The 117,471-nt window shown below is 40.7% G+C and overlaps 9 protein-coding genes across 11 annotated transcripts; 4 read left to right on the top strand and 5 right to left on the bottom strand.

Annotated features, from left to right (window-relative positions):
- Window positions 1–4,192: 4,192 nt before the first annotated feature.
- Window positions 4,193–5,214, bottom strand: Rrp46 (exosome complex component Rrp46). The gene is made up of 5 exons (XM_066729555.1): window positions 5,059–5,214; window positions 4,873–4,986; window positions 4,677–4,798; window positions 4,459–4,602; window positions 4,193–4,394 (listed from the first exon to the last, which is right to left on the bottom strand). Exons 1-5 carry the CDS (start codon window positions 5,141–5,143, stop codon window positions 4,212–4,214), a joined length of 648 nt encoding a protein of 215 aa, XP_066585652.1. The 5' UTR covers window positions 5,144–5,214; the 3' UTR covers window positions 4,193–4,211.
- A 486-nt stretch (window positions 5,215–5,700) lies between these two features.
- On the bottom strand, window positions 5,701–8,197 carry Rsph4a (Radial spoke head protein 4a). The gene is made up of 11 exons (XM_066729548.1): window positions 8,079–8,197; window positions 7,812–8,001; window positions 7,514–7,710; window positions 7,346–7,433; window positions 7,027–7,236; window positions 6,829–6,951; window positions 6,594–6,747; window positions 6,378–6,529; window positions 6,093–6,316; window positions 5,839–6,026; window positions 5,701–5,753 (listed from the first exon to the last, which is right to left on the bottom strand). The coding sequence occupies exons 1-11, from the start codon at window positions 8,195–8,197 to the stop codon at window positions 5,701–5,703; spliced, it is 1,698 nt and encodes a 565-aa protein (XP_066585645.1).
- A 4,373-nt stretch (window positions 8,198–12,570) lies between these two features.
- Ppn (Papilin) lies at window positions 12,571–82,331 on the top strand. 3 transcript variants are annotated; one of them, XM_066729533.1, is made up of 38 exons: window positions 12,571–12,689; window positions 54,145–54,205; window positions 60,523–60,710; window positions 62,183–62,243; window positions 66,342–66,424; window positions 66,582–66,732; window positions 66,831–66,954; window positions 67,080–67,160; window positions 67,282–67,454; window positions 67,551–67,686; window positions 67,925–68,268; window positions 68,672–68,851; window positions 68,950–69,123; window positions 69,311–69,499; window positions 69,677–69,818; window positions 69,892–70,031; window positions 70,393–70,963; window positions 71,043–71,291; window positions 71,374–72,006; window positions 72,086–72,443; window positions 72,513–72,844; window positions 72,934–73,332; window positions 73,424–73,780; window positions 73,859–74,035; window positions 74,120–74,299; window positions 75,330–75,500; window positions 75,625–75,837; window positions 75,907–76,077; window positions 76,145–76,534; window positions 76,637–76,849; window positions 76,994–77,161; window positions 77,408–77,647; window positions 77,749–78,077; window positions 78,154–78,304; window positions 78,500–78,985; window positions 79,247–79,402; window positions 79,482–79,595; window positions 79,679–82,331. In XM_066729533.1, the coding sequence occupies exons 1-38, from the start codon at window positions 12,667–12,669 to the stop codon at window positions 79,876–79,878; spliced, it is 8,508 nt and encodes a 2,835-aa protein (XP_066585630.1). In that variant the 5' UTR covers window positions 12,571–12,666; the 3' UTR covers window positions 79,879–82,331. The 3 variants fall into 3 exon arrangements, with proteins under 3 accessions (XP_066585630.1, XP_066585636.1, XP_066585642.1); XM_066729539.1 differs by lacking the exon at window positions 76,994–77,161; XM_066729545.1 differs by lacking the exon at window positions 78,500–78,985.
- An 80-nt stretch (window positions 82,332–82,411) lies between these two features.
- Window positions 82,412–85,097, bottom strand: LOC136780445 (potassium/sodium hyperpolarization-activated cyclic nucleotide-gated channel 1-like). The gene is made up of 11 exons (XM_066738811.1): window positions 85,076–85,097; window positions 84,848–84,868; window positions 84,679–84,736; window positions 84,367–84,633; window positions 84,052–84,273; window positions 83,784–83,970; window positions 83,588–83,722; window positions 83,320–83,512; window positions 83,048–83,239; window positions 82,744–82,967; window positions 82,412–82,684 (listed from the first exon to the last, which is right to left on the bottom strand). Exons 1-11 carry the CDS (start codon window positions 85,095–85,097, stop codon window positions 82,421–82,423), a joined length of 1,785 nt encoding a protein of 594 aa, XP_066594908.1. The 3' UTR covers window positions 82,412–82,420.
- A 2,247-nt stretch (window positions 85,098–87,344) lies between these two features.
- On the bottom strand, window positions 87,345–89,727 carry Task7 (TWIK-related acid-sensitive K[+] channel 7). Its single transcript, XM_066732851.1, has 5 exons — window positions 89,257–89,727; window positions 89,040–89,195; window positions 88,607–88,950; window positions 88,405–88,523; window positions 87,345–88,326 (listed from the first exon to the last, which is right to left on the bottom strand). The coding sequence occupies exons 1-5, from the start codon at window positions 89,399–89,401 to the stop codon at window positions 88,059–88,061; spliced, it is 1,032 nt and encodes a 343-aa protein (XP_066588948.1). The 5' UTR covers window positions 89,402–89,727; the 3' UTR covers window positions 87,345–88,058.
- Window positions 89,728–90,341: 614 nt separating this feature from the next.
- On the top strand, window positions 90,342–91,173 carry JTBR (jumping translocation breakpoint protein JTBR). The gene is made up of 3 exons (XM_066743374.1): window positions 90,342–90,619; window positions 90,699–90,932; window positions 91,011–91,173. The coding sequence occupies exons 1-3, from the start codon at window positions 90,564–90,566 to the stop codon at window positions 91,171–91,173; spliced, it is 453 nt and encodes a 150-aa protein (XP_066599471.1). The 5' UTR covers window positions 90,342–90,563.
- A 62-nt stretch (window positions 91,174–91,235) lies between these two features.
- LOC136783292 (glutathione S-transferase C-terminal domain-containing protein homolog) lies at window positions 91,236–93,064 on the top strand. The gene has a single exon (XM_066743348.1). It carries the CDS (start codon window positions 91,236–91,238, stop codon window positions 92,925–92,927), a length of 1,692 nt encoding a protein of 563 aa, XP_066599445.1. The 3' UTR covers window positions 92,928–93,064.
- Window positions 93,065–93,172: 108 nt separating this feature from the next.
- LOC136783299 (ubiquitin-conjugating enzyme E2 R2) lies at window positions 93,173–108,831 on the bottom strand. The gene is made up of 5 exons (XM_066743361.1): window positions 108,310–108,831; window positions 103,025–103,111; window positions 96,223–96,320; window positions 95,936–96,070; window positions 93,173–95,493 (listed from the first exon to the last, which is right to left on the bottom strand). The coding sequence occupies exons 1-5, from the start codon at window positions 108,481–108,483 to the stop codon at window positions 95,271–95,273; spliced, it is 717 nt and encodes a 238-aa protein (XP_066599458.1). The 5' UTR covers window positions 108,484–108,831; the 3' UTR covers window positions 93,173–95,270.
- A 337-nt stretch (window positions 108,832–109,168) lies between these two features.
- Window positions 109,169–110,346, top strand: Mgstl (Microsomal glutathione S-transferase-like). The gene is made up of 2 exons (XM_066743388.1): window positions 109,169–109,749; window positions 109,947–110,346. The coding sequence occupies exons 1-2, from the start codon at window positions 109,636–109,638 to the stop codon at window positions 110,271–110,273; spliced, it is 441 nt and encodes a 146-aa protein (XP_066599485.1). The 5' UTR covers window positions 109,169–109,635; the 3' UTR covers window positions 110,274–110,346.
- The last annotated feature ends 7,125 nt before the right edge of the window (window positions 110,347–117,471 follow it).

Below are 117,471 nucleotides of genomic sequence, written 5' to 3'. Positions count from 1 at the left end.
TGCGGGTAAATAGGGGCTAATGAGGCTGTTTAGGTGCGTCAGGATAGGTTATATTTTTCTTTGACGCATCGGAGCCGCTTGTCCGGCCGTCCGTCCATCCATTCGTCCGGTTCCGCAGGTTCCCGAGGCATCGACGTCAGGAAGATGCCGCAGCGAGGAAGAGATTGACGTGGCACGCTGTCCCCGTTGACAAGAATGTGACAAGAACGAAACTGGACCCGATCCCTCGCTCCTTCAACCACCCCCTCTGCCTCCTTCGCGTTGATGAAAAAAATGAAGCTACAGCCTCCTACATCAATCGAGGATCTCCACTCTGCAGTGGCACGATAAGTTCCAACAAATAGCGAGAAGTCGTATTGCTGTCAGGCTCGTAGTCGGATCGACTTGTATTTTTCGACGATTTTGTCTCGGTGATTTTTTAGTGCAGCCTGATTTACCGGTACGACGAGTATAGGATCAGGAAGAGTGGAATAGTGATTAGTCATGTTGGTAGGAAAAAGCATGTCGCCCAGGTGTAATGCGAGTCTGAGGCCACCCGTCGCGTTGTGGAGAGCCGATCGTTTTGCCGGTTTTTCTCGGTTATTAAGAAACCATCAATCTTCCAGCAGATCCGATCGAGCACGGCGCCGCGGGGTTCTGCTCGGGAAGTCGTTCCTTCGTTTCCACACCGTTTCCAGCCCGCGCTTTCGCAAAGAACAAGCATTCTGTTGGAGTCTTGGATGTAGCGCGCGCGCGCGCGTCCTCTTTACGTCATCCGAGTACCGAACAACCGCAAAATTAACTGCCGTTTCTATCACACAAAATTTTCACCATCTCTCCTTACCTCCAAGTCGATGCTCGATAGGATCAACGCTCCCCGGTGTTAATCATCGTTCGAGGAGGCGTTAGGGATCCCGAGCCGGAGACTGACAGACCAACAACGGAACTGTAACGTCATCATTTTACCAGCCACCTCGTTCGCTTTTTGTCTCCTCTGTAAACACTGCTCGCTCTTTCGACTCGGCGATCCGTGAGACAGCAGTTTAGGATGAAAATCGAGTTATCGTCAGGCCCAACTTTTTTACCTAGCCTGACGACAAGTTCCCGGCGAGGGGATGTACGAATACCGGTGGTATTTTGATCGTAAGAGAAAATCGAGTCAATTCGAGTTCAGACGATCGGTAGATATTAATTTCAATTGGATAATTGCTCGTTTGAGTTTTATACTGGACTGACCAGTTCGAGAAAGCACACATACACAGAGACACCAGGCAGTGTAGGATGGTGGGGGACGCGCGATGGGAATCCATCATCCGAAAGGGGTCCGTTTCGAAAATGCTGACCGTCCTCGTGTCGGGCCCGCGACGTAGGATTCCTGTCGTACACAAGGCAGCTGTCACTTGGAGTCATGTCAAACGTCAGACGACTCTCCGAGTCGAAACTCGTTCTCCGCGACGAATATCGCTGAGAAAAAGGATCGGAGAGGAAGAGACGGTGAGACTCGAGCGTCGCGCGGGGCCAAGTCGAATCGGGGGCGGAGGAGGAGGGACGGCTTAATCCGTGCCAAAGTGATACGCGCGACTGTTATATATACATATATATATATATATATATATATAGGTATAAGTGATTGAAAAAAATCGGGAGAGCTTGAAGGAGGAAAATGGGAAAGATTATATTATTTACATTCAGCGAGGCTCGCATGTATAGAGAACTGTGGTTTTACGATGGTTCGTTTGTAGGGAATTTCCAAGGACGCCTAATCAACGGACGCTTCGCGGTGCTGGCATTGAGACATCGCGATTGTTAATTGCAAGGCTGGCTGGTTGTTGGTCCAACGGTGAGAGACGAAGCTATCCATGTGCCCGATCATAAATCGTGATGGGCCAATGGGACTCCGGAGGTAGCTTCGAAGCGAAGCAGCAGGATTGGCGGTATCCTCACAAAGCGGTTGGCTCAGGCCGGCCATCCAATCCCGATGCCCTCCAAGCGATTACCTTCGGCTCGTCCGATCACTCATGCTAATTTCATAACAACTGCCCTCGCACCAATGGGCGAACGCCCGGCCAGAACGATAAACGCACTCCCGAGGAAGAACTGCCAAAACGTCGAAAAAGAATCAGCCGAACCTATATGGGAGGAGGAGTCCGGTTATAAACGCTTGTCGAGCACACCTCGAAGCATGCAGAGATTCAATCCGGAGAGAAGTGAGTATGCCGCGCACCTACGAGACGCTTTCCGCGATTAGTCCAAACTTTACTCTGGACACTCGCTAATTTTCCAATCGAACCTTAATTCCCCGAGCGATAATGTCGATACTCACCAGCAGGCTCTTATCCGTTGGCCAATAAAATAGGATATTAAGGGTTTGCGCGGACCGAGAGCCAGGATAATTGGATTGGAAATAACTTCGGAGTTGGATAATCCGTGCATCTCGTATTTCTGGGATTATATTTTTCGCGATAGAGCGGGGGGTAATAAATTTCCTCCGCATCTTTTTGGTTCTTCTCGATGCTAATTTCGGCTATTGGCGCGAGGGAGATGATAGAAGGTCGAGGATGAAGACGGTGCACGACTTGATTCCATTGGAAGCGAGGCAGCAGTGGCACCTATTCCTCGACGCGCGTTTCTCTTCGTAAAATGGAGTGCTCGTCCGATCCGTTATCCCCTCTCGCGGCTCGCGTTGTCATCGCGGCTGGAAGTCGTGACCGTTTAAAATTAACTCGCGTCTCGAGGATTTATCGCCGGCAACCAACGGCAGCCCGGCGTCACGCGAGCTTATATCAGCCGGAACGTATAGTTACCTCACGCGTGTTAAACTTAACGAATATCCAAACGAGCGAATTAGCTCTCGTAGAGTGGCGTAGAATTTTTAGACGGAGACTCTTTTTTGGAAACTTTCCAGAAATCGTGAAAAAAGTTTCAGGGGTCTTTGCTGAAAGGTGATGGCGATGAGTGCAAAAGAGCAGCCTCTACCGTTGGACAACTTGGCGTAGAGTGGTAAGGATTTGCGTTTGGAAACTTTTTGCAGAGTTGCAAGTTTTCATCCGGAGCTCATCGGAGAGCCGCGGTGGCTCTCTCATTCCATTGTGGGGTACTAATTCCAAGATGGACCGAGGGAATGGACGAGGAAGGAGGGAGAGGAAGAGACATCTTAGAAAGGAGGAAGAGGGACGGGGGAACAAAAAGATGCGAAAGACCATCTATGAGATGAGAAAATAATAATAAAGTGGGAATGAGCGAGCCGGTCCATAAATTGCTCCGCTCCTTGTTAATGGTCTGGGGGCCCCGGGCGACCTCAACTAAACGTGGCCCGGTCTGACCCGGCTCTTCTCTTCGTTTCTTCCTCCCATTGCCACGCTGTTTCCTCTCTCTCTCTCTCCCTCCTTCCCTTTCTCTTCTTATTCTTTCTCTTTTACTGCAATTTCATCTTTCTCCTCCTCATCGTCTTCTTCTTCCTCTTCTTTTCAACTCTAAATCCGGAGGATCTGGTCCGACCCGTTCAAGATGCACTTGGAAGCCTCATTTCTGTACTTAATGGACGTCCAAGGATGGCCACCGAGTCTCTGGCTCCCGAGCTCGGAACTAAAAGGAGCCAACGAGGACACAAAGGATACGCGCGAAGCTACTCCTGTGATTGGTGATCGGGCGTGGCTCTCCCGACAGATCCGCTTCTCTTTAAACGTGCGAAGGCAAATATATTCTAAATATCTTCCACGCCTCGCCTCCGAAACCTTGCCACTCAAGGTTAAACGTGCTTATTCTTGTCTTAGCCGGCTGAATCACGTCAATTTGTGCAATAAAAATGCGGAAAATGTCAGTGAAGAGAATCATTTGAAATATTTAGGCTGCTCTACTTTCATTTTAATCAAATCTGAATGATGGAAGTAAGATAGTAATTTCCTGAAACCTAAATGTGACTTAAATAATTTTATATTATAATTGAAAAGAAAAAAAATAATGTGTGTAAGGAAAATTCTTAATTACGATAAAACAATTTCGATACCTTTCTTTTGCTGCTATTGATGGCAGCACCAAACAGGCAGAAGCCAGTGCCCTCTAGAGTTATAAGCTTGAACACATTCGCCACTTTTAGCTCGCTCTTCCGTTTATATCCACCCGACTGTCGGTCACAACGCTTACTCTGTAGAACTTCAATTACTATGTGAAAATATTATTTAACTCCACAGCTATTTATTAAAAAAGAGCAATTTATTAAAATATGAGAATAATTATAAAGTTGTTGCATATTGGTGAACAATTTTTCTATAAAAATCAAAAATAAATTGACTCGCTTGTTTACACCTGTCCACTGTTTCCAACAACTCTTCATCTTTAAAACTACCTGATGTGTGTATACAAACTATATCTTTTTTAATGCTATCAAAGGCATAGGTGAATTCAGCTTTAGCATTCTAAAATAAAATAATAATTATTTTAAGAGTGATCAAACAGGAAACACAATGTATGTTTGTATACCTTTAGCTGTGTTGAGTCAGGATCAATTATAATTTCATTTGTACTATCTTCGATCATACAGTTTACAGCAGCAATTGTATGTTTCATAGATAATCCAGAATTGATTAGAGCTAAACAAGTTGCATTAATCATAGTTGCCAGAATCTATAAATATTAAGAATTATTAGAGAGAAAAAAGAGTACTCATATAGTCAACTAGTTTCATTTGACAAACCTACCCCACCTGAATCTTCCAGCTCTTGTATATTAATATTTATAGCTGTACTTGGGTAGAGAGTTGAAAGAATCATACTCTCGCATGACTCTTGTATAAATAATTCTTTTAGTCTGTCATCAATCTCTTAAAAATTCATAGAACTTTTTCAGTATACAAAATTTCTTTACAAGAATGAATAAAATGTTCAACACACTTACTATTTGGTCCTTTAACTGGTCTATAAGCAACATCAACAATTGCTTTTGTGTACATCATTGCATGCTGCTTTCCTTCAACAGGTCCATATATCCCAACCACAACACCTGTATCACCTAAAAACATTAGACATTATTGTAATAAGTATTTATAAAAAGTAGTGCTTAAAATAAATAAGACATATATACCTTGCATTAACATTACCGATCCATCAGGATTAGGTAAATGATTCAGTTCACAATGTATTTGACGCAGAGAAGTTTCGTCCATCATATTTATAGGTTAGGCACACGTGAGAGAATAGCGTCGTAGCGGTCGTAGCACTCGTAGCGTGTAAGCGTGCTTGTATCATGTAAGTAAGGCAATGTAAGCATCGTGGTTGGGCACAGGTTGGACTTGGTGGCATATACAGATACTAATCATCATACTGTCACTGCATACTACTCTTACCAGCAGAAGGTAACACAGTTTCAGAGATAGAAGGAAATCTTTATAACTGATCCATGATAAGTTATAACTTATACATTTTGATAACAAATTAATTTGCTTAAACTCGCAATATAAAGTAGAGTTATCATTAAAAATATTCTACTATTTAAATCTGAATTGTAAGGCCAAATCCTAACAAAACTCCATCAATTTAATTGTAATTAAGTAATAAGATACCAAACACAAGAAAATACATTACATTATATAACAGGCGATCTATTAATTGTTATCCTTATTTAATTTCCATGAACAAAGTATTAACCGTACTTGATAGGACTTGGCCTAAACAAAAGAACCAATAAAATCATGCAACAAATGATGAAATTATTAATGACAGATCTTTAATCATCCTCGTCATCGTCATCATCATCTTCTTCGTCCTCTTCTTCATCTTCTATAAATATAAGAAAGGATATTACTGCATGAAGGTCACTCCCTATCAGTCGATAACAAAGGTTTCCTAAGTAATCGATCCTTACCTGACTCAGTTTTGGCAGGAGGTAAATTAGCTGCTCTCCAGTTTTCCTCGTCTTGCACTGTAGGATCCTGCATTTCCAAGATCTCAGGACCAATCTTATATTGTTCCTCAATAGGATGCATAGGTGGAGGACTGTAATTAAATGTTATACTCTTCTTCCCCCAACCTATGTATACATTTGCACATTTTCTGGAAAGGACATCATTAAATCGCTGCACCAATGAAAAATAAAATAATTGAAAAAAGCAATTATACCTATTTGTCGTAAAAGCGAATGCTCCTGGCCAGATATTCGATCTGATAAAAGCAATGGCTGTATCGAGCTGAAAATTCGAAGAGAGCCTAGTAGTCCAAGGGACCAATGTGGAATCTTGAACAGAATCCTCGGACAATGGGCTCAACAACGAGGGTCCAGTTTCTTTTATCTTCTCACCAGCCCCTTCTTCTTCCTCTTCCTCCTCTTCCTCGCTCAATTCCTCCTATAAATCGTGTATTTTAGACAAATCTATTTTCAACTGTTCGGCAAAGTCTCTTAATCACATCAATTTCTGCATCTTCGTCCAAATGTGGATCCCACCAAATAACGCGACCTTGTTTCAACAAATACGGAGCATGATGACACCAATTTGAAAAATCCAGTAATTCACGAACTGGTAAAGGATCGTAATTGGCATTTTCCGTCAACTCGTCGGCTGTAAAAAATAACAATTATTTCATTTCTGTATTTCGTTGCACAAACAAAATTTAACATTATACTTTGTGGAAAATCTTCAGCGATTTCTTCTTCCTCGTCTAAACCACCGAACGTGTAAAAACCAATTGGCGATACTTGCGTTGCCGCACTGATTCGCGCTATTTGAGCACGTAGATAATTTCTTTCCGTTCCCGGAAAAAGAGGATACGAATGAATCTGTTATGAATGATTTCTGTTTGTCGTAAATGCGATTTCCGGGAGAAAGATTTAATGGAGGATAATCGTGTTATTACACACTTTAGAATCTAGGTTACCAGTGAAGGAGCGGATGATTTGTCGAGCAACAATTATTTGCTGCGGGATAACCTGTGGAAGTTCGATCCATTCGTCTATCCCTGGCATATTGCACACGTAATAGACCTAAAGCGTTCAGCATTTCTCGTAGATGTCGTCCTTAATGGCTTAATTAAATTTATTTACGGTGTTTTTTCAAACTTTTTTATTTGCACCAGTGCCAATCGATTCCGGAGGTATTTCTGGCGGAGGTCTCCATGTATTGACAGGGAACGGTGGAAATTTCAGCTCCAAAGCTTTTTTAGTCTCTTCAGCATCCATTTCTGTTATCTCCACTACCCTCTCCTCAGTTACCTTAGCTTCTTTTATCACTTCCTCACTTTTTTCCTTATCCTCTTCACCTGCAACCTCCTCCACCTCGTACGTTCTCAGTCTATCAGCTTCCAACTGCTGCGTACAGAAGATTTCAGTTTTACACGATAGATTTAGACTTTTGAAATTCAATCTGCGTAAGATTTACTTCGATTCGTCTTTCAAGCTCATCTGGCGTCAGTTCGGCTTCTATTACATAGTAGCTTTTCGGATTGCCAAAAATTTTCCCCCAGAATCTGTCGAACGTTGGGAAAAAATTTTACCCCGAGAAAGAAAAAAGTAATCTCTACCACATGGAAGCGGGAAGCAGCAGTACCTTACGTTTTCTACCGGAAATGAAGTCATAAACTTCCGAATAGATAAGTTCAGTAGTACCATTTCCGACCGTGGTAAACCTATGTCGGTTTGCTCCAAATAATATAACAGGTCCATCATGTTGGGCTTACTTTTTTTTACGTCTTCTTCCTCTCTTTCCACATTTTCTTTAACATCTTCCTCGACTTTGTTAGCGCTCTATTATGTAGTAAGAAAAGGTCATCGATAGGGGTGAATTATTCAGTCAAAGTATTCGCGAGAATCATTATTGTTTCTAGGTGAAAGTTAGATGCGAATACCTGAAAGAGTTTAATAATTTTTGTCGCATGCTCGTACTGCACATGAGGAACGTAAACTTCTCTGATATAAGTTGGCTCGGACTTGTATCGTTCTGCTTTTAATTTCTTACTGTACTCTTCGAAAATATCAATGGCGTTGCTTGGACGTTCGGATAGAATTTTACTCAATAACTCTGCCAAATGGTCGTACCTGACGAGCAAATCTCGTAATTAGCGCCAAATCTATTGATGATATCAGAAATAATAGAAAAAATATGACGAGCTTACAGGTTATCTCCGGATTCGGAACTATGTTTTTGCAGAAACAATTTCGCACGAAGAACATCGTGATCGACGGTCGGAGCATCCGCAGTTGGAATCTCATCGATATCATATGAATACGCCATTTGAACAATATTAGCACGAGCCGCAATTAAAAGTTGAAACGCATCACATCCAAATATAGACTAGTAACAATTATGTCAAGAAATTCCGCAATCCGCCTTCCGCCAACATCCTGGCTGGCAGACAACTTCACAGATATAATATTTTATCGTCGTTTCTATTTTAACGTTCCGCTCCACGCTTTTAGACACGCGCAATTGTCCCAAAAATCCTTTCATTAATATCCGCTTAGCAATGCAGAATTTTATATCAGCACTCGACCCAATTAATTTAACAAGCAAAAGGCAAACACTTTAATTAGCAGTGCTGAAAAATTAAGTCGGTCAGTCAGTGAGATACGCCTCTAGCATATCTCCCAATTGTGCCGAAAGTAATGTCCGATGGCATGAATCAACGTTATACGTACAACTAACAGGTTAGAAAACTGTTCGAATTCCGCCGATTGTATTATGAATGGAAATAGCAAAAAACAAATTATTCATCATTTTTTTATTTCGCAAAATTCCAATAAAAGAAAATAGCTGACTAACCCCGCAGCGCTGCTCTTTTTGCTCACGAGACTGCGTTTCCAGCAGTCTGCAATGGACGTAAAACAGCAAGCTGCATTTGTCCTGGATTATTCCATCTGGATATCCTGAGGAAGTGGCGAGGAAGAAGAAGAGGAAGAAGGCGTTTGTGTCAATGGAATAGAAAAATTCCATTGGACGTAAAAAGTCATTGGAGATCGGACAGTGAATATGAATGGACGTATTACATCTAAATGAAGCTGAATCGCACGCGTCAGCTCCTATCAGCTCGCATCCTGGAACGTCGTTATCTTCTATCGGGTGTTCTAAATACGAGCGGTGGCGTTACACGAGGTCACTCGCCGTTTCCTTTAACGCCCACTCTCCCGTATTAGCACAGGACACGTGTCCTGTCTCTAAAAAATTACGCTTAACGCTCGTTTTCCACCTTGTTGTAAAAACCCTATATATATAGTATAGAAACGACCAATCAATGAATTATATCGAAAATTAAGTACTGAAACAGCGCAGTAATTAACAAATCATTGTTTACAGTATCGTACAAAGCGGAAGTAATGGACGTTTTATTGTCAGGCAAATCGATTGCTAACAATCGTTATACAATATATATATATACATATATATATACGTATATAGAGTAGATATATACACTTGTTTTATCTTTGACACTATTTTCACCGAAATTCACCGGTTTTATCAATCCTCTCTTCCACAAAATTTTGTTTCCCTTTGCTCGTCATCCCGATCAAGTCAATAATTCTCAGAATAGCTTTTAAGCCGAACAAGATTACGCTATTTCTGGAATTTTTTAATATATCTCCCGATGGCATTATGCAGGATCGAGAGCGTGAAAATGATAAATAATTATGCAAGCGGAATTATAAAACGCTGTAGGCGAATCTAGGCTTAAGCTGAGACCACACCAGCACGTCGATTATCGAACAGGTAGAGTAAGTGGCTGGTTGTGCGAGGGTGATTAACAAATTGGTATACGAGGATTAATAAGAGGCTCGACTGTGGTCGTATATCAAATGGCGTGTCCAGCAAATTAGCCGATTGGCCGAAATTCAATGGCGGTGGTTTGTACGTTTGACACGCATTGTTCCCACATTGGCTGACTAGATTAATTAATAAACGCTAATCAACGGCTTTGCGTATGCTCCAATCATACGTGTTAAATATAGTTTTCGGAAACGAGCTCGCGTTCACCTTCGCAAGCTGTCCTAGGACTGTGGCCAGCTCGCGATTAAGCTCGTTAAATTAACCATTAGCTTTCCTACGCGACCGGATCTGCTAAATGATTTCCACCAGAATCGATCACTTCATTTACCCTTAATTCCAAACTTCTCTCCATCGACTCATCTCTTCTTCGTACAGATATATCTATATATAAAAAATGATAAAAAAACTGCGTTGGCTAAAATTCGCTAGAATATTTGAACGTTTCGCGAATCGCTTGTGTAATTATTAAACATAATTAACGGTTGGAGATTGTCAGTGCATCAGTGTATAGAGGCATCTGAGAGCGGAGGTGGATTTGCGAGGGCGTTCGACTATGAATGAGTAAGAAATCCCTACCAGTTCCTCCAGCGGCTTTTGTCTCTCTTTTTCTTGGAGCAAAGCTGTCCTCACCCCGCGTGCCAGTCCCTCTCCACGTTTTCTCTTCCTCCTCCTGCTCCTCCCCCACTTCCGCCTCCCAAATCGTTCGCTATCGTTCTCTCTTTCCATCCAGTCCGGATCCTCTCCTCCTGTTAGCGTTCGCCGGGGGTCGCTTCTCTCATGGTCTTCAGTCTCTCGGTCAGTTCCTCTCGTGAGTTGCCGCAGCAAGTGTTTCGTTTTGCCCGTGCGCTTCCAGGATTCAACAAGAGCCTCGCCGATCTTTCTCACCCCGACCAGCAGGGATAACGCTGAACTCTACCGGATAATCACGCCGGACCCGGCGCAATTTCTCAACATGCACCAACGATTTCTCCGGTCAGTCAACTCGTCCTCTATATATTTACATCTTTAGCTATACAAATTATTTTATTATTATTAATCTACTATGTATCATGCGTATGTTATTAAAATCCATCCTTGACCACCCCCTAGTTGGCAATCTTTCCAACTGATTCAATTATGTTCGTACATCTAAAAGTTGACATAGCTTTTTCTACGAGGTGTTTCAAAAGACTAAACTTTCGATCGACAGTCTTGGAATTTTACAGGGTGTAAGGGAGTTTCAGCCTTAGCACTCGTTAGGGAAGAAACGATGGTAGTTTGACAGTTTCGAACAAGCATCGTCGACCTTGATAATAGCGAATCACAGACTCCCACATTGAACTACAATTTGATTTTCCCCTCCGGAGAGTCTCGCTGGTAAAATTTCAGGGAGCACTTATTGGGCATAATTAAAGCAGCACGCTGAAAGTCGCGAACAATCGCGGATAAATTCAATGCAAAACGTCGTCTCGACGTGGCTGCAGGAGTTGCATCCTTTGGCCTTTGAGTTTAATTACCCCTCTGCACTGGCCATTCTGGCGGTGAGCCGATTTTCTCGACGAACTGCCATTACTGGGGCATCTCGCGAACTTTTACATTATTCATCGGCCACACCACGCGTTGATCGCTCGTAAATCCCGTCCTCGACCCCTGCCTCATTAACACACAGTCCATCCTTTTCGCTAAAAGGAGACTCGCGCGAATGAATGAATTTTCGAACGCCGAACCGCATTGCTTGCGCTGCTTTTTGCCGCAAGACACTTGAGCAAACAGGAAATAAAACATGAGGCCACCCGACTCAGCCCAGTCTCCAGTTACACACCAACGTCGAACAGCTTGTCCAAGCTGGAATTTTGGACAATCGCGCATTTTTCAACCTGATTGACAGCCCGCGTAACTCGCCAGTTCTTCAGGGCATTCGGAACACTCTGCGGGACTAATATAATCGAATAATCGTCAGTTTTATTCGCACGACGACATCGTTTAACGCTGTCAACCTGATCGCTAAACTTGTGCACCTTGTGAGTTTTATAATATCGTATATGATGCAACAAAATTGTGTGTATAGCAATTGCAGCGTTAATTCTTCGCGTGTTTTTGTACTTTCGATTCTATATGCATAAAACAGCCTACCGATTTTTCATATTTCCACCACGTTTCTAAAATATATTTTCAGATTGCAAATGAACGTTGCGCGTAAATTCGTTTACTCCTGTTGTTGTTGTTGGGTCCTCGGAATATTTAACAAGCAAAACTTGCACGCGTTGTAGGATGCATGCGATCGCTCGTAAATCGTTTCAGTGTTTGCCCGCCCTTCCATTTATCACTTATAATAAAAGCTCGAGCGCCATCGCACATCCATGAATGAATTTGTCCGAGCCAGCCAATTTTGCGGCCGATACGCAAACATCGAAGAAGAAATTCGTACGTGATAACCATTACCCTGTTAATTAATTCCAACCTACCAAAATTATCCCCCTCCGAGTAATAAACAATTAAAAGTTGCCAATATCTTTCGGGAAGAAAAAAACCCACTGGTGCACGTGCGTGTGTGTGTATATGTGTATGTGTGCGTGATTGGTAAATTTGTTTGATCGTTTTTAAATGAACGGTAGGAGGTAGTTATTATTGAAAAAGACTAATTTACTGGGTAATGAAACGCGATCGCATTGGTCTAGCGGTTTGTAGAGCTGTGCGTGAGGGCGGTGGGGGTTGGGGAAAGCAGGGGGAGGAGAGGGAGAGAGGGAAATTAGTGAGTCGTGTGTCAGAAGGCCGCAGGCTCGTGGTCCCTGACCGGTCGACGCAGCCTCCTCCTGGTTCCAGAGAATCAGAGTCAGGTTCAGTCAGTGGCCGACTCCCGTCTGTGGAGGTGGTGCGCGTTTAGTTTCTCAAGTACTCACGTTTCCTCAGTGTTGATAAGATCGTCGGCTTTTTACGTCATCCGGGAATCATCGCCCTCCGGAATGACAGCCACAACGAACACGTGGTCAGTTTCTTATTTCTTTACATAATAATTTTTATCTCGCTCCTTCTCTTTAAAGCTCAATATTTCTACGTGTTTCGTATTATAATGCAAAATATTACCTAATTTTGTGTTATCGATATTACAATATTACCATAGAAAAATCTTCCTTTTTATTTTTGATTTCTTAATATTTTACCTCTATGCGTTTTTATGTGTATGTAAATGTACAGTGCACGTAAAGTTTTTTCAAAGCTTTCGTCTATCGGGACAACAGGTAGCATGTTTTTCTTTTGGTTTTGTTCTCGTTTTTTCTTTTACAAGAAGCATGACCGAAGGATCTTGGCGTGTTATTTATATTCACCGGTCAGAAAATCCATCCTACGCGAAAATCTTCTCACGAGGATCACGTTTGATCGTGCATCGGTGGAAGGAAAGGAGGGCCATGGGAATTCCCGATCGATTTCTTAAATTATGCGGCGTTGGATATTAACCGTCACTTTCTTCGAAAGACTCGTGGATCGTTTGATGTATTATATTCTGTGCTACTGCTTCATCAACCCTTGAACCCTTCAATCACCTCATCGACGATTACCTCTACGACGACTCAGCTTATCAACATCCTTTATGCACTACTTTTTCGTACCACAATTGACTAAAGACTTTTAAGTTAGACCCGAGGATTTAATGAAATTAAGTTTAATTTTTAGTACTTATATACATGTGAAGAGGGGGGGGGGATGCGTTAAAAGTTCTATTGTTCGGTTAATGCGTTGGGCAATGGTAAAAGGGGAAAGAGTAATGATGACCAGTAGGACCTTTGTCGGTGTTCGTGTGAAAATTTAAACCGCATCTCTCGGTACATTAGCAGAGGTACAGTAGTTTTCTGACATACAATTCGCACATGCTGTAAAATGAGCCGTCCACCTAAGGTTTCCTCAAGACGCGAGAGGTTGCTTGGCCAACACGTGTTCCTGTCCTACTGTCATTTATCAAAACACCCCGAACAGTCCCTCAGCAATTCCTTCACACAAATCCTTACCCACGCTCTCCGTCTCACGCACACACACACACACACACACACACACACACAATTTTCCATTTTCCAACGCTCTTGCGTTTACAAATTACTCAGCAATCTTAAAAATTCCTCCTGCACCCTTGCAATCCATTCAAACATTTTTCACCCTCTCTATTAAACTATATAGTATATAAAGTATGTGTGCGTATAATTTATTTACACGTACACGGCTCATTAAGTTTGTTGACGCTTCGCAAATTGCACAAGATTTCAAGTAGTTTCGCGGTTTTGTTAATAAAACTTATTAAAAGAAAGTAATTGCTTAATTAAGATTCCAACAGGACCGCGTAAGCCTCGTTAATGACGGAGGACACGTTTTTCATCAATTTAAGGTTATATAACGTAATTCCACCTGCGGTTTATAAAGGGTTATTGTAGTGTGTTTTTCTGGTAGCTCCTCGCCCTTACCGCCAACCTGGCAGGACAATAGCTTATGCTAATTTCTGTTGCTTCTATGTAGATGTCCCCTTTTCGACTGCATACACGCTTTACGCGTGTAACGCGTCAAGCTTAAAATTCACTTTAAATCGTGCCTGTATTTTCAACGATACACCACTAGCTCGCCGTACACACATTTTCGTATAATGATGCATAATTTTTTACAGACGGAAGAAAAATAATATTATCGCCAAGCCGTCGTGCTTTTACCGAGCAACCACGATTAGAGAGAGGGAGAGGGGGGGGGCGGCACTTTTTTCGGAACCCATTTTAATCAAGAGAGAAAATTAAATCCCAAGAATAACACTTTCTTTCGGCGACAACAAATCGATTATTCTAATTTTCATATTGAATTGGAGAGCTCGAAGAAATTGTTGAATTCAATTGTTTAATATTTGCATGCATTTGCATTAATTCGATTTGAAAATCCACTCGGACTTAACTCGGGAATAAATTATTTCTGCGATTTATTTATGACGAGGACGAATATAATGCTTCATTCTTGAATATTTTAAAGATCCGTAGGCGTGCATCATTGTGCGATAATAAATTGGATTACGGTGCATCATCATTTTCGCGAACCTCTCTGGACGTGAGATAGTTTTATCCGGTTTTGAGAGCCCTTTTTTATGGCGCGAACGTATTTCAGGCAAGACCTGGGCACAACTTTGTTCCGCGATATTACTTTTTGCACGAGTAAGGCGTTTTCGTCGCAAAGAGAGAATGGAACTTTTCTTTGAAATTCACCCGCGCGTTGCTCGGATTCGAAATACAGCCGTGTATTCATAATGTAAGCCGCCAGGCTCCGTTTCACTGTTAAGAGGGAAACTCCATTTTTACATATTGTTGAAATATTAAAAAAAAAAAAAAAAAAAAAAGGAAAAACATTATTGTCAATTTCTCGTAATAGTTGCTCCTATATGTTTTCATTTCTACTTCTCCACATGACTTTCAAAGCTATATTTTTTTATCGATATCGATTTCCAAAACGAATCGCTGCTTGATTTGTTCCGAAGCACCTCGATATTTGCTGTGCAACCAATAATGTATCAAAAAACACGAGGGCGTAAAACTTGAAACCATCGACGTAGCGAAGAAGAAAGGATTCGTTATCTACCGAATAAACGATTCCTCGATTAGGTATAAATAGAAAGGGCACAGCTACAAATTTTCGCCAAGAGAATTCCCAAAACGCGAAGACACACTTTTCTCTCTCCCTCAGGTGCCCATAACACGTACTACATACGTTGTAGACAATTCAGTATTTCGTTGGTTATTTCGCCTCCTGGGAAGGAGCAGCTGTTATTTCTGCTCCATAACTTAATACTCCAGGGTGTTTCTCTTCCTCACTTATGCACGCGCCCTATCAACCAGACCGTTTCAAATGTTTCCCGATTGTTTACACAAACCTGAATACTTCTCTCCGATTTTAGACCGTACAGCTCGTTTCATAAATATTCATCAATATATTTTTAACATTTTCCACGTAAAGCATGAATGAAAATCCCTAATAACTCGTAACATTGTTTTGTAGAAAAATTTTGTATACTATTATAACTGATCGTAAGTTAATTTAAAGAGTTTCTGGTTTCAAAATTAAATTATTCAAGTTTATCAGATCAGTTCCCGGCTTAGGTATCAAAGCTCAGTGAAGGTCCGGTATGAGTCAACGTATCGAGCTCCTTATCAAATTTCCTTTGATCACAGATTATATTGCAAATTATCAAATCACGTGACTCTCGATACAATTTTTTATTCACACGCAGCAGTCGATAGTGCGAATCTCTAGAACGCTTTGCGAATCACTATATTTTCCTGCTTTCTTATCTCTATCAGGATATCATTGTCAAATCGTCAGTTACACTCTCTTTCTCCAACCATCCATGTTTTTTCATTCATGCTCTAAAAATATTTGGAGAGCGATAATTTTTTTTCTTTCTTCGGCAAGCGGATAAAAAAAAAGTTGCTCAACTGCAATGACCGGCGGGAGATGTTTTTTGATAGCCACCAGAGGCTCGAAAATATTTTCCTTGCGGAGAACGACGGAAGGTTGAATTTTTCGCAATTCTGTCAAGTACGCGCAGCGTGTCACGTCAGTTTTAGCTTTCGAGAATGGAATAGTAGTTCGGTGCGGAGCGAAAAATACGATGGGCTGGAATAGGGCGTTTTTCTTGGATCGCTTAGTCGATACATGGAGAGGCTAGGTCGTAAGATACTCGCGTGAATAATTCGAAAGGTTAGGTCTAAGCATCCACCCGCACATATGTGAAATCGGCTTTTCCTTGAAAGGTCAAACCGAAAAGGACACGCGTCCGTATCCTGCTCGACCTTTTCGACGCGTTAACGAAAACCAATTGTACAAGTTTTGCTCGAGGCTCCCGTAATGACTTGGGTAAATTTTCAAGAATTGGTTCATGAGTATCGCGTGACACTAGTGATTTGTTGTAATATTATAATTGTGACATAAACGCTCAATCTCCTTCGAGGGGTATTAGATATAGATACACTCTCTTGAACTAACTAATAAACAGCAGATCACATAAAAGAGGGCGCTACTAAATATTATTAATACGTACACACGATAAAAGATTAACAGAGGATTGTTCGTTCTTCTCGCGGTAGTTGAACTGATATTTTTAAACATGAGCTCCAATTATGTTTGGACGTTATTCTTTGTATGTGTGTGAACTTATAAACTACACTCCAAAAATAATCGACAATCCATTACTATATTCTTAGCACTTTACTACTCAACATGCCACTATGGTTTGACATTCCTCGTGTATTCACGATCCGGTAGAAATTGGATCTATCCATTCTCAATTAGAATTAAATTAGATAAATTAGAATTATCTAACTTTGTTGGAATCAAGGTGACATAGCTGACAGGAAATTCCTGACCAAAAGTTCAAACGATAGATAGGATAACCAGTGTAGATTTCCCTACTATATCATATTACGATAAATTCACAGATTACAAATGATAATTTCCTTCTTAGAATTGAATGAAAGTCAGCAACATCTTTACTAATCTTCTAATCAATTACAGCCGAACTGGCAGATGCTGTAATTCATAGCATCGACTGGAGATTCGGTTTGATAAATATTTGGACGGTTAGCATTATAAATTCAACGCTGGATTCGTTTTCCATAAATAATTACATATATATAAATCGAAGCTAAATATTTGTCGTAGTTCTAGAATTTACAAATATTAGCTACCGTATCGATACAACTAATCGATATATATATATAAAGTTTTATTGCTCCAAATGTCCTTGAACACTATCGTGCTATCTGATTCTTTTAGTAGTCCAAGCCGAGCGTCACGTATAGGAAATAAACTAGAGGAAAGTTTGAGCCCTCGGATGGAAAAGCAATAAAGCACGAATGTTTATCAGAGGCACAGCGATCGGAAGGATCATCGTGGGAGGTCTAAATTCATATTGAGAAATTTTAGGTGAAATACTTGCAAGAATCTGGGCCCATTAACAATTAGTTCCGTGTGAAACTAAACATGTTGCGGTGAAATCGTTGAACTTGGGCCACCCCTGTGATTTGACCGGTGGGCAGGGCTAATTTTTTCTCAGAACTTTAGACCGGATGTTAGCCCAGTATAATTGCTCGTCTCCAGCGCGTAACGACTTTAATGCAGCCCGGGGATATAATGTCATTCGCGAGACGTTTAACCTTCTGCACTTTTTTTTCCTCTCCAATGTCCCTCGCTCGCCGATGATGAGGAACTCTTGAAGCGTGCAGCGTCACGCTGTACGCTACGCGGACAATGGATAAATACACACAATGCACTTGGGCACTACCAGTAACAAAAGAGCACGCGAACGATGCTTTTCGTAAATTTACTTCAACCCCGTTCCATCCTCTACTCGAGCTTTAAACGTTAACGCCCTGTTAAAGACTAGATTAATGCCAAACGAGCCAACAATTTAGCCAAAACAGCTTTTTACCCATAGTACACACTATTATCACCGTCAACGATCGATGCCACTATATATATAAACAAAAATTCTAACGAGACAAAAAAATGTATATTACTCTTTACACTAACAATTTCGTGTAATTCTATTGAATAATTTCTTGAAAATTGAGGAAAAAAGAGTGGAAAATATTTTTCGCTATCGAAGTGGATAAGATTTACGCGAGAGCTGCGGGGCGAAGGCTATTACCTTTTCCCAAAAAAGAGTGAGGCAGTCGTGGCTGTTCCGGTGGTCGAAGGAGAGTCATAAAAGTGGTCGGCCGGTCGCCCACTCGTAGCTTCTCTGCTTCCTTTTCGTTGCTGAATTATAATGCGACGTTGAAAGTGCAGTAGGCAATCATGATCAATCTGCGGGACCTACGAGCCATGGCCAATTATCGATCGTCTCGCATTTGCACCATTCATTGTTCGATATGAAGATGGTAATCACATTCTCAACGAGATTCACGAACCGAATGACCTTCGGTGAGAGCAGGACCAACCACGCCCTCTTCGATCTGCACCTTTCGCGAACGTGCCAAAACTCTCTCTCTCTCTCTCTCTCTCTCTCTCTCTCTCTGTCGAAAGGAAAAGGGATCGATTTCGAGCGAGTCTTCTTGGCGATTGGTGCACGCGAAAAAAGGCGGAACGTGCATTGAGAATCGTTGAGAATCCCTTGGCAAAAAAAAAGAAAACAACAAAAATCATCGCGTCCCCTTGAAGAGGCCACCGAGCTCGCAGCTTTTACGACGCCTCTTATGATCCTCGCCGACGAGATGCGTTCGTGATTCATAACGCTGAAGAGTCAAATCGTAAATTGGTCTCGAGGGCAGCAACACTGCAACGATATCCAGATATATATCTCTATCCGCAAATTATCAGTTTGGAGTAACGTATATCGATTACTATATCGAGTGGAATTTAATGGAATATTAAACGAATTGTTACGATGAGTTTATAGCTATATATATATATATATATCGATTAAATTCGAAAACGTTGAAGAAGGAGGTTTTTGCGGTATCGGTAATCCCTGGTCGACGTTTCGTTAACTATAAGCCACCGCGAGGGCGCTTATCGCGTAAGCGGAATTTCTCGGGGTTGCATCCCCTCGCGCGCGTAAGGGAGAGCGAGAGGGAGGGGATGCAACCTGTTGAACTTCTCGCCTTCTTCGTCGCTCTTTAAATCGAGCGTCGTTCGTTCTTTGTATCCCCCCACTCCCTCGCACCCTCTATCCCTCTCTTTCAACCAGGGTAAACTCCTACGAGCGAGGATTGGTTTTCCTCGTTTATCCCGCACGAAATTTCTCTCTCTCTCTCGTTCGTATACTCTTTGCTCCGTCTTCGCGTCGTCTTTTTCTCTCCCGGCCACCCAGATAGATCGCCCTTCGTCTACGAACCGTCTGCCGAGCATGTTCTCCTGGTGGCGCGAAGGCCTCAAACGTTGCACTCTGTTGCTCCGCTCGCTCGTGCCTTCCTCATCGCACGCGTTTCCATCCAATACAGCTTTCTCGCAACCTCCATCTGTTTCCCGTCCATCCTCCAAACTCTCCCTCTCTCTATCGCGCTCCTATACCCGTACCCTCCCTCTTCGCTCTCGTCTCGTCTCGTCTCGTCTCGTCGCTCGCCTCTCCCATCTTTCTCGCGATGCTCACGATCCATCCTTGTCTCTTCTAATAAATACTTTGTTGTTTATGAAAAAAAAAAATTATGTTTATCTTTCTCTACCAACTAATCCCCCCCCCCCTCTCTTCGATTTTATCGTTTCATCCATATATATATATATATATAAATGACAGCAAGGAACATATCGTTTTCCTCTTCCACGAGATTGGTACAGCTACACGATCCTCTCTCTCTTTCTCTGCTTTATTGATATAGTCGCAAATTTTTACCTTGTCCCTGTCTTCTTTTCGCTTTCGCTCGCACTCGTTGCTATCGATCGTACCTCGCTTCTTTCCAGCTCGTACGTTCGCGCGCGGCCCTCTCCGTCATTTCCCTTTCTTCTTCGTTCCTACATTCTTTCTCTCTGCCTGCCACTGACTCTAGCTCGTCTCTGTCTCTTCCAGTGTTTGTATTTCGTCCTCTTTCACTCTTTTCTCCATCGCGGTTCCTCTCGAAGCGACGAGAAACTGAGAAACGTCGCCAGGTTGCCGCCTCTACCGTCTACTGATCCCTTGATCCCAGCTTTTCTACTCTAGAAGAGCGCAGTCATGCTATTCTCGCGTGCTCGGGAAAAATCCCAGTTGACTGTTGAAAAGGAAAGTTTCTCCTTCGTGAAATAATATTGTTTTATAAGCCATCTTTTTTTATCACAATTTTCTGTCCCTGTCGATTAGAAGTTTGTTTATTCGGCTTGACGAGAAAAATAGTACGAGCAAAAAGCGGTTGTCCGGTTGGATTGTAACTGGCTCTGTCAGTTTTCATTGTCGCACTTTTGCACAAGTCTTCTCATACGTCACGACTGTCAACGGGACATAATTAACGTCGTCGTGAACGATTCTAACGCCTGATAAAATTTCGAGCAGAGTGGATCGTGCTCAGGCCGTATTTCAAACAGTTTTATTCTTTTGCACGTGTGCAAAAAGAGCACGGACTATCTAAACCGAGAACTCTGCAAATCATTTTCCATGATTTTGCGCTTCGCGAGACCGCGGCTCCGACGATAAAAAGAATCAAGGACGATATTGGCCATTTGCAGAAAAATATTATTATTACGAATCGATGTGATATGAAACAGCGAAGGACATTTGTAAAATTTGCAACGAAGGTTAATATAGGTATTTTGCAGTAAAGATATAGGATCGGAATTAATATACCGCCATGTAGCCAATTCCATTATGGAGCGAGCTTAAAATAATTATCTCATTAGGCGACTCAAGGTCTCGTCGACTCATACAAAATCATCTTATCAATAGTGTACACATTATACTTCGTCATTATTCTGATTCACGCTCAAAGATTTTTTCTGTACAAAACCGGAGCAGCTTTGAACGAGTCGACGAGTCGGAACTTTTGAAATAAAAAATCATCTCGAATTTATCGCATCCCTGCGATCAATCGTTCACGAGAGATGATAAACGAGTTAGTATATCTATACGAAACTGAGAAACGTGTTGGTTCTAAAGAAAAAAAAAATATTTCCCTGGTACTCTATACATTTTCAAGGGTTCACGAACGACTATCCTTCGTTCAATGGCACTACATGACTATCAAGTAGCATGCACAGTGGTTCTCCAGCAGAAAAGAGCTCCCCCTAGGCATCAGTGTCAGTCGTCGACCTTCCCAAATCTTTAGAAATATGACGAACCTGTAGAGCCTCTCTCTGAATAAGAGTCTTCCAAGACTCTTGATGGTCGCATGGTTCAATCTCGTAAGTAAATTCGCAGAAACAGAACATATAATCCACTCACGGCCGGTATTAATTGAATGACGCCCTAGAGATTCAGATTAGACACTCTCGAATGCCAGTCTTGATTGCATCCAAACATCCCGAGGCATCAGGATGCTCCAGTCGAATATACAGCGTCCAACTGGCAATTCAGAACCATCTAGTCAGCTCATCCAGCTCTCGATCCAATTTCAAGGAAAATTGTAAAGTCACGATTGAGTCGAGGAATTCAACAGTTTCTTTTTATCGCTGGAACTGTAAAAATTATCATGAAAGGATTCGATTGGTGCGATGACGATACGTGATTCTATCTGATTTGTGTTGGCCAATGAGAATTCTGTAAGGGCACAGCACTGCAGGTTGGGATGTAGGACAGTAGGACCTGTGAAGAAATTCAACATGCCCTCGCGTGTCAAGAGTCCAGTTCTTTCATTCGAACGACCTTCGCTGTAAACCCTATAGTAAAGCTTATACCGGGTGGTTTCCTAGATACCGATACTGGACCAACGACTTTTTCCCCTATTCTCCCCCGGCAGCCAAGCGCACACACACCCGTTTCTTTCTCTCCGTTCTTTTTATCATTCCATCCTGACATCTCTCTTCTTCGCGTGGCGAGCATGGCGGACAAAGCCGGAGGGGATTTCAACATTCTCCGAATATCTCGAGAACGTCCCTAGCCTCTTCGAATCTCTCTCAGACACCCGATATATGTCCAACGTTCAGTCCTCCATTGTATACGATCTCGCATTATGTATTAAACGCCTGCAATGCACACTCATGTTAATCAGCCGGTGATTCTTCCTACGACGATTCCTACGGATCCTCAAAAAACCTCTTGACCCCTTCTATCTATAATACCAAACGTCTTCCTCTATATCAGCACCAATAGACAAAACCACTTATCCACGCAAGCGTATAAAAAGCCCCACAATCAATACCAACTGTTTACACTTTGCAGTAAGTAAATAATGTTCCCAAATATACTTGTACAGTAGAATTAACATAATGCATTAGTGACTGCTACCATACACGCCACAGTACATTGTTTATAGTAGTAAGAGTGGTTTTCTCCATTAAAAGGAGAAACTCTTTCACAAAGAGCTAGAGTTATACACTCGAGTCGTTTTCTTGGCCAGAAGGGGATGAGGCTTAATATCGCTAGGCTCCTTTCTCTCTCAGCGGCACGGATAAGCTGGATAAACTTTGAACCGGACGATTTAGTGATTCGGAAGGAATAGTGTTCTTACGACACGACTAATTTTCCTGCTGCATCAAAACGCATCTCATCAGTATATATATATATATCCTTCCGACTGCTCCGTCAGAGCGATTATAACCGAATTTTAAGGATCGAGATCCGTACAGTTAGGCAGCTTCGCGCAAGGCCATTATCTTTGATGGACCAGTTTAACGCGCCGACTTATTTTACGAGAATTTAAATTCTATTTTATACGCTCCCCCATATCGAGAGCTCACGTTCATTCAGCTCTCGTGTGCCGCTCACTTTCCTCCTCGTCGACGCTGCTCAATTTAATTACCTCGTTAAACATGATAAGGTCAATACTGCAAATCCTAAGTACGTACAGCATATATATATATATATATATATATATATATTTCCCTTAACGAACCCGTCGTTAATTGGAAGCTCCCCCATGGTAATAGAATTTCTTCGGGATGCCCCGAAGCAGAATCCCTGTAAAAGTTGAGAACCTTATCTGGCACGCAGCATGACTGGCTGCTGTACACAGGATCACTCTCTAGGTCTTGATGGGAGGATTCGTATGGTGCGTGCGAGAGATCGGCTAGAGGATTACGGCACCTCACGTAACGTTTATTCCAAGGATAGAAAGCGAGCAACAAAAGGTGCGTGGGTGCTCGGATCAAGTTTGTTTCCTGCGGCGTCGAGAAAAATCCCACTAACGAGCTTCCCCGAGGATCTACGTCTTATACACGCTACACCCCATAACTTGCACTTTCTTCAAATTTATTGCTCACTCTCCTAGAACGCTTGGAAAAAAAAACGGAGATAAAGAAACCGTGATAAAGCATCGGTGCTTACCAACAAAAACATTGTGGCTTTTATGAAGTTTCATCGAGATGGTTTATTCTCGCCAGCGTTTCATTGAGCGAGGAATTTTCTATTATCGCTGCAGGTGTAAACAAAGTGACGAGGCTTGAACGAATCGTAACTTGAAATGGTAAAGCTTTACGGGCCGTACGTTTGGTTCGATTTTACCATGTCCGTGGAATTCCACTGATTGGAAGAGATTCCCTGTTTGATTGCGCTATAATCTGTAATAGAATCAGCCCGGCTCGTTCGCGGATGAGATAACGCCGTGGGAGCTTGGGATGTTGCACGGTAGTTCGTCATTGATGGAACATCCCGCGTTTCATTCATCGACGCTTCTGATATTCAGATTTTCTGCTGGCAGAAAAATAATAACCGTCCAATATATATATATATATATATATATATATGTATATACGCTTGACGAGAAATATAATGTATAGAATCGACAGCTGCACGAATCAACTTTTCCCTCCTCCCCCCTCCCTGCACTATTCTATCTCATCTGGATAATCATTTTAAAGCTTGTATACCGAAGTATAATTTCATGGAGGTGCGGTAATTAACAAGAGAGCGGGACACAAATAAATGATTGGAGTCTCGAGTGATGCGAGAATCGATTTGCGGCTAAAGCGTCGGCTCCTTCCTCGACTTAATCAGCCCGTCATTAATCATACTTTCAAGTGCGACGTCTGGAAAAGTCGGAAGATAATATTTGAAGAGAGAAAGCGAGTCTTTAGGATCACAGTGAATACCATTTGGAAAAAACCTGTAGCTTTTCGCCCCTGCGGGTCCCGATATCCCATCAAGCTCGCGATGCGTGATTGAATTCCATCGAAAATATCTTGTTATCTGATTGAAATCATAATTGTAGAAAATAATGACAGATGTTAGGCGAACAGAGAGGGTCCATTAAAAATGGTTAAAATGCTTCGTTAAGAGTCAAGGTTTGTTTATTAAGAGATATATCTTGGAAGAGCGAATAAGAGGCCTTTATTTTCGAGTGAATGCATGCCAGAGGATTTTGCAGTTACTAGGTCCTGTGTGCGGTGTGCATTAGCGTCGACAAGGCAAGGCGCTTCCGGCAAGAACCCTCTAACGTACAGAGAGTCCACTGTGCGAGGCGCAGTACTAGAACGTGCGTGCTGGGCTACCTCCTCCACCTGCGCCACGAAATTCCTCTGACCCTCCATTCTCATCCAGCTTTCACGGAATCGCGCAGTTACGACGCTTCGTATCCTGCCTCACTTGCATTTTCTATACTACTAAGACTAATGCTCGCACCATGAATCCCGCAAAACCATTTCGCTGAGCGCGCTTTTCAACGAGTTTCCCCTTTAGAAATTTCGCGCCACCGGAACTTCTCACTGTGGCGACGAGTTATCCAAATTCGCAAATGGCCATTTATGTTGCGAAATTATTTCGCAATTCCCTCTACACGTAACTTTTGACATCGCGTGCGCCAATTGGTGGAAATAAGTTCCGAGGAAGGAAATCGGTGAACAGATGGTCCGGTAGTGTTGGATGGTCCACAGGGGTGAGGGTAGCACGAGCCAAAGATTGACTTGACAGGCCACTGCACTCTTTGGAGATTCGCTCCTCACCGCCACCTGCTGCATTCACCGGCCCACTCACCAAATTTTCCCTCGCGTGCCTCGATTCTTCGCTTTGCCCTCTCTTTCGAGGAAAAGTATACGGGAAAAAGGGAAATTTCTGTGATTTACTTGCTTTTTTATTACCAATAAGTTTGTGCTGGTTATATATAAGTATAAGGGTCGAGAGGATATAAAACGAATCGTTTATCAAGCGACAAGGATTACAAGGATATAGACAGGTGGTATTGCGGTGGTGAAAGGATCACCCCGGAGGCTGAAGGATCGTCGAGGACAGCCGTCAGAACGGCTTGGAAAGGCTAGAGCCATGAATGGGCCAATTCGTCAGGAGACCGACGGCTTTATTGGTTTTCCAACGGCGTAAAACGCATCGAGTTTTCGACCAATATTTGAATGAAGCTTTATTTACTCTCGCTTCTGCCGCTGGACGGTTCTTCTCCCTGACAAAGCACCGTATAACGCTCCCTTCCGCAATACCTACTACACCCTTCCACCTTTTTCCAAACCTCGCACTCTATACCAGCAGGTTCGACAAATTGCACGCAGTTCCAGAAAATTTCACGCCAGATCTGGGTCAGACCTTTCACCAAAGTACAAAATAAAAGCTATATCCCTGTACACTGCACAGCGTAAAACGCTTGGTAATTTAGGAACAAAGGGAGAGAAATTGAGAGGAATCGATTGGAAAAATTAAAAGTGAAATAGATCGTGGAGAAACTCACCGTGTTTTCAACGTACAAAGGATTTTTCAAAACACACGTACACACACGATTTTCTCTGTGGTTGACAATGAGATTATTTAGACCGTTCCAGCTTTTCCCAATTATATTGTCATTTTATCCCTGACATTATCGGTTATCTTTTTTTACCACGCCCCATTATGTTCTCAATCCACTCAGGTAAAGAACCTTTCCATCCACACCGTTTTGCCCACAAATTAGTTCGTCAGGTGTACCTTAACTCAACAAATCCCAGCATAGATCGGAATACCGATAAGTGCATAGAAACTCAAAAACATTATTTCTCTATTTGCCATCTGCCAGTTTTTATCTGTATTTCTCAGCTCACAATTAGCACCGTTTACTAACCAATCATCGCAGATATTTGTAGTTTCCTCACAAATTTTCTCCACTTTTCACTCTGTATAATCAATACTATATAATTGTACTATGATAATCTCATTGACTTTACACAGCAAATCTTAAAGCTTTAATTTAACGTAAATAAGTGTGTAAACTTGTAGATACTCTGTATATACACATTAAAATGTTTTTTTCCTCTATCAATTGCGTAATTCAAATACATATATATATATATATATCTCTCTCCAAAATTTTTATTATAATACAACAGATATTGCATCCAGTTAGACGAATAAAATTCTCCAACACAATAACGTGTTATAATTAAACAAATTTATAATTTAAAGCAACATATGTCATAATCTCTACAAAGTGACTACATGTATTCGTGTTAAAATAAAACTTTTGGTTTTGAAGTGGAAATTGTTACAACCAGCGTTACAGTTATAAAAATGCTGAAGAGACCAGTGTTCAATAATATAACTCTTTCATTCATTGACAAAGATATATAGTTACAAGGTCGTTAATAATGTTTTCGGTCGTAGTACGCGAAGACTAAAAATAGACACGAGTGTCGCATAGCAACCAATATCGCATTTACACCGCTCCTGTCACCCGATGGCTATTTGCAACTGTGAAAAAAAAATACTATGGCCAACGAGTAAAGTGCAAACGAATCTTTAAACATTCACTATTGATTTAAAAGCAGCGCGTGTATATAGCATTTAGTATTTCGCAGATCTCGTCACTCGGTAGCTAGCAATTAAGATACGAATAATGACGAAATGTCATGCTTTGATTCAAAGCGGCGGATACAAAGTCAACTTAATTACAATGATCAATCGAGCCATTCATTTGTCGCATAAACCTAAATCACGGTTATCTCTGAGTATAAAAATTTGTTTAAATTCGGTGCTGTACTAAAATCGTGCTTTCTAGCCAGCGACCAATCTGGGCTAACTAAGCAAAATATATAGCGTTAGCTCGTCAAGCGGCCGAGTCGTTCAACGAGCCTTTGTTTAGCAAGGCATAAAGTGACTGAATGTTTGAAGAAGGCAAAACGCTCATCACGCGTGATTAATTAACGCACTTGGTGCGCCTCTCGCATTTGCTAAAATAGTTGGGAAATTGCAATACCTCTGGTAATTAATCTAATTGATGTGACCTCTCGTGTCCCACGCGACCGGATCCCGCGCACGCAGGTGCATCGGACATCTCCACCTGATTTCATGGATCGCCCTAAGTCCGTCTTCATTAATAATAGCTTCGTAGTTTCCTATATCCGCCAATAAATTTATCTCTAACTTTAATCTATACTGAGAAAAATTGATCAGTCAATGAACAATTTTTCGTTATAACAGTGAACAAAATTCATTATTATAACAAATAGCTATACATTCGTCGTACCAACGAATTTTGTTCACTGTTATAACGAAAAATTGTTCATTGACTGATACATTTTTCTCCATGTACCAATTTGTCTTTATAAATTACTTCGTAACCTTCAATCGCGATATTATCGAGCGTATATTCGCGATCGGTTATAATGGCAACGAAACTAATTAGGATTTTCTATTATGTAAATCGAGTGTACCGCAAGCATCAATTGGTCCTGAAAAAGTCTTTAAGCGTCTGCAGCTGCTGTGCAAAATCGTGACGTAACGCGCGCGAATGTGGTTAGGGAAAGAGTTGATTATAGTCAACCGTGACAAATGTCATTCGTGTCGAGACATTTCGGTGATCCTTCTTTCAGCCGAATAAAGAATCGTGAATGGAACTTTTGAACAGCTTCGTGGAAGCGAGTCTTCCGTATGAATATAAAACAAATCAAACCATTGCTCCGAACTTTGTGCTTGAATAAAAATTAGCCGAGTAAACTAATATTAATTTCCATCAGCCCTGAGCTATTATTCATGCACGCGTATTCCTGTTTGCGCGCCAATTAACCAAGATTGATGTCCACCAGCGTGTATTTCAGCTTGATAAGACAATAGTGCTGACAGCTAATGCATCCCTCGTGATTATAATCATGGATGGACCAAAAATGTCGAGTCTCTAAATCAGTTTTGATATTTCATACAAGTTTAAAAATCATTTTTCTGAGAAATCACTCACTGACAATGATTTTTGCGATTAACCTTCTAAGGTCCTGGAAGAAACCCTCTCAATGCATTTCCTCGTTGCAATATTATCCATCTAGACACGTGGCATAGAACGCGATTGTTCCGATGTGCTGCATTCTCCTCGCATTTATCAGTTGGCATTCAAGAAAGGTGACGCACGAAATGCTTTTGTGACATTTCGAATGTCATCCGAAATAATAGACGACTAGCCAAATGACAAATACCAAGGGGGTATATAGAGTAATCTGATTACGTCGTAGTTCGCACAGCTTAATATCTTTCCTTCGAGAGGATCGACCATTTTATTCTATTATACATATATATATATATGTGTGTGTGTGTGTGTGTGTATATAGGCTTACAGTGACGAGCGTCGATTTGAACCTGAGGACTAGGTGCAATTGTCCAAGAATATAAAGCCTCCAGTGGAACGATAATTGCGATAAATCTCCAAGCTTACTCGGCGTTTGTAACTTATGGCTCGGCGAAATGGCGAGCGTCGATGATTTCGCACCGATGCTATCGCGATGATGCTTAACTTTAATAACAAGTCGGCAGTCTGGACGCGGTTAAATGCTCGTGGGTATATTATGCCGTCGAAAAAGTGGGCGGGCCATTACGAAAATCTTGAAAATTAGGGAGCATGTAATTTTGACCTGCCCTGGGCACGATCGTCAGGAAGGAACTCTTCAGCTTCGTGGCCCCATCCCCTTCCCCTACTTCTTCTCTTCACGCGAGTCTGTTGAGCAGCAGTGATGCAAACTCGTGCAGGGTACGTATTTGGAATCCCCACCAACGACTACCATACACTCATGAAGATAGGCACTGGTGGTCGATATATATACATAGTTGGGGGAGGAAATACCCACGAACTTGCTTTATTGCATTACGTATATATATATATATATATATATAGAACACGTCGAATTGCATTTCTTCCGAAACACCGGTCTATGAAAAATTATACAACTGTCCAACGTTGTTAAAGCCTTGAATGAATTTTCCAATAATAATTTCAGGCAACATTTGTCCTGTATTTTTTCCCGTCGCAAGCTATAATTCCTTACATGGAAAGGATATATGTACAGAATGTTTTTAAACATTTGTACGAGTTCCGTTTATTTTTTTCGCTACACAGGAATAAATTCCGGTAGGGAAAAGTTTGCAGCGCGACATATCCGTTGGGTGGACCATAAAGGAAACTTAATCCTATTTTGATTTCAAGTCTGGCTTTGTAGCTACCGGCGAGGCTTCGCTGTACGGGGAAAAAGGTTTCCTCGCTCTTTTCGCAGGCAGATTGAACTTAGTTCTCACCGTCCATTACTGGGATCGCGCGTGAGTAGCCGGACTGGAAACTCTTTTGTAAGTTTCATCGCGTATAGTTAAATTTACCTACGCTCACTTATGTCCGAGGGACGCGCGAGTCATAAAACAAACACGAGCGAAACGCTTGTAAAGCGTAGCAAAGAAGAAAACTTCTCGTATTTCCACAATGTATATCTTTTCAAATAAATGTTGAATTCTTCGTGAAAGGACAGAAGGATGGGAAAAAGTAGAGCAAGAAGAAGAAATTTATAGCGTTAAATTGAAGTCTCATTTATCTTCCTCGTTCGTATTGGAAATCTCGCGTCACCCGGTACACCGGTATTATAAGATTCAACTTCAAACCGAGCACTCGAGGCCGTACTAATGAAATCGCAAATACTCTTAAGGTAAGACGAAGCGCTTCTAGTGCTCACCGGGGAAAATAAGATTAAGAGTGTTCCATTCTGAACGAGAGACTACGCGATTCTTTTGGATCTCATGGAAGTTGAATGAGTCGGTAACTAAAAAAGAGAGACAGGCTATATATCGATCTGTATGTAGATATATATTTATTTGCGGTAATAAAGAGACCGGCAGAGTTTATATATCGCGAAATAGTTGGATGGTAAGTGCGAATTGCCATTGATCGTTATGGTTCGCCAAAGTCTCGCGCAACCTTATATCTTGAAGCCGGTGCTGCTCCTGACGGTCCTTGTTCGTTGAACGTCGGAACCATTCGTCTCTGACCCGAGCAGAAGAACCACATCCGGAAGTACAAAACCGAAACTGGTTCCTGGCAAACGAATCGCTCAATGGCCATTCGGCTATCGGATCTTCAAACTTTTACTATTCCTTTCCTAGAAGAGCCACGAAACTATTTACTGATTAAATTCCAAAAGCCTAGACCACGAATATATATATATATATATATAGCCTAGAAATAGGAGCACCATGGTTTTCTAAACACGACTCTTTCACCGCTAAAATTAATCTCTGGTTGAACATTCATCGAACGATACATTTCTAAACTAGAGTGGCTTATTTTCGAGACTAGTTTAAATATTTGGAAGTTCTTCAGCGCGCACCTAGGAGCTCTCGGTGAGATAAGACACGTTGCTGCATTGAAGCCGCCGGAATTTCATAGAAAGGACCACTACTGCAGGAGCCTCTCGATTATTTACCGACGTGATGCTTAGCGCGGAACGCGTGCCTCTGACGGGTCACCGATAATAATCGATCTGGAAAAATTCACAGTGCAACGATCGTCACGTTCCTTGAAAAGGAGTGCACACGTATCTTCCACATTTTTTCGAATAATGTACCAGTCGATACCGTACGTAGTGTGCCATTTAGCATAAATTCACCCTTAATCCTCGCCAAAGATTGTTTCATTCTTCCTCAAAGCACTGAAAGAGCTTCCGCACTCGAACAGAACTTTCAACCGTTGAATTTATTACGAAACTCATCGTTCTTATTATTCCTGTCGCTCTTGCTGCTGTCCAAGTCGATAAGATAAAACCAGCGTAGCCAGCCACGATTTTAATACTCAATTGCTCTTGATACACGCTCTTCGTTATCGCTCTAGCAACACCCTTTGGCCCCTGATACCTTTAAATAGGTCACCATTCAGCCTCTCATACAAAGTCTTTCACTTCTTTGGTATACTGTGTATACATATACACCGATCAAGTATTTTCACCCTTAAATCTCTATTTTTTCCTTGGCCTTTAAATCTTATACTTATAAAGCAACCCCTATTCCTCTTCTGCAATGATTATTTTAGTATATTTTTCTCATTCAACCGAAAGAATTTCCGAAGCATTGCAATCTTTCAAACCAATAACCAGCGTGTATTTTATTATCGAGCCACACGTGGAATAATTGTAAAATAATTTAAGAACTCGTGACAATATTTTCACGAAAATCAGAGAAAATTTAATTTTCCACTACCTTTTATGGACTATTATTATATCTTTATGTTGCAAAGGTTTACAGCCAATTGCATTTGTAATATTAAATGTCACTTAACGCCAGTGGAATTCTGTTCCGACGTTCATTTATACGCTTTTGCATAAGCTCGTAGCAAGATTCTGTAGCGAGCGGAGAGCAATTATAGGATCCATTAAGAGCCGCGAAACACGCGCAATAACGCGTCAGGGGCGAGTACGCATAGGCATTTCCGTTGTGCGTGTATCCATGAGAAATAATATATATATATATATATATATATATTGCGAATGGCTTTTTAACGTTATCAGCTTTTCGTAATTGGCCATGAAGCTATTATTTTTAGCATGGCACCGTTCAATCCGACGATAAACGTCACTCTCGCGACGATTCTTCCCTCTGGTAAGAATAATGATCCATGCGTTTATACAAATATATATACTTTCTTCAACCATCATGCATCTTTATTTATTTATAAACGCAATACTCTCGCGTTAATGCGAAATACACGGGCGATCGTAAAACCGGAAGCTTCGAGTGTGACGCGTCAGCTGGTGAAAACGCGAACAATAATCCGCGCGAAAGATTTAATCATCCGCGGATGGCGGGCGTGTCGCAAGCACGTTGATTAAAATATAAATCCTGCCAAGAGTAGCGGTTATGATTAAAGCTCGCTAACTCTGCGTAACGATCGCAGATTTCATTTCGTCTCTCTTAATATTATACATAATCGAGCTTAACGCGTTCAATTAGGCGATTCCTCTTCTCAATGCGAAACGCGCGGCCTCTTAAAATCTATTCCTAGGAATCTTTTAACGTTACATTTTTCCAGCCTCCGATATGTACATGCGAATCGTACGCATTTGACTTTCCGAGTTTATATCGCGAGAAACGCGAGAAGTCTCGATTCATATAAGTATTCGTATCGTGCGACAAATTGATTTGCCAGTTGGCCGAAAATACAGCTGGAAATAGTTTTGACTGTCGTGCACAGGCAGAGAATTCGCTCGCTTTATTAGCGGAGCTAATCTGATTGCGCTCGATCTAAACAGACCCGACTACACGAAACTCCGAACACAACGTGGACTAGAAATTACCAGATTACGAACTTTGGTCAAGAAATCAAATTTTGCACGAACAATCGCTTTGATGCTTCCTGGATGAAGCCAATCGTATTAAGCTTATGCACAATAATATACGAAGCAATAAGCAATGATTTGATATAAATGACACACGCGAGTTATGTGGAATGTTTTTCGAAGAAATTGAGGTGGCAAATGGGTTAAATCGATGATAAAGCGATGGACAGTGAGGTAAAAATTGCGCGGGAAGTTGAAAACTTTGCTGAGCAGGGCAGAGCACTATCGTTAAAGCTGCAGCAGCGGGGATCACAATGGATATAGGTTGAAGTGGTGTAAAATGATCTTGTGTGTGTGTGTGTGTGTGTGTGTGTATACGCGAGGGTTGGTAGTGTTTTTCAGGCAAGTGTGGGTGTACGTGTTCCTGGCAGTAAGTAAGGAGAGGGATGTAAGTGAGAGGAGTAGCAAATGGGTAGGGGGTTGAAATGGAAGTGCTACCGTGTTGGTAGGAGTTCACTGCTCCTATAAACACCTCAGTGCACATAATCGTGCCCGCTGCACCCCCGATTCACCCTCTACACCCCCGCGTAGATCACCAGACTTCCCCGGCACACTCACTTAACGCGCGCACACAGCCGGAAATTTTCTTACGTATCATCCGGGACGAAATACGCTATCCCCTATCTTCGTTAAATAAATACACGGCTATTTGATCAGCCCCGCTGAATTTCCGCGAACGAGAAACCGTCGCGAGATCTTCCTAGGTTGGCAAGGAGAGCTAAATAAACCGTGGGTGAAATCTATTTACGCCTTGTCATCGAACATTATGCTCCCAGCTCGATCGCTGCTGCGCTGAGATAAGAAATTTTCTAATAACGAGCTTTCCTCTCGCGCGATTGTAAAATAAAGCAATATATATATATACAGATACTTTAGCAACATGATTGATAAGTATCGATTTGAGAAGCTCGTTGTTTTTTCAACACAAGCCTTATAGGATAGAGAATATATAGAGATGACATTGTGATCCGTGGGATTGGAGGATAATCCACGAGTAAGGATGGCTGTTTTGCGTGCTAAGTGCATTGCAGGCTGGGGTTGATCATGCGCGCGCGCACACACGCACATGCATATACGTGCTCGCGCGAGAGGATTCGCGTGTTTGTAAAGAGGCTCGAGCGTGTAAAGCCGAATGAGTCATCCGCGGCGTCTAGAAGGCAGCGATGCAGTGAACGGATAAGCTCTCCCCCCCCCCCCTTTCTTACTCTCTCTCGCACACACATACACATACATTGTTGCAACAAGTGCATCTCGGCGCCGCCTTGCAGTCTCGCTCGTGCAGACAGCGCGGCGCTGCCATTCCTCATCGGCTGGATCACTCTTACGTAACGGGGAATTAAGTCGGTTCAGCGCAGCTGTCTCGGAGCATCCACTCGAACCTCTACGTTGCAAAAACACCATCGCAACGGATACCATAAAACCCAAAACATCCACTCGCGCCAACCGTTTTCGAGGCGATCCTAATTGCGCAAGAGTTTATTGTTAATTCATCTGTTATATTTATGTAAGACGAGATTAATGAGCGGAATATCGAATGACAGTTGCAGAAGGAGATCGTAAAACGTAATAGGAATTCAGGCTTCCGAGTGGGATGATCCGAGTGCAACGGGCGTTGATCGGTCCTCTCGAACGTATAGTAATAGTCCCTATGGTGTTTCTCGGATGCCCGAAGGAAGAGAGTCTCTCCAGTGAACGCGCGATAGTAAAAACTCGCCACGCAACGGCCTACAGGGAAATCATTTTTATCGACAGTTGCATCATTTATGTCGATCCGACTCGGCTCCGGTTACGACATCTCGCGATAGCTCCATTTTTCTCTCCCAACGTGCTAAATTTTACTGGCGAAAAACGTATTTAAAAGACTGCAAAAAATTTCTATAGATCGTGACGCGAGGAAACGATCGGAGACATATTCTCTTAAAAAAAGCTGCCGGCAGGATTTTCGGGAGAAGGATTTTTTTGTAAAACTGCTGAACGAGGAAAAAGTAGGGTGGGATTTTTGGTAGAAACTTTATTCTGATTCCGGGAAATCTCTGCTTTCTAGCTCATATATACACTACACATATAAGTGTTTCAGTTGTACTTTTAGAGGTACTCGGTCGTTTACACCAGAAGCGCTGATCGTGTGACTTTATCCTTGCAATTTACACCAGCCTAGGTTATTTTACTCTGTTCTTGGCCCAGCAGCTTCGCGAGACCACTTTCAACTCCTAAAAGCTTGCTCTCTAAGCGGGAAAATCGCGAGAGCCTGCTCTATACCACCGTCTTATTAATTTATTTTATGACTGAGACTGAAACTCGACTCGATCGGCATCCACGAAAACGCGCTCCCATTTAATCAAATTCGTAACGATGAACGAAGATCAAGCTTGAAGTTAATATCTTGATATTGACCGTTATCTACTCTTTTTTACGACACAAAAACTGAGCCGTCCGGCTAGGAAGCGCTTTATCAAAATAATATCCTCTTGTTCGAGCTGGTTCGTAGAGCGAATTGTTCCAAGAATGCAAATTAATCAGGGAGAACTGCTTAATCACGTTCTCCCAGACTACAAGCTCCTCTCTATGTATACAGTCGTTCCTCTTCATACAGTATATATATCTCATTTTGGTTCTTCCAGTCGCCAATTATTCACGGATCTCCGATACTTCTTCTGGCAAAGCGATTAATATCTTCTTGCTTCCCTTACGTAAAACAATTTGGGTCAATCGGAAAATAATCCTTAGCCGCGTAGACCTAACTGACGTCTCTCTTTATCCAAGGCACAACGAGTAGCTTTCTTATATATAAATATTAATTTTTTCATCATTTAAATTAAAAAGAAGATTCTAGTCGTTTATAATGAGAGCGAGAAGCTTCCAGGCCCCGATTGGTCTCATTTGGAACAAAAGCTTCGGGATTCTTTCACGTCCCGAGTTAACAGGGGAAGAATGTCTTATTTCTAAATTACGGTACGGAGGAGCTTCCGGTAGCTACGCCTTTCGATTCTTGGATCTACATTGTGCATTTGCGGCATCCCTCATTTATCGCGCGGCCCTTGAAAAACGGGCCTTTTCACTGGCGACAAAGGCAAGCCAGAATATTCCTCGAACCGTCTAGCGTTGGCAATCAACGACACAGCCTCAATTAAAATGCGCTTATACTAATGGACATTTCTTTTCTCTGTTTCAGGTAAGTGCAATGACTCTTGTGGACCATTTTCACTTTTTGGAAGATACGTACACAAATCAAGATAAGTTGTAGTCAATTTAATGTGCAAATATTAAAATTTGCTAGATTTTAAAAATGTTTTTTTTTTATGATAGTCTTCAATGGAGATTGAATAGATAATTTGTGTGTTTGTAAGTATAATGGGAATCGACTCTTTGAATCGCAGGTACATATAAATTTCGAAGGGAAGAGTTTTATATCGATTCGGGTGACTCGCTTTCTTCGTTAATGTGGGCATGAAAGAAAATCGCTGGCGTTCCCGCAGTTTCATCGTGGTCGCAATCGTAAAGTCTACGAGTTTTCAAAGCCTTTCATCTCTTTCGCTGGCGCACACCACTGCACTCTCTCCTTCCTTTTTACCTGTACTTGTCATCCCACAAGTTTCTCTGATCGTCGATGACTTCTCTGCTCTTACTAATTAGTAACCATTATATCGATACCAGCAACGCAATTAATTACTCCCACACGATCCAGGTGCTTCCTCATAATCGCGATATCTTTTCAACAACATCAGTCACTCCAGTATACTATTCATCATCAATTCACGATATCAGTTTTATAATACTTCGTACTGGTTATTAATCGAAAAATATTCAATTGTTGGGGAAGCTAGTGATTAGTTGTAACAAGGGTGAATTGTAATATACGCTCATTGCACAATGTCTTTTGAAATATTTGATGAAAGTTTACATCGAAGACTTCTAATATTGCTAGTTCTATTACGTAAACACAATCTTTACCTAATCGAAATGGAAAAATAAGAAATGCAGTAACATTCTTCGTTTTCGCCATTAAATGGAAAAAAATATATTTTATGCTAAGGTCGGTAAAGATTTTAAATGATTTGCTTGAGCATATATTATATGAACGAATAATTGAGCTTACAGAAAAATTAGCTATTACCATGAAATTATAAATCAATATAATTTATGCACATTTTTCTGAAAATAATTACAACTTCCTCCAATCTCCCATATTTAATAATTAATCTTCGTTTAAAAAGTTTGCAATCTCATTCGATTCCTCATATATCACATAAATTAAAAACAAATAAGTTCTCGGTGTACTTTCTCGTTGGTTATTCTTAACATACTTTGCTAGAGAGAGAGACGGAGACTGTTGCAGTTTTGGCTGGAAAAGTGGAGGGCCTCTCGTGATTCTGCATGGCGTAACGTGGCTGCAGTCGATCGTTACGACCGAGGCTATAAAAATGCATGTATATAGATATACTATACGTTGAAGCACAAATAGGAAGGCCCGCGACTTTTATACGAAGCTGTGCCAGCCTACAGATCGAATTCAAGGCGAATGCAACGTAACGATGCAATATTCAGCAGTAGGAGCGTTATTTTTTCTTGCTTGATTTTTCTCTCTTGGACGGTCCTCGACTCATCTCTCTTTTTTTCGTTATTTTAAACCTTCCCTCTATTCCTCCCAGCCTCCATTTCTTCTTCTCTTCCACTAACTTTTTTTTTACCACCTTTCTTTTCCTCTCTCCCGCTGGGACCCTTTCACTCTCGCTTCACTCTTCCTCCCTTCAAACCTCGCGAACTCTCTGTATCTTTTCCTTCCACAAATCCACAATACCACCCCCTGTCCTCTTCGTAACGTTCAATATCTTCTATCTTCTTACGCTCCACAAAAGCTTCACTGCATTTTCCATTTCACATTTCCCTATACCTGCTTAAAAGAATCCTGACCAACTGCCCCTTTTTCCTCACATATTTTACGTGGGGAAGCTAAACATAAAAATTGTCGTTCCTTTGATCTGAATCATCACTTCTTATCCGACTATTTTCCAAAGAGAGACTGATTTTTTTATCGTAGACTGATGGAAATATCGATATTCTTGTTTTCTTTTGCCTTGCAAAGATTTCGTGCCTTTCCTGCAAAGTTGTTGAATAAAAAGAGTTTCCTGCCATTCCTCGAGCTCTTTTCTTCACCCTCTCGCTTACCATTTTCTTCTACCTCCTGCAAATAACCAGAACTCGCCGCAAACCCTCCCTTGCCTATTCCTTCCTCGGTCTCTATGCTGGCACACTTGCCTTATCCACGTAGATTTTGCACCTCGAGCTTCGTTGCTTCGACGAAACAGGATCGTATCGATGTTGCGTATACACAATAACACACCTGCAAACGCGATACTGCGAATCCTGTCAACCCTGTGGATATCCTGTAAGATCCCCAACACGACACGTTGCATTAATACCGTAATAACGCCTGGGATTGTCCATAAATTTCAGCATCGTTTCCTAAATCCACTCGCTGGATTAACGCTCACCGGGCTTTCGCTTAATTACTAAAAAAAAGCCATCTGACATTAACAACCTATTCCAAATTTTCACTCTCTATTATAAATAATTCTTTTTAATCTCACGTGTTAGCTCTTATGAAATATAAAATTTTTTAGTTTAAACCTGTTTTTTCTATTTTTAATATTCTATCCACCCACTATATTTTATCTATAATTTGGATTTTAAAGCGGTGAGCATTGAAATATTTAAAAGCATTTTGCGCACTGAATGATTGATACCAGCTTTGGCTTTTAGCGATTCCTCTAAAAGCGGATCCCACGTAAATCAATGGGAATCGGAGTAGTTCACTTCGAGACTGCATTATAACCAAATATGCTCGACGTTATTAGCATAAACCATGCGGTATGGAATGGTACTTATAAAAGCCGATTTATAGCATACGTCAACGACCGACATATTAATTAAATACACGTAAACGTATGTCTTGTGCTCCTTCGACTAACGTGTCCATCGGTGGCGATCGAGCCGATCCACTGCCTTGCAGCATAAATCGGCCTCGTAAGACTGATTAATCGTCGATAAAAGCGATACACAATTTTATGGTGGAACAATTTTAATCGCTGCCTAATAAATCAATTATTATCTATGAAAAAAAGCGAAAGTTGCACGAGTTCAGCGATCGCTCATTCTGGTTTAATCTGGAGTAGTTGGTGAGTTCGGTGGCTTGGAGAGTTTTCGTGTGCGCAGGAAAAGGAAAAATAAGGAGGAAAGAATGAGAAATAGTAAGAGGATGAGAGACCCAGTTGGAAACAATCCGGCTAATTTCCCGGGTCTTTATAATCGGCCTAAGATCAAGAGAAAAGAGGCTATCCACAAGAGCAGAGATTATCTTTGGACCACTCAACGCTCCACGACTCTCCCTTCTTCATCGCTCCCTCTGTACCTTCTGATTCTCTCGTCCTACCCTCTCCCCCTCCCCCTCCCCCTTTATCCATAAAACGACCTGTCGCCAGACCAAAACGTCTCGTCGTAAATTACGACGTCAACGCAATCCTCGATTTATGCCCTTTGAAATGGCCTCGCGTAAACACAATTAACGCGTACCTGACCGACTCGGCACACGTTGCCTTTCATAAAATTAAATTAAAATTAATTAAGCGATGGCTTTGTTTTACGACTTGACTCTAAGCTCGCCATTACCGCAGTCACCTCTATTAGGGCGATCATTGTTCGTCAAACAATCGATAAAATCAAGCAGAGAAAACCCCAGGGATTTTTGAGTTATTTAAAATAATGAACTGATTGTTTCTATGATATGAATATAGCTGAAGAATATTAAATTGACGTTCCTTCATATAAAACCAGTCATTATAATGAATACATTATTAATTCAGAATTTTTTCTATATATTTTCCTCATGTATGTGTATGGCTGAGAGAAGTCAATGTACATCACATGGAGATTCTTTTCAAACTCTTCGTCGGCAGGAGTTTTTAGGTAGCATACGATAAATTTTTCTCTAGTCAGATTATCCTGTTATTGGGATGTTTTTTTCTCGACTACCCCTGCTATTTTCTATCCTATTTTGTGTCTAAAGAAACAGAACACGTTCTATTATAATCTCATATATATATATTTCAAGGATAATTCTGATCTCCTATATATGCCACTAGACTCTCCATCCACGAACCGAGTAAAAGCTTTCTTTCGTCAAAGTCTTATTTATATTTTCCGAAAATTGTTCCTTTTTCTTACTCAGCCTATTGTCGAGACAACAATGTGGGCCGCGCAACACACAGAATACCTATCGCATTTGCATTTTGTACACCAATGCGCAAATAACAATTGCCGTTTCGCCAAGAGTCCGATTTACCGATTTGCACCACATTAGCTTCAATTGCACTTGATTCTCTACGCGATAATTCGACGACCGTGGTCAAGAGCGATCTTTAATTGAATTTCCGCCGCAGTGGTATAACCGTGGCTTTGACCATCCGCTACAATTGTAATGGGAGAACAAGTAAACTAATCGCATCCGTTTTCTCCATTCTTTTACTGTCGTTATTCAAATTTTTATTAACTTCAAAACCGACATGACTCATCTCTTGAAAAAAAAGAAACTGTTCTACGCGGCACTGCGATAAATCAGATTTTAACCGTGGAAGAGAAACAAGCCTTGCATAAGGAATCCTGGTGAATCGTGTTGACGTATGCTAATGGTCGAACGTCTAATTTCTCATGCAGAGTAGTTTTTTCATTAAGCTTTTTCCATTTCCTTCCTCGTCCATAAGAGGATACCCTCAAGGAACATCCGTTGAAAGTCCTTGCTGGAAGGATTCTCAAGAATCTTTATCACACAAAGAGAAGGTCAGCATAGCACGATCTCATCGGTACAGGGAGGTCCCCACCCTTCTATTTACTCCACGCTACGGAGGATCGCGTCGTTAAATCGCCAACATCATTCAAGGTCCGGTATATAGTTTTCTCGGTCCACTCCTTATCTCGGTAGGTAAACCTTGCTTTCCTCCCTCAACCTACTCTTTCACCTGCCACTGAACCATAAATCCAGGTTTGCCTCAAAGATCATAAACGCCGCCCAATTATTATTTATCGGTACCAAATTTATGGCTAAAATATATCGAGGGAATCCGACGATAGAATGAAAGATCCGAATTGGTAAAGAGGAACGAGACTTTATATTGCACAGAAACCAAGCGTACTATATAGCAGCGCAATATTATTCCAATAGTCGTCACTGTGGAGATATTTGCGGGACCGGCGCCGATCAACACTCGGGACCAGCTTCACCGGCTCGTGTGGTGCAAGAAATCCCAAGACACGCCGGACGAAAACACAGACAAATATTTACTAGACACGCCAGGGGCGCGGAAATACATGGCCAGGCTAGCCGACATATGTAAACTCTCATGCGGAGTGAAAGATAACCCAACGAACGAGAGCACTCGACCAGACCCCGGGAAAATGCTGGCCGTTCTAGCTAGGTTAGAGTAAGACAAAAATGACACACGTGCATCCCTATATATCGCTCGATGAAAACCTATAGAGATACCAATAAGTGGCTTCATTTTCAAATATCCACAATTTTTCTTTAAATAATCGCGCGTGAAAATAATAAATGGAAAGTATCTTTATAAGTTTTATACAAGGCTTGAAAGAGGGAGGATTCTTCGCGATAGTTTTATAAAGTTTTTATCGACTGATCGTGCAAATGGGAGGAGGATATTTTCGAATCTATCGTTTGAATTTGTTAGAGCGTGAGTGCTTCGAGTGTAGAATACACATTTGTCCCTATTACAGTTATGGCTCGAAGGATCTCTGTGCTCTTTGGAGTGGCGGTCTTAAAGCACACTTTACATGCACTCACGTAGTATATATATGTAGTAATCTTAACTGAGATCCCTACAAGCGATGCTCGCCTGTAGGATCCCTCAAGCCCACTTTTGCAGTCTCAACGTCGAGCGTCGCAGCTTTTAGGAAAATAGCAGATCCTTCGACCCTTGTCCTTCGCGTTTCAACCCACCAAATAGATATCTCTCCCTCCCCAATACGCCTCTGGCAATGGTAATCACCCATTTTTATCCTTTCCGATAACGTTCCTCAACAATGATCCAACCTTTCATCGTTTTAAGCGCGGCTGAATACACACACACGGTATGGAAAATTTAAGAGAATACGTAGAGTGTAAAAATTAATTTCTCTCTGTGGAGAAACTAACTTTCTTATACGCCTAATCGTTCCGAAGAAAATGGAGCCGTCTCGCGGCTAGGTGTGAACTTGACAATCGTACGTGTGAAATTTATGACCACCTATAAAGTGTTCAAATGGCCAACAAGATACATGCCAATTCGCGATGTGTGCGGCGAAACAGGACTTTTCGACCTTGAAAGGACACGGTCGAGAGAGCTAGAAAGCTTTTACGTAAAACTAATCATTATTACGCGCTTCTCTCGTAACCTTTTAACTTAAACGCCATTTCCCGAAGGACTTGGCGGAGATTAATAGAATTAGCGGAATAAAAGCGAGAAACGTGAACATCCTGGCAAGTTCCGAGGGGATAGGACTTTCTCGCCTTGTTCCTTAGCGAGAAAAGTGTCCTAGCCTTAGTTAACTTTCTCGAGAGTTGAAAGAACAAAGCTTTCTTTTTCTATAAACTTGTAGTCTTCCTTTTAGGTTCATCCCCCCGAGGTGTAACGCGATTCGGTCAACTTTTATCCCTGCCCGTTAGTAAAAATACGAATCGGACAAAAATAGCGTTGTTAAAAGCCGGATGCGCCTTTGGGCCAATGCCGAAACGTTTCGGTAATCAAATTTACCATTTCCCGTCACGGGCCGCTTTGATAATATCGTTACCAGTGTGAAGTAACAGTCAACTTGTAAACAGTATCCTGTGACGTAACTGGTTATATCGACGATGAGATTTAAGTCAACCAGTATTTTTCTTATTTCGTACGAGAAACAAAGTACTAAATTTTAGATTTATATTTTCAATTATTTAGAATTTATCATATCAATTGGAGGAGTATTTATTTTTGTGTAGAGGGTCGATCGTGTGGATTGAAAAGAAGAAATTCAAGTAGCCGAAGTAGAAAAGAATGAAGCATCTTTCGATCGTTGAAATCTCTACGAAAGGGTCAAAATTCAGTGTTGTTAGAGGCACGCTATCCGAAGCGCCAGTCATATTATTGCTGTAGACCAGTATAGACATCGCAGTTTGCTTATCGGTTGCTCTAAAATTACCAGCCTTATATAGACACGGGAAACCGGAAGCGTCACTAGTTCCCTCTATGATTGCTATCTTTGTCGTTCATTTATCATTACGAACAATGTTTTTCCTAATTAAAATATATTACGAAGGAAAATCACTCCTATGAAACAAATTAATCGATTTCAATGTTTGATTCAAATTTCATAAACACTAAATCACTGAAGGAGAGAGAAAATATTATCTTTTCTCTGGAAAAATATATTTCACGCGAAGCATCAATATATTTTGAAAAAATCTGGAGGTGTATTCTTAGCTTCTTTGTATATATTATAGAAAAGCTGAAGGCATCTGGTGTAGGATTTCTAACACATTATCATTAACGATTCCTCGTGTTGTAAGTGTACAATATTGCTTGCATCAGCAATTAATTCAATTCCATCTGCAAGCTAAAACTCCTACGACTCTACGATTTATGCTCGATTATTTGGTAGACTGTACCAAACTGATCTCTTGTTTCAGAAGGAGGAAAGTAGATTTCGCGTAGCCCCGGGCGAAATTCTCTCTTTGCGAAAGATTGTTTGCCTTAGCTGGTGCTAATTTTCGCGCAACGGTCGCTTAATGCAAGCTGTAAACACGTTTAGTTTCTCGCAGAAGCGTTAGAGATTCGAGTCTCGAGATCAAATAAAAATCACTCGTTATACGGAAGGTAAATCCCATCAAGATCAATAAACGCGAAACGGAGTAAAATGAATTATCCTGTGATGAAGAAAAATGATAATGGCAATATAGGAGCGATAATATGTAAATAGAGTTGTTAATTGTTAGGAGGATTACGATGAGAGTGGAATAAAGCGTGAGCGAATGTTATTAGATTAGGAGTAATTGAAGCGAATGAATGCAATTGTTGATCGCTTTTGTTGTAATTTATATGAGACTTGGTAACATAAAATGCAATAATTCTACCGGTTCACACGATTTAGCGGAGCGTTGACATGGACTGAAATGGACAAAATTTAAGCGCATTAATGCGACCGAGGATGACATCAGTTAAGTCATCTGCATACATCTAAAGGCGTGACGCAACGTGTTCCTCGTGTGCAACGTAGCAATCACACTCGGTCTAGCAGCCGTAATCAATAATTCATTCATCCAGCGCCAGCCGTATTCATCCATCACTTGTACATAAATATTATAATAAAGATAGACGTTAAATCAGTTTAATCGAACCAATGGAAGATTCGTAAACCGGACAGTTTAATTAAATATCTGTCAAGACTAATTAGAAAAATATTCCAAATTACGTTCCTCTTCCCCTCAGACGGTATTAAAAAAAATATAAGCTTCGGCAAATCTCGTTGGACGCTCAAATGCTTTTAGCAAAATCCTCCAACTTGCTGCTTCTGGCTTAGAAAATCTTTTCAGCTGTCCGGCATGAGAGTTAGGGGAACCGGGGGATATCCGAGGGTGTCCGGTACAAGACTAATCGAGCATTCTCAGTCTCTGGAGAACTGTCCATTCCAGCTTGGAACTCGAATTACGTTATTCGCGCCACGTGCTACTGACTGCGGAATAAAAATAGCAAAAACTAACACGATTACGTCATTCACTCTTTGCCAATACCACCATCGCGAAGGATGCCTCGTACAGCGAAGGAGAATGATTTTCGACAAGTTGAGAAATATCTATAATTGAATATAATTAAGAGTAATGGAATGGGCGACAATTTTATTTTTATTCAAATAATATTTTTAATAGAAGGCCTGTCAAAATTCATAGCGTTCCCTCGTTGAACGTGACTTTGGGAGCAAAAAGTGACTGAAAAGATAATAAGTAGCGCGGGTGGTCTAGGGCGACCCTGAAAAACCTTTACGCCGTCTTCGAAATCATAAAAGCTGACTCGGACCAGTTCTCAATCTCACCAGCTCGCTACCCCACAATTTTCTAGCGATTAGTATCATTACTCGCTGCCTGTATCCTTAATATATATATATATATAACAACACACGAATCCCGCCTTGTGTACTACTTCAATACCATTCCCCAACCAGTGGCTCCAATTTTGTCCTCCCACTCTTAATCATTTCCCAGTTCGAAAATTCACCAGATGGGTTGAAAAAACTCAAGGCTCGCTATTTATACGACGAATAAATCGCTTTGTCAAATCCGACGGAGAATGCCACGAATAAATACTTGTATTTTTTTTTAAACTAATATATTATCTTATTCGAGCGATTAAAATTATCATTTGCCTCGGTACAGTAACGAGCAAAACTTGTATCGTGACTTTGATTCATGAATCGTTTATATTGTTTAATTAAGGATATGAGAGCACTGTGTTGGTTTTAGGATGAATATAATCACGTTGCATGAAATACTCACTGCAGTTGCTCGGGGGATAAGGATCCCTGGGAGGAGGATGAGTAGGAGGGGGGGGGGGGGGTGATCCTTCCTGGAAGAAGAGCAGCAGGTTTTGGTCTGAATAATTAATTACGCAATTCCCAATCGAGACGCGCCAATTTGGCGAGGGCGGCTCCCTCTGGTCCCCAAAAGTAATCCCGATAATTTGATCGAGCATCGTCCTTACTCACCTTAAACCAAAATTCTTTCATCATATTGCGACATCGATCGATCCAATTGGACGAATGAAATGGCGCTTTAAGTATACTCCGATTGGATCGCAACTTTTCGCTCGGTGGAATCGCCGCGCGGATCTCAAGGCGGTAAAAGCACGCCGCGATTCATTGAGCAGCGATTCGAGCCACGTGGGCGTAGATACCACTTTGTGTCCGTTTGATAGGAACGATCGACATCCCGGATGTTAAGCTGCGATAACGCGACGCTTCCCCCGCACTTCCTCTCTCCGTGAAAACCACGGAATCTTCTACGTCTTCCAACGCTCGAAACAATCCCTCATCAATGAAAACAGAAGCTGGGAGATAGTCAGCAACAATAAGGAATTCTCAATTACAGTTGGAGGACGTTGGGAATTTGACATTTTTCCTTAATTTACAGACATAATGTGCAGGTGTACAAGGATAGTTAACGTGGCTCGTAAAACGACGAGGTATATACCTATTAAGCTAATGGGCAAAAGCGCATATCCTACGGATTTCATACTTGCTTTACGAGCTTATCCTCAAAGTGCATCTCTCTTCGTTTAACGTCGAGTTTTTTCTCTCCTCGTCGAGAAACGGCTTCAAATGATCCTTTAACGCTGCTACGTGAGAACTATGGATATTTCAGGATTGAAACGCACCAAGTTGGTTTACGGGCGGAGCGAATCGAACGTAACCACATTCGACGGTATATATATACTGCTTCGTAACGAACGAAGGTGCGGATCAGTCGACGAGACGTATCGTAAAGTGAAATTAGTATATGAAAGATCCTCTCGCAGAGTTAATAATGTTACACCTAATTCGCTTGTTCCCTCTATACTTTTACAACACTCGTCACCTTGAGAGTGCTCTCGCAGGACCGTTCCAGAAATGTTATAGATATATGACTGGAAATTCAATGTAGAATTTTTTATCGCAGAATTTTGATACGGTACCTTAAGAGGATTGGATGATTTTAAGAGTGGCTGTTCTAGCGAATATTCTGGTTTGGCTGACGAGGAGAATCGGCAATCTCGATAGGAGGCTGGAAGAAATCGCAGGGTCCTTTGGAGAGCGGAGGAATTCCAAAAGGGCGAGTGAAAAAACAGCAGACTCTGACCGAGTATAGGGCTCGTTCGGCTAGCGAACTTGGAAGTCAGGCGATCCAACTGGAACCACGTATATCGTATATACCATGTTATATGTATATATATATACAGCTAACCCGGGTCCCGGTCAATTAGCCCGTACCAGAGACAAAGAGGCAGCCGACGTTTTTTACCCATCGCGATTAGATTTCTCTTCTGCAACTACAGAATGATTTAACCAATTTTTCCATTTATTCCGATTGAAACTGATAGCAAAATTTCAAATCGCGAGCATTTAAATTTATGGTGGTCGATGGTAACAAAGTGAGAATACATAATGTAGAAATGACGAGGTAGGCTTCGTTTGGTCGTTGCTTCGGCGTCGATTAAGGAAGCTGACGGTATTCGCAGTGTAGTGGTGCAAGATTCGAGTGTATCCCTCGGGACTGCCGCAATCCCGTAGCTTCCCGGAGGGCTGAGAAAAGGCGTGACTCAAGCTCCAGTAATGAATTGCCAGCGAGATGATAGAAGGCACGAAGTAGGAGACTCGCCAGACGAAAGCGAAAAAAGAGTGACGGAGGCTCGTTTGTGCGACTCGTATCTATGTTCAGCAGTGTCTGTTGATTTTCTTGCACCAGTGCGAATGTGTGTATCGAAGACTCTCTACCATAACATGTTTGCTCGCGTACAGGCACGTCACTTGGCGAACACCCGCGCTTGCAAACCGTCTGCGCACAACATGCATCCTATACTCCTCTACCTAGCTCCCTATGGATGCCTATAGGATCAACGAACTTTCTATTACGGGACACAGAATCAGGATTTTCCGCATAGTTCGCAAACCAATTAGCACGATCCATTAACATCTTCTTCTAAATCCCTCGTATAACTCCTCAAGCGTGATGCAAAGCACCTTTTTTCACCACAAACGTCTCCCATGCATATACACGCTTCGCTATATGTGATAAGGTACACGATAATAGAGATAAAATTTGAGGGGAAAAAGTGGAAATTTTGGAGAAAATGTGGAAACGGTTCGTGACTTTGGAGCGTTGACGGTTTGTCTACGCGAAAGGGAGTCACTTTACTTAAGTGAAACCGGGTATAAACCTATCGCTATAATATAAAACTGGCCTTGGAGCGTTTGGGATTCGAGCTATTCGGAAGTTTTCCCAGCGGCGTTTGCCACGGCGACGACTACGACGACGACGACGACGACGACGACGACGGCAACGACGACGACGATGAGGACGACGACACGAGAGAAGAGGGAAAAACGTGGCGTGGGCTCAAAGAGGCAAAGAGGCAAAGAGGAATAAGGATGGATGAAAATGGAAGGTTTTATCAGGCGGAGTAGGATTGGATGGGACCAGCCGCGGTGAGAGAAATGCTGAAGAGTGAAGCACCGAAGTGTAGGGGCTGCTTCGTGAAGGGTTGGGGGCGAAGGGAACGATGAAAGAGTCGCGTACTCCGAGGCTTTCGCGAATCCCGCAATCGACTTTTTTTACCTCGCGCATGGATGAGGACCATCCCCATCGTGGCGCCCCAGCATTTTTCATTCCTCTACACCGAACGTGACGACCCATGCACGCATCGACACTGATAACGCTTCCTTCGACACCTTCCCCTAAACAATGCACGTCGCAAAATAATATATTTCCCAGAATATTCCATTTTCCCAATGTCAATCCTACCTTCCATCACGTTTTAACTGCAATAGTCAGCCGATAATTGGACGATCGATCGTTTCTTCTATTCCCAAATCGTATGCATCAGTGTTTGCGGTCGTTGTGCTTTATTTTGCTGGAACAATCGCGCGATCTGTTTAAGAATTTCGATGAAAAGGGGACAAGCGTATTTGCAAAGACACTTGTCAGTGTGGATTCCGGAATATCGGAGGAGAGGCTGATTGAACCGCAAACCAATCGATTGGCAGGGTCAGAGGGACGCGATAACAGTCTAATTTTGGGCAACAATGAGGTTACGGTATACACGCACCGATAGCTGTGGTACAGATGCACCCGACACCTATCCAAAACCGCGAATGATCCGGTAATTTTCTTGTCGATCCTGTCGTCCAAACATCTCCACGAATTAACGTTCAATTTCAATTCGTACAATTTGTCCTGCAGCTCCTTCCGGCCATTATCTCAAAGTTCCAAAGAATCATTAGCTCGGCGGTTTGAAAATTTGTTTTGGGAGTAGCCGCAAGAGCATGTTAGTCATTATGAGTGTGATAATAATCGGGGAATTAAATGGATGTTCCTTATAGGTATATACTATAAGGATGATTAATTGCCGTTAAACTTGCTGTCCGTTCCCAAGTCACATCTCTTCCCCACCTACTAGATGAACTTCGGGTTCACCTAACTTTCCTTCACTTCCATTCCACGGTGGGGCGAAGGGATTAACGCTCAGCGTCTCAGGTTTGATTTAATAAGTTTGCTAGTGTTTGTCAAAACTTTCCCAGATACGTGCGAGCCCTTTGAGGCTTAACCTTAATGCTTTTTCACACGTTTCAATACAATATCTCCCGGCTAGCCAGAGCGATCCGAAAATCACGAGATATTAAAAATTTTCCAATCAGGCGCTACAGACGTAGTTTATTATTAATTCTAACAACACGGTGGAACGTCAAATTTCTCAAAATTGTGTGAAGCATTGCACGATTAATGCTGGTTAATTCGAAAATCGATTGGAGCGCGAACATCGTTTTGTGGGTATAGCACAGTTTCGACGTCGATCCTGATCGAACCAAACGATCTTGGTCAAATCCTAATGCCGAAACGCCTAAAGATTAAATTGTGGTAAATCTGTATAAGCACATAATACACCCGCACTTTGATCAATCCTGCCCCTTTCGTCAATATTGAAACAGAAGTGGCCTAATTGCTATCCCTAATAATCAATGATTCCCTCTCCAACCATTGCAAACAAAATAGTTCGGTAATCCGCTTGATCTACAATTCCAGCAAACTTACTGAAAATAAAAAAGGAATAAGACAAAAGCTCTAAAACTAACAAGAAATTTCCATAAATTATATAAGAGAAATTAATCGACTTCTAGAAATTGGTTTAGTTTTAAGGCCATGTGCAATCTTGGGTATCTTTGCGGAAAGATCGACTCGCTGCAAGTTTTAATTTAATAAAGTTGATAATTAATTGGTAAGTCTCTCTTCCTCCCTTACACTCCCTTTCACTCTCGAGCTGGATGTGGTGAAAAATCTGGAGAATTTCAAACCAGTGTTTTACGATGCATTATAAGTCTCGCCATCGGCATTGGCACGTTCCCAGGAACTGGTTAGGTTAGATACCAGCTTTGGATAGCCGACTAATGCCGTGGTTTACACTCTTTTCTCGCTCGATGAATAGCTCAGCAATCTTCTTACCGGACCCTTCGATTCGGGAAATTGGATACCCAACTGGAAGTATAGGCATAATGAAGATATTATTTTCACGTTCTTGAAAAAAATTGGACCTTTCCGATGGTTTCGCGTAAAGTCACGAATATACCAATACTGTGATATGCCCCCTATACGTATATATATATATATATAGCCCTTGTATACTATAAACGCGGAGACATTATTTTCTCGTTACTAGTCGAGAAGAATAAAAAGATGGTCGCGCCGAGGAACAAATAGCATTGCAATATATAATATATCTACGTTTATTTTAAAAAGTCCCAGTTTTGTGTCGTTAAGAATTTAATATCTTACAGAAGTTCCTCCATGAAATTTTCAAACAACGATTAATGAGTTTTCTTAAAGTTCGCGCAAAGTACATCTTGACCCATTTTTGTCAAGCATTCGTGTTCACTTATATTTCCGGCAGGGCCTAATGACTCATGAAAGAAATTTACGTCAAAATCACTAAAGGTTTCGTACTGTAATGCAGTTAATATTCTATAGCTGGCCAGACGATGTCTTTTGAAAAAGATCGCGATGAAAAAGAGGAATGCATATAAAAAATTGGAGCTTGATTCGAGCAATTATCTCGATTTGATAGTTCCTTCAATAAATGTTTTTCCCGGGGCAAGATTCTGGCTGTTATTACATCTTGTTCACGCTCCTTTTACAATGTCCTGCACACCAAACGAGAAGCGATCCGTCGTGAGAGGAGATCGATTTCGCAGCTGTGCATTTACGAAAATTGCACGGCTTATCAAAAGCAGCCGCGCTGCATTATTATCTCGTTACTGGACGAGTACAAAGACAAGCAGAGGCACAAGAAGGATCAAGCAATTTTTATCCTCCGAGAGAGGAATTCACGAAAATTACGAGATTTATCGTATTTCTCATCCTAATCCAATTATAAAGGCCTTCCCAAATTCGTTTATTTCCATAAAATAAGATAATCTCGAAACATTCCTAAAGATTCTACTCTTCGTAATACACATGTGCGCAAGCTTGGAATAAATTGATTGCAGTATGGATAATTGAAAAGTTTCGTTAAAAGCGCGATAGAAACAGGATTATAGCGTGACGTTGTGGGAAGGATGGTTATCTAGTTGGTTTCTCGTATACTTGCAACATTTAAGGGGAGGGAATGAGCGTACCAGAGCGCGCAGGTGCAAATGGTAGTACTTAAACGAGGAGTTAAAATTGAAAATGAGGATGGCGCGAATACAGCACTGGAAATAATTCAGACGTTATTTATTTTTCAATAAATCGTAATTGAGCAGAATTCCCAGATCTATTGAACCCTAAACGAGGGTAACATCGGAAAGGAGGCGCGCAGTCTTCGTATATATATATATATATATATATAAACGATGAGTACTTGCTTCGTATATGTATACATATATAGATAGTTCCATATACCACACTGCATCGTCGATAATGTAACCCACGTATATTATTTCCCTCTGGCAAAGCATTAATTAACTAACGACCGAGCAAAAAATATTAATAGCAATGAATAGCAGCGATCGACGACTAACTATATTGGCAAACCAAGAATAATCCTTTCCGATCTTCAGCAATGATTTATCGATCCCGTAGATCGATCCAGGAATCGAGTGTCCTATACTATAATTAATAAACCTTATTTAAAGGACGCACCGTCTAATCTCCACAGTAAAATCAACCCTGCAGGATTATACAGAGAGAGTGTCCTTGATAGGTCATTACACAGGCGTAATGGAAATCGATAATTAATTGATCCGAAGAAGAGCACGGCTCTTGCAAGGGATGCTAATTGGCTCTTGAATATTTATGAATAACGAATTAGCTGCGTGGTGATTAGTCCAGTTCTCCGGTTACTTACCAGAAAAAACACCTTCTCTTCGACTGTTTTCAAAGTCAGTAGATTCAATATTTTTTCACCACCTCCCTTCTTCGGCGAATTATTGGTTCAAGAAACTCCGCGAAAGGATGAAACGATCAGAGGAATAAGATAGAGAGGGACCAAACAGTTTTGTCTACGTCTCTTTTATCGCGAGGACACGAATTGTAAATTAATCTGACGAGATATCTTTGCACGGGATAAGGCGAATTGCTTATACATGTAGGAGCGAAGGAGATGCTGTTGGAAGACGATCAGGACCTGCGCGAGAAGCAGGACTTTTATCAGGAATGCGGTCAGAGTTGTGGAATTTGAATGTAAGGTGGATTCTCCTATCTGGAGGGCATGGGACTCATTAGTGACGTGTGTGCCATGTGCATAGAGTACGGAAAGTACTAAAAACGTATTGGCACGTGCATGCAAAAGTGCCTGGAGCATTCTCGTATCTGATTATGGCCTGGGCTGCCCGGCCTTTATGCGCCACTCTGCAGATAACGACCATCCGATAACATTGTAATTGGTTTATCGATTATTAATAATAGTACAACGATCGGGACCTATCAGCCCCACGCATTGTGTTATCCTCATCTAAACTCGAGTACTGCTATGTTTCTTCCAGCGTTCGAGCGAGACTCCTTCGTCTTGTGCTACTTTAAATTTGTAATTGTTCTCCCGACCATTCGAACGAATCACGAGGATTCCATTAGGGGTAGCATCTGGTGAAATCGAAATTGGTAGCAAATTTTAATTTTGCAAGATTTTCCAGAACTCGTTTCTGTCACATTGTGCTGTAATGGATTAAATAAATTAAAGATTCTGCGTGATTGATATAATTTTTTTATTATAGTAGCAGTCTCTTAAGATTTTTCTCACCGGTGAAAGGTCTGTCGGAGCCTGCACGAACGTCAGATGAATATAAAAAATTCCACTTGGATTATTCTGAGATTAAGTGATAATTTAACGTCATTTTCAAGCATTTTAGTTGACTAAAATTGGTTCGGTAATTGCAGCATAGGCTCTTCTCATTATATCATTTGTAATGGATGGGCTCCTCGCCTTTCCAGCAGTCCTCCCTCCGTCCCATCAATTTACAACAATTCGTGCAATTCTCCCTGATGTATTTTCCTCGCCTAATGCTCTCACTTGCTCAGGTATTTCATCCTTATTGATTTCCGTTTTAGATTGAACCACCTTGCTTGTTCCCTGTCTTAAAATATATGTTCGAATTCCTTTTTGCCATAAACATTCCGTTCCTTCGACACAAGTGCTCTATATTTTTCGTGAAATATTAAATCGTTCTATCAGTACAAATAAAATCCCCATTCGTCCATTGAAAAAAATTGAATAAGTATAGAAATCTAAAAAGTTGCTGGATCCGACTGAGAGTTTAAAGAACCCCTGCACATTAGAGAATAAGATTTCGAGCAGCTCTCGTTAAAACTGGCTCGCATACAGGTTTTTCACGACCGAAGAATACGAACTACGAATATATTTACATAATTGTATAGCCCCTCCAGCTGTTGTCTTCAGCTCGAAAATTTTCAAGGAACTCGATGTTTCAATTGCACGAAAGAAATGGATTTTCTCATATGCTATAGTTCATAGAATGGGTTTAACGAAATGACTCGGAATCAATTGAGATTAATTAATGTTCATTGCGCCGTGGTTAAATGATTAGCGACGTTTAATTGGTTAGGCAGACGCGAAGAGACATGTGTGGTAGAGTTAACTATATATATTGAGTATAGTGACTGTAGGATGGGAACACTCGGTATCTTCCAAGACCGCGAGCGTACGATATTGGATATGCACTTTCGTCAGGTACAAATAACGAGCCTTCCTACCCTACAGCTACGCCTAATGCATAACTGTCCATCCATGCTGATGCAACGAGCCGGACAACCACTTTGCGCTGAAACTCGTTTCGTTCGTAACAATCATCGACGCCAATGTGTGGGTCAACGTTTCCCTCGCTAAACTTTCACACCCACTAATTGCGTTACCACACTCTCGGGTTCTACAACGACCTCCCAAACAATTACCAAACAAAAAACAAAAAATTCCCCATTTCATTTTAAAGAATATTTTTCGGCACTGTTTTTTCAGTACAAGTGACAGATACCTGTAATAATTCGAATTTCGTTCTTTTTCCAGGTCGTTGGGGCTGCTCATCTTAATTTTAGCTACTTGTATACCAGACACGCTTGCCAGATATGTGAGTATGAATTGATTTAAGAAATTAATAAAAGTCCTGAAAAAAGGCGCAAAGAGATTTTTTACTGGTAATTTATCGCGGTTAACGAATTTAATATTCGATCAGGAATTTACGTTTGTTTAGGAAAGTTTTGATAATACGAGTCGTACTATATGTATATTACATTGGCAATTAATCATCTTGGACAGAAGTGTTAGTATATATTTGTGAAATCGAGTCAAAAGCAACGTGGATTCGTAAATATATATATATATATATATATATATATGCGTGCTTGCTCAACAAGACATATATGAAGATTATCTGTGAGAAAAAAGGACGCTCGTGAAGAAAATTTATTAATGAGGTAAGAAAGATGGGGAGATGCGATGGGAGGAGAAAAATGGATAAAGAGCTGGGAAGCTGATGGAGATAAGAGAATTCGCGATAATCTCGTTTGCCAAAACAATTTTGCACGTGCACGTGTGCTCGTGAGCTGCACGCTTACCCCCTACACCAATATATGGAACACCTTACAAGGGATCGCATTACTCAGTTCCTCACAGTGTTAACCGCCACGTCCTTGGACCTTGAACTTTCCCTTTCCATTCTCCCCACAGCCTCCGCCGCGCTGGATTATACATTTTTACAATCGTTTATTGCACCCATATATTCCAAGAAATTTATCGCTTTCCTTTAACGACTGAGAAATCGTAAAATTTCAACAAGAGTTATCCAAAATTAACATGGAATATTTGTCTCGAGTAATTTACTTTATTTCTTAAGGAGATTTCTCAGCATTATTATTCAAAGCATTGGATTAGACGTGAGAAAGGCGAATTTTTTCATGGCTCAGCCGCAGGCGAGCTAATTATGACCATAAACGAGGCACGATGGGCTTATTACCAGCGAAATTGCAAACCGTTTCCCCCGTTACTCGGAAAACCGATGTTATTAACCATTAATCTTGTGGACAGATTCGATCTGTGTTCCATTCAATTACGAGAATCAAGCCTTTTATCCGACGAATCAATTTATTCGTTTAATTCACACGAGCCTCCCCCTTGGATGCATAATTGTATATTAATTTCCGCGCACTAAATTATTAACTGCGCTGTTGGTCAAACTGCGAGAAGCAAATATAATCCCTACTTTAATCCAGCGAAATATTATTTCCAGCCAGAAATCGCATTTAAATCGTTTTCGAATCGGTTTAAAAGTCAAAGCTCTCTTTTGCCTTTATATATCGTAAATTATCTCGCATAATCAGGAATCGTATAGTGCGAATAATTCGATAGTTATAATTTACGCTATAATTATATACTACGGAAAAATGAGTTTTCCATTATAAAATTCATAAAGAATTCGTTATTTTCGAATATACGCATATACATATATATATATATATATGTAAAAAGAAAAAACGCGATGCATGAGAATTATTTCAGGGAAAGCGAGGCCTGGCGGGTGTTGATGGTTCATCCGACCTCCGCGGGGTTCTCTGAACCATTTGATTAACGGTTCACCACGCAATTTCACGGAGCATTCTGCGACCGTCAAATTGCATCGTCATCTCCGGCTCGCGCGACTTAGCAAATTCAAGCAAATACCCCTCGGGCAATCAGAAGGACTATTATAAAATAATTTCGTTAGCACCTACAAAGTTTCACAATAATAATACAGTCGGACCACACGTTGCAGCAGCCATATATCTAGTTACTCCCAAACATTTTCTAATACGATGCATCGTCGCACGTTAACATCTCGCAAGCTCCGGCCCAACTGATCCGCGCATTTTCCACGACCATATCTGGAATTGGAATCTTTAGCGGGCTTCCAGATCCGAAGCTTATCTAAATGAAATTTTTCAAATATGCTCAAACGGTGATAAATGCCCACGGACAATCGATTTTAATAAGCCCGAGCCATTATTCCTCTATATGAAATCACACAAAATCCTTAACTTAAGCCGATACAGTATTGAATTTTGCTGAAGCAGTTTTTAGCCATTTTACTGATAAAAAGTTGTGGCTTATCGGAGATTTTTAATTGAAAAATTTTCAAGTAATTATTGAAATAGTTTTAAACCTAGAGGTATGAATGTTTTTAAAAGTTTTTCATTGCCATGAAGCTAGCTGTCTGTAAAAGTAGCTTACAATTAAATGTAGATTTATGATTGTTTCAATTAGTATAGTCTCAACACTTGTCGGCTTACTAAAGGGTCATTGGATCGGCCAGAGAAAGCCGCTGTACGGATGACTGACCCGTAGTATCGGATTACGTTTCACTGTTAACAGGTTACGTTTCATATCTCACTGCGACAGTCGCGTAACTGGAGCCAATACCACGGTTAATCGCCAGAAGGATCGATGCGCTCGGTACGAGGCGCATCTTTCACTTTTTCATTAAATTTTCAAATGCTAATAAATCATATCAGATCTCCTCTCGAGTTGTCAAGCTCCTCCTAAAGATTTTTCAAGTTTCGACCAAGGTCACTGCACTTCCTCGTCACGCGACTGCCAGGAATTAGCATAAATGAATCGTTTCGTTGTATCTATGTGTGTACACGCTAAATAGCCTTGTGAATCTTCGAATTGCGAAAAGGTCCAGCGATGACGATGCAAGGATACGTAATAATAAAGAAGCGAGATGCAACGATCAGACCGCTAAACGACCGACGTCAATTTCTTCATGGCACGCGATTCCCTCGACGATAGTGGAAAAAAAAGTTAAACGCGTGAGGACACGGTGTGGTCCTATAGTCGTACCGCGGAATTATATCGTTAACTTCAATGATTCAGACTGCTTTGTGTCTCAAGTCTCGCGCTGCTCAAAGATTTGCGGAATTGCACTGTTAACGAAGGGTCATCGCGCACACTGCTCAATCTTTATCCGGGAAATCTAGAATTAAAAGCGTTCTCGTGCTTGCCAAGAATAGCTCTCTAATTTGCCTGGATCAACTCTCGTACTCTGTAATAATATTTAACTGGAAAGTAATAATCCTGAATTATTTTTTAAATTACACGATATAATAATGATCAGAAGACTCCGTATTAGTTTTCTCGGTACAATTCCATTTTGTATAATTCGTAGTTGAAAACTAGGCGGTAGCCGAGAACTCGATCCTCTCCCAAACCGTAAGAATATTCGATGTTGCAGCTGCTTGAAGTGGCTCGGTTAGTCACCGCTTAAAGACGCTGTTTAATTCTATGATTTATGGCGATAACTCTCCCTCTCTCTCTCTCTCTCTCTCTCTCTCTCTCTCTCGAGAGAGAGAGAGAGAGAGAGAGAGAGAGGGGAAGAGACATTGCAGATCACTGTGGGAATTAGGCTGGGGTTTTTTCAGCGAATTTCAGTGACGAACGCTGGATAATAAGAGTCAATCGTTCGAATGGAGAAGAGAAATTATTTATATAATTGTACCTCCACGAGGAGGGAAGATTTTCGAATGTTCGATGTAAAGAAGATCCAGATCGAAGTTGAGATCAGGGTCAAAGATGGATAGTGTCAGGGTGAATTCGTGGAAAATAAAGGGGCTCGGATGAAATTTGGTAATTAACCAGGAAAAGTTGAAATGTTCGGTGTGGAAAGTGAGGAATTAATTGGATTCGCGTTCCTTAATTAGACGGTTAAGCAGGTCGCTGGGTGCTAGAAGATTGGGGATGAGGAAAAGTGGTTGAAAGCTGCAGCGTGGAGGGGGGTGGTCTTTAATCGACGGGCGTCATTAAGCCGCCCCCCGTCATTAAAGTCGACGATGTCACGCGGAACAAATGCGATTTACGTTAGACGAGTGCGCGGCAGATGTAATTAGAGAAACAGCTACGGACTCTATCGAGCTTCAAAGCTTTTTCACTGTTTTTTGCCGTCTGGTCTCCCGCAAGGGGAGCCATAACGCGAGCGTCATGTAAACCAAGCATTAAATCCATCAACCCCTAAACGAATGACCCCAGCGAGAATATAAGAATAGCGTGTAACATTTTGCGATCCATCGATGAATATATCGTTCGTTAAAAATCCGGGCAGTAGAGGAATGTTTAGGAGCGGTAGAAAAAAGCGCCGGTGGGTGTGTGTGTGTGTGTTAATTTTCCTGGATGCTCGAGCGTCCATCCCTCATCAGTTTTTGTCAAAGCCGGGGCCGGAGGGATTTTGGAGTTGACGGGGGTGGAAAAAGGGGAGCGAAGAAGTTGTTTTATCGACCTTTAATGAGCTATAAAGCTTGGATGGAATCCAGAGAGTGGATGTGCTTCTACTTTGGCTCTCGCCAGCAGCTGCGTTGATTTTTAATGAAGCGTGGGAGACACCAACTGGTCTAGCCTGCACATGGACTCATATGTGCATTTCCGTGTGATAAAAAAACTGAACACGACGGTTTTCTAGATTTTTTCGCGACACATCTGCGCCAATAATATCGCGCCTAAGCAATATGGCAGAGCTATAAAACAGCCTGCACAGGGGCAAGAAATCTCGCGAAACTTTCGCCGCGTGCCAGAGCACTGGCAGTGCGCGCACCGTGCTACCCGAGTTGGCGAGTTTTGCCTCCCTGCCCTCTATCTATAGCTGTGGTCTAAGCTGCTGACTGGAGGATAGTTTATGGTCCTTTCGTGAGAAAGAGTTTAATTCACGAATGCACCGGCCTCATTTGACTAACGACCGTCATTATTTCTCTACCTCGTTCCAACTATCCTATGCATATATATATATATATATATATGTACACGCATATATCTTTAATTATGAGACTTTTGTTACTGGTCGCAACAAGCGAGGAACGAGAAATTTCATAAATTTGGCTTTTGTTGAATGCGTTACAATTAAAATAGACACGTGGAGCCAGCTTTTTCCTTGTTAATTATTTAGGTACAAAGTAGCTGCTGCTATTCGTGGGCGAAATGTATAAACTGGTTTTCATCCCCCGTAATGTTACGTAATTCTATAGTCACCGCCATTAATCACTGCGCGCTATATTCGCAATTCCATAAAGCAACAGGTCTACGGAAAAGGGAAACGAAACTTGGCTGGACTTGACTGGCTGCTCTTGAATGCTACGCGGGGGTGTTTGGAAAACGAATGTCCGAATTACGCAAGAGACAATATAATTGCGATTGTATTCCGCCAGGCAATAAACTTCTCTCAGAGACGATCATTTAAAATACACCCGTGAATAAACCGTGGAATATTGTATAACCAACGGCGAACGATTGTTACAATTAAGCCAAGTCGCAGTTACGAATAATTCCATCGAGCCATTAGAGCCTAAAAGCATCAGCATCGGTTTCCCTGTAAGCGTTGAATAAATATAGCAACGCTTTTTTGACAAACATCGATAATTGAACTTTAACGCTGGAAACGAGCACGAGTTTCGTTTTCCACCTTTAAAGTACCAAGCAATTGCCGATAACTGAGCGAACAAACGAACCACCAGCGAACCCTTTGACACGATTGGTCTGTTCAAAAGTTACATATACATTCACATGACCCAATTAATTGGACAAAATCATCCTTCCTCCAGAAATATATTATTGATGTTTATCTGATTCACAAACACAGAGTTTTGTCTACAAATTTTCTTGCTATAAATACAACAGTAATTTTTAAGATGCTATTATATTAAAATGCTTTTTCTTATAAAGTCGAATGCTGTATAAGTGAAAACGGTCTAGAAAATGTTCGTAGCACATACTAATGGCAGGTGTCCAGAGTCGTTTGCATTTGCTACTTGTAAAGTGCATGCGTGGCTTTCAGTAAAATAATCGTCCACCCTATCTCCTACCAGCAGACACATATATGTATATGTACATACAGGTCCTTGTGTTAACGGTGCCATGTTCCAGCATCCTTGCAACGCGTGTTACTAACGGGCCATCTCGTAATCGTGTCCGAAAACCTTAACCCCTTCGTCAACTCGTGGCAAATTCTCTGCTCGATATTCAACAATTTATTGTTCTCGCAAAATTTAACAGACTCGGTTGTAAAATTTCAATAAAGTAACAATATGCAATAACGGTATTAATAATTTATTTCTCTCACGCATCCTGAGTTTCTCACGAACAATTTTACAAATCCACGTGAGTTATCTATCACGATGTTTTTAAGGCTATGATACATACCCTTCTTATCGGCTGGGCTTTACTATCCATTCACACGTAAGACGACGCAATAAAAAAAAGAGGATATTTGAAAGAAGAATGTTGTCCGCAAAACGTTCTTTTTGCACCTATATTCGCTCTCGCGTATATACTATAAGGTTTTCACGAGGATCAGAGTAGAGAGTGATAAGGGCGAGGAAAGGGGAGGGCGAGCTGTTGGATAATAAATTTACCAAGCTATTTCTGTTTCAGCATCATATAAGACTAAGGCATGGAAGGCATCGTCGACAACACGGCGAGAGTTATATACCAGGGAGCTTCGTCCTGGACAAGGACGAAACCGAGAGGGGGAGCTGGGGACCATGGTCCACTCCCAGCTCCTGTTCGCGGTCCTGCGGTGGTGGAGTCGCCCATCAGACTCGACAGTGTCTCGACATAGAGTGAGTATCAATCTTTTTTTACCAAGCCACACTCTTGTAATTTCAAACCCCTCCATTTCCCAACCCTTGGCAACCCTTGTAGACCGAAGCATCCTTCAACATCCTTTTCTTCTTTATCGCCCTGCAGAATAATTTCTACAATATCTCGAGACAGCTTATTACACATAGACAATTTTTGAAACTGCTCCAAGATCAAATTTGAAGACGTTGCTGATAATTACAGGATACTTGTTAAAGTTTGATTGTTCGATTGGCAAGGTTCGCACAAAGGGAAATGATAAGAAAGGATATTGGACCTGGTCGGAGGATTATTCGAGCATCCTCGAGCAAGCACGACTTAATCAAAACTATCGAAGCTACTTCCACGTTCAATAAAGTGGAACGTGTCCATCGTGATTGGATAAAGCTTATCCTCCGCTGATTAGTATCTCAATTGTACCTACTTCGTAGCTCCTTCGGGTAGTTTCGTCTCGTGTCGCTGAGAAACGTCGTCCTTATATCTAATCGGCCTTTACACCCCGTTAAATTTAAATCGCCCTTCTAGCGAGTCTGCTCATCCTTCCCTCCCCCCCCCCCCCCCCCCTCTTCGTACTCACCCAAAGAAATCTGGGCTGAAGAATTTTTTGTCCATCCTGCGAGGCCTCGAAAAACTTCCGGCAAACGCGAATCACTTATCTCTCTGTACCATATAATTCATAAGTTTCTTCCTAAATCTCTGTGATTACAGAAATTTCCTGAAACTGATATGTTTTAATTTTTTAAACATCTATTAATTTTGCTTTAATCTTGCACCATGTCATTCGTTTTAATCAATCAAATATTGATGTTTTACGAAAGGTTTATAGATTTATTGCTTCAAAGGGCAAATTTATTTAGTCGATGATTCGATTAAATTAATCGATAATATTTAACATAATTATTCTCTTATGATACAATAATAAAGATTATTAAAATTTTTAATTTTAATTTCACTACGACTCACAATGATTTATGAATAATTCACGGTAGTGGAGTCACGTGCTTCTGAATCCTTACGAATCGTATTTTACGTGCCTAAACTCGCTTAGCCAAATGCTTGACGGACCCTTCAAGTTTTTCCTCTTCGATTATTTTATTTTCCAAGTCAAAAGAGTATAATTATAGCATCGAAGAGATTCTCTCATTTGCGAGCTAGCAGTAGATTATTTTTCAGAATAGTAATTTTTTAGGATTTTGGACAATCCACCAAGCAAAGTCGACTTAATTAAAAACCGTGTTTCTGCTGTGACGAGAAACAGCAGAAAAACACGGTTCTAAGAAAATTTTTTTAATCCTCGCCAAGGTTCCCTCAATTTCTTGCATAGTAAATTTTTTAATTCCAAAAATTGTACACTTGCCAACTCCAATAATTAACAATTTCACAGCATTTTCATTTATAATTTCGAGTTGGTACATAGTTCTCTTATAACATTTGCTACTTTTATTTGTTACAGCGAAAGTGGCTTTGACAGGTGTACCGGAGCATCCAGAAGGTTTTTTTCCTGCAACATCCAGGTCGGTATCTCTGTGCATAAAGAAGAATTTGTAAGGATATTAAAAAGCGTGAGGTGATTTTAATGCATTTGCAAGTAAGAGAGGGTACGCATCGTTTGTTGAATTGATGGATGTAGGTGGTACATACACGTACTATATATCTCAGCTGGCATAATTGAAATTGTTTATCTGTTCTGTGGCTCGCGCGTTCTCGTATACCGGTATGAGTTTGCTATGAACTTACCTCAGAAAACCGTGCGTTAAGCCAATCCCAGTGACCTCGTAAAGTCGCTTCCTACTTATAGTTCCACGTCCATCCATGGCTTACCCAGGAATCCTGCAGAAATACACCAGTAGAAATGCGTTACGACTATACGCAAAAAACATTCATAAGATAGATAGAAGCCCGTCTCACACGAGTATACACATTGTTTTATTACAAATAAAAGTCCGGAGTATAAATGAAATATATCCTACCTATCTTTTACGATTCTTTTACAGTATTAATATAAACATTTGTTATTATTTATAGCGGAGCAAAATATAACCATTCCCATAAACCAGACGACACTACACTAAACATCCACATCGATCCATAGGAATAGCTTCAATTTTATATTGATACGGTTCAGCAGCATTTTATTATCCGCATCATATTGTTCTGCAAATCTTTCGCAAAACAATAAAGTTTCAGTTTGTCTCGATGCATTCAGGCCGATGCAATTATCACCAAATAAGTGTGTAACGCATAGACGGTTTATTACTAATGATGAAACGGAGGGGGATATATATATATATATATACTACAGAGTATATCCATCATTTACGATCCATTAGCCATCGCGGTATTTTTAATCGAAGTCGTAGCATCAATTTTTACTGGCGGCTAAGTCACGCTTGACCTTTGACCCATCGGCTTTAATTTAATTTTCTCCAGTCACGAAGAGATCCGACCTAACCCGCCGGAGTCCTTCTGGAACACCTTCGCTAATAGAACCCCCATCTTTCCAGCTACTATTTGTTGAGTCCGCGCACAAAAGTACGTCGACACGAGAATATACTCCCGAAGATCACGCGCGACCAATGAAGACGATCCCTCCCTTTAAGCAACTTCCACTCACCTTAACCACTTTACCCATTATCGCTTGCCAGTGGACATTCTCCAATCCTAAAACTTTCCTTACTCATGCAACGTATAGAAACTTTTTTCTGCCACAGAGACAAATTGCGAGTTGTCACCACGCGTTGCCTGGATTATCGTCAATTCGAACGATTTTATGGAAGACAATTAAAGTTCCCGGAAGATCGTCGAAAATCTTGAATGAACAATGAGCGAAATTTGGCGGGGTAGTAAAGTGCGTAAAGGCTTTGGTCAAAATGACTCCTAATGGACTGGGGCAAGGGTAGGGACACATGGTGGCAGTGGTTCTCCACTTGGTTTACGAGTAGCCGGTGGATATTACGCAACTTAAACGTATTAACTTGGTTAAGCGACGTGCCAAATAAAACGTACCTCCGAATCACCGAGTTGACTGCCTGTGAATAAACCTCGGCTATTTCGGGTAACTCCAGATATGGTCTGGCTCAAATTAAAAGCAGTATTAAATTGAGCAATTTATTTTCGTTGAAAAGAAATATTCAAAAATTCATCTAATTATTCAGGCTTTATAGAGGTAAAGCGATTAAAATTTAAATAGATTTGTTCAGGGGGTTGCAAATAAAATCATTTTAGGGGATAAATATTGGAAATCGTGAAAGGCATAGTTGAGTGCAACTGTGTTTATCAGATTTATTTGTAGGGTGACGCGATAATCGAATAAACTAAATGCAATGGTGCTTTTTGGTAGTCGAAAAGGAAACACGGCTAATCCGGCTGGCTGCTGAAAAACCTATTCGAGCTTTCCGAGCGAGCGCATCGTGAAAAAGTCTGGGGCTCGTCAAACGATTGGCTACGATCGAATCGCTGCAAACCTTTCACCAGCAAAGCCCGAAACTTTTCCCGCAAGCTCATGGTGCTAAGTGTTATTGAACTTTAGCGGATTTTCACGCAAATTTCTGGCCATCATTTCCTCAGCCACTGAGGAAAACCTAGGCTTGTACTTTCTTCCAACCTTGCGTATATCTTGTGAGAAAAATTTCCCTTAATTTAACAAACCACGAGCAGACAGTCAATCGCAGTGCTCCCGTAATTTGTTCGGGTTAAATTTCTCACAAAAAATCGATTGTAAAGTACATGGTCTCTCTATAAAATTCAGCAGAGAGCTACACAGCAATGGGACGAGTGAGATAATAAAAAAGAGATAAAAAAGTATTGGCAAAGCCTTTAATTAAAGGTAACGCTAATTACGAGGGGCTTAGTAGATTTTGATAAAATGTTAAATTTAATTCGGACAGCTTTATTCTTTGGCAAAGAATGCACGTTTACTCCCATTACAGATGCAGGCCATTGGAAGAAAAACGAAAATCGATCGTATCTCTCTGGGTGGGTGGGCCAGACTTGAATTGAAATAGACTTCCTTTGTACCTAATTCAATGCAAATGTGCCGGACCACAGACTTTTCTGACTCGAGTCAAGAAGCATCTATAAACTCCCTTATTTCGTTGATAATAATAAACTATTATATATATATGTATATAAGAATGTAACTACTATTTCTGTATGTAAAAAATGATAATAATAGTCTCGTAATTAAAAGAAGAGAACCAGTTGCAAAAATAGGTGAAAATTTCGCGCAGTGGATAAATACTGCTTTAATTAAAAATTGGAGGGTGAAAATATATGTTTTTTTTTTTTCATTCACTTATGCCCATTGCGAATATTGTAACAGAGCTCGAGGGTAAATTACATCTTCCTGTAGGAGAAACGAATGGCTCTTCCAGGCTATGGTCCAAGCCGGTTATCAAGGAAGCATGAAGCATAATCTATTGGCCCCAGGACACCTCCCGTAGGACGCGATAGATTTAAATAAACGTCCGTAAAGACGACGTAGCATTCGAGACGGCACCCTGCCCACGTGCGCAGTTATAGGCCCGCTGTGCATTTTTATTCTCATCCAGGGATCTATCGGTCGGTAGTTCCCAATGAAAATATTACCCGAATCCCCATCCATTTGTTTTCTCCATCCAATAAAATATATATAGGTACCTTGAATCCGCGTTAAATCTTATTTCCCTTGGTGGACAATCAAAACTCTTGCAATCCTTTAACAAAAGCTATATATTCCATGCACAGGATCATTATCTCTCTTATTCGAACAATCGTGTCTCGTTTGAAATGGACATTACGAGGGGACACTGCAACCTAGATGTATGTATGTCTGTCTGCGGACACGTAACGTGTTTAGAGTAAACTGAGAAGCGGATGAATATTTCATAATATAGAAGTGAAATGTTGGAGTAGAGGGGGCTTTATATTAATAAATCGTGGAGCAAATGGTCGCGAGTGACATATTGGGGGATTTATAGTGAGCTGCGGAAATGACGATGGAAGGGAAGGATGTATTGCATATCTCAAGGCTCGGTACTTGGTTGGATCGTGGCATTCGTCATGGCTGTTGCTTTTCGAGTTGCGATTCCGCTGACCCATTCTCCCGGCCTTCCGTTCCACACGTAAGAAATCTCCCATCATAAATCCAACGAGATCTTCGTGCGTGGTACCGGTCCCGCGGGACTCGCCCCTTGTTCTCTTTTTTCGCGACCACTGCCACTTTTCATCGACTGACTCATCCCGAACTATCCTGAAAAATTCGATAAAAATCCTCGAACCATGCCATATATACCTGCAAGGTCTTTGCAAAAAACAGATATTCGGAAAGCTTCATTTTTAGGAAGTACAGAAGAATCACGAGTGAATTTACGAGAGATCCGTTCAACTCGGTTACAAAGTATAGTGTACTTCAGAACGAAAAATAGGAGAAGTGCACAATTGAATTTTCGACGTGGAGCCCAGTGCAGTCCCACGGCCCCACTTGTACCAGCTTGTATCGAGCTTTCGCTTCCGGGTCTTTAAGGATTTATAATTCGCGAGCTCTTTCGCGATGAAGCAACGAATATTAAGCTTGCCCTTTGGAAATGACAATTCTTAAAATTTATATATGCTCTGTATTTTTACATTTTTAGGAATGTCCTGGCGACGCGAAGGATTTCAGGGCCGAGCAATGCGCCGAGTTCAACCGTGTGCCGTTCGAAGGGATTTACTACGAGTGAGTCGAAGAACAATAAGTATACATTTAGAATAATATTTTTGAATAAAGTATTTAATGATTTCATCGAGGTGTCATGCAGCTATAATAAATGGTGGAAGATAAGTTTCTCCTTTTGCACGGTTTTCCATTGAATAGTTCGATTGGATTGTTGCAGTTGGATTCCATACACGGGAGGACCGAATAAGTGTGAGTTGAATTGCATGCCCCGCGGGGAGAGATTTTTCTACAGGCACAAAACGAGCGTTGTCGACGGGACCCTGTGCGACCTAGAGAAAAACGACGTGTGCGTCGAGGGCAGATGCAGGGTGAGGAGTGAGCACTGGATAGATTTTCCAATGTAGTTGTAATCGCTGTTTGGATTGTTCTCCATCGATTAATAATGCCACGCGCGCTATGTTTGCAGCACGTTGGATGTGACATGATGCTGGGCAGTGATGCCAGAGAAGACGCTTGCAGGGAATGTGGTGGTGACGGCTCCGACTGCAACACTGTCAAAGGACTGTTCGACACGGACGACTTGCAAGCTGGTACGTTTCCCTCCCTTCCAAATCTCTCTCTCTCTCTCTCTCTCTCTCTCTCTCTCTCTCTCTCTCCACCCTTAATCTCGCGCAAAAAACTCATTTTCCTCCATCATTTCCACGAACGATTTCAGGCTACATCGACGCTTTGCTGATACCCGAGGGCGCTACGAACATCGTCGTCAAGGAAATCCAACCGTCGAACAATTATCTGGGTCAGTAGAATATTAATGTAAAAAATAAGGGGATAAAAATAGCGTAACAGGTTTGAAAGTTTCGAGCCGACTAACGTTCGGTGAGTGAGAAAAGTTTTGAATCGTTCCCTCGTTTCCTTAGCTGTACGAAACACATCGGGCCACTATTATCTCAACGGGAACTGGAGGATAGACTTTCCGCGAAGTTTGCGATTCGCCGGGACGATATTCCACTATTCCAGGGACCCACAAGGATTCTCCGCCCCAGACACTATAACAGCTCTAGGACCGACGAACCAGCCAATTTACATTGTGGTATGAAATTTTACGTTTACGAATTATCGATCCCGTCCGGGTGCAGCTTAAACTTATTTTCCACTCAACGCGGAAAACCGTCGTTTCTCGTTAAAGCTGCTGTACCAGGACCATAACGTCGGAGTGCATTACGAATACAGCATACCAAAGAGGTTCTCCCAGCAACACGATCCGGATAGTTACACCTGGGTAACCGACGAGTTCTCCGGCTGCAGTGCGACCTGCGGAGGAGGTACTGTGAATAATACAGCTCACCAGTGCTACACATTCCTATATATATATATATATATATATATATATACCGTCTCACAGAAACATACATTTCGAAAGCTGTGCATCAATTATTACAGCCTGGGCTAAAGATCGATTTTCTCTAAAATTATTGCCCATCTCTCTCTATATCTCTCTCTATATATATATATACGGAAGTATACTATAAGGAACGATTGATCAACTATCTGATATTGTAGGTTATCAATCTCGTCGAGTGGCTTGCGTACGAAGACGAGACAGCACCCCCGTAGATGAGAGCCTCTGCGACCCGCAATTGGAGCCAGCCGATACACAAATTTGCAGCAGTGAGCCGTGTCCACCTGAGTGGGTTGAGGGTGAGTGGGGTCCTTGCAGCAAACAATGCGGCGAGGGAGGCGAACAGACAAGACAGATCAAATGCGAGCAGATCGTCTCAGGGGGAATCCCAACAGTAGTCGATGATTCTCAGTGTCTCGAGAAGCTAGGACCGAAAGGATCAGACACTCAGCCTTGCAACAAGGACCTCGACTGTCCCCAGTGGCACACTGGACCATGGAAACCAGTAGGTTCCCTACTATATAGATCCATGGAAAACAATATTGATCCTTAAAATAGAAATTTTATCATGTTTCTTTGCCGCTCGTGAAAGGACAAACGTTTCTCAAAAATATATTATACAGGGTTCTGCACTTAAACGGCCCAGAGCAAAGATACCGGCCAAAGGATGTTTATGTCTAACAAACTATATATAAGTGTGCAGTTAAACCTTTGCAAAGGACCTTTTGAAAACTTCTTACCATTTTATTCATTAAGATTTTATGTAAAATTATTAACTGTTTGCTAGTTACTAGAGTAAATAAGTATACAATTTTTCTTAAAGAAACGCTTTGTTGCGTTTCAAATGATAGAATCTATATGTATAATGGTAAACATACACGAATATTTATTGTAAATTTGTTCACCAGTGCGATCATCTGTGTGGAGAAGGGAAGCAAACGAGGAAAGTAACGTGTTACATCAAGAAAGAAGGAAAAATCGAGGTCCTGGATGACTCAGCTTGCCCAGAGAAAATTCCAGAGCGAGAAAAGCCCTGCGAGCTGAGACCCTGCGAGGGTGTCGACTGGGTCACGTCTGAATGGAGTGGTGTAAGTTGATTTTAGCGAGAAATGTGACACGTGCACTTTCGCCAACCCGTTAAAACATTTTTATTACATTTCTCTCCTCCTATTTTTCTTGTATGCAGTGTGACAACAAGTGCGGCCTTACGCAAGAGACCAGAACTGCCCAGTGCACCACGCAGGATGGCACTGCGTATCCCGAGGACAAATGCGACCCTGACAAGAAACCGGAACTAACCAGAGAATGCGAAACTGCCCAAAGTTGCGAGTTCCAATGGTTCGCCTCACAATGGAGCAATGTAAATAAATTGAAATTCAGCCCGTAGATCCGCAAAATTATACGAACAGATCAAACTTGGTAGTCGTAATGGAATTTTGCTAATTATTCCCTTCCTGATAAAGCGTAGACCGAGTTTGCATCGTTCGGAATTAAACAAATGTAAAATTTTTCAATGCACAAAATGTTACGAGGATGATTATTTTCAGTGTTCGGCATCATGCGGTATTGGTATTAAGACTCGAAAGGTATTCTGTGCCACGTACACTGACGACGAGAGCTTGAAGAAGGTACTGGACGAGAACTGCGATCCTGAGGAGAAGTATACGGATACCAAGAATTGCACAGCCCCGGTAGCAGAATGCAAGGGCGAATGGTTCGCTGGGCCATGGAGCCAGGTGAGTTTTAAATCACGTCAAGCCGAGAATCAATTAAAACGTTCAAGGAATTTCTTTGAAATCCGCCATTGTGAGTCCCTTGCCATATTTGGCCCCTTCGATCGAATCCCCGGGACTCCCAAAGTTATCATATGTGCATGCGAAATTTCGGGGTCTAATTAATTATTCCTCGTTCAGTGTTCGAAGCCATGTGGCGGTGGAGATATGAGCCGCAAGGTTATTTGCCTGAAGGACAATGTGACTGTGGCAGCGAGCAACTGTGACGTCAACACGATCATGTTTTCCGGGGAAAGTTGCAACGAGCACTCGTGTGGCGCAGGTAAATTGAAAGCTCGAACTTAATTGGTTGGAGCACGGCTTGTGATTAACTTTATGCAAATTTGTCTCGCTAGACGAGGTAACGCCGGTAGAACCGGAGAAAGTCACAATGATCACGGATGAACCAGAAGTTAAAGAGGAGGATGAGGAGGAATGCGAGGAATGGGAGGACGATGGAGACTTTGTTACGGTCATCTCAAGCCTAGGAACAGGGGTGAGAAAATTTTGTTATTCTTCGGCTAATCGAGCTTCATATTTAAGTTTCTCCACCATTGTTTCACACCAGTCCCATTCGAAACTTCATCCATCAATTCCTTCCCCGATCTTCCGCTGCTCGAACCTCTCCTGCCCCTCTATATCGCTTCACAAATTTGCAACAACATTGCTTAGTTAGAAATAGTTTAAATCCGATTATTTTCATCTCCGAAGTCTCTTGTTAACTTAGCTCGTCTCTAAAGTTTGCTTTTGTGTAATTCATGAATGAAGAGCGAATGAGAAAATTAGTGTTTGTAATTCGTGGCGCTTGATTCCTAATGTTCAGCAAATTTTACATATTTTCATTGTATTTCCTCTAGGATGGTGAGTCTAAGGAGACTGGCTTGACCGAGGCATCTCCTCTCAGCACGCCATTCGTATCTGACGGAACTGGAATAACCGGAAGTAGCATGGATGATATGATGTTCAGCGACTCGACGTACTCTAGAGGGGACATTTCCTTATCGACGGAATTGGGTAGTGGCGAGGGTAGTGGGGACCATGAATTTTCCATCTTCAGCACGTTCACGGATTCCCCGCTCTCATCCGAGTCCGGCGGATCCACCATTGAAGGTAGTGGAACGTCACCGGAAGAGGAGACTGGATCTACCGTTTCCGGTGAAACTGAAATTACTGGGTCGGGAGCGAGCGAGGCCACAGATTCGTCCGATGTTACTGAATCTGGAGAAACTGCAGGATCTACAGCAGGCACCACCGTAGAATCCACTGAAGAATCCACGGAAGGATTCACTGGTGGATCTACGGAAGAATCCACTGGAGGATCCACTGAAGGATCTACAGAAGATTCCACTGGAGGATCCACTGATGGATCTACAGAAGGCTCCACTGAAGGATCCACGGAAGCCTCTACAGACGGATCTACCATATCAGGTGTGTACTTTAATGCACGAATATTATTTAGATCTGATATAAAATTATATATTTAATCTACGATTTTGATGTTATTTAGGATCGGACACTACATTATCATCTGCTTCGAGTATTACGGAATCAACTTCGGAATCCAGTACTCAGTCTAGCGAAACTTCTTCGTCGACAGACTCAACTGGCACAGACAACACGGAAAGTACCGAAAGCACTGAAAGCCCTGAAACGACTGAAACACAAACCACAGACTCCACTCCATCCACGGACAGTACTGTTACGGAAAGTACATATTCTACAAATACGGATGGAAGCTCTGAAACAACATTGACTGGTAAATTTGTATTAGAATTTTCTAGGTTATAATTTGAATAATAAGTAAAAGAACCTAGTGATTAGTCAGTTTTTATTTTTAGCCGATTATTCAACGACAACAGAATTTTCAAGCACGGCCCTCAGCTCCGAAGCTACAGGTACGTTTATTGATGTTGCTGGAGAATTTGAAGAACCCGACGAGACAACAATTTCAGGAAGCACGGAAGGAAGCACAGAGAGTTCAACGATTTCTGGATCAACCGATGTTTCGGCAACTGAAGGAACAACTGTGTCCGGGGAAACTACCGAAAGTGGAATAACTGAATCTGGCGCTACAACTGAATCTGGTGTTACAACCGAATCCGGCGCAACAACCGAATCTGGCGCTACAACTGAATCTGGCGCAACAACCGAATCCGGCGCTACAACCGAATCTGGCGCTACAACTGAATCTGGCGCTACAACCGAATCGGGCGAAACAACTGAATCTGGCGCTACAACGGAATCCGGTGAAACAACTGAATCTGGTGCAACAACTGTATCTGGTATTTCTGAATTAGAGTCTGAGGAAACCAGTGAATCAACGTCTACGGTTTCTGGTGAAACAACTGAATCTGGAATGACCACAATGTCTGGTGAAATGACTGAATCAGGCATGACTACGGAATCAGGAATGACTACAGAATCAGGTACCACGATGTCAGGTGAAACCGATCTCAGCGGCAAAACACGTAGTAAGTATTGATCTGCCATTTAATTATTATTAATGCCTGAATTTTTTAATGAAACTATAAAATGTGTTTTGTCCTATAGTAATGGATTACTGGACTAGGATTAGTTCTACAGAAAATATTTCAAAGGATCGTAAGCATAGAAAGTGCAAAGTTCCTAAGAAGAAGCCAACCTGCAAAACAACAGAGTACGGATGCTGTTATGATGGAATTACACCAGCGGAAGGTCCATTTGGCAAAGGTTGTCCAACACCCCATACCTGTAACGAAACAAAATATGGCTGTTGTCCCGATCAAGTGTCTCCAGCAACTGGACCCAAAAACGAAGGTTGTCCAGACTCTCACTGCGAAGAAACACTCTTTGGATGTTGTCAAGATGGAACCACAGCTGCGGAAGGAAATGATTTCGAGGGTTGCAAGAAACCTTGTAACGAAACAGAGTTAGTTGACTTAAAAATAAATCATTCTGCACGAAAAGTTTTGATTTACAAATAAATCGGTTTTCTCAGATTCGGCTGCTGTCCAGACAAGGAAACACCAGCTGTCGGCAAAAACAATTTGGGATGTTGCAATGTCACTAAACATGGTTGTTGCCCAGATAATATTAAGCAAGCTTCTGGTCCCAATGGTCAAGGATGCGAAGAGGAAGTGACAACGGTTAGCGGAGAAACTGATGTGACCACCATGATCGGGGAAGGAGATTGTGCTAATTCCACCTTTGGCTGTTGCCCCGATGGTGTAAAAACAGCTACTGGAACCAATTTCGAAGGATGTGGAGTCATTGATACGAAAAATTGCACTGCTTCCTATTTCGGTTGTTGTCCAGATAATAGTACAGCAGGTGTGTGCTGATACATTCCTATCAGAAGTAAAAAATGTAAAATATATAGATACAACGATACTTAAATATTTCTTTCACTTGTATTTTAGCACTTGGACCAGATGAGTTTGGTTGCCCAACGCAGTGCGACAATTCCACTTATGGTTGCTGCGATGACAATACCACCTCAGCCCATGGACCCAATAAAGAAGGCTGTTGCTTGTCTATGCCTTACGGTTGTTGCCCGGATAACATTTTACCAGCTCGTGGTCCGGACTTGTATGGTTGCGGATGTGAATACTCGAGATTTGGTTGCTGCCCAGACAACAAAACCGCCGCTCGTGGTCAAAACAACGAGGGTTGTGGATGCAATTACACTCCTCATGGTTGCTGCCCGAACCGGTTCACCCCGGCTACCGGCCCGAACTACGAAGGATGCCCATGTTATACCTATCAGTTTGGCTGCTGTCCTGATGGAATCAATGCTGCCAAAGGGCCCCATGGACAAGGTAAACCTCAATACAGATCCATTTTTTATCCTCTCTCAACAATCAATGATACAAAATTCCATAGATACAATGCAATTATTAATATTGGCAGGTTGTGGATGCGATAACACCGAATTCAAGTGTTGTTCCGACGAAAGAACTCCAGCTAAAGGACCTAACTTTGCCGGATGCACTTGCGACGCTTCGAAATACGGTTGTTGTCCTGATGGAGTTGAGGAAGCTCAAGGAGAGAACTTCGAAGGATGCCTCACTGTTCCCACACCTCCTGGTGCATCCTGCGCTCTCGAAAGGGACAGGGGATCCTGTCGCGATTTTACGGTTAAATGGTTCTTCGATACGAAATACGGTGGTTGCTCTCGTTTTTGGTACGGCGGTTGCGAAGGTAACGATAATAGATTCAAAACTCAAGAAGAGTGTAAGGAAGTCTGCGTTTCTCCGAAAGGAAAAGGTATATAAAGCCATACTTACATGACTGTAATTTCCAAAACGACCATTTTCTCTACTTACATTAAATTTTTCATCACAGATGCCTGTTTCTTACCGAAGAGCGCTGGTCCATGTGGAGGTCGCAACCCCACCTGGTACTACGATGCTGAAAGGAAACAGTGTGGACAATTCATCTATGGTGGTTGCCTTGGAAACGCGAATAATTTCAAAACCAGAGAGGACTGCGAAGAACTCTGTGTTGTACCTGACGACATTGGTACATAATTGGCAAATACTTTCAACTAAATAATATTTTGATCTTAATTATATAAAAAGATAAACATTTATCTCGTATCGTTAGATCCTTGCGAACTTCCCAAGGAACAAGGTCCCTGTCAAGGTAACTTCACGAGATGGTACTTCAATAAGGAAGCACAAACTTGCGAAAGATTCAAATATGGTGGATGCAAAGCAAACACCAATAACTTCCCCACTGAAGTTGCCTGTCATCAACAATGCTTGCAGCCTGGACGTAGCCGAGGTACGTAAAATCGCACGTTCGTTCACTGATTTAGCACGCTCTGTGCCTGATTTCACATTTTGTTTTATCACGAATGCTAAAATTCACTCACAAATCAAAACAGGAGCAGATCTACGTACACTACACATTACACTATATACATCTATACTAACGACGGATATAACATATCTACAATTAAATATCAGGGGAACACTAATAGGTTTAATTCTATATATATATAAAGAAATGATAACCCAGGTTTTGATTAATTAATTAATCTCGCAAGGAGATGTTAGCACTAATGAGTGTTTTAGATTGAAATAATTAATTGGGGAAAAACTAACGAAAAGTAATTGAAGAAAAAATAAAAAAAAAACCTATTTTTTGGGGGCTTATATAGGAGGGAAATGGTAGGATAGTTTGTTATAACAGGTGAATTTTGCAGTAGTCCTGCAGGATGAGTGCGCACTGGAGAAAGATCCGGGGCCCTGTCCAGGCTCGTTGTTGCGTTGGCATTATGACGCGAAGCATCAGATTTGTAGGCAATTTGTTTACGGCGGTTGTAAAGGCAACGGCAATAAATTTCGAACCCGCGCTGCATGCCAGCAGCGCTGCGCTCCCCGAGGTATTACAGAGAAATCCAAGAAGTCAATGTCACTGCTTGGCCATTGCAACTTCGCTGATTAATATGACGGGTGATGGCTATTCGCCTTTTACGATTCTTCCCTTTTGGTGTCGGTTCGTTTCACTCCCTTCCCATATTTCTACTCCACCCAATCCCTTTCTCTCAGCCTATATACCTTCTCAAAAAATCGCTACGATCCAGTGGAGAATTCAGCCGCCTCTCACATACGCACACTCGAGAAAAACTTGTCAATTAGCACCGCTTTTTCTGTAAACACCAACAAGTATTGGAAACACAGAGCAATTCTTTTATTTTACAAAATTTATGGTTTTGAGACGGTTAGTTTCAGGGGATTGCTGGGTAGTTTAAATTCTTCTTTAATTGGTGAATGCTTTAACATTGCATGATAATTAATGGAATTAACAGATTCTTGCTCACTGCCACGAGCTGAAGGTAACTGCACGGAAAAGCATCCTAAGTGGTACTTTGATCAGTCGGAGAATCGCTGCATGCCATTCTACTACACTGGCTGTGGGGGTAATAAAAATAACTATCGATCTAGAGACGCATGTGAATCTGATTGTCCGCCCAAGATTGGTAAGCCATAAAAAAAATTTACATGAAATTTCATAAAGCATAAAATCATGGAGAAGAATGTATCATTTCTAAAATAAGGAAATTCAAAATAGAGAGATAAAATTTCTAAAATTGCAAACTTTAGAACAAGACATCTGTCTTCTGCCTGCACTTCTGGGTGAATGTTACAACTATACCAAACGCTGGTATTACGACTCTTACGAGCAGCGATGCAGACAATTTTACTGGGGTGGATGTGGTGGGAACGAGAACAATTTCGGAACGGAAGAGGAGTGTGCTGGAAGATGCGAGAGAGTGGCCGCTACTCCACCGTCGACTCAAATCGAGTTCAAAACAGGTACAAACATTTTTCAATTGATCGAAAAGTCTTCCAGAAACTAGCACTGAAAATCGATACATCGTATAGAACACTGCTTCCTACCGGACGAGCACGGACCCTGCTCGGAGAATCAAGTGAAATGGTTCTACGACAGCAGAGAGGGAATTTGCAAGCAATTCTTCTATGGTGGCTGCCAGAGCAACGGGAATAACTTCAATTCCCGCGAGGAATGCGAATATCGTTGTGGAGAAGTTCAAGGTTGGTAGATGCGAAACTCATAACTCTCGATAAAAATATTACTATAATAATCATTATTTTTGCACAGATGCTTGCACCTTGCCAAAAGTGGTTGGTCCATGCAGCGGCTTCGTTCGACAGTATTACTATGAGAGAAGAACTGGAACTTGCGAGGAGTTTGAATACAGCGGTTGTCAAGGTAACAAGAACCGCTTCCTGGACAGAGATTCCTGCGAGAGGAAATGTAGAAGACAAGCACCGGAACGATCAACGACGCCTGCGGAAATCATCCCTAGCAGTCCAATCTGTGCTGCTCCGGCTGAGCCTGGTCCCTGTAATGGAGAGGTCACAGCTTACTATTTTGATGCTCATTCACGAAAATGTCAAGCATTCATCTACGGAGGTTGCGAAGGAAATGCCAACAGATTCCAAACTGAAGAACAGTGCGAGAGGCTCTGCGGTAACTTCCGAGGTCAAGGTATAGCAAAGATTCTTACGAGTGTAACAAAATAAAGAATAATAAATTCTAATTTTCGAATTCCGTCAGTCGACTAATTCAACATTTTTTCAATATTATCAGACATGTGCCACTTGCCAGTGGACAGTGGTCCGTGCAGAACTTCGATCCCGAAGGTTTACTACGACTACAACAGCCGAACATGTCGTGAATTCACCTACGGGGGCTGCGAAGGTAACGCCAATCGGTTCAGCACCATCCCTGAGTGCGAATCCGTTTGCGTTCATCACGAAGAGCCTGCACCAGCTGGAAACGATACTGCACTCTCACATTTAGGTACCTTAACCGACTATTCAATCAATTTATTCTAATCGTTTAGTAATCTAGCATCTTGCAAAATGAACTTTTATAAGCATTAGAAAGCCGAATTATTTATGGTTGAAGGTAGGGATGATTAACAAATTTGTGCATGTAATTTAGAAATCTGTAAAGAGCCAGTTGACAGTGGATCTTGCACGTCTGGTAGTTACAAGAGATTCCACTTTGACGAGGAATATCAAACCTGCCGGGCCTTCATTTACACCGGTTGCGGAGGCAATCGTAACCGATTTAAAACATTTGAGTCCTGCATTAACACTTGCCTCAGGAGTAAGTCAGGATTTAGAAATAGAACCACTAACTCCTGCAATAGACTATCTTTTATTCTCTCTTCTATTCTTTCAGCTTAATAATATTGTAAATAGCAGATTTTCCTCTTGACCATGTCTCGTCCTTTACAGGTGCAAAAACGTCCTTGTGATATTGTCAAATTTTGATCGCTTCTTTTATTATTTTTATATATTTAGATTAAGAAAGATGTCGCTGGTGATTTTAATGGGTTGATTCACGTTGCAGCGAACAACGAGATCGAAGTGGACGATAAACACTCGAAGGATCCATGTGCTGAGGCACGCGAAGAGTGCAACGTTATCCGTTGTCCTTATGGAAAAGAAGCTTACGTAGATTCACAGGACTGCGAGCGTTGCAGGTGCGTCGATCCTTGCAGGCAAATCTCCTGCGAAGATGGTACTAGATGCTCGGTTACTTTGGTCGGTACCAAGGATGGTCCGGAATACCGTGGTGTCTGCAGATCACGTAAGTTTCAATTTAAAAATTATCAGAGTAGAATTGAAGCTATCTTAGGTAATTGAGAATATTCAAAACTAATCGAGTATGATTGATAAATGATTTTCTAGAAACGAAAGCAGGAAGGTGTCCAAACGTATCGAACAGTACTAGGTGCGAACAGGAATGCTCGTCTGATGCTGACTGCAATGGCGACAGGAAGTGTTGCAACAATGGTTGTGGAACTTCCTGTTTGGCACCAGCGTCAGACGTCCAAAGCACACACCCTACCCCTCATTATCCACCTGTGACACCTCCCACATATGGCGCTGAACCAGCGACGATCCAACCACCGGAAGAGCCCCACGTGAATGCCGAGGAAGGAGGTATAGCCGAGATGAAATGTGTAGCTGTAGGACATCCCAGGCCGATCATCACTTGGAGGAAAGACACGACGCTGGTTAATATTCTATTTTAAAGCATCCCTCATAATTATTATATCACTTTTAATTTAACAAAACTTTGAAATCGATCAGATCAATCCGGCCGAAACACGTCGTCGAATCCTGCCGGATGGCACTTTGCAAGTGATCAATCTGTACAGTTACGACAGAGGTGTTTATATTTGTACAGCTGACAATGGACAAGGACCACCGGTCAGAATAGAATATTATCTGGAAGTTACAGGTAAATTTTTTGAGAACTCCAACCGCAAACACCATACGAACTGTGATTGGCACTGTTCACTAATAATTATTAATAGTTTCTGTGATTTTACTGGGATTTCGATTAAAGGGATGATTAGAATTTTTATAGGAGAATAACAAGTTGTCGTGTTTCTGGTATTTCTTCTTTCTAAAAACGCATGCTTGCACCTTATAGAGCCGCACGACCGTTCGGCTGGAATCGTGGGAGAACCAGATGCTTGCGTGACTGTTACGATGAATTCGCCAAGTGTTCTGCATTGTTACGCAATGGGTTGGCCTAGGCCTACCGTAACTTGGTGGCGTGGAGACCGCATGCTACCATTGACGTCTGAAAACTACGAGCAGGATACCGATTCTACCCTCACAATAACCTCGGTTTCCTTGACTAACCTGGGTGTTTACACTTGTCAAGCCTACAATGGAATCGGTCGTCCTGCTTCCTGGTCCATAACTGTTCAAGCTTTTGGTCCCGTTCATAACGTCAAACCCGAGCAACAGGAATATACCAAATACCTAGTTACTCCACCGAGTGCACCAAGCACCGAAAAGCCTCGTTATCCTTACCGACCAACCAGGGTCTCCTACGTTCCTAGTGTGATACCTCTTTCAACCCCCAGACCCACAACCGCAAGCCCGAGTACAAATGGTACTAGATTCCGAGGTGAGACTCTCACCCTCCTAATCCAATTTAATATTAATGCTTCTTTTAATTTTTGTTTCTTTTTTTGCTTGTCTTGCACGCGTAGCACCTTCTGCACTTGCACCAATCTCAATCAACTAAACATCTCACCCATTGCGCAAATATATTAATTCTTTTATATTTTAGCACAATTTTTTAAACCAGCAAATAAACTATTGCTTTATTCGTGTGTATATTCTTTAATTTAGAGACTCTGCCTGATTGTATTTTTATTTTAAATAGTTCCGGTGACAGTGAACGTATCGGTGATACAGAACCAGTTCCCCGAGGGTGGCGATGTAAGCATCACCTGCCAAGTTGATGGATATCCAATTCCTCGAGTGCTTTGGTACAAAGATGACCAGTTAATAGCCACAAATAATAGAGTAAAGATATCTGGTAAGTGGCCAATATCGTCATCAATAATGTTCTCTATTGTCGAGGAATCTCTCACTAACCGTAATCATATTTCTAACAGAAGCCAATAGACTCCTCATTGATGACGCGAACAAAGAGGACTCCGGTAGATACAAATGCGAAGCTGCCAATGACTACTATACAGCTTCCGATAGCGTTGACATTCGTGTCGATGGTGAGTCGATAATTACTATATATTTAAAAAAATTATTGAATAATGTGGAAGAGAGTAACATTTTATTAATTTTCCCATCGCAGGAATTTTCATCCATCCAAACTGCGTGGACAACGACTTCTTCGCCAAGTGCGAGTTAATCGTAATGGCCAAATATTGTCAGCACAAATACTACGCGAAATTCTGCTGTCGATCCTGCACGAAAGCTGGCCAACTTTCATCCAGAATAGAATATTCGGATGACGCGAGGAGTAGAAGATCCGTTTTAGAAACGCTGATCTAAGAGGCCAATGACAACTCGACTTTTCGGCGTACTCCGGCTTAAAGCAGATAACACCCAGTTTTTATTCCCAGTATAGAGAGAGATAGAGCACTCTGCGAGTTTGAAGAAAACGGAACGCCGAAATATCGACGTCTCACTTAACACTGCCAAAGCCTTAGAACGTCTATACATAGATTTAATATATTAAGTACCAACGGAATAAAAAATAAGGTCCCGGACAACTGCCTGACTGTTGAAAGTGCATCGCGACCCATACTGCAGTTTCGTATGCTTATCTTTGCCAGCTTATCCATGTATATACGATCTGACGCTGAATCCTAGTCCGACGGAGCCATATTGATTAAACGACTCGTCTTTCACGAAACGACCGATCGAAGTGTCTCCCTGACCAGAAAGATTTTAATCCCAAGAATCCCTTATTCCCGATCCCCGAAATATCCAAAACCTCAGGCTTGCTATTTTTACCCAGTTTCATCTACTTTTGATAACTTGAGCGAAAAATAGCGAACGGATCAAATCATTCCTTAGACATTCTTGTACGAGAGACTAATAAAACATCCTAGCCTCTCGAACCTCAAAAGAAGCAGACTTTGATATAACGATCGATATGTGTACCAGACATCCGTATAGAAAACTGATAGCTTTCGTTACAAATGAAATTTCGACCAAAAACTCATCCCAACCAAAAGCATTTTAGACTTCGAGCTCAGGGCGGACTTGAAAACCGATAAACAACATAGTGTGGTTATCTCTTTTTTTTCACGCATCACTGTGAATCAAATGAGTTGATCAGTTGAAATGGATGGAGCAGGAATAGTGAGATAGAGCAAAAATAGTGTTTTTTTCCTCATTTAATTCACGGTGCTACGCGATTAAAGTAAAACTGTACCTACCTACGTTAAGCGTATATCCACGTTATGTTGTATAATATAAATAGTTTATTACGCAGTACACCATTATACTTTATACATGTATATTGTTATTACTTATTTCTAACGAATAACTCGAATATTGCCATAGTGTGGTTAATTATTAAGTTCTTCGTGTATGTATGTGCGAAGGTGAGGTGCTTTACGAGGGTGCAAATAGGATATCCGAAGGGACAAAGCTGGCGATTAAATTTGGGCTTTTGCACCTTTTCGAACACCGTGCATGTACAGTTTTCTTATACTACCGAGTTTTGCGTTTTAGTCCTCTAAAGTTAAACATGTGGATTAGACACTATAAATACGAAACTTTTGTATTTCTTCCTCGAGCAATTTAATTCTTTTCTTGGGAGAGAATTGTGATTGATGTACCGAAAGAATCTATAAAAAGCGTATACACGTTTAGACGTAATTCTGTACTTTATCAACTTAGTCACAGCAAAAACAGTGCCTTATTAGATTTCCTGTGAGGGGACTGCAAGATGAGTGTTGAATATCAATTAGAACGCTAATGATTGTTAAGTAGCTCAGAGGATTTTTAATTCAATGCGTGAGATTAATAATTAGAAGAGAAGAAAAAGTGGTGACATTTATAATAGAACACTCCCACGTAGTGCGCATTGTGTCAAAAACGTTCTTGAAACTTTGTAAAATGTTAAATCGAGACCGGGAATGTTTTAGCAACGTTTCTGAGACTGTACGGACTATGCAGACTCTTATCCTGCACTCTTCTATATTTGACCAATAGCGATATGAAAATTTTAGCAACCATCGTGTAAAGTAGTTACGCAATTCTATAATAGTAAATGTATAATATAGGAAAAATCAGAATTTCCATTCATATATTAATCGTAGGTTCGAGATATTATTGTGCTATAAAGAGATTTAAGGATCATCGAGGAGTTTAAATATATACGATACGCTATGACATGAATTTTCAGGGTATCCTGTTTCCCATTTTTATTATTTATAATACAATTTTTAGAGATGCACTTTCATTACTAGCGTCAGTTTTTAACGTAGTATGTATATAATTTTATTGCTCCTTCTTCTATTCTATTTTCTTTTTTCAACAATAAAAATGCTTACTAATATTTACCAATAATTCGGTCCGTAATATCGATCGAACTTCATCTTTACTATCCCTGAGAAAAATCTTCGAACATATCAATTAAACAAAATGAGAAACAAGATTAACATAAGCTAAGCTATCGTAATTTTAAAATTGATATGAAGTTTCGAAATAATCGGGCCGCTGCGAACGTCTTTATTGATCAAATCCATTTAAGAAAAAGAATATCGAAAGTAAATAAATATGACTACCCATATCTTCGACGTATTATAGTCATACGTATAACTCGTTCCAGTGTTAACTTTAGCGAGTGTACTTGTAGACATATAAGTATCTTAGATAGAGAATTATATATAACTATGAAATAAATTTAGATTTAAATAAATGCCACTATACAAATATTGTATGGACAATAATAATATTTAAGATTTCAAAAATATATAATTAAATAAGTACTATTGCTATTATTGTACAAGGGGGAGAAAATCATTATTGATAAACAAAAGTAACCCATCAATATCTTTATTATTACAACTGGAATGGCTCAGGGTGGGGGATAGTTGGGATTTAACATCACCCTGTTTTTCTGTTCTTCCTCGACCAGAATAGTTCTCTGTATTCGATCGGTTGCTGTCTTTTCGATTTGAGAAAATAATTCTGAATTGACAGCAATACACTTGCGAAAATCTTTTCGATCCAGGCGATAAACTTCGCAAACCTCAATGGCAATTATGCTGGCCACTCTTCGTTGATCTGGTACTAAAAGAGCTACTTCGCCAAAATGAGAACCGTCATCCAAATGACAAATCTGAAAGAATATTTTTTATCTCAAGTAATACAGACACGAGAAAATGATTTAATACTAACCTCCTTCCCCGTTGGTGTTAATACCGAAACAGTTCCAGTAGCTAAAAAAAACATGCAATCCCCTTGACTGCCAGATTTGATTATGTAATCATTCGGCAGATATATTTCGAACTTCAAATGCATTATGATAGCTTGTAATCTGTCGTTTGGTAAATCTTTGAACAACGGGACATTTATTATTAATCTTCGGCAGGACTCGTAAGCAACTGCTTGACGAAGAGTTCCTGGCACAAAATAGAGAATCGTTAAAGATTTGTCACTTAACATTTTAATTATTAATAAAAATGTATCGAAGCATAAGTACTCGAAAGGTTTGATAGAATCACTTTTTCCCTAAAATAACTATTCTTAAAACGACAATTGTAATACATTAATAATCGTCTTTTCATATGCGGTGGTAATTGCTTTTGCACTGTAAATGCTGCCAACTGATCAACTATTTCATGAAACTTTGACTCCGAAGCTTTACTGCCTGCCTTTATTTGTAGGAACATTACTGAAAGACAACCAATGGTTATAATTGTTAATATATAATAAATATCACTGATGTGAAATCATTGATGATTTTTAACCAACTTATTATATACGTTTCCACTATTATGCCCAGTATCATAAGTGCAGTATTAATAGTAAGGTGAACATTTGTTTTTGGAATGATTATGCCATAGCCACTCGTAAAAATATTTTCCAAAACTATAAAGAAAGCATATTGAAACAACAACAATAACTCTGCATCTTCTATCGCTCGTATCCAACAATCGTCGCATTCCTAAATGAACCAAATTATTCTTATCCCTTGTATATAATAATAGACCCTTTTTTTGCTAATAATCAAATCGGTTACCTTCATTGATATGTTGTTAATGTGTAGCATGAGAATGGGTATCAATACACAGATACAGGTAAACCAAAATAACATTGAAATTGTGAATAACAAAGTAAGATATGAATCGTAGTAAAAGTTGTCTATTTTAAAGTACTGAAATATTAACGTTCGATTTAGAAATACTAATTAATATTTGTTTGCGAGACGGTCTTACATTGAATATTTGATAGGACTTGGAAATCATCGTAGGATATCGAAGCAATTTTAACATTGGCAGCAAATTGCAAAATACCATAAAAAGGCTCATGCCTTGTCCCGGTAACTTACGCCATGGCAATGTTATGTGATCATATGGCAACGACGAAAGAATGTCTATTATTAAATAATTTTTAGCGTATGCACTAAAAACAATAGCCAGAAAAATATTATTAATAAGATCAAGAAAAATAATGTAGTTTCACTTGAATAAGTGTAATTTTTACATGATAGTTTTCCTCGGATCCAAATAAACGCTCTTAGTTTTCACATCGTAATAGCCAGTTATAAAATTAAGAAATATACTTATCCAGGATATCGCATAAATTGATAAATTCAACTTGTCCATTCCGATAAACTTAAAATTCATCACCACAAAAGAAATCATAAAGGGTATTGTAACAAGCGCAACAAAGTATAATATTGCCTCTATACTATCGCAAACAAATCTAGAGAAAATAATTAAGTGCGTTCAAATTATTTTTACGCAAGTAACATTAGGAGGTTAATTCTATTCTAACTGAGAAGAGAAGGAAACTTACCGGAAATAACTGAATGGATGAATGACCCACCAATACTCGGAATTAAGATGTCTTTCCTTTTCATTCTCCACTGCTGCAATACTATCTAAATATTTGTAACAACCAGGTACGCGTTCACTGATCTTACACCAGTTACTCCATAGATCTTTAAATCGACCTCTAACTATTTTCGGTTTAAGCGGGAGCCGACAAACATGATTCGACATTCTACTGGAAATGGTAAATGATTCTGCCAGAAGGGGTAAATTGATACCATTCTTACCGATTCTTTTGAATGTTAGCCATTTTTTATTCGTATTTGCTTCAGTTTACGTTCGGGGTAACGCTATTTTGCACTGTATAGCGTACAGCTGTTCAAGATTGAAGTTAGCTGTTTATGTAACGTTGATGAATAATACGTACTGTATTGCTGTGACGTTAGCATCGATAGCGTTCATTTCGGACTATCGCGCTATTTCGATTTAAACGAATGAAATTTTACCTGCTCGCTTCAATATAGCCACTATGAAATATAAAAATCACGTCACAATTATTCAATTACCTCCGCATAAAATTATAATAAAGCTTTGTTTATGTGTGAGAGAAAGAGAGAGAGAGAGAGAGAAACAATAGTAAAAACTTAATCGACAGTTTCTCTTGCTTAAAAATCTTAGTAAATATCGAGAAATACGGTTAGCGTATCGACGGTAAGTGTGTACATACCGCCAACCAACTTTTTCAGATTTTGCCATTATTCTTTATCTATCTTAAAATATTTTATCAATATGACCGTTTAAATTTTGAAAAACGTGAGAATTTCTGTATTATTTTTTGATCGGCTGTAATTCTAGTTTGAAAAATGCAGTTTGTTTTGTTTTGATATTTAGAAACGCGCGTGCGGTATATAAATATTTACCTTAAAGTCCACAAGGCCAAATAGAAAAATTCAATATAGCTTACCCAATATGGCGACGATTTTGTAAGAAAATAGTCATTTTTCTATTTGTCCTACCGGACTGAAGCAAATATTTCTATGCCGTAAGTTTCTAAATTTTAGTACAAAACAAAACACAATTTTCAAATTAAAATTATAGCTGATTGAAAGATAATATGGAAATTTTCACGTTTTTTAAAATTTAAACGGCCATATTAATAAAATATATTAAGATAGGTAAACAATAATGACAGATCCTGAAAAAGCACACGCAAAAACTGTAAGAACATATGCGACAAAAAGATCCGTCTCATATATTTACCAGTATTGCAAAATGAATATAAAATTTGTGTCGTTTAGAACCGAAAAGGATTAATATGATATAGTTTATGTAGGTTCAAATAAAATCAAAGAGACTTACAGGATGTGATAGTCCTTAAGAGTTTTGTTTTGACCGTTGCAAGCACTGCAGGACACGAGAAAAACACAACATACGTGTATACCACTGTAAAAATTCACTAATATTTTAATAATTACACGAATTCTTACGAAGATAAAAACTTTTATTCTCACCACACACTCCATTTCGCGATATTATATTGATTTATAAATGATTATTTAACTATTAACTAAGAAAATGGCGAATACACGCGACACACGCGCTGCGCACTGACGACTTTTACGATTTTTTCATTTATTACACTGTTATATGGGAGATTTTTCAATCACTAATGGAGAAAAATGCGAATTGCGGCGAAATTATTCGGAAAAAGCAACAAAAGTGCACTCGTGCGCGAAAAAAGCGAAAAATCCGGCCGCTTTTCACTAGCGGGAATTAAATTCGAAAAACTGTCGCAACATAAGATTCGAAAATAAAAATAAATATGGCGGAGGAACATCGGGAGGGGAAAGAAAGAACGTGCTTGGGCAAATGCAAAAACGGAACTCTTTTAACTCCACTTCATACTTCACGTTGATATTCTATTGAATTTTGTCAGACATAAAATTTTTTAACTACACTTTACACATTGCACTGCAGTATGATGTAAAAATCTTGGAGAATCGAACGCTTTCGGTATCACTTGACACTTTACTTGGACATTTTATCGTGTTTTGAGCGATTTTCTTAATTAAAACTGAAGAAAAATGCGAATTGCGGCTAAATAATGGAGGAGAAGCGAGGAGATCGCGCGCCAGTGCGATCTCCTCGCTTCTCCTCCATTATTTAGCCGCAATTCGCACTTTTCTCCATTAATAATTGAAAAATCTCTTAAAACCGACAAAAAACAAGCTTCCCCTGTAAAAAGAGGCGGTGAATACATAAATCGTCTAGCATATAAATAATATGATAAAATGAAATATTCCAATTAAAAGAATTGGTGAAATTCTTATGTTAGGCATGGAAGTATATATTTTTACTGTGGCAAAAGTTAATATTTCGAAAAAAAAGTTATTTGCCGGGCAGAAATAATTTAACAGATTGTCTGATAAAAGGATTAATATACAGTGAAGCTGCTTTAGTAAAACAAAATCACCAAGCATTCAACAGCAAACAATTTTCCCTGACTAAGATGTAAATTTATTTAAACCATTTCAAGGATAGATAAAAGAATAATAGTCTTTCTAATTTTTGTTAATTTGAGTATGAATATTTGTTAAGCAATGGACTTTCGAATGTCAACCGCACGGTTTACTCCTCATTCGGTATCTATCGGCTCTGACAGAATTGTAATATTTGTAATAGAATTCGTAAATCGATGAGAATGGCTCATATGGACGAGGATGGAGGACTCTGTGTATATACGTGTTAAAATACTTGAGGAAGCATGACATACTGGAGAGCCTGACTATACCCACGAATTCACGTCATTGTTGGCAGCAATGATGTCTGCTGAAGGTGTTGGTAGTCACTGCACACACAGATATGTTGATTCGCTGTAGTGTGAGTACTCAGCTTTGGCATTTTCAAGCATTGAAATATTTATCCAGACATCTGATTCGTCCTATTTCCTCGAGGTATCACTTGAAGAGACGATGAGAATAAAGATATTAACAAATTTCAAAGTTCTGTAATATTTCGTATATTTATTTTAAAAATTTGGTCTCTTAAAATATTATCGTGTTCGTTATCTTAATGGTGTAAGACACGCATATTTCTATTTATATATGTAAAATGATGTTAAAACACCGATCATATCGGCATATTTCTCGCTTCGATAATAAACTGATAATTATTCAATGTACACAATAATATTGGATTGACATTGTCGCACCTTTGTCCAAGAGTTTCCGTCTGGCGAATAAAAGAGGATCGCAGACAAACATTTTAAAATTACAATTCACCTTTGGTGTACGTATTTTTGGCACATGATAGTACCCCACTAGGAATCATGGAAGTTTCTTTAAAAAACAGTTGGATCCCAGGCGTATCAATTGGAACACACAGTTACCTATTCCTTTTATCGAAACTTTAAATGGAAGATAAATGGAATTCCTAGCAGAAATCTACCTACGGGGAAGACAGTTTGAAATAGACTCGAATCCTAAAAATATTAACATTGGAAGATTGTTTTATAATCGAGAGAGATATTAAACGTCTAAGATAATTTTTAAAAGATTTTACTAGGAAGAGATTGAAATCGTTTGTAGATGACTTATATAATAGCAGTATCGTGTTTCAGTTGAGGGTAGCCAGTCGTTTTACACACCGATATCAAGTATGATTAAGCTACCATTTGACAGTGGAGGATGTAAATTGCGACGAGACGAAATTCCTTCATCAAACCGACGCCCGTTTCATTCTGTAAGTACTGGAAATCGTGGGACGTCTGTATCCCTGATATTCCGAGGAATTCAGTAGGTCCGTCGTGGGTGGACCTAGACAGGTACAGGAACACACACTCACGCAATCGTCAGTCTCGTATAGAACTGGATCGTGGCCAGCTAACAATCTCCCATTAACAGCTACGACTTCACCGTCCAACGTTAAAACGTGATGAGACGCTGATTGCAATTCGCTGTCGTCCCTTCGCGAATCTGCCGTATTCCTAGAATCGTAAAGAAAAATCGTTAATCGGCATTCGTGCAACTCTCGAAACTGTAATAGAACTTTGATAAACGCTCACATGGTCATGAATCGAAGTACCAATAAATTGATGCTAGCAGCAACCACTGCTAGGCCAAAAAGGATGAAAACCAAGCTCAGGGCAACGTATCCAGGTTTATTGGAGAGTGCTTGATCGTTCTGTAAAGTATGGGCTAGGATTACTGCGACTGTCTAATTGGTCAATTGTAGGGTATAGCAAAAATAGAATTTCTTCGGCTTACCTGTAGCGCAACGTAATCTCCAAATCCGATAGTTGTCAGTGTTACAAAACAATAATAAAAACTGTCAAAGTAGCTCCAACCCTCGTAACGTGAAAAAACTGCAGCACCAGTCGTTATGATAATGGTTGATAGCATCCCAGTGGCTAACATAAGGTTCATCTCGGTAGCTTCGGTTTTTTGGCATCTCATGTAGGTCTTAGCCCGTCTAATAATGACCGATGCGAATTTATTTAAACGTTCACCGATACTTTGGAACATCACGAGGCCAAGTGGTATTCCTACCATCGCATAAGCCATGCAAAATGCTTTACCTCCCACTGTCACTGGCGTAGAATGTCCATAACCTGAAAGAAAAGAGTTTATAAATTTCTGTGTCATCAGAGTGAGAAGAGTCTAGCACGAGCATTAAAAAAGAAGAAATTAAGAATTTTACCTATCATAGCCAGTACCACGGTGGCAAAATAAAAAGCACCGGCAAATTTCCATTGGGGTCCAGCCTTGTGTGGCTTATTCTCGATTATCACAATTTCTACCATCCGGTAATCCTCCGGTGTTATGTTGTACTTCCTCATCATGTTCCGTTTCACCTCTAAATTTGTTCAACGATAAACAATTTTTAATCACAGACTTAGACAACGAGTTTTACTCACCCGATAGAAATTCGAAGCGCTTTTTCTCCGTTTCCGATTCCAGAGCGTCAAAGACCGCAGCTCCGACCAAGAGATAAGTGAACGTGCATACTACCAGCGACAGGGTCCTTACATTTTGCCTCTTCATCTTTCCCGTTTTAGACATTCAAAACTACCCCTTGTCCCGCCACCAGTTATCATCCCGTCGATCGAAGCGTACGGATCAAATGTGTCATTATCGTAGGAAAAATATTCTCTTCCAGAACTTCATTGGATATGTTTGCTCTCGGCAGGACATTAAATTCAGGATTGCCTCGTGCTTGACGCGAACTTGTCAAGTGGATACCGCAAAACACCGGTAAATATTATTAGTGAAGCATGCTTGTAAAAAGAATCACCTTTTAATCACTGGAAGAAATATTACTGACAAAGTTTGGCAACACATTCGCACAATAACGTGCGTTTATATCTGGCAAGGGCCGCAATGCGTTCCTACGCAGGAGGAACAGATGTAGTATTGATCAGACGCGCATGGGGATAAACTCCATGGCAACGCGCGATCCTAGTAATTTCTCTGGAGATACTTGAGAGACTAGCGGTAAGGACTTGCGCCGAGATAACATCAGATTTCCGAGATGATCAATAAATAGATCAGACGCAGGTGAAATAATCTTTGTATCCCTCCAATTTTTCCATTAAGGACAATTTAATAAAATGCGATAGAATTTTAGTAATCGTGCATTGAATGCGCAATCTTCCATTCTTTCGCATCATCCCCTCCCCCTCCGTGATGCTGTTTCTGTTGGGGATGAAAACTGCATATTCTTTCACCTGCCAATTTCATCTTACAATTTCTCCGTTACTACTGCAATGTAATATATATAATTGGTGGAGATCAAAATACGAAAGTGAAAAAACGCGATAAACTTATTTTATTGAGTAATTGTTATTTATTTTTTGGAGGAAAGAGAAAAATATTTACGCTACAGCATCCTAGGGCTGTAAGAAGTTACAAGGGGTTAGAGAGGAATCTAACTTATCCATGTGATGTGTTAATAGCTCAATTCTACACAAGATGGAGCAGTTTCATCTCTGAAGTCTGAACTGAGAGATTAGAAAATCTAATTAATCTGTTTTTATTTGCTCTTGCTTTTATACAGTACAAATTACATGAAAAAAAAAAGAACATTGTGTTGTATTTACCTTAATGTTCCTAGCGCTGTTAGTTAATATAATGTATAAGTATTAGTTATAAACTTACAATATTGCATCACACATGGACAACATAACCTAATCCAAAAAGTAAATTTCAATGAAGAAGATTCGAAATGATTGAATCCTGTACTAAAAAGCGAATGTTATTAGGTATTACATTATTAGGAGGGTTAGTAAAGAATTATTCTCTTTAAGATTGTTTACATAAATTACTTTTGTGGTTTAATAATCTAAACATAATCTTCTAGGTTAACCATTCTAGTGTTAATCGTTGAAAGTCACTGGGCAGATACTCCAAATAAATTATATTTAGATAATTTTGAAAACAATAAAACATGTGCTTCGGGGGAAGAGTATGAAATTGTTTCAGAATGTCATCCTTGTTCTGCATTTGAGATAGCTAGTAAAAGTATCGATATATGTGCTCATGCCAGGTATAAAGAGATAGTGAGGTGCAAAAGTGGTGAAACATTAACAAGAGGGTAGGCTCAAAAAAATTTTAAATTGTTTCTTTCCATTTTTATTATAGACTTATTTCTACAACCTTTGAAACCTTTCAGCTGTGACAAAGTAGCGTGGCTAGAGGAAAAAACTTTTTGGAAATTTGAGAGTTTTATGTTAGCTATTGGAATTATATCCTGCATAAGCGTCTATTGGAGAGAAAATATTCTAAGACAAAGAGTTATAAGAAAAGTGGCTAGACAGCTTAGGTCAACTGTATAGTATTAAATTTGTAAAAATTTGTATTTTTAGCTTATTACTGTTAATTAGCAACTAATTGAAAAATGGATATAATATATTTAGAAATATATTCCTTAAATGATTTATGCTTTGCTCCAATCGAGACAATAGTTACTCTTTTCGTTATAAAATATTGCGATTCTAAGATAGATATCAAATTGGTAAAAGGCAAAGAAGAATCTAATGAACAAGCATATACAATAGATTTATCTAGTTTTTCGTATAAGCTCATAGATAAAGAGGATATTCTGGACCATGCCAATACATGTAAATTACCAAATATCACAGTGAGTAAAACCAACTGTATAGCTGGCCTTTGTGCAATTTTAAGACAAATCATAAAAGGTACTTTGGCTGATCACCCAAACCACCACTCACGTAATTTACTAGGTTTTAAAGAATCCTGCTTGATTGCTTGTTCAGAAGCGAGTGTGTGGACTAAATTTTGCGAGGTTGATATAATTTCTACTTTAAAATATTTTAAGAAAGACGAGAAGAGTAATGGCGAATTGCCGCCTAATATTGCGAGATTTGAATGTCACATGTCACAACCCGTGAGATTACATAACATCTATAAATACACAACATCTAAGAAATTCTCTGGTAGCTTTATAATGACTGATGATGGCAGCAATACAATAGAGCACGTGTATGCTGAAGGACCAACGATCACATTGGCGGATTTAATTATTTTTGTATGCTTGCATAATCTATTAAACATGATAACGATTGAAAATATGGACGATTTGATTCCTCTCACTAATAGATGGTACACGAGAATGATAAATAGTCCTATTATTCAAGACTGTTTATCTATATTGCCAGAAGAAACCGAGTGTCCGGGTCCCTCCAGATTTATCCTGCCACTTGTCGAGCAGCAAAGTTTATACAAAAGTGATACAAAACGATATAAGCCAAAAAACCGCATTTACACAAGACAAGAAGATGTAGAACGCTCATTAAACTTAGCAAAGAAGCTGGAAATCGAATCAAGTTCATACGAATTTCCGTTTGGAGTGGAAATTGATTTCAATTGGTCTAACATTCCGTTTGATGCAACGCCAACCGGTGGGTCATTACCGCTAGAACGTTTGAAGAGAAAACACGAGCAGTTGGAAAACATGTGTAGACCTGTGATTAAGCTGGCGAAACCAGGGGATGTCATCGTGGATTTTTGTTCCGGTGTAGGACATCTTGGTATACTAATTGCGTATCTTTTACCAGAATGTAATGTTATCTTGCTAGAAAACAAAGAAGAGTCCCTCAGTCGGGCCAAGAAGCGGGTGAAGAACTTGAACTTGACCAACGTGAAGTTCTGCCAATGCAACTTGGATTACTTCAAGGGAAAGTTTCAAATAGGCACATCTTTGCACGCTTGTGGGGTGGCTACCGATCTAGTAATTCGCCAGTGTATTGAAAATAATGCTGTTTTCGTTAGTAGTCCGTGCTGCTATGGATCAGTTCAGGATGTTTATCATTTGACATATCCTAGAAGCGAAATTTTCCGAATGAACATGAGCAGCAGGGACTACATGATTCTAAGTCACGCTGCCGACCAAACTCATGATACGCAGAATGCTAAGACCGAGCAGGGCTATTTGTGCATGACCATTATTGACACTGATCGGAAGTGGCACGCTGAGAAGTTCAATTATACAGTTTATCTTGGAAATTTCATACCGCCCTCGTGCACTCCTAAAAATCATATTTTAATTGGAATCCCTAATAGAGACTAAAACGAATTATTTATAGTTTTTTTACTTTCATATGAATGATCCGCGTGAATAAGAAACATCAAATGTAACAACAATGTACGTTATTTTTAATAAATTTTTATGTTGAGATGAAACTGAAAATAAAATTGGGAAAAATACTTACTTTTTGTTTATATTCTTTTTGTCTAATGACTTAATTTAGCAAAAAACAATATTTCATTCATGAGAATTTGAAGTTGAAAGAAAAAGTTTAATATATTCAAGCTACGAATATCCGTTTTATTTGATTATTTTCTAAACTGCCGTACGATGAATTCTGGATGATAATGATGAAGCAATGAGACAAGTTCGTATTAGTTTTACGAGCTTAATTGTTTTATACTTCACAAGTGTCATACTATTAGCCACAATATACATGTAAAAATGAACTACACATAATATGATAAATTAATATTCAAGTACAATTAACGATGTTGATAATTAATTATCAGAAAAATATGATATTCTTTAATCTACCCGAGAAGATTCACCACTGCTAATTGTACTTGCAAATATTTTTTGGACATGTGTATGCAGTTACAAAAAGGAGTGAGTGCTTATGACAATCTTAAAATAATAATGAAACGTAATATTACAGTTCTAATTTTATTATTATTAAATGTACGAAGAGACTTTTATTTGTATGTACAAAAAAAAGAAGAAAAAATTATTCAGTTACAAATCATTAGTGTTATGCCAGTGCCTTATGCCGTATATAGTTTTCTTTATCATTAAGTAGCTAGGGAAAACAAAAAAAAATGGATTTATAATATATCGGGAGGAAAACTGGGGAATATTTAGTTTACTATACTACTTTAAGCATTCAGTATAATGTCAGACAATGGTGAAATTTAAATATCCTCTCGCCTTTATTATTCCGCATAACATGTTCAATACTTAATTTTGGTCGTTCGATAAAACGTCTAATGGAAAATAAAAAAAGTACCATTTACACTTTAATGTTTTTCGATTGTGTTTCGTTATATATTTACATTTTCAGTCATACGAGCACAGATACAATGCCACAATGTATATTATTAGATGTACCGTATTCCTTTCACTAAAGCAGCAGACTTGCGTTGTTTTAAAACTTAGATTCGCTCTTTATCATCGTGAAAGGTTTATGTATCATGCATTGATTGAGATCTTCGCAGTCGCTTAATCAAAGCGGCTTGGTGGATGTGGCAAAATGCACGTAGATGGAAACTCAACACACATCGGTACTTTAACTAATCGATTTTATTTGTTAATAATTGAAAATATAGCAGCGAACGTAATTACTATAATAAAACGAATTTACTATATTTATGAAACACGAGGAATGAGCCATGGAAAACCTGTTGCAGAAATTGTACAAAATTTTCCATCTCAATTATTGGATGTTGCAACTCTATACGAAGAAATGAATAAAGAACGATGAGCGCAGTCGGGATTAGTAGCAATCTAAAGAAAACTACAACGAAATAAAAGCTTTTCTTTATTCAACAGATCTTTCTTGGCAACCTGCCTCGTTTCACATCTCTGTATCAAGTTTTTAAAACTTTTGCCAGCGTAGCATAGATAATCACACGAAACAGAGAAACATTTTTATCTCACGTAAAATTTATAATAGATTTTCGATTTGGAATCAATTGATGTGCCTGCCAGACTTGCTGTTACACCACGTCTCTCCCTCTCTCTCTCTCTCTCTCTCTCATCCCATACTCTGTCTATTCTGTCTTGAAGGATCGACGACATTTGCTGATAGGACCAGATTTAATCATCGGACAACCACGATATTTAAGGTAAATCAATTGATCCTCTTTCGCTCTATTTAAGAGATTGACGTGTTAGCCATAATACAACAAGCACAGTGCTCCTATCAAAGTATTTACGATCATACCGAATATTTCTTAAGTTAAGGAGCTTTTAAACACGGTTTTCTCGACGATTCGGCACATCCCGCAAAGTGTCACTAGTCGAACCAATCTTTTCAGCCTATTTGATGTTGCCATTCTAAATAAGCCAATAGTAAAACATTAAACCAATAAATAAAACTGAAACTCCAAACAAACAAGTCTGGACGTCACAATTTTTCAGCATTGGCTCTAGCTTGATTTTTAGCGATGGTAATTGACAATTTGACGAGCGATCCTCTGGTTGTTATTCCGTTACATTGGCAAATTTCAATAGAACAGAGTCCGTAAATGAAGCTAAAAAAACGTAAGTTTTTCTATCTGGAAACGTAGCACGTTTGGAGAGAGCGTCCGGTTTAGAAGCTCATTAATTTATTAATCTATACAGAACTGATAGTAATTAGATAGCTTTTCGCGCTTAAGAAATGGATCACGACTCTCCGTTTCCGCTGTCGTCACCATCTTCGTATTCGCTGGCGCTCAGTTGTTCATCCTCGTCGTCCTCCAATTCGTATTCATCATCGTAGAAGTCTGTCATGTCCAATTGCTGTTCGGCGGGCCTCGCACGGGTTTTTATGCAGTAGTCCTCGAGTGTGACTGGTACCACAATCCCTTCCTTCTCCGCTTCAATTTTGGCAGCTTGAGCTTGTTTTCTGTTCGATACAAACCATATAAAAATCATTTAATCCACATACCTATACACAGCATTCAAAATCAAATTAATTCCAGAAAAATGATTTGGAAAGATTTTGAGATTAGAATGGTTTGTAAGATGAACCGCTTACAAATTAAAATGTGGAAAGAAGAGATATCGAAAAATAAATTTTCTGCACACGACGAAAATAATTGTACGAGAGGATGACGTTAATGTAATAAGTATATGCTACAGATTTATTCAAATTTAAAAGACTTTTTAAATTTTATGGTCTATCTAAGGAGATTTTACAAAGTCAATCTTCCTATTTTTTTCTTTATAACATATGGTAATATCGTAGTGAATAGAACTCAGTTTTTCTACGAACGACGATCAATCGATTAAATTAGGGAGATGAGAATATCGAGTGTTGGATGTGTTTTTTCGAGGAAACCACTTACCTTATAATATTTTCATATTCTTTGTCTCTACCCTTGGAGTCACGCCAGCGTCTGTACATCACGGATGCATCGACGTTTGCAGGACTGTATGTGTTGGGTTCGTTTAATAGCGAAATCACTGACAGGAGGATCGTCCTACAAGCCACATGGGATCAGAATTGGTTTATCAATCGTTGGTAAGCGATAATCAAATAGGCGACGCAGTGCAATCAACCACTGACTAATTATTACCCAGAGGATTTAATATTCCACCACTACTATCCTTCATGGTTTCTACCAATGCTTACCTGACATTTTGTGTTGGATTCCACCTCTCACATGGTAGCTCACCGCTCTGCGGATCGTCCACTGGTGGATGTAGAATCGATATACAAAGATCCCCGTTCTACAAACAAACAAAAGAAATCAATGAAACAATTTATAAAACTCTCTAACGTATTGAACTGCTTATTTGATAATTAAGCCTTGGTGGGATAATTGGAGAAGAGTGAAAAAGAGAGTGGGGGAGAGGCATGTAGAAATGTACGGTAGGAGAGGATGCAAGGAATCCTTATAAAGCGTCCCTGAGACACGAAGGCCTTAACACAGGGGGAAAACGAGCATCGTTCCCGAAGGACAGAATCTTGAAAAAAATCCCAACAACCTTTTCGGGTTTCTCGATGTCTCCTACCATATTCGGAACTGGTAGAAAGAGTGCATGGCGTCATTTTTACTCTCGCAGAGATTTTTCCTTCGCGTTGGTTATACAGTGGGTCTATGAGAAGGATAGAAAAGGTTCTGCGGGGGCAAAGAAGGTTCGCCCCCCACTATAGCGAGTGCGGAGCTCGCAAGTAGGACAAGGTGGCACCTCGACTCTCTGTTCACCAGCTCTATTCTCATAATAAGCAGCAGCAGCAGCAGCGAGGAGTCCGACTCCTCGAGTAAACTCTCTCACTTGACACGGTCACTTCAACAATTGTTCGCTGAAGCGCTTAGCGAAACGCTCCTCACCTGCGCTCTTTCCAACCTCAAGAGGGCTTACGCGGGCACTCGCGCCATCTTTTACCTTTCCAAGTGACATTTCAGTGAATTCGAATCATTCGACAATTCCACGAAAGATGTCTGTGTCCCTTTCTTGAAGAAAAAAATATCTCCAGCTCTCTGACCCTTGAAAAATCATTTTCTCAGCAATATCCTTCCAACAGCTCTGAACTTGCGATAAATTTCTGTCGGAATAGATTCTTCGGTTGGCTGGTGTCGTAATTCAAAAATAGACGAGTACGTGGAGGTAGAAAGAAGTGGTCTGAAAGAAAACAAATTTCGGCAAGTATGGCGCGGAGAGCGTCGTAAACTCAAAAATAGTTTTTCGGGATGTCCGTTAAATGTCGAAGAGCGACTTTGTTTCGTTTATGAACGACGCAACACGCATTTAGCGATTCGGGCTTCTTTTCCAGCTTATCAGCATTTTCTCCGCTATTTTTGCATGTCCGGCGTTGCTCACGGTTGGTCGAGCCTCCAATTCCGCCGCAGGGTACAAAGGCTTACAAAGATACCGTTCAACTTTCTTGCTGGAAATTTGTCTTCGGTAACGCTACGAGTAAAACGAGACCACGGCGTTGCGACATCGATGATTCTACGAATAAAGAATGACGAAAGTTCGAGACGTTACAAATGTCGATTTTCAGCAGCAAATTTTTTCGCGTCTGCGTTGAAACAGCGTAGTCCAAGAGGAAGCAATTTAACAAAGAACGTATAGCCACTAACAAAGAAACGTAGGAAGGTAATGAAAAATATTATGCGTGTTGTGCAAAGTTGCAAGAAAGAACATCCAATGTTCGGGTGGGTTCGGGCCATTATCAGAGTCTCCGTGAGTCAGAAATGTTTTCGAGAGAGCAGTGGAGTAATAATTGCAAGTATCTCGGGGATATTGCACAATGTTCGACCACGATATGCATCGGAGATGCTAAATAAATAAATATCAGAACGACTTTAGCATGCTGCGCCACAGAGTTTTGCGCAATCACGCGGATAACGAGGCGCGCGAATAGTCTCTATAAATTCTCCAGAAAGATTATTCGAGTTCTCCGAGAAAAACATAAGCCATGGTGTAGTTGCGCGTCCATTTAAAAATCTACTTGTACGCCTTGCGCGAAACTCGATGACGGTGAAGCACAAATCACAATTTTATCAAACTCCAGAAGCTCTTCTCGTAGCCACTAATACCACTCCAAAGAGCACTCTTATATACGCATGCGAAATAAAAGAAAAAATTGTCGATTAACGAGTTCTCCAAGCTATGAAACTAGTAGTAAAGAATGAGTAAAAGCATTCGGCCGGAGTACTGTAATTACCGAGTTGTTTCATTCCAGAATTTCGGGTGGAAAAGAGTACCGGTGTTTCTATATACATGCATGGACCACTGAAATTAATTCACGCTTCGCAGACTTGGAAGGATCGATTGGTCCAGGATAGCGAAGTGGGTCGAGGGTTTTTACGCGGTGCAGACTGACCGTAACGAATCAAGATGGACCAGTTTGTTGGATAAAGTGATGTTTTTTCACGTTGATACTATGGTCAAGTGTTTTGGAGAAAAAAGAGTTCGCTTAGCTGTAGAGTTCCTGTAGCATTTGTCGACAAAGGGTTGCCATGCCGCAGTGGCATCCTTGCATTTGGCCCTGAGCCAAGAGCTTCTCCGATTTTCCGCGTGACGCGTTTCGCGAAAACTCCTACCTTGCCAACTTATTCGAATAAGCAACATCGCCAGACACCGATTGGTTCGTCCATTGGCATTACGCGTCCTTCCACTATTGGTGCGATTGGCGCGATTCGCGAATAACGGCAGATCGAGAGAAAATACGATCGAGATAAAAGAAGAGAAACTAAACGCAATTAACCAGTCACGAAATGGAAAATACATGACTGCAGTAGAGTTTCGAAGAGCCATGGACAGCGATGAAAGGAACAATGGATTCGTTGAAAATGATTGATGCAAAGGTACCTCAACGGGAAGTCCTAATTGATTCAGCGGACTAAATATATATTCTCTGATTCTTTATGCAGCTATGAAATAGGACCTGGTGTGCTTGGATTTCCGGTTGAATTTGGCGACGCGAGCAACGAGCCGAGATGTACGAGCTTCCATCTAAAATGCTTTCTGTTCTCGAGAGAGCTGGCGGATCCTGTTCCAATAATGGAGAGTCAGAAGTCTCGAGCGTGACCTTAGCCGAGAGCGTTTTCACCTTACGAGCTCCACTGCTCACCGTGCGCAAAATACACAGACCGCTCGCAACTCCCAAAACTCGAAAAGTGCAAAGAAACGCAATGCGCGCACAAACCACTCGATTTTCCTCCAACATTAATTATCCGATTAAAAAACAAGCTCACCACAACGTCCACGCCATAATCCGTTGAGCTTCTGCACAAAAAATAAACTCCAGGAATTGGATGAAATAGCACGGACCGCAGCACGATTAAAGGAATAGGACAAAAGAAAGAGCGAGACTGCGTTTACCGTTGAACCCTGGCATAAACAGATACAAGCTTAGGAAGAGCGTGCATGACTGAAATTTCAAGTAGCGAGAAACGAGTATACAAAAGCGCCAACACATTGCTTCCCATTTCGCGTTGGATCTTCGTGTCTGCGAGTACGTACGTACTCGCAAAACACGGGCTTGCGTTTGCGATGGACTGGTGTTGGTGCGAACATTGATAAGTCTGTGCGTCACCAACACCGTCCATCAATGATATAGCGTTGCATTGCATCGTCTCTCTGGTGTGGGGAGGGGGGGGGAGGGTGCGTATTTACGCGTGGATAATTAAATGTGTAGACTGGGTGTATGAAGGGATTTGTGGGTGAGCATCCGCGTTGGTGGTGTATATGCGCGCGTGTGTAGCACGCTTGGAAGGATCCTGTGGCGTCGACCTCTCTATACGAGGGCAGGGAGGCTCCAGCGTCGTAATAACGAATCCACTCGACGAACATGGAGCCCTGAAGCATATATATATATATATATATATACACATATACATTTGTTAATCAAACACACGCCAGAAATACTTCTTCAATTACTCAATAATACAATCGCTCAAAACATTCCCTCCCTTCTTTCGAATGCGGTGCACAAAGTTCCACCAAAATGGCTTGTATTTTACGCTTTTGCCTTTTATACGCTTCAATGAGCGAGCAGGAGATTTATATGTTTGAAATGTTACATAAACTGTAGTACTTACCTAGGAGAGTCGCTCGACTGAGCTTTAACTGAGATTTTCGGTAAAAGGAAAACACCTATTGTATCGAAACGCAATGTTATTGTCAAAACAAAGAACTCGGTGATTACAGTTTGAGATAATCGTGTAAAATGATCGCGGTACGAGTTATCGCGCGGCTGCTATCGATCTCATCCAACCACAGACGTTTATCTGGAGAAACAAGCGGTTTCTCTGATTTCGTTAAGAGCTGCTTTGAATGTGGGATATTCGCGGGAAACGTAATTTGTAGAATGATTGGAGATTTGTACGTGAAATGGAGGACATTCTCTCGAAATAGCGGATGATGTTTGGAAGTTAGTAGGAGAAGGGGGGGGGTGGGGGAGGGAGGGAAGGTCCCCCCCCGCAGAGCCGGAACCGTCGCAAGCATGCAAGTCACGTGTCGCAGCTACTTCGGACAAAGAATCTTCGTGGAAAAACATTTCGTCGTCGTCTTCGTCAGCGAGCACTGGATGCGGCCAACCGGACACGTAAGATTAAGGCTGCTCCAAGCCAGCCAAGGATCCCATTCGCTATTGTCCCTACAAATTGCCAAGCACTCTCTCCACCTCGGACAAAAACATTTTCATCAGCTATAATTAAATCATTCTCAATATCATTTCCGTCCCTCCCCCGCAATCTAGAACCTACCAGCCAAACATGATTTCCTGGCACGGAGAACAAACTTCACTGGACCGTGAATCTCTTCTAATTTCAATAATTGACATTTTCATTTCAATGCGATACAGACTTAATAACTTAAGATGGAAATCGATAGAGTGTAATTTCAATGGAATTGAATGGATTTCTGTTTATTTTTTCTTGTTTTTCTTTTTAGTAGACTGGCGCATGAGAAATCTTGAGAATAGCGAATCATTGACGCTTACGCTCTTACGTATACATTAGCACGCGCTATTATTACGCGGGCAACGCGTCAGCCCTTCGTGCGATATTCACAGTCGAGTCGTGGAAATAGACTAACGCGTTTCCACGTGAAACAAGTACTACTAGGTTCCACGAGGTTTAACAAGCGAGGAAAACGCGTTCGGAAGGTCAACAGAGGTTACCGTCCTTATTTCGTAGATCTAGAAATCCTCGCTGAAAGACCAAACGATTAGAACGAGCGACTCGCTAATCGTCCCTGCATTATGTTATCCGGATTTCCTGTCGACTTTGCTTGAACCCCGATTGACCCACGACTTACTTATCGATCTCTCAACAACGAGCACCGCTGGAGAACCACTTTGATCCATGCTGTTTAAGCTCCCTGGAAAATCTCGGGAAACTCGTTCTTGCCACTATCCCTCTTCTTCTTCTTCTGTTTCCTATATAATTAAACTGTGAATTTTCTAGAAGCAAAGCGCCAAAGAAATACACGTGGCAGTATCAATTGATTTTCCAGTTCCACGGAGGCGTGAATTGGTTAAATGAGATTCTCGGTTAAGCGGATTTCCATGGATCGAGTGAGTCATCGTTGTTTGGGGATGACTGGACTGAGTGGAGAGCGACGGAGCGTTGTCTTGGATGCTCGCAAATGGCAATAGAGCGTGTACTGCGATTGTTAGAAATTGAAACGGCTATCATCGGCGTGCTCTGATTTCGAGCAGAGCCGCTGAAAATCTTTCGTAATCGCACAGAGTTAGCGTCGAGGGGTTACGTGATATACTCCGCGCGGTGATATATACCTGGCTCTTGGCAAACTTTCTCTCGCTTCGCGCGAAAAAGAAGTCCGTATATCTCGCTTGTCGAAAAACTCGCTCGCCAATTTAGTCCAATCAGCGAAATGCGAAACTTGAAAATTGACTGGCGTACGTACCGCACGAATAATTAAATGATTCAAACGAAAAGGCAAGATTTTCGTAATGCGTTTGCGTCGATATAAAAATAGCGAGGAGTGTGAAATAAATTTCAATGGAACGAATTGTTTTATGGGGAGGGAGGGGGGATTGAGAAAGAGTTGCGAAAGAGGAAAAGTATTGTGCCATGGGCGATCACACACACACAGGTAGATGTTGCTCTCAGCGTGTGTGCATTTGCATGTGTCTGTGTGTGTGTGCGCGCGCGTGCGTGTGCAAGAGGAAAGGGAATAAATTGGAGTTATTCCCGTTAGGCATAGAGGCCGATCTGCTGCTTGGTCCGCTGTTGATCCCGTGGCGGTACTCTATAGCAAGCATCAAGTGGACACCAGTGTCCAACGAGCTTTCGACGGTCATTGGCATTGCTGGCCTCTGGAAGGATCGAGCGAGAAACGAATAAGAGATGCAACCGGAGGTCAATAAGCCCCGGACAGGTAACGTCCTCCGCGAAACAAGATTTATGACGACCCTGAAGAGAGCCGCCTCCTCCTTCTCCTTCCAAAAGGAAATAACGCTACACAGACTCGCCTCGCTCGCTTATTTTCTCCCGCTAAAAATTAACTATTCAAAATTGCCAGTAAAAAATACGAGGCGTACCCGCCAATCGTTGTAATGGCGAATAATTGTAAAAATGAGCGTTTTTGCTCTCTAGCAATTTTCAAGGAAATCCTCCTCTCGCACGGCGAGACACTAAAACTGTCCGAGGACTCGTATATTTATATTTTTCTTCTTCTCTCCGCTCTGGCGGATTTCCATTGTTTGGAAGGCAGCAAAGGCAGACTGGGCCCGTCATACATTTTGCAAGTGCTGAAAGTGACGATGTAAAAGCTCGATGGTTGTAAAAGGCATGGCCGTGCGCGCGGCCTCCGTGAAAGACAAAGAGAGTCACGGTATGAGGAGGGGCGGGAGGGTTTGGAGAGTCGGAGGGGAGGCTCAACGGGGGACAGCAAAAGGGATGGATGAAACGGGGAACATGCGGCTGATCGATAATTCCTCTATTCTCACTCACCTCGTATACATTTGGGTGCCAAACTTTCGTCTTGAAGCGAATACTTGGCGGGCTATACGGATAATCCGATGGGAACTTCATATGTGCCTGGAACAATCATTAAACTACGGTTAATTACAGTTTAGGACTCTATCCACTCGATGATGTAGCAACAAGCTACAAAATTACCCTTCAACATCGTATGTACTATCATGCCGATGAAGGGTAGATGCTGCTCTGACGTAAAATACGAATAACAAATAATTCAGAGGCAGCAAGGTGAATAAACAAAAAATGTCAGGAAATCTTTATCTTCTCTCTCTCTCTCTCTCTCTCTATATATATATATATATATATATATATACAGTCTCAGTCTATATCGATACAAATAATATTCCAAAAAGCTAATATTGATTTTCCTTTATTTCGATTGGCAATAACCGGTAGAATAATAACCCGAATCTCCCCTCGACTTTTCGCCAGTAAACATAAATACGAAGCTTTTGGTATTTCCAGAAGATCAATTCTTCATGTTCTTTAGCAAAGTCCTCGACATTATTACTATTTTAAGAGTAAAGTGTAACAAGTCGGATCAATGTGCATTCGAGTGTCATATATAGTTATTCCAGAAAATAAACTATAACATTAAAGAGTTAATAAGTCGAAGTATATATGTTTACGCGAAAGATAGAGTTCGGCATAGAATAATGGAAGGTCAGTCTGGAGAAGGAAAATGCCTGTAAAAAGGTTGTTACAACAATAAACTAGAAGCAATAGCAAGAGCACTGGCCAATTTGCCAGGCGACCAGGCGAAATAGATGGGAAACCACATCGATTTAAATTAATATCGATTATACTATTTCAAATGGAGATTTTCCAATGGAATTGTGGTTATTCGCGGTATAGACTGAAAGCTCGAGCAACGGCAACGGGGACGCTATATTGATCGCGAGCTGGTCATGGCCCAAATATCCACCTCGTCCTCCGGGATACGCCATCCTAGAATTAACCTACTTTCCCCTAGCCAGCCATCCACAGAAATTCTAGTAAACGCACTTTTCTTTGCCAAACTCGCAATCAATTTACTCTCTTAATTAATCGATTAATTAATAGCACCTCTTTGGAGCTAAAATCAACATTGGTTTCCCCCCTTTATCGCACTCGCACATGTATACACGAGATATTACGAGGCGAGACTGAAAAACTCTCCGCACTCGGAACATCTTAATCACTGGCGCTTCCGGTCCCATTCTCGCGCCCGTAAGAACGCCGCGAAGCTATCGAAATTTACGGTCGATAGCGCGAAAACAGCTATTAACCTATCTCAACTACTTAATCGCAGACACACACAACAGCTCTCACGCTTTCAGTGAAAATTACGGCCTTTTATCAGTTCATAGCGAAATTCCACGGACTATCGGAATGGGAATTAAGCAACGTCCGTGCATGTGTACCCCCACGAACGTAATTGCATAAATATTTAAAATTTCGTTCGTTTCGTACCATAGGTGGAAACGGAAAGGAAAATTGACAAAGGCAGCGACAGGCTGCGTGTTGCTGCTTTTCCAATATGATAAGACGAGTCATAATCGATCGTCCTTATCAGCCAGCAATCTCGCCGCCGCTCGCATGGCATTGCTGAGGAAATGTCTTTGGAGAATTGTCAATAAAGCTTATCGTTCACTTTTTTCTCTTCCACACTTATATTCAGCAAAGCAATAATTCGAGATGCTATCGGTAGAATCGTACAGCGTTTCTATACGATCCTGCAAATAATTTGGAATTTCTTGAGAAGAAAATGATAGCATTGTTGCGCTAAACAAACGAGAAAAGAGCTGAGTTTTTCAGAAGCTATAAATCAGCCAGCGAGAGATTATTTGTTCGTTGTCGAGTTTAAGTGGATTATTTCCAAGTAAGCGAGCGACGCGAGGACGAGTTTTTGAGGCTTTTCTCGCGTGATCTCAAGGGTACTAGGTAATTGATCCGTCTTCAAAACAAATACAGTTGGTCGATAAGCGGCTAGCCGATAAAATTATACCGTCTTATCGAGGCAACGCTCTGGCGGGTAAACCGCGAAAATGCTTTGTTTTCTGCGTGACTTTAGCCATAGCGCACTATCGGTAGGAAACGTCGTTCGAGACAAATATGGATATGAAGTGGGCGATACTTCAATAATGCAGCGAGCTCGACACGTGACGTGTAAACGTTATCGACTCTGGAAAGCAACAAACCAAACGCGACATTTTGTACGATTAAACGAAAGGAGCCAAAGATTCCAACTTTCAATTGGACAAGGAGAGAGCAGCAACAGTGGCGCCACCGCCAGTAAAATCTGCAGTAAAATGGAAAACGAAATACACAATTGGAGGATTCTTGCTGATAGACCGGTATAACTAATTATGTCTTATTATTAACGAGAGTAGACACGCCGCTCGCCTCCGTCCCGACTTATTTTTAGAATTGGCAAGCCAAACCGAATAAATTCACGTTTTACAATAACCCATGTCCCGGACGCAGCGGCGATCACAACATTAGATTTCCATGAACCTAACCTAATCGGGCGTTTCACTACGAGTCGAGACAAGGATGCCATTTGCCGTTTGCACGCGACCAATGAGAGTCTCGAAAGTCTACAGTGACGAAAAAACTTTTACCCGTTGGAAGATAGTATATACGCAAGTATATACACGAGAGTGTTGCGCATCGGTCATCATTGCGGTACCCAAATGCTTTCATTTTCCGCTCGAAGAAGAGGAGGTTGGTTCTGATCTCTCTCTCTCTCTCTCTCTCCTGCAAAATGCTTTCATTTCTCTTGTACTTCGTAAGACTTCCGTTTCGACATGGCGCGCTGAGTGACCTACAAATTTTAGCGACCCAGTTTTGCCAATAGATGGCAGATGCCATGGTCAAACCACCCAATACCAGCGAGAGAACGCGACGACAGGGAGCCTGCAATACTGTAGGTAATAACAACCTAACTCTCGAGACGCGCGTTCCATCTGGAGTGACCTAAATCTTCCGTCTGCTTGGAAGGAAAACTCTTTTCTGAAAATATCTAAGAGAGCAGACTCGAAAGCCCCGTCGAATCCTCCAATTTAAAGCTACAAATCTATTACTCTTCTTGCTTTCTTTATCCGATGGAAATCCATTCTCGTGTCGATCGCATATAATTGGCGGAGGGCTGGGATTTTATTCGGTTTCATCGTGCACGGTAAAAGGAATAAAATAGCGTGCGGAAAAAGTATCCTTGAGAAGTACGTCACGTGCCACGACTGCCATGTCGGACTGGCAAACGTTAAAGGGTCAGATTCGATCGTTTCTTGGGCATCCTCGCATTTTTATGGACGTTTCAAGGATACTCGTGGCGCGAGTATCGGCCAGGATTATTGATTCATCTCGCGAGCGTAAAATTTTCGATAAAACACATCGAAGCCATGGGGAAATAGGTAAGTAGACTGATAAAAATATACGAAGGAGAGAGAGAAGCGGGGATCGCCTGAAAGAACGATAAACACTTTAAAGCGCGCTAAGGCGACGATAAAAACGTCAAATGGAATTGGTTTCTAGCGCGGTACATCAATATCCTCGATTGATTCTTATAGGTTTACCAACAAACACACAAAACTGTAAAAGGACGCGTCATGAGAGATTCGAAGAATACTACACTCAAAATCTCTCATAGGAATTGCACCGAGAGAATATTCCCTCCGTCGATTGATTTAATACCCGCCACGATGATAACTGGACAATTTTCAGTGGTAACGCTGGAGGAGGAGGGACTCTCATGCTAATTGCACGAAGAAAGCTGCTACAAACAGATCTACGTGTAGCATCGACTCGCCGAGATGGATTTCCCTTGGACCGGTTGAAAATGGTGGCTAGCGTAAAATGAAAGTCAATATTTCGGCATTATATATATATATACTAATAATAATAATACAAGACTAGATTAGCTCATTCTATTAATTGTCTCGATCTATTTTTACGCGTGGTTTTTTGGTGGTCAGAGGACTTTTGCTCCGTAGGCGATGCTTTGGTAATAAAGAAGAATAAACAACGTTATTCAGGCCTGAAAGATGCATCCAATTCACAAAACATTGGGTGAAAGTTAGCGTCGCTGGAGATGCTCGCTAGAAATAGATTTGACACCGCTTTCGATGTTGCTCTATATAACTGCTCAAGTATAGTTTCTGCTCCCGTGTGAAACAGCGCGCGCGAGCCCCATATTACAAGTCCCACGCTTGTTGTTCGTTCGATTCGCGTTGTCTGGATGTGTGTTCTCTCTCTCTCTGCAGGGGGGTAATGAGTACTTTGTTGTGCGTCCCTTACAGCGTTTTTAATGCGACGCGTGTGCGCTCATCATAGAGGAGACACGATACACGATTTCCAATCTAGCATTGCGTGTCTCGCTAGTTACACTAGTTACGTTGTGGGAAGATCTCTGCATAGACCACGTTACGTAGACAGGCGCTCGTTCATTCTCTGGCTCGCTCGCTCGCTCGCAGCGAAGTGGAGAGTGGTTTAGAAAGCGGTCGAAGCGTGAAAAAGAAGTCTACAGTGGCGGGGGGCTTGATGACGAAAAACTTAATTTTCCATTTTCTGCGCAACGCCCGTGTGCTCGTGGGACAACATTCGCCCCTGATAAAAAGATCAGGCGAATCGATTCAATTATTCAAATGTAGCCGAGAAATCAGATTAAACCTCGGCTAGTTGTCGGTCAAGGAGAAACATCGACGTTCGCTACTACTCAATATTTCATTTCTGAGAAAGATCACTCTTCGGATAAAACCTCACCAAATCTTCTTTAAACTCTGCACTAATGTATATAGATATCTCTAAGACTCTTTTGTCCTTGGTGTTTATCGGACGGATGAAGCTAGATATCGAATGATAAAAGATTCTTTAATCTCTCTAACCAAGCTCAAAATAAACCCCGGTATGCATAGAGGTGAGACTAATGGACGCTTCGTATACCAGTGAAGAATTCGCATAATTATAGATAGCGAGTGATAAAAATACGCAAGATTTCAGAAACAAGCTTCTCCAATAATATCGATTTTTCTAAGCTTGGTTATTTTTTGGATGCATCGTTTCGATACTGCAACACACCGTGCCAGATACTTTAATGAGATTTCTGTTTTCAAAGAGAAAAAACTATTATATTTTTCAATCATAAACAAAAGACGAGAACATAACCAATAATAGATACATCATTTCGAATGATTCCTAGTTAGGCAAATGGTAGATGCGCGTTGGTGCTCGCGTGGCTATTTAATAAATGGTTTAAAAATAAACAAGTTAAATACCTTGAAATAACCTCCTTGGTACAAAGTGTCTGGAGGTCCAAAAATTGCTACTTCCCATTCGAACATGTTATCCTCATTGACAAGTTTTACACGGAAGCCCTCGACTGGTTCTTCTTGAAGGCTTTTATATTCCAGGGCAAGGGCCCTTAGCGCGCTACTCGTTGGTTGTGCCATATTTTACCTCTGGAATCACAATTGTAGTCTGTTCCAGAAAGGAGAATGGCTCAAAGTTGCCAAGTGGTCGCACAGAACACCACGGTAGGACAGACGCCTTTGTGAACACTAGCTTCGCTTCTAATTTCCGAGGATTTTCCGATGAATTTCAGGCCTAAGCTATGTTTCTTCTCGATTCTCGTAGCCTTCTCACTCGCGTTAATGCGTTTTCCGCGCCAAGAGGACGCTTTTTCACACCAAATAAACAAAGGAATCTGATCAGACTCACGAACTGCGAAGTGCCCCTGTAGTCAACAATACACCATTCCTGCGATACACCACAACTCGCCTCTCTCGACTCTAACAAAACAGCTGACGTACTTTCTGCGTCAGCGTTGCCTCTTGCGCTTGCGCACTTCTCTACTGCGGTCACTCAGTTTGTTCGGAAATCAGTTGCTCTTGTTTTTTGTCCAGAAAACTTACTATATGCTTTTTGCTCCAAACAATCTAGTAACTTTCCGTTAACATTAGTTTCAGTGTGCAATATGAACATTTATCGTCAAATAAGAAATTTTATTCAAATATCCATACAAATCAAATACTCGGTTAAAACAATTATAGCTTTAATTACGAGTCACGAAGGAGCGTACAATAATTTGATTCACTTTTCAAATATTCTAGAAAATCTAGAAGATGGAGATTGTACATTTTCTTTTAGCGCTAACCGAACCTACCAACAGAAGACAACCATCACAGCCGTGTAAAACTGGACCACTATTATTGGTTAAGAGAATGTAATTAAAATAAAATGCGTATCACCATTGGTCAAACGCAATATTGCACAATATTCCAAATATCTTAATGTTTTCGGTTTTTAAATCATCTCATCTATTAAATTTGCCAATTCATCATGATAAAACAGGTTTTTTCTGCTCATCTCATTAAATACGTGCACAACCTTGAATGTATTAGTTAAATATGGATAAGTTATATAAAAGCAGAGAGCAAATATACACAGAATACACTTTATCTTAATTCGCAACACACATCAACCCAATCAAATCCTCTCTTCCTGCGCTTCCTAGTCTACGTCGTATCTTCCCTTTTCCAAACCGTTTTAAAGTTGTAATTTACTTGAGAAATATACATCTTGTATAATTAAATCATCATAAAATGGTCCAAATAGAACCAGAACTTTTGAAGTTGTTTGGATTCTGGAGCAGTGTTTTAGTAATTAAATTGTTGCTAATGCCGATTTTGACTGCCCAGCAAAGAATGAAAAAGAAGGTATACATTGAACTGTAACTATAATTTAAAAACTTAAGTGAATTCATTGAATCTAATTACTCTCTACTGTAAAAATTTATTATTTTAGTTTCAAATATTTGGTTGAGCCACTAGTAAAATTTGCATTATGTTAATTAACTGTACTGTAAGTTTAAGATCTTTAGCAAATTTGTTAAGTTTTTCCATCCATGTTTTAGGTCTTTGCTAATCCAGAAGATGTGGCTTTTACTGGCAAGAAAGCCAAACTGATTTATGATGATCCAGATGTAGAACGTGTACGCAGAGCTCATTTGAATGATCTGGAAAATATTCTGCCATGGTTCATAATTACAAGCATCTGGATAACAACTTCCCCATCGCTGTACGTGGCTGGATTGTTGATCCCTATCTTTGTGATTGCTAGAATCGTTCATACATTCTCTTATGCCATCCTAGCACAGCAGCCTACAAGAGCTATCGCTTACTTCGTTGCTCTCGTACCTATACTTTATGAAACAGTTGCATCACTTATATATTATATGTAATTTTTTTATGCACTAAAGCCAAATCATTACTATTTTTGGAAGTCTACTTTATAATAAATTATTATTAAAATAACAGGCTGTAGTTAATTATATTTTTAATATAATAACTTTGCAAACCTTACAATTCATCAGTGTAGTCAGACTTTATAAGTTCTTCCGTAAGCTGATATAATTTTATTCAATATTATATTTGGATGAAAAGCTTGTTGTATTTAAATTACATTTTGAGTTAAAGATGAGAAATCAGTTTGATGGGTAAATTTGATTAAGAATTTGTTTATAAGATGACTTTGGAGTTCACAGTTTACTTTACCGAGATACTAGTAGGTATGGTATGAGTGAGTGGAGACTAGAGAGAGAATACTGAAGAGTGGAGATTGTGGAGAGGAGAGGAGAGGAGAGAGGAGTCAGTCTTTCTGTAGACTGTTGTAGGTAGAGTGAAATAAGTTTACCGCGCAAGCGCTCTAACTGTTAGTCGCAGTTGTTATAGTAACGCAACTTTGACGCCGACAGGCGCGGGAACGTCAGACGTCGCGATGCCTTTGTGACGTGCAAACCGCCGTCGCTGGAACGGCGAATTGCCGTTGCCGACGTGCAACTTTTCGCAGTGTTAATTTTCAATTTTATCCGAATCGTTTTATTCCCGCAATACCCTCCCTGACCCTTAAAATCGTTACTAATCCTCAAAATTCAACACTCATTTTTCAACTTTTCTTCTCCACTGCAGTACAAATCACCAACGCTTCGATCGAAGAATAAGCTTTTCTCGTACTTAACTCGCGCGACCTTATTTTTCAAATGTCAAGACTTAAATTTTTCAATGCTAGGCGCGAGATCGTATAAAATCTTGATTACGAGAAACACGGGGTTCTTCTACTCGTAAGTTTCCTTCTTGAGAGATTCGTCGTTCACAAAGGTAAGCAAATATTTATTTTACTTTAATATTTTGACTTTTATTTACTTATAATTTTCGCACCTTTTTTAGCACTTGAAATTGACTTTCATTGCCGTATCTTTCGAAGAAGAAGAGTGAGAAAGAAACCGAGATTGATTTTATCACGCTCGACGAGTTTTTGATACACATGTGAATTGTTTTTTAGCATAATTTGCATAAAGAGGAAGGAAGGACGAACAGCTGAGAATAGAGCTTTATTTTTGCGCACTTAAGTGTAGAATTGAATAATAAGATTGTAAGAAATAATATAATTTTCTTTTGTTCTTTTATTTGTCTATTATTTATTTTGCGTTATGCGAGTTGGAAGCGCATTTGCCTTCAGACTGTTTTACATACTGATAGAATCAAGTCGTTGATCGCTCGTCTCTGGGAGAACGTGATATCTAGGGGGGAAAATTCTTTTTCTCTTGGTTACGCATGAAAGCCAGTGGAACAGTAATTCCTCACGTGCAGGGAGCTCGTTCGGGCAAAAAGTAAGTTTGTGGAAAGTTCTAAGCTCCTTTTCCCAACATCCACAAAAACTACGATCAAAAGCTTCATTGTCCTATCAACGGCGCTCGGCTTACAATACTAATTATCGTCATTAGCAGCAACGACTTGCTATTTTCTATGGACTTTGTTAAACGCTGAAAAAGAATTTAAAAACCGATAAGTATATTTCGGTCGTTATAAAGCAGTATATAATTATAATTAATAGAGAGCCACGAAAGTTTGACCAAAACAAAAAAGACTGTAACATTATTGAAGCAACCATGTATTTTATTTTTGCTTGCTCCGAAACTCGTATATAGGTATATATATATATATATATATAAAGAAACGTATATAGGGTTGTGGTTTTGCTTTATCGAAGCTGAAGTGAATTTATAAATAATGGAAACACGGCTTTGCAATGGCGTATTCTTGCAAATCGATTTCCCTCGACGCTTAGAGCCGCATTCCGGAAGCACGCAGATCACGATGCGCCTTGTTCTCCTTTAGAACAAAGTTCGTGTTAATTCTTGCGTCGTTCCATCGATATATATTCTCTCTCTCTCTCTCTCTCTCTCTCTCTCTCTCTCTCTCTCTCTCTCTCTCTCTCTCTCTCTCTCTCTCTCTCTCTCTCTCTCTATCTCTATCTCTATCTCTCTCTTGGCTAACAAGCTCCGAGCTTCTGCATGGATAATTCCCGTGCCAATAAGGTGCACGAATTCCTTTCTTTTTAATTACACGGCAAATGCCATTAACGAAGCGCTAAATAAATAATGTCCTTCCTCGTGCAGCAATTCACTGCAAGCTGCGTCAATCGTGCCTCGAAATGAGGTCGAACGCGAACCTTTTCACGATTTTGCAAATATTTGGCAATGCCCGATATTGGAAGGCTGGACACGTAAGGTTTTCTCGAAAGTCTCAAAGATTAATATCGGAAAGAGACGAGGCTCTGCATTATTTAAAACTTGATTAAATGAAGAAGAAAATTAGTCTACTGTTCTGACCGATAATCTATAATTGATACATCGCGAGAGAGAAAATAAAATTCTTCCTGATTTGTATAATATATACTATTGTGGAAGGAGGAATTTTTCTTTTTAACGATAATCATGTCAGTGTTGAGCCAATCTCATTTTCCATTAGAGGAGAATCCCCCGTTTGTCCCGTATAGGCCGTCATCGCTTCTATTCCATTCATATTCAGATTAATGTACGAAGACAGTAATCACGTTTACGTTGATCGCCGTTAGCAGATCGAAATTGTCAAATGGCTTCTCTTGCAATGGATACCATCGGCCAGCTATGGGACCAAGCCAATCAATATCGCATGTTTATTAATCAACGCTTTGCGGCCTAATCATTTCAGGTAATACACCATTATACACACTAATCCCCTAATGGTCGTAAAATATAGAAGCAATTTATCCCATGCACATTTAAAACTTTGCACTTTCAACAATTTACATGTAATTACACAGAAAAAATGTATTTCGTGCAAAAATAAGCTTCGTGAAACACTCCCCCAACGCGTATGTCACCTACATTCGCAATTCTGGAATCTGAGGTCTCTTCAGCGTCGATCGACGCATCAGATTATACCGAAGCATTCGGTCCTCTGGGAATACAATTGCTACCTGATTCGCGAAGAGCCCTCTCGACCATTGAATATTTAAGATACGGGAACCATAGCAGTGCTAAGAGCTTCAATTAAGCTAATTAAAGTTCCGAAACATACATAGGAGAACTTTCGATGAATATTTCAAACGCACTGGATTTAATTGAATTGGTGCGAGCGAATCGATGAGCACGTAGAAGCGCCGAGGCGACGAGATTAATTAACATGAGTTTTGTGGATTATTTGAATTTACCGTCACGTTCGTGCTCGGCCATGTTTCTTTGGTACGTGGTGGTGGTACCTACGTGCGAGTAAAGCGAAATCTCAAGGAAGGAGGGAGGAGGGCCTTATTGGTTCGTGGCTAGCAACATTTATCGAGAAATTCAGGAGGATGCCCACGGGAGAAACCGGGGGAAAGCAATGCTGTGCAGGCTTGCACCGAACAGTCCGTGACATCACAGGCTGCAAATGCATTCGAAAGCATCATTGAACCAGTACCACACGCTTCTTTGCCGGACCACTTATGGCTGATTCCACTGCACAAGCCCAGTTCTCCTGGTTCCCCATACTCTACGCTATATACCCTTGGCAACAAACGTTTTACAAATATGATCATTGTTAAAATGGCTACTCTGAGAAAATCACAAGGTACTTTTAATTACAGAGTTTCTCTTGCACCGAGCAAAGTATGTTGTACAAGGAAAATTTACCAAATATAATATCATTGATAAAATTCGATTCGGTCGATTCTATTATATATGTTCAATTAACATGGGCCTGTAGCGCTTTGTTATTTCGCTCTGGAGGCAGGAAATATTTTTATGAGGAAATGGCGGAAAAATGCATTGTGATTGCTACTGGTGCATATACATAAACAACTACATATGGCTTTGCGTCTGGTGACTTGATATATAGCACCGATATAACTCGAGCTATTGGTCGGTGGCCATGCGTAGCCGTTCGTTTCGCTTTATGCAATGCCGAAGGGACCAAGTTCAAAGCAGCCATAACAAGAATAAATACAGTTGTGTCCATTCAAATTTCAAACACAGATTCTCCCTCGATCGCTACTATGAAACGTTGTATATATATATATATATATATATATATATATATATAACTTCTCTCTGTTTTTATTAGAAAAATAATACTATTCGAGAAAACGAATGAATTTACGTATAATTGAAGTGGAAAAGTACAGTTTGTAAATTGGTGAACTCTTTTCATAAAGGGTGAGCTTATATATAATGAAGCGAGAGGTGCAGAATTTTTCAGGGTCCCCATTGGTGTACATTGGCCGTATCAGGAGTTAGCCCGACTATATATATATAGTATATAGGGAGGTGTAGGAGGCTGGAGCGCGTCGCATCGTTCCGTCTGAGGAGAGCAATTATAAAAGTTTTCCTTTTAACGTTAATTAATAAGAGAGCGCCACTTGGTTATGGCGCGTTCCATTAGGAGCGCGAGTACCTTCCAAGTTTGCCAAGCTTTCGATTGGTCATCGGCAACGAGGGGCAAAGCTGATTTACCAGGCAGGAGTAAGTCGCTTTTTCCTCACATACGCTTAACCCTCTTTCCCATAACGATCCTGGTCATGCAGAGCGTGCAGTGACGAATTTGCGATTCGAGCCACGTCACGTTGCGAAAGCTGACATCTTGGGTGTCGCTGATTAAGGCACTCCGGTTACGACGGTTAACTGGAATACCTCGGGAGTGCCCCTTTATCCGGATAAAAAATGCATCTGGGCCACTCTCGGTAGGAATCTCACTGGAAAACTCTCGCTTCCTTGGGAGTCTATGCATATTCAAGCTTCTCCATTAAGGCTATGACAGATCGCTTTACCACGATACCAAGATTCCCTCTGTTCTCTTACCAAATCTTACTACGATTTTCTACATTGGAATTCGCATTCATGCAAATTTATATTCCTTATCCCAAACGACCTTCCACTAAACTTTTCCATACTCGACTTTAAACATCCATTATTAATTCCTTCCAAAAGACAGCTGCGTTCTTGCTCAAGCCAATCCCAATTAAGATGTCTTTCCTTCGAGTTTATATATATAATACACTGCAGTACAATTATTCTATTTCTTCCATAAACAATTTATTCGCGAAGTTTGCCAATTTTTTATTTATCACTTGGAAATTTAATACGTTAATGTAATCACGTGAAAATTTGATTATTTGCCATTTTCGTATTTCCGCGGTGTATGCGATTACGCAATTTGAGAGTTTAGTCAGAGCCGGAGTTTAAAAATCATTTTGACAATTTAACGATGACTCGCGTATAGCCACAAATTCGAAGATTTGCATACAATGCGAGTGCATTGTGGAACCGGTGCAGCCACAGAACGTTTTCGACCATGTCCCTGGATAAATGCGAAATTAATCATACTGAAATACTCCTTTTAGCACACGTGTTCAATGTTTTTGGTCGATACAGCGTGCTATCTATGGTAAAAAGAATACGTGTTTCTTCCACGTGACTCATTTCGTACGAAAACGCGGAGGTGTGGATTTTTTCTTAGAAACGTTATTACAAGCCTAATAAAAACTTGAAATATACGTATTTGACGATTTTACTTTCGATACATCTAAATATACATATATATGTACAAGGCAAATATGATATTGTATTATTTTTACTTGTTCGCGTCACTCGAAAGAAAAATTACTGACTATATTTGGACAGCGCGGAATTAGGAGAAGCAAAAGAAATTGAAGGATAATAAATATAGGTATGTAGATTTATAGCGGATAATTTTTATATGAGCCAAATATGATATTGCACCGAATCTGCAGTTTCTGATGAATGTGTCAATGGAAAGAAAACTTGGCATCCTGCAACGCCCACTTTTATGTAGGAGCTTTGAGACACGACGAAAAGGAAAAGGAAGAGAAAGAAGAAGAAGAAGAATATAGGAGAGTTTTAAAAGAATGAAGAAAAAAGAGTTAGAGAGTATCGACGATGCCGGATTGGTTCGCGTTTGGATGACGCAGCGGGTTGATTCTGGTTCGCCCACAGATTTCGTCGCATTCGCCAAATACGGAGTAACCGAGTCCTGGGACTTGCCCGGTGTCTACCCACGTCCCAAACTGATCACGCTTTTTACGGATAATACCTGTTAGCAGGCGTGGTACTTTCGCTCCTTAACCGATTCCAATCCATCCAGATAAATCTACCAGATGAATCTTTCAAACCTGATTCACCCAATACAGACAATACCATCATTGGTTATTCAATATATATACACGACACAGACTAAATAACAATTTTTCAATAATTTATCAAACTAATTGCGAAAATGTCTATTGATCTGGTTAAGAAATTAGCGGAAAGATTATCAGCGAGACCCGTAAGGATTTTCATTGATGCGATCGATAGAGTCTAATATGTGAAAAGTATATGAATGATATCTATCGGTGGGCGAATCTCGTATATATTTAAAGGCCGTCCAGCGTGTGAATGGCGGGTAGGAAACCAGAAAGGCGTTGAGTAATTAACGTCAGCTAGGCAGAGCACGAGGCAGTGACGTTTCGCACGAAAGGAAACTACGTCACGAGTGGCCATAAGATTAACCGGATGCCTCAGTCGTGTCGGTCAGTAAATTGAGTAGCAATGGCGGGATATCTACTCCGCTCCCACGCGCCAATTTGCACGGCGAGCTAAATATGTTAATGCTGCTTGGTTGGATCAAACGAGTAAATAACTACTCGAAGGCCATTCGCTAGGAAACAATTATTGTGTAAGCGTACACGGAAAGAAATTTCGTATCGTGGAGTCTCAATACTTTTGCGAATCAGAAAGCTCCTATGCAATACTTATAAATTTATCGCTTTTTTAAGTTTGAGCCGTGCAAAAAATTGTACTACTCGAACTCGTATAATTTCAAGCTTTCTGAGATTCAAAAATGAATATTTCCAACCCCAAACATGCAATACCAGACTCAAAGAGTTTCGGCATCTCCATGGTTCAAAAAATATGCACGCGGCGATACAACTTTGAGAGCGTTTCATTCCCATCGATTGTATCCAATGGAGCAGGGTTGGGAGAGAAGGACGGTTCGCGCGCACTCCGCATACACGTGTTGTATATATATATATCACTACAGTGAGCTGATGGCGAGCTGATGCGGTGTGCCTATATATATATA

The sequence above is a fragment of the Prorops nasuta genome, unplaced genomic scaffold (genome assembly GCF_024137725.1).
Source record: "Prorops nasuta isolate Cenicafe-Biocafe unplaced genomic scaffold, Cenicafe_Pnas_1.2 PNAS00002, whole genome shotgun sequence".
In the NCBI taxonomy this organism is placed as follows: Eukaryota; Metazoa; Arthropoda; class Insecta; order Hymenoptera; family Bethylidae; genus Prorops; species Prorops nasuta.
Note: the sequence above shows the minus strand (reverse complement) of the source record. Positions and strands in the feature narration are given on the sequence as shown.

Bases quoted from the DNA above. Each gene is read 5' to 3' on its own strand.
- Rrp46 (XM_066729555.1), bottom strand. From the start codon at position 5,143: ATGATGGACGAAACTTCTCTGCGTCAAATACATTGTGAACTGAATCAT. The intron at 4,799-4,872 runs GTAAGTGTGTTG...TGAATTTTTAAG, and splicing joins ACCAGTTAAAGGACCAAATA to AGATTGATGACAGACTAAAA. The intron at 4,603-4,676 runs GTAGGTTTGTCA...TAATATTTATAG, and splicing joins AGCTGGAAGATTCAGGTGGG to ATTCTGGCAACTATGATTAA.
- Rsph4a (XM_066729548.1), bottom strand. From the start codon at position 8,197: ATGGCGTATTCATATGATATCGATGAGATTCCAACTGCGGATGCTCCG. The intron at 7,434-7,513 runs GTACTGCTGCTT...AACGTTCGACAG, and splicing joins TTTCCGGTAGAAAACGTAAG to ATTCTGGGGGAAAATTTTTG. The intron at 6,027-6,092 runs GTATAATTGCTT...TGTCCTTTCCAG, and splicing joins TTCGCTTTTACGACAAATAG to AAAATGTGCAAATGTATACA.
- Ppn (XM_066729533.1), top strand. From the start codon at position 12,667: ATGACAGCCACAACGAACACGTG. The intron at 72,444-72,512 runs GTTAGTTGACTT...CGGTTTTCTCAG, and splicing joins AAACCTTGTAACGAAACAGA to ATTCGGCTGCTGTCCAGACA. The intron at 75,838-75,906 runs GTACAAACATTT...TACATCGTATAG, and splicing joins TCAAATCGAGTTCAAAACAG to AACACTGCTTCCTACCGGAC.
- LOC136780445 (XM_066738811.1), bottom strand. From the start codon at position 85,097: ATGGCAAAATCTGAAAAAGTTG. The intron at 84,274-84,366 runs GTAAGTTTCCTT...TATTTTCTCTAG, and splicing joins CATCCATTCAGTTATTTCCG to ATTTGTTTGCGATAGTATAG. The intron at 82,968-83,047 runs GTACTTATGCTT...ATTTTGTGCCAG, and splicing joins GATTCTATCAAACCTTTCGA to GAACTCTTCGTCAAGCAGTT.
- Task7 (XM_066732851.1), bottom strand. From the start codon at position 89,401: ATGTCTAAAACGGGAAAGATGAAGAGGCAAAATGTAAGGACCCTGTCG. The intron at 89,196-89,256 runs GTGAGTAAAACT...GAACAAATTTAG, and splicing joins GCGCTTCGAATTTCTATCGG to AGGTGAAACGGAACATGATG. The intron at 88,524-88,606 runs GTAAGCCGAAGA...CATACTTTACAG, and splicing joins GAGATTACGTTGCGCTACAG to AACGATCAAGCACTCTCCAA.
- JTBR (XM_066743374.1), top strand. From the start codon at position 90,564: ATGATTGAATCCTGTACTAAAAAGCGAATGTTATTAGGTATTACATTA. The intron at 90,620-90,698 runs GTTAGTAAAGAA...ATAATCTTCTAG, and splicing joins GGTATTACATTATTAGGAGG to GTTAACCATTCTAGTGTTAA. The intron at 90,933-91,010 runs GTAGGCTCAAAA...GAAACCTTTCAG, and splicing joins GGTGAAACATTAACAAGAGG to CTGTGACAAAGTAGCGTGGC.
- LOC136783292 (XM_066743348.1), top strand. From the start codon at position 91,236: ATGGATATAATATATTTAGAAATATATTCCTTAAATGATTTATGCTTT.
- LOC136783299 (XM_066743361.1), bottom strand. From the start codon at position 108,483: ATGGCACAACCAACGAGTAGCGCGCTAAGGGCCCTTGCCCTGGAATAT. The intron at 103,112-108,309 runs GTATTTAACTTG...TGATTGTTCCAG, and splicing joins ACCAAGGAGGTTATTTCAAG to GCACATATGAAGTTCCCATC. The intron at 96,321-103,024 runs GTGAGTGAGAAT...GTTTGTTTGTAG, and splicing joins GGCACCCAAATGTATACGAG to AACGGGGATCTTTGTATATC.
- Mgstl (XM_066743388.1), top strand. From the start codon at position 109,636: ATGGTCCAAATAGAACCAGAACTTTTGAAGTTGTTTGGATTCTGGAGC. The intron at 109,750-109,946 runs GTATACATTGAA...TCCATGTTTTAG, and splicing joins AGCAAAGAATGAAAAAGAAG to GTCTTTGCTAATCCAGAAGA.